Raw genomic sequence first — 144179 nt, forward strand, 5'->3', positions numbered from 1 at the left:
CTAATGTCTCTATGATTATTTTTGGCCCCTTACTTCATTTCCTCTCCCTTCTGTATATCAAACTGCGTGAGTCACACTCATCCGTCCAGAAAGCTTCATCTATTACCCAAATCATTTAGAGCTGAAAGGAGAAGAGCAACCATCTTTAGATGGCTCTGTTTGCACTAAGGTTTTCAGCGCTTAACACCAACCACTTACCCTGAGCACACATAAGGCTGCCTGAGGGTTTGTAACAGCACTGGCTGTGCCTCCAGAAATGTGCTTTGGAGGAAGAGCATCTTGCCAGAACTCTATGGTTTATCACATGCTGCTGTATTTTCTAACAGCACCAGGAGATCCAGTTCTCACCTACACACTCATGCAAAAGGTACCCATGTATGCCAAATGTCCTGCTGTAAACTCTCAGCTGAGACTGCTCCACATGCACAGTAGGTAAAGAAGGATACACAAAATCTGTGGATCTTAAATTCTGACAAGCAGATATATTTCTCCAGCATGTTCCTTACCAGCATGATCATCAGAAACCTTTGTATCCTTCTTATTTTCTCCCCTGTACTGCAAGAATATAAGGAATTATTCACTTTAACTATAACCCTATTACAGGTCTCATTTTTCCATTCCTTTTCTCTTGTTTCCACACCCTGCCAAAACTTGACATGTGATATTTCCAAGCCAATTAATTTCATCTTTGTCCTTAGTGTTGATACTGTTCTATCTGCTCAGATAAAAAAAAAAGAAAATATCATATTCCTCAGAATAGGTAACTCATTCTCTGCAGCACTACCATCAATATCAATATCTTAAGCCTCCAGGAGCAGCTCCTATCATACTTCAGAGGTAGGAGGGCAGGAAAGTTTTGTTTGGCACGGTGGCCACTTGAAGTTTTAGACCTGGGTGTAGTAAGCCTGATTTATAAAAAAAGTGGGGAGATTTTGGATTAAAGTGGATTAGTCTTGTTCTGCCTTTCTGCTGAGGAAGAACAAAGGTAGGTGGATCTCCTACCTGTTTGCCATCAGGCTCTGAGCACCCAGTGCCACAATATACTCTCAGCCTCCAGTAACTGAAATATCAGGTACAGTGACTGGTATTTTATTGGCTGAAATTGCTCCTACTCCATAAATCCAAGAATTGAGTCCAAATAGTAGAAGGATAATATGGCTCTGTGTTCAGTACAATTAAAACATAGTGAAGCAATGCTCAGAGCATCTCCAGCAGCGGATATCCTGTCATGTTTTGATGATTGTGGCATCATTGCCATGTTGTGGCAAACAAGTGTATCTTGGTGTAAGTCTAAGGATCTAAAACTATGGAAGAAGAGGCCCATTCCTGTTACTGGGCCAAACTTGTTGTCCCTCTTGATGCTAGCTGGCCTGTTGCACTGTAACCAGTTCTATGAGAGATATTGAGCTGTCGAATCATGCTGTTGGGAATAGTTCAATGCTGTTCAAACCTGTGCCAAATAATCTTGCTCTGGCATCAGAATAGTTCTATTAGTGTCATACCCAGGCTGACACAACCAGGGGAACTGCGAGCACTTTGTAAATGCAACTGCTACAGGAGTAGCCAAATTATGTCCAATTATGCTCAGACTTTGCAGCTATGGACCTAAATTCACACCTTGCCTGTCCTCAGGTGTAGATAAAATTCTCTCTAATTCCAGAGAACTCATTTCAGTGGCACAAGCCACTACACTAAAATGTTCCGAAAATAAGTACTTGATGTTCACTCCCTTGCAGCAAAAGTTGTCTCCTCACAAAAAGTTTTGCAGCGCTTCTAGAAGTGCTGCAAAACTTTTTTTGTGAGGAGACAACTTTTGGCTTATCAGTCAAAGCCATATAGCAAAACCTTCTGCAGCAATCCCATCAACAAAGTAGCAAGATACAGATGATTGCAAGCCCTACATACAGATTAATTCTGGTAAGAAAAGAACTTTTTTCGTTTCAGTCAATCAATCAATCAAAAAAATAAAAAATAAAAAAATAAAAGCTGACCTGATTTTTTTGAAAGCTACCAATTCCCATAAATCAACAGCACCTGAAATCATTTGGCACCTCTGTAAAATCAGAACAAATCTTTTGCTTTTCTTATTTCCAAGTGTAACACAATAGAGCAAATGCAAACCAGAAGATCACTGCCAGTCTGAGAGCCACCCCATATGATCTAACGCAATGCCATCAGTCCACTGCTGGGATCAAACAGCATCTAGGTTAAAAACAGAACAATGTGGAGAAAAAATGTTTCGGATGCAGGGGGCTGGGAGGTGGAAGGTGTTGTTTTCCTTTATTTATTTTATTTTATTTTTTATTTTATTTTTTATTTTAATTTTATACATGCACAGTACTTTGCTGTCTCACTGAGATAAAGATATGGGGCCTGAGAGCTCCAGCCACAGAAATGATCACGAGAGCATATCAAAGCCACATTTAACTAGAGATCTATTTTTACGAAATTTGAATCATCAGAAATAAGCACTATATGACTTTGAAGAAAAAACTCCAAATTATATTTCTCACCAGGTTTTGAGTGCTGTGGGAGTACAGTAACAGAAGCTTGGGATGACAGAAACACAAATCCTCCGGCACAAAGAATGACCTTAGACTTACCATTCCCTTTGTATACAACACAGCTTCCACTTCTAGAAAACAGAGACAACAATACTGATGTCTTGGTAAAAGACTTGAGTTCTAGAAATTGTACTGTGCTGTACTTGGCATCAGACCCAGGGTCCTGGATCCCACCATTCTGGATACTGTAAAAAGGCTGCAAATAGTTCCTTCTACACAAGGCATGGATACTCAGCATGAGAAAGCACATATATATTTGGGGGAGAGTACAGAAACAACAGATCCATTGTCTAAGGTAGGTTAACCTGTGATCTCAGCACACCAGAAACCCAGTGACCATGGAGATAGGACTCCATGGCAAATGTGTCTTTAAAAAGGATTTGGATAAGTGGAGAGAGCAGTGTAGGCACTTCAGCATGGGAAGGCGTGGGAGAAGGCGTTAAAGTGCTTGTTTAAAAGTCTCCCAAGCAGGAGTGTGGGTTGAATGAGATGTTCGACAACCTGTGAGCCAGAAAATGCAACAGTCTAGTATCTGATGCTGAAGAGAAAAAGTACTTAATTAAAAAATGCAGAGACAGCTAAACAGCTAAGCAGTCACGGCATTAATGGTCTGAACAAAAAAGAGTAAAGCAGTGTTTTTTAAGATCAGATAAATGTTTTGATAGTAGTTGGTATGGCTTTATATACAGGAATAGGTAAAGAAGGCTGATTTTTGAGGTGTTATGCAGACAATAGGTAATGTCAAAACATGGCATCAATACACCTGTATGATGAGAATTCGAAATAAAAGGCACTTATGAATGGTTTTCTGATTGTTGTAATCAACCTGGATTTCTTTGACACAGTCCCACATGAAACCTTTATCTCTTAATTGGAGAGAGATGGATTTGATGGGTAGACTATTCAGTGGATAAGGAATTGGTTGGAAGGTCACAGCCAGAGGGTTGTAGTCAATGGTTCTACATCCAGATAACGACCAGTGGCAAGTGGTGATCTCCAAGTGTCTGTACTGGGACTGATGCTCTTTAACATCTTTATCAGCATCCTAACATAGTGGGATTGAGTGCATCGTCAGCAAGTTTGCAAATGACACTAAGCTGTGGTGCAGTTGATGTGATAGAAAGAAGGGATGTCATCAAAAGAGGCCTGAACGGGGTTGAAAAGTGGGTCCATATCAACTCATAAACAATCAACAACAGAACATGCAGAAGCTGGAACACAGGCAGTTCCGTACTAATACAAGGAAGAATTTACTGACAGAGTGATGCAGCACTGGAACAGGCTGCATAGAGATGTCTTTTTTGGAGATATTCAAGATCTGTGTGGATGCCTATCTGTGCAGTCTGCTGTAGGGAGCCTCCTTTAAGCAGGGAGCTTGGACTCTGATCTCTGGAGGTCCCTTCTAACACCTAGAATTCTGTGATTCTGTGATAAAGAGATATGACAAGGCCAAGTGCAAGGTGTTGGGGTAATCACAGATATGAGTACAGACTGGGAGAAGAATTCATTTACAGTAGCCCTGTGAAGAAGGACTTGGAGTTCCTGGTGAACTAAAAGCTGGGCATGAGCCAGCAGTGTGTGGTTGCAGCCCAGAAGGACAGTTGTATCCCAGGCTGCATCAAGAGGGGGAGCAGCATGGAGAAGGAGGGGATTGTCTTCTGTGCTTTGCTCTCATGAAGCCCCATCTTCAGTACTGAACCCAGGTCTGGGACTCCCACCAGAAGAAAGATGTGAAGCTATTGGAAGCAAGTCCAGAGGTGAACGCAAAAATGCTCATAGGGCTGAAGCACCTCTCCTATGAAGACAAGCTGAGGTAGCTGGGCTTGTTTAGCCTGGAGGAGACTCCGGAGAGACCTCATTACACCTTCTTGTATGTAAAGGAGTTTATAAAAGAAGATGGTGACTGACTTTTTGCACAGTCTAATTGTGATAGGAAAAGGGGAAATGGTTTTAAACTGAAAGAAGGGAGATTTAGATTGTTAGACAGAAATTTTTTACTCAGGAGGCACTGAGGCAGTGTCACAGGCTGCCCAGAGAAGCTGTGGTGCCCCATCCCTGGAAGCACTCAAGGCCAGGTTGGGTGGGGCCCTGGGCAGCTGAGCTGGTGGGGGGCAGCCCTGCCCACAGCAGGGGGCTGGAACTGACTGGGCTTTGGTGTCCCTTCCAATCCAATCCTCTGATCCGTTGGTTCTGTAAACGCACTAACTACTCGGTAGATGGTTCTCTAACCCACTAAGTACTCGGTAGATTTTTTTATTCTCCGAGGCACCACAGAAATGACATCCCAGGGACAACACAAACCAGGTCTGATCTGTGACTTTGTATCATCCCCAGTATTTTTCTTGATCTCCTGTTGCCTGTAAAGATGAATGTAATTGGAATCAGAAGCAGCTTTACTCTCAGACCCTTTGCTGTTGTTGCTTGCAGAAGAGGATGAATGTATCCCACATATCAGCACTTCAAGTAAAGCAGGCAAGACTAGCAGGTGAGAAATAAGGAGATGCGGTGGATGGAGAGGTCACTCACAAACTGAGCATGTAGCTTCCTCAGAGCACTCCTCCAGGCTCTTTTGAGAGCCAAGCAGTACTTCAACAGCACAGGGCTGAGCCTTGGTCAGGGACTTCTCTTTGACAAGAAGTGGGTATTCCTTGTTTTCACACCAGAGAGAAGCAGAACATGATGTAAGCGCTATTGTTGTCCTACCATGCTTGAATACTTTGTGTCAAGTAATACTCAACCTCAGAAGGCAGCACTCAAAGATGAGTCTGTGCTATTCATCCCATTTCTTGTTACAGGCATTCAGCATGGTATGGGTGACCCTTCTAACTTAGCAGAAGTCCCAGCAGCAGTCTCTGCTTTTGAAATGACATATGAATCTCACAAAAAAAAAAAAAAAAAAAAAAAAAAAAAAAAAAATCCTCTGTTTTTGCACTCCAATGCAACGACTCACAGATCACCATAGATTTATGGGGCACAGTTCACTCCATTGCAATCACCACCAGAAACATTAAAGAGCTCGATCTAGCTTGCTATTTATAGACTGACATCTGAGCACTTTCCAAGCCACTGGAAAAGCTCAGGGATGACTCATTTTGTCACTGGAACCAAGGGTGGAATTTCAAAGTTCCTGACCGTGCAGATTTGCACCCCTGCATACCCACAGAGAAACAAAGGGTAACATGTGCCTCTGGTCTGATTCTAGGGAGGGCAAAGGGAAGTAAATCCATCAGCATCAATGGAGAGATGCTGATTTATGCCAGTGGAAGAGTTCCCCTTGGGGGAACTTCACAAGTGCATTAGTCACACATTCCAGTTCTTCAGGAAATTTTTTTTGCAGAGACACTGCAAAATATGTGTGCGTGTGCATGTGAAGCACTCATCAGTGCTTTACAGCAAGGTTGCTTCTATGTGGGAATAGTATTGTCCAGGCTGCTAATGGACTGCATCCTTGATATTCAACCACTAGGTCTTCCCATATCCCCATTGTAGGTCTAAGCTGTCAAACCCCCTCTGCCCATGTTCATACTCCCTACTAAATCTGCATTTACTACGATATTACTTTTCCCTAAAAGCCTGCACTCTCTACAACTTCGTGCCACTATGTATCCTCTGTTTTCCCTTGCCCAATGAGCCTTTTTCACCTTGTATTCTGTACCACTTATATGTCACATCCCTGTCATACAGCACTTGCTGTCATAATACCTCAAGCACCAGGGAGTTGTGTGGAACAAAAACTTGGTGCTGTCAGAGGTCAGCAGTTCCACTTCTACTGCATTACTTAGGAAATATCATCCAGAAAGTGATCTTCCTTTGCAAAACCCTTTCAACAGTACACAGTCTTACTGTACTTATTGCATCTTCCCGGAGATAGTTTGACAGAACTCATCCTTTTCTGCATCACCCTGAATTAATAGGGGATGCAAGAGCTTAATAGCGTGGGTGAAGAAGGAGGTGCTGACAAAACTTCTATGGTTTTTCTGTAGGTTTCTTCACTGAAAGCATAGATATGGAGGTGAACAAGTGTCACTGTAATGGAGTGTTACAGTCCTGGGCACTGTGTGATTCTCAGCCTTTCCTGAACTAAGGAATCCTCTGCGCAACAGGAAAGAAAATGTAATATTCAGAAGAGCACTTCTACTGACAGCTGAAAATTTTGTTTGTTGCCTTTGGTTATATCTACTTCACTGCACCAAATTTTCTAGTACTGCATAGCCAGTGACAACACACAGAGAGAGGAAATGATGCCACTTTTCAGGTGGGAGCTAGTAGTAGGCAGCATGGGGAAGGGGAAACAACTACAGCGGGATGTTTCAATATCTTCAGGCATGCTCTAGCTCCCTGACATGTTGGCATTTTTCAGCAGGACAGTGTGAAGTGCATGCACTTCATCATGATCCATTGTTTGACTCCCTCACACTCTCCCTGGGCTCCAAAAGGTGAGAAACAAAGCCTAATGAAGTCATGGAAAAACACCAGAGAAGCACTGCTTGACACGCTCTGCCTTTCCTCAGCCAGTGCTGTTTCTGTAATCCTGACCTCATCCCTTTCTCTGGTGTCCAGCCTGGATCCAGAGATCGTAACTGAAGCTTGTCATCTCAGTTGCCTGACGTTTTACCAAGCCTCAGAAAAAAAAGTTGGTATGAAGGTGATGGCTCCCTGCCTACTCTGCCACTGCAGTGGAGATGCCACTAAGATATAAAGCTCCCTTCTTCCTGCCCCTCTGCTCCAGGACCACAGAGGTGAGAGATGCAGCTTTAATCCATCCTGTTCATTCTGCTCCTGACTGCTACATTAGTTTAATAGAAATTGGAGAAGATGGAATCCTACAGCAGAGTATTGGTTTCACTTTAGTTAAGACTCCATTTGTAAATGGGTGTCAGGTGTCCCCTGCACCAAGGGCAAGTAGATATATGGGACTTGGTGAAACAGGAATGCAGAAGGAATGAAACAGGCTGCTTTGTACAAGACAGGTTACAGTATCTTTTCCAAACACAGACGGAGAGGGCACCTGCTTCAGCTGATGATAGCTTCTTGAGCAGGGATGCTCATGCAGGGGTGCTTTGCAGTGGCACCTGGAGGGGTGCTTTGAGGAGAGAAGGTAGAATTTTGGGCCATAGCTGTGGTTCAAAACTTACGGTCAGACCTCAACAGCCTGCAGTGCTTTTCCAGAACTCCCCACAACAAAGCCCAGAAACCTCCAGAGCTGGGCCCAGGGCAGGCAGAGGGAAGGAGAAACAGGAGTCCCATGCCAAAATCCCATGCAGCACAGGCCCCGCAGCAGGCTGGAGGAGCGAGATCTTCCCAGCCAAAGCCCTGGTAGCTGTGGCTAAGCAGGGATCAGGCCTGCACAGCCAGTGTGCAGGCATGGCAGGGAGCCTGGGGCCTCACTCTGTCCTTTGTCCCTTCAGGCTTTGGTTCCTCAGGAGACAGCATGCTGACGTAGGTAGCCAGCACCAGGCAGAAGGTGTGTGTTTTTTCCCCCCTTTTCCCCCAACCATGGCAGGGAAGGAAGTAGCATGTTTTGACCCACATTAAAATCTTTTCTTTCAATTTGGACTTCCAACAGCATGTTATCTCCAAAACACAATAAAGCCCTTCCCTTTCAGGACTTCAAACAATTGAAACCTATTGTTTTAATTCACACGAGACTTCAGCTGGAGGAACCATCTTGCATGGCAGGTTTTGCATTCTTTGAATTGGCACCTCCCAGCAGAAAACCTTGCCTTTGGAAAGTTTCCCACCACCTCTGCTATGGAGACAGTGCTTGGGGCAAATCACACTGCCACATCAACACTGAATCACAGTTCAGAGGGAAAGAGAAGCCCAGAGGATTCTGGAGCAAGTTGTTTCACCACACCCCTAATGCAAAATCTTTTTTCCACTTCCAGTTCTTGCAAAGGGCAATGAGCATTGTTGTGTTTGCAGTGTTGCCTTCTGCCAAATCAACCTGACCCTGCTTATTCACTCTCACCAGATTGGGACATCTGGTTAAAGCTAATTGCTTGCAAGAAGTAATCCTAGAAATGCTGAAAGAAACCAGAATTATTACATTTAACTATTACTCCAGTGGAAAACTCTACTCTGACAAACAAGATAAAATCAAAAAAATTGTGAAAATGCCAGGATTTCAAATACTTTCCAGTTTTGTAAAATCATCTCACTTTGAGCACATACTTCGTTGCTCTTTCGGATGTCACTCTAACTAATGATAGGATGAGATGCCTTAAGCTGCACCAGGGAAGGCTCAGGTTGGATATTAAGAAGTATTTTTTCTCACAAATAGTGACAAGGTGCTGGAATGGGCTGCCCAGGGAGATGGTCACTGTCCTTGGAGGTGTTCAAGAAACCATGTGGATGTGGCACTGAGAGACACAGTTACTGGGCATAATGGGGATAGGCTGAAAGTTGGACTAGATGATCATAGGCAACTGAACAATTCTACAGTTCTATGATTTTATGGATGACCTAAAGTACCAGGCCACACCATTGATCAGGTTTACACAGATCACTTGACAATAGCCTGATTTTCAAAAGTCACCCCTTGCCTACTTCAAACTCTTAAGGGATGTTAAGGGACTTACTTTCAACATATTCCAGTTGTGTAAGACCGCAAAGTCCCACTGAATTAATGATAACAGTGTGCGGTGTGAAAGAGCAAACGCAGTTTATCTGAACTTTACCCCCAAGCCTGGGGCAAAGACTACTTTAAGACTACTTTCCCTCTTCTGGTTGCCTGCTGCAAGTCCAAAGACATGTAGGAAACTGATATGATGCACAGCAGTTGCTGAAGGCAGCTTTATGGCTTCACATTATGCACATCCATGTAAATGTGTGGTCTAATGGATACAAGAATCAGCATAGGCCACTGAGAACTGTTTTCATTACAGTAACTTTGTGGTGAAAATACTGAAAGTTGCATCTCACTCCTGACTTTTTTTTTTGGAAGGGGAAGAAAACTGATGGAGTCTGTTCCAAACTCCCCAAAGTTCGTTAGAGAAAGACGTAACTTCATATATATTAAATCTGATGAGATGATGTAGGGAATAAAACAGTTCACTAGCCTGTGAGAGGACTTCAGCACCTGTGAGAAAAAGCACTTCTCCCACCATGTGGTGCTGAGTGTCTTCCTACAACTTCCTGCAGGCTGGAGACAATGGCCCAACCCTCAGCTAAAATGTGAAGTCCTAGAGGACCGAGTTTCCCAAGTCTTGTTAAAATCAATGTCTCAATATCATCCAGGCTGCCTCGAAAGTTTTGGCCATGCTTCATCAGTAAAATAGGATAAAATATACCATCTTTTAGTGGAAATATTAATTAGTTTCAGTTTCTGAAGTGTCTTGAACATGAAAATCTTTCATCTCATTGTACCTCTCTTTTCTTATCTTCAGTAAGAGATTTCAAGCCCCCCTTAACTACCCTTGCCAATATTTCATATAAACCTGGAGTGCAAATCCTACACTGACATCTTAGAGGATGAGTCAAGCGACTATCATTCAAATATTTATTTCATGGGAAGTTAGAACATTTTGCACTTTCCTCCACAACTCTTTCAAAATCAGTTCATTTCTTCTTGCTGGAAGAATGCCCATTGTTCACTAGAGATAGGGCTCTGCTGTTTTCTTTTAAGTAAGAGATTGGAGAGTGGGGAGCAAAGAGGGAGTTAAGCTTTATTATGCTGTCTTGACAAAAGAATACAACATTATGCAAAAAGAACAATGTGGAACAAAAATTGCTTTCTTTTCTATGCACTCTCTCACTGGCATACAGATTTCAAATAATATTCTTTCTTTGCTGTGTCTGGTAGATTGGATTTCAGATAGTTCTGTTAATTAAGTGGCAGCACTCCATGCACTTTGCTGTCTCAGTCTTCGAGGAAGCAGCAATTAGTTTTCTGCTGCCCTCAAAATTTCCAAATTAAAGGGGAAGAGAGGTGGTGCTGTTTGTCTGTTTACAAATCTGCCTTAACTATGCATTTGATCTCTTTACTGCTGGAGGAGATGTGTTCTGGGATGAAGAGTATTCCCTGCAAGTAAAGATGGGCAGAGTGTTATGTCCACAGAGGGGTAAGTAAGGCATGAAGGCACTCAGTGATTTGCCTGAGGTCACACCACCATTGTGAGAAGACGCAGGGGCCCAGGCTTACAGTTTCCATACCTTTAAGCTGGAGACAGACACAGAGGGAGTGTGTGATCTACCAAGAGAAAAGATGACAGCTCGTTGTTTTCCTCTGTGGCTTCAAAGAATAAACCAGAAAGCACTATGCCCTTCTTGATTTGTTTAGCTAACAATGTGTCTCTGCCTCCCAGTTGCTCGCCTCACTGCAGTAGGATCATTTTATAGGCAATAAAGTGATTCTTCTTGTGTGTTTATCATCTCCGAACGTGGAGTCCCTCATGGCTGGATGCTGCTTGCACAGAGTGCAGTGGGAAATGCATGGCAGGCTCCAGGAGAATTCCAGCATTGAACGTGATTAGCTTCCCCATACCTCTGAGGAATACCACCAGGAAATTGCTAACACTGTAAATTGTCTCAAATATGCACTTACTAAAGCCTTTAAAGAGCAATTACTGTATGTTAACTGAACACCAATCAACTGTAAAAACAGCAGTTATGTGGGTTTAATAGGTATATAAAAGAGGAAATTTCACCACCCTGCAATTAATTCTAAATCACATAAAAAGTGTAACTTGTACACTTATTGCTTATTAATACATAAAACATGTACAGGATGTTAAAACATTTAATTAGCACTTATTTAACAGGCTAAAAGTTAAGTATCAAATTATCACTAAAATACTGCTGAGCCCTTCGTTAACCATGGGAAACAGCCCCCCAACACACAGAGCTCAAGTCATAATAGCAGTTAGGTTCTTTCACCCTCTACTCAGTAATTTTATATCAGCTGTGTCTCATGCTCTGTCAGAAGCAGTGATGTATGGTCCAGTTTCACTGCACCCAGAAGGGAAAACAGGAAGAGATGCTCCTGAGGAAGATCTTCAGCTTTCAGCTTATAGAATCATAGAGTCATTTGAGTTGAAAGAGACCCTTAAAGGCCGTCTAGTCCAGCTCTCCTGCAATGAACAGGGACACCTACAGCTACATCAGGTGCTCAGAGCCTCATTCAGCCTGACCTTGAATGTCTCCAGGACAGAGCATCCACCACCTCTCTGGGCAACTTGTTCCAGTGCTTCTTCTCAAAGTTTTGTTTAAAAATACGGATAGTAAGATATAAATTAATATAAATCCTGATACAGATAACTTCATCATTAGCTACAAACACATGAGAAAAGAGAGCAGAATCAGTCTGCAGTAGAAGCCCACACAGAGAAGAGAAGGTTGGCAGCAATCATCAAAGCTGGTAGAACTTGCAGACAGGCAGAGGGGGTTGAAACCGGAGAGGTGTCCAACATCACCAGGAGAGCAAGTGACTAGATATTGTAACAGGTGTTTGATGAGGCAGGAAATGGGAATGCCTTACACTTGGCTTGAAGTCAAAATGAGTCTTTGCTAGGTGTCCCAGAGAGAGGAAAATAATCGCTGATATATGTTTTGGGGAACTTCAACGAATCACACAACGCATTGACAGAAGGAAACCACAACATAGGATTTCACTTTGTTTAGCCTGAATCAGCTGCCAATATGCACATACACCACATGAAAGGAGAAACCTGAACATGTTCCCAGAATGTCTTCCTGAAAAAGCCATCTGCTGCCCCAACCAACGTTACCATCCTCATCACAGCGAGTTTGAGAAGAATAAATTCTGTTTTTCAAACGAGGTAATATCCACACTTCAGCAACACTGCTCGAAGCTGCCAAGTGCAATCGAGAGATGGGTTTCTTCGTGGATGCTCTCAGCTTTTTCCTGAAAACTCATAGAAAAGGAACAAGTGTGCAAGGTGATTGTATGCAGCCAATGGATTTGCAGAGGACTGTGGACTTGTGTCTGAGCTTCAGAGAAGAGGAGGGATTGCTAATGGTAGCACAGAAGAAGGCACAGCTACTAGTAAACAGGATGGGTTATTGCAGGGGAACTGTGCTGTTGCATTTCTCCACTTGCAGAAGGAGAAAGAAGGAGAAGGACAGAAGAGGGTCGCAAAAATGCTCAGAGGGCTGGAGCACCTCTCCTATGAAGAAAGACTGAGGGAGCTGGTTCGTTCAGCCTGGAGAAGAGAAGGCTGCAGGGAGACCTCATGCAGCCTTCCAGTATCCAAAGGGAGACCAACTTCTTACACAGCCTGATAGAGGAAGGAGGAATGGCTTTAAACTTAAAGGAGAGATTTAAGTTAGATGTTAGACACAAATTCTTCATTCAGAGGGGAGTGAGACGCTGGCATGGGCTGCCCAGAGAAGCTGTGGATGCCCCATCCCTGGAGGGAGCCAGGTTGGATGGGGCCCTGGGCAGTCTGATCAGGTGCATAACAGTCCTACTTTGGGGTGAAAATAGACAGGCTTTAATCTATATATCCCTTCCCAAGCCTTTCTATGATTCCATGACAACCAGCCAGCTCCCTGAGTTCTGCAGAGCAGGTATCGAAGAGTATGACCAAGATGAAAATCCCACAGGTGAAGGTCTTCTCTCAGCCATACGTGTCCATCCATGATGGCTTCTCACCTGAATGGGATGAGAAAGTACCCCTTTCTGCAGTAGTGCCATTAGCAGACCTCATGCAAGTGCGCAGATATGTTTCCCTTCAGAAAAAATGGAGAACTCACTAATTTTGCCTAAATCTTTGCCTGTTTTACATTGCATTTTTATTCAATTTGATAGCAAACCTGAATACATGGCACCACAATGGCTCTGAAAATAAGTCATACAAATAATAGAAAGCCATGCATTTAGAGTACAAAGGTTAACTTTAAAGCTTACCTTAAATTGAACTTTTCTCTTGATCTAACTATATTTCATGCATTTACAAGAAGAAAAAATTAGATGTGAGCAGTTGTGGAACCAAGAGGTAGATAGATCCTACTTCCTATCAAACCAACTAATGTCTTCATAACCACCAGAAAAAGCATAGTTAGTTCTGATATCATGTAACCTGCAAAATTAAAAAATTGTGTCCTTATTAAGTGTTCAGTCAATATAATGCCATTGAAAGAAAACAGAGTTTGAGGAAGTGGCGTGTTCCCCTATAGCTGAACATGTTTTGCAAATACTCGGAGTAAACTGTTTCTTTTTATACTACAATACAATTAATAAGGTCTACAGTCTTTATCCAGAGGGCTTATTCTTGGCCCAGCATTTGTTACTTGGTCTTGAGGTGAGTTTATTATCTTTCTCTCCACAGATGTTCAGTACACTTTTAAGATTGAATTACCTTGATGGTGCTGCCTGGTTTGGCAGGACTTTGTTTCAGATGGTCTCTTTTGCTTTTACATACTTATTCTGGGGAAACAAACAAACAAACAAAAAAAGAAAACACACAAGGGGAAAGTTGACAGGACAAGGCAAGTACCCAACTTAAAAAGTTTATGTCCAGATATGATAGACTTTCTCAAGACAATATTATTTCATCTTCCTCCTATACTAGTTCTCCATCTAGTAAATGCCGCTTTTGAAATCTGCTCCTTCTCAAATACCACAGCTCTTTGTCCCTTGGACTATAAGAGTTTTTGATGAAGGGTTTGTGCTCAGTTCATTCTACAGCAAGCACTAGAGGAATATTTCTGTGGCATGATATCTGTACACTGTTGCCATGTACAGAAAGATTAGTGTCTTATTTCATCTGTTTATTCCATCCTTTAAGTATAAGTTACTCTCTTTGAACATGCTCAAGTGGCAGAGGATACTAGCAAAAAATACGGGCTTTTGCTGAAGTTATAAATACTGTAAAGAAACATAAAAATTAAAATAATTGAAACACTTCATTAATAGTAGAAGCCTTCCTGGTGCTGAGGATTCTGCACAAAGCAGACTTTGAAATGGTGATATGAAACATTTATAAATAGTTTTAAGCCCTTGTCTGTCATTGGAGTATAAACAGAAATTAAGGTTTAGGAGTTCAGAATGCAAGTTTGTACAACTTTTCCTGCTTTGAGAAGACTCAAAATCTAAATATTAGAGATTTAGTGGATGTTATTCACAACATATGAAAGTTAGTTAAGAGTGCAGTGTCACTACCTTCAGAAGTCCCGGTTTGAGATTAGACACAATATGAACTAACTAAAGTTGTGCTGGAAATACCCTGTTGAAGAAGCAACCAAGTTTTCTCACTGTTCACAGAATGCTGAAGATGCCTGGAAAACACTGTGCTGAACAGTATAGAACAACAATGAAACATCTGTGCAGGCAGGTTGTTTAGGAGCCATCCGTTTAGTTATTCAGATTAGAGATGGATTCAAGCCACAGAACTTCAATCAGAATTCAGACATGCTGTGAGTTTTCAGTCTAATCTGTCATAAAGATGGACAGTATTCAGATTGTGACTCCCTAGAAGCTTATGCAGAATTTGGATCTGATTGGGTAATTTACACCCAGCTTCAGCTCCAAGGGATCGGGTGCCTCAGGGCTGAAAAGAAGCACCTGTACCTCTTCCTCCACTGCTTTGTGATCAGTGATAAAAAGCACTATGTCAGTGTAGATAGCAGTCATAAGTAACAACAGAGAGATGCACAAATTAAGTAGCAAGCTTATAGAATGGTTTTCTGGGTTTATATTTTCTTTTCCACCATCAGCTTTCAGCTGACATTAAATATCTGGAAAATATAAGCATAATGGTCAGACTTGAGGTACCTAAGCTATGATAAAAAAGCAAACAATCTACAAATGCATCACATCTGACTATGAAATGATGCTCTTATTGTTTGCAGAAAGTGTGACTAAAACTCAGAATCATCTGGTAAGTCTTCATAAAGGCAGAAAGACAAGTGACTGCTTGAGAACAGCTCATTTGTACTGCATATTTGCTGTACCACTCACAGCCTTTGCTATTGTTCTTAGCAGGATAAGAGTTCTCCAAATACAATAATTTTTAACTTAGAAATCTTGGAGGCTCATCTTTTTCAAGGTTCACCTTTTGAATGAAATCCAGATGATCACCTGTATATACAGCACTTTCCATCACTGTCTGATGGCCATCTCTATCTGATCATGCTCCTACCTTGAACATGGGGCATGAAATAAAAGAGTTTGCTCTCAAGTATTGCACTGAGGAGGAAGTATCTTCTTTTCCTTAGGCTGAAAGATCCGTTTCAGGTGACATGTGTGAAATGAGACATATGTGAAAAGTAGACTCCTTCTTGCCTGCAACCGCCAGCAAGAAATAACAGGAAGTCCTGTCACTCTCCAGCACACCTATAATACAAACTCCCATATATACACCTGAACTCACATCTCCAGCAAAGTGGAAAGTACAATTCTTGGAAGTTATCACTGAGTCATAGAATCACAGAATGGCTTGGGTTGCAAGGGACCCCAAGGATCATCAAGTTCCAAATCCCCTGCCATAGGCAGGGCTGACAATGTCTGGGTCAAGTACTAGACCAGGTTGCCTGGGGCCCCATCCAACCTGGCCTTAAACACCTCCAGAGATGGGGTATCTCTTCTGACCTGTGTACCTGTAGAATCCCTTCTTGTTTTTAATATCCCTTGCTGAGTTCAGTTCCATCTGTGTCTTGGCTTTCCTAATCCCACCTGTGCAAGTCCAGGCAGCATCCCTGTATTCTTCGCAGGTGACACATCGTTGCTTCCACTTGTCCATCTTTTCCCACAGATTGACCAGCAGGTCTTTGCCAAGCCATGTTGGTTTCCGGTCTCCCCTGCCTGCATTCTTATTCTGAGGGCTCTCGAGCTCTCAGAAAGCCATCCTCAAAGAGAAGCCAGCTTTCTTTCACTCCTTCATCTCCAAGGACTTTTTCCGAGGACATGTCACCCAACAATTTCTTAAACAACCTGAATTTTACTTTCAATAAAATTTACTTTCAGTAAAATTTAGAGTTCAGGGTCCTGACTCCACTCTTTGCTAGGCCCACATTCCTCAAGATCGCAAACTCAATCAGAATCTGATTGCTGCAACTCAGGCCACCTCTTTTCTTCTTAAATGATCTTCTCTGAATTGGTGAGCACCAGACCCAGCAAGGCTTCACCTCTGGTTGGTCTGTCCAATACTTGAACCAGAACGTTACTGTCAATGGGCTTCTGGATTCTCCTGTATCTCTTACAGCTCACTATGTTGTCTTGCCAGCAGATATCTGGGTGGTTGAAATCCCCCCATCAGGACAGGAACCTGTGAACATGAAACTTCTTGTAGCCGAAAAGGAAAGCCTTATCAACAGACTCTTCTTGGCCAGATGGAATGTAGCGACTCCGACTACCAGCTGTCCTTACTGGTCCTATCCCTAATTTTAACCCACAGGATCTCCACCTGTTCCTGACTATTTCTCAAGGCAGTTTGTTGCCATCTCTCCACTCCTTAACAAAAAGGGCAACTACTCTGCCCTTCCTACCTTGCCTATCCCTTCAGAAAAAAACTTATAACCCTCAATGATGGTGTTCCAGTTACGTGAATCATACCATAATGTTTCTGTAATGGCAATAAGATCAAAGTTTTCCAAGTTTACCCCAGTTTCGAATTCCCTTGCTTGTTATATAGACCAATGCTGTGCGGATTGATATAGAGGTACTTCAGCTGTGTTTTTGGATGCACTGCCATCCTAGAGGAGCCCTCCCACATACTTCTGGGACAAATCTGACAAATCCCCTGCTGCTTCTTAGAGTGACAGCATTCCCTGGCTCTTTCCTCTCATCCATTAGTACACCCCTTCCCCCAGCATCTCTACTTTAAAGTCCTTGCTATGAGCTCAGCCAGCTTGCTGCTTAGTATATTCTTGCCTCTGTAGTCAGTTGCATCCCATCTCATATCATCGTTCCCAGTTTGTCAAAGGTGCTACATACAGCATAGAAACCATAGCCTTGGGCATGATGCCATTCACACAACCAGTCATTCAACTGATTAATTCTCCTCCTTCTGCTCAGATCCCTGTCTTCAACTGGGAGGACTGAGAACACCACAAGCACTCCTGACCCCTTCAACACCTTCCCAAAGCACGCAAAATCCATTTTGATTTCCTAGCCATAGCCTCATGTGACCGGCTTGCAAAACGAGGTGAGGATAGCAGTCATCTGATTTTTTCATATCAGATATTGTCTTCTTGATATCCCTAATGCGGGCCCCAGCAGGCAGCCAACCTCTCTAGAGAGATTGTCTAGTTGGCAGATGGGTACCTCAGTAACCCTCGGCCAAGAGTCTCCAATTACTAAGACCCTTTGTCTTTTTTTTTAGAGGCACAGGTTCTGATTCAGGTCCTCTGTTGGACCTTCTTAATGTCATCCCCCATTTCCAGTTCCAACCTGCTGTCCATAACTTTTCTTTCTCTCACACCAGAGCTTGAAATCTATTAGCCAGTGGGACTTCAGAAGCAAGGGGGAGGATTCTCCTTTTGCTCTGAACAGAGTCGAGGTTCCAGCCTCCTCATGCTGCTCATGTTTATCCTCTGGTTGGAAGCCTGCTTATCACCCTCCCCTGGCTAGGCTCCAAGACAGGGCTGTCTTAAGGCAACTGCATGGCACCAAGCATCAGTTTCCCTCTCAGACTGCTGAACAATCTCAGCCTGGTGACTTACTCTCAGCCTGGTCAACTCTCAAGAAGATCATCAAGTGGGCACATCTGCTCACATGACACCCCGCAATTACCTTAATTCCATGGGTGACTTCTAGATTCCAGATCTTCGTGGGGCCAAATGTCTGGGCAGCCTTCTCATACCTTAGGAGATCCATCTAGGTGCAAGTGTTAGCTCAGAGAGATTTTGGGCCTATTGTCTGAATTTTTGCCTCTGCCTGTCAGCCTCAACAGGTAGTCACCATGTTGATACTAATAGAGACTTTTCCTGTAGCAACCTAGAATGAGAACAGCAGCATGCCCTGTTCATCCCCTAACTTCAAAACTACTCATTTTAAATTTCAAAACCACACATCTTATTTTTCAAAATGACAGAGGTACCCACAGGCCCCCTGAAACTTTTAAAAGCCCCACACTGCCATTTCAGCTTTTGAAAGACTAGGAGGCTGACGTGGGAGTAACGCATTTTCTTCCTGTTGTCATTATGTGTGTAATTAGTGCATTGTTGAAGAGCCTTACCCCTTACTCCTCTTTTACATCACACTCATAGGCTCTCCGGCTGTGCACAGTGTCCCTGTGAGCCACCCAACCACTCAGGATCAGTACTCACTTGATGTGAGGAGCATTTCCTTCCCAACTTTCCAATTCCATTATATTGAAATAAATCTAAGTTACAGCATGAATGCCTTCATGAGGAAATGAATGAGGTCCTAATTGCTGAGCTTAACATGCATTTAATGTGACAATAAAAATGTAATTACACTTTTGTTGTTGTTATTAGTCAATTACATGGGATATGACACTGAAAGCTGACTGCCTGGCCTGCTTTTCTGTGGGTGGGACAGAAGACCAAACAGTTCCTCAAAACAGGGTCAGGCACATTTAAATCATTCACTCCTTCAAATCTTCTTCTCTGTGTGTGAGCTGAATCAGCATCCATCCTGTCTGCATGTTGCCTCTGGAACAGATCAGAAGGACTGATGGAGACAGCTACAAAGATACTCTTCTGATTGCCATGTGTGTTGTGTCTGGCCCCAGCCAGAGCCTAGGAGGTAGCCCTGCTTTCTCCCCTTGCTACATCCTCCACCCTTCCAGGCAGGGATGGGATCTGTACAGTCTGCTGTGTCCATACACTAACCTGGGCTTCCTGCAGCAAATGTAATGATGTTTTCACTCTCCTAAAGACAATTGCACAACTTCTGCAAGCTCCAGTGTGGTGAGAGTTTACCATCCGGTCGCTAGGAGTAATCCTGCAAAGGAAAGTGGGACAGCTGATTGCAGGAGCGGCTGCAACAGGAGGAAAGCAAACCTCATTTTCTGCCTGTTTTCCAGTAGGAGACTCTTATAGCAACAGCAAGAAATACCTTGTATCTGCAGCAAAGTGCCTCAAAGACATCATTATTGTCTTTTCTGAAAGCAACATCCTTTTAACGACATATATTTACTTACCTACGAGAAGCCAACTCTTTTCTGCTTCTGAATTATTATTATTATTTAAATCATGTGGTTTCAACAGTCACATGCCTGAGGTCCAGAAGAGTCTAAGCAGAGGAAAACATTCTCTGGAAATAGCACAGAACATTCATAGCTTTGCAGATCCTGCTGTCTAATTATCCGCTGTTTCACACAGACAAAAACTACCACTTCTCTTACTGCAACATCTCTGATAGAAGTCTTCGGTGCCTCCAACCTAAATGACTTCACAAAGACTCAAAGCATTATTTGGCCCAGTAACTTAATATGATTTCAATTGGAGAGAAAAGTTAAAATTTCAATCCAACATTTTCAACAGAAGCTAAATTCATTTGAGACATACCTGGTAAACATATTTCTCTCTTTAGACGCTACTGAGAGCACAGCAGAAGAGCTGCAGAGAAACACATTTTGCACAGACCTGGAAGTCATGCATATGCAGTTGGTTAGACTAAGCTAAGCTCTTCATTAATGGAAGTATCTACTTAATAGATAATTAAAGAACCAAGCTGAGCCGTGTTTGCTTTTATACCAGACTATTCAAATTATTTGAGAAAAGAAGCATGTCTCTTCTCATTCCTGCATTTGGCTTCATTTTTTCTAAGCATCCCAGCTGAAATTAATCAACTGGAATTCTTAACAGACTATTTTCTATATACAAAAAATATATTCTATTTGCAACAAAAGAATAAAAAAAGCCAGGCTCTTGTCAGTGGTGCCCAGCAGCAGGACAAGGGGCATGAACTGGACAACAGAGTTCTATATGAACATGAGGAAGTAGTTCTTTACTGCGAAGATGACAAAACACTAAAATAAGCTGCCCAGAGAGGTAGTGGAATCTTCTTCTCTGGTGATAATGAAAACCTGCCTGGACACTTTCCTGTGTAACCTACTGTAGGAAACCTGCTTTAGGAGGTGGTTTAGGGGAATTAAACAAAGACATGATCTGATCAGTGCCTGCATGTTGCTAGGACACAATAGATCTCACGTGCAGTAAAAAAATTAAAAGGCCAGTAGTGCTACCTGACTATTAGCTGCAGAGTCCATCTGTTGCTACCGAATGGATAAATTGTTTTCTCTTGCTTATTTTTCTTGCTGTTTTCCTCCTTTTTTTTATTTTTATTTTTTAATATATACAGAACTTTGGACAGGATTCTTCCACTTATCACAGGTTAAAATACTAGCTAAATCACAAAACCAAAGCAAAAGCAAATACAAAACACTGATGCTGTTTTTTGGAGCATTTCTCTTGATTTGTATCATATTGTGGGATTGCTGGAGAAAGAACTGCAAGATTCAAGTCAGTACTAATGAAATAGTTTGCGCAAGACGAAACTCAGAAATAGATAGATATCTTCTCCTACTTGATAGGTAGCTGTTTTCTGCATCTAAGAACTGTTCTGTGCTGCCCATTAGGAATGATACATATAAACTCACAGAAAAAGTCTGTTAAAAGTTGACTTTGATCCTGCCAGAAGATCATTGCCTTAGGATCATTACATGTCACTAAACATATATTCATGTGAAAGGCACATCTTTTGGTAAAAAATAAGGGTACATAGGTCAGATAGGAAAACTGAAATTAGAGAAGAGTTGAGGAGTGTTTGAACAAATCCGTAAAGTAGCTCACACGAAAAGCATGGACTTGCAAAAAGCTGGGGACAAGCTGGAGAAATCAAAGGTTAAGAGAACAGAGGGGAAGTTTATCTTGAAATAAGAAATGAGTCTGAGAGGAACTTCTAATTGCAACATTGGAGTGCATCAGTCATGGGTTTGTATGCATCTGAAAAATCAACGAGTGTGAAGATACCACATACTCACTGGGTGATCTACTCCAGTGCTGCTCCACTCTGTCATTAGGAAGGCTGCCCTGTGATGCTGTCCAAACCTCCCTTTATATCCACGCACATACAGCCTGCATGACTGATAAACCAGGCTTCCTTCTCTCCTTCCACCCTTGTAAGATATGTATGGTATATCCACACACTGTTAAGTAACAGCAAACACAGCAAGAAGGACAGTGCCTTCAGCTTGGTTCTTCAAGTATCTGTTGATCCAAGCAGGCAACAGCCTTCTTTACCAAGACTTTGGCTAGGATGCTTACTTGTACCATCCAATCCCACATTTGGTTCATATGGTTTCTATGTTCATCTGTTTATCTGAAGGCAGTTTGTTAAGTGACAGATAAAATTATATCAGAAGGTTAATTTCTTTGTATCTTGGAAGGACTGTAGTCTTCAGTGCTGAAGCTTGTACTGCTGACTGCTCAAACTGAAATCCTCATTTCTAGTGCAGTTTGGTATGGGGAGAATAGAATTAACCACTCCAAAAATAGAGATTTCTGTAACATCTTAAGTGCCTATCTTGGATTACATATTCCCTTTTTCCAAAATGTTCTTACCCAGACTCATTTCCTCATTTCCAGTAATCCGGCTGCTTCGAAGCCAGACTGTTTGGCTCTCATGGTAGAAACGTTCTGTGTTATCAAAAAACATTGAACAAAACCCCCTTATGAGAAGGGAGGAGTGGAGAAACTTGTGGCAGTTTTCATTGAAATGCACTGAATACCTGCAATTGTACTGAGACATTTTCTTAAGGTCAGAAGGATGACTTTTGCGTTTAAGTGCACATAAAATCTTCTGTACTACCAGTTTCCAAGATAACTGGGCCACAAGTATCATTTCACATAGTCCCTTTCACTTTGCAGAGGGTAGAGTTTCCACTGGAAACCCTGCTATTCTGGATTTAAAATCCTTATTGTGACTTTGCCAATCCCTCAGCTCGAGGGTCCAGGTAATCTGCAGCCTAAACTGCTCAGCAGTGCTGTAGGGAGGTTGTGGTCTCCCTTGCCACTGCAACTCCAGCAAAACCTTTTCATCTGAGTGAATATGGAAACAAGATTGTTGCATGGAGAGAACTCCAGAGCTGTGTTCAAGAATAAAAAAAAAATGCCAGCAGTCAGTTAGCAGTAAGGCAGCATTTACCCAGACTTCCTAAGGAAAGGAAAAGCAATGAGCCAGAGAGCACTGTGCACTGAGCACCAGTTGTCAAATGGCATGAAGCCCAGGACTCCTAGTTACAAGAAAGGGAATTGTTTGGAAAGGGAGTAAGATAATTGGAGTAATGTCTCATGATGTAACTACTTCCTTTGCCTCTTCTTCCTCCCAGATCCTTAAGTTGAATTTTAATACAGAGGAATCCCAAGACAGGTGAGATGGTCTTGTTGAGCCAGAAATCTGCAGCTGGGAAGATGGGAGGCTTTGTTACAATTTCTTTTCACTGGGGTGGAATAACAGAAATGTAATGCTCTATAAATCATCACAAGGTTTGCCCAGATGGCCAAGGCCAACAGAATCCTGGCTTGTGTCAGAATTAGTGTAGCTACATGGAGCAGGAAGATGATCATGCCCCTGTACTCAGCTTTGGTGAGGCCTCATCTTGAGTACTGTGTTCAGTTTGGGACTGCTCACTACTAGAAAGACACTGAATCCCTGGTTTGTGTCCAGAGAAGGGCAACCAAGCTGTGAAGGATCTGGAGCACAAGTTTTATGGGGAGCAGCCAAGGGAGCTGGGATTATCACTCTCTACAGCTACCTGAAAGGAGGTTATGGGGGGAGTGGGGAGGGGGTAGCCTCTTTTTCCAGGCAACAGCAATAGGATGAGAGCAAATGGCCTCAAGTTGTGCCAGGGAAGGTTCAGGTTGGGTATTAAGGAAAACTTCTTTTCAGAAAGCACAATGATATTCTGGCATAAGCTGCCCAGGGAGGAGGTGGACTCTCCATCCTTGGAGGTGTTCAAGAGCCGTGTGGATGTAGCACTGAGGGACATGATCGGTGGACATGGTGGGGACAGGTTGGTGATTGGACTAGGTAGGTAGTTGTAGAGGTCTTTTCCAAAATTAATGATTTCTGTAGTTCAGTGACTCCAACAGTAATGTAATTCTTGATAGTGGCTGATCACTAAGCCACTCTTCCTCTTTTTATTGGATAATGGAGGTGCAGGTCAGCTCTGGGGTAGAAGATACATGCCTGCAAACTATTTGCAAATCTCATTTATGAGCAACTATTTCCAGAACCCACTGAAAAAAAGGTAATGTCTAGCTAACTAAAACTGAAAAGAAAGGTGCAGGCTTGTAAAGCTATCAGGGGATTAGTTTTCAAACTGTTTAAGATTCTGTACACTCAGTTCTAGAAAAATCAAATAGCAGCTTGAACTGAAAACAGGATCTAATTAAGATACGTCCAGAAAAAAATGTCTGACATCTTTTAAATGTTCTTTTTAAAAACTGTATTTAGGAAAAAAGAAATAAAAGATTCCAAGACAACACCAAAGCATCTTTTTAAGTTTTCAGTGGATAAAAAGGAAAAATATAACATCCACTGCATTCAACACCAGTTAAGTGCAGTCTCAGTACTGGATCCTGTATTATCTGATACTAAAACACAGAGCATCCCAACTTATGAGGACTGAGTTGATAGTCCGGATACTCAGTCTGTCTCTATCTATTTTGATACTTCAGTATTGCAGAATTCCTTCATTTCTATGTTTGGGTTCAACTTTGTCAGTCAACTTTGGCAGTAAGCCCTCAGGCTCTAATGGATGCTGGGCTGATGGATATCCAAGGCATCCTTGAGGGATACTGTGGTAGGTTCTAGACCTGTGTGAATTAGAGACTGCTCTATCTGATCTCTAAATCCCAAATTCCATCTCTGTGAAGTACAAGAAGAAACGGTACAGAGAGGAAAATGATGCTTCACTCCCTCTTAGAGACGCTAAATCGAGAATCAGTCACAGAGACACTTCTAGAGCTTGTCATCAGAGTAGCCAATACAGAATGCAACACACAAAGGCAAAACACTCTTAAAAAGTTTTTATTAATTTCATTGTTGGTTTTTTTTTCTTTTTTTAAAAAAAACAAACCCGTCAGTGCAACAGTTCAGTATCCCCTTCCTATCCCCCATCAGTAAGCAGTAATTTTAAAATCAGGAAATACCGAGTGCTGAAGCCAATGGGTTAGCATTTTGCTATTTAATTCCTTCTGTCAAACTCTGAAAAAGTCCTCTGTATAAATTAAACAATGAAAAAAATGTTATTTTCAATTCTATGTCATTACAGTCAACAGAATCATAATAATGCATCTAACATGTGTGTCCACAATATATCAGGTATACATTTTTTGGGAAAAGAAAAAAAAAAGGAAAACAATATGACATTCTAGGCTTGTTAAAAGGATAATGGTCCCATATGTTTTATTAACAGGTTAGCAAAACAAAATCCAATGGATTACAATATTTACATGTTATTTGAAAAATAAAGTAGTGATAAAAGCATGTCACAATCATTTCTTTCTTTTTTTTTTTTTCTTTTTCATTTTTGGTAGCCATTACAAACACCCAATCCAGGTATGGAACTGTTTAAATACATTTGAAATGAGGCCAATTAAAAAACAAATACAGACACAAAATGTGTATTTATACTTGTCCCTCCAATGTGTTTTTCACATGACATTCCCTCCCTACCTCAAAAAAAAAAAAAAAAAAAAAAGGCAAAAAAAACCCAAAACAACAATAATAAAAAAAATAATCAAAGGAATCCCCCAACCCCACAACTGATGAATCCCCAAAAGCAAAACACCATGCTTCTCAAGTAGCACTTATTCCACAAATGCAACATTTTTGCCATCAATTTCATATGAAGCTCTCTGGGACATCATTCCCCCAGCAGCTTCCTCTTGTCCCCCCTCCCCCTCCCATAGATCCCCCCAAAACAACAAAAAAAACAAACAAAGACACATGCATTTCTAAAACTAGGTTTCAGTCAAGTACTTTCTACTTTTTGGAAAGAAACTCTTTGTTCACAATCAGAACATACCATGGGCACCAGATCCTGTATTCCTTGCTCAGGCAAAATTCCCCTTGAGCTGGGTAGGCTTTCCACCCAAAGAAAAGTGCAGGATCAGCCACTTAGGTATGCAGGTTCCTATTCATTCTACGCTGCTCCCCTCACGCTAAAAGCTAAGGAGGAGGGAAAAAAATTCAGCAACTCCACCTTGAATCAAGTAAAAGTATTTCTCCAGGCTCAATATCGTAAGTAACTATTTCACCTCTGCTTGCAAAAAGATGTGTTAACAAACACCCCTCCCTCCCACTACACCGAAACAAAAAAGATAGCACGCACACCACGGACAGGAGAAAAAAGGCAGCCAATCTTAACAGAAAGTTACTGGTGTGAGACTGATAGATGTTAATATGACAAGCAACAGAACGGTTATGAGGACCTACATGTTTGGCCCGCAAGCTGCATAGCTGTGCTGTAAGTTTGGTTCTTTAGTTTCTTAAAAAAAGTTAAACGTCTTTGTTATTTCCGTATGTTTAAAATTAATAGCAACAACAACAACAACAGCAACAAAAAGTTCTATTCACAAGGTCTAGTCTCCTTTCCCTGTCCCCCCTTGAAAAGAAATAATTCATTTTACATGAGAAACTTAATTGTGCTGTATTTGTAACACCTCAGGCTGACAGAAAATAAACGCGGCCAACAAAACCGCACAATCAGTCACATGAAATCTATCAAATCCTAAAATTATAACTGAATACTAACAAACAGCTTACCTGGAATAAAGGATGACAATTCACAAACAGTTATCTAGGAATTAAAGTCTCTCTCTTTTTTTTGTTTTTTTTTTTACTAAAATAATTAAAAAAATCACAGTATTTTAAGAAATAAAACCCACACTGGGATTTTAAGCACAATTTGTTTTTCTTTCTTTAAAACTTTTTTCTTTCTCCATTCACCACCTTGCCCAGCAGTCTCTCTACATTTAACCACAATGACAACAGGTAGTACTGACAAATGCAGAGATCTCCCTTGGTTAATTCTGAGGTACTAGGAAACAGGTGACTGTTTTAAGCAAAGCAGTTTCTGTTTTTGTTTTCTTTTTTTTTTTTTCTTTTTTTTTTTTTTTTTTTTCTTTTCTAAAGCAGTTGCATTCAGTCTGGAAAAGCAATATGTATTAAAACTAGAAAAACGCACCAAAATTTGTGCGTTGAAAAGTTATCCCCCTTAACTTTTTCCACGCTCACGATGCTTCCATTCATAAACAATCCAAATCTCCATTGCAAAGCACGTTGTGTAATGTTGGAACATGGGGAGTTTCTTCATTAGTCCAAGATGAATGTAACTTCCCATTGTCAAGATCCAGAAGAAAGGATGCAGCAATGTAATGGAGCCACTTATTCCATCACTTAAATATTTAACTTTAATATACACACACTCACACAGGTACCAGTGCTTTGAAAATAGATCATTCAGTCCTAAAAGCAGCTTTATTTCTTCCTTCTGCCCACCCCGCCCGCCCACCCTATCCCACTCATCACTGTTCAAGTACGTTGATTAAAATCACACCAAATGCTTATTCATTTTTGGCCTCCGAGATCTCTTGGAGAGGTTTGTCAGGAGTTACCACACTGACTACGGTTTCACTGTTGTGAGAATAGTCCAGCACCATTTTCTCAATGCCTTCTTTTTCTTCTGGCAGTGTGCTAACAGTGTCCTCCATGTCCTCCTTTGGCTGGCTGTCCTCACTTGTCCTGTGCTTGTTTTCATTCAGTGCCCTGGAAAGCCAAGCAGTAGAATGCAAAAGCACCATCAGTACAGAGAACAACAAAGCCAATCCATGTTTATCACACACAGGGAAAACCAGACTACTTCCTCAAATACTAGCTACAAGCAGCCACACCATTGCTACCTTGTGCTGACAGTGGAACAAAGCCGCCAGTGGGATCCACGAAGTTCCTACTTTGAAATAAAGCCTTTGCTCCCTCTCAGCTGGGCAAATATGGCACAAGAAGGAAGAACCTCACTTGCAACTTTTTAAAGTTTATTCTTCTCTCCTCTTTCCCTTGTAAATGAGACCTTCTAGGCGCCAAACAAAGGCACAAGAAAAGAGTACCTTTCCCAAAGAGTAATGATCCAGTAAAATGTTTTAGAGCTTCCAACACTTCAAATGTACTCATCTAGATAGACAAGATTAAGCATAAGTAGTATTTTTCATCCTGCAACAATTAAACCACAATACTGTATTCAAATGCCTTCTGCAGGACAGCAGCCTTGAATGAGATCTGCTCTTTGAAGAAACTCCTGTCAGTGGAGACATCTCTGCTACAGACATGATCTTCAACAAGAGAAGGAAAATAAGCATTCCAAAGACAGTTATCTTGTCTGTGATGCTTATCACTGCACAGCATTCAAACAGTTACAAAAAGGCAAAGATCTTTGCAGTGAACTTCACTATGTACATTTTAGGAGGAGTTCAAAATGGTTTATTTTATTTCTCTTTAAAATCTTGGTATTTATCTGCACCTAATTCTCTGTACTGCCCTACAAGTTCAGCTGCAAACACACCAAAGAAACATAACAATACAAGCAGAAAAAGACCCAAGACATTCCTAGAACTTCATAATTTTCTGCCATTTTTATGCTGGTTGGCTGGCAAGCAAAATCAACACATCTCACTGAAGTTAATCCTGAGCCTTCTAAGTGGTATTCTTATAGGGACAGCCCTAGAGTCTACAGCCACCATGGGTTGCAGGGTTACAAAGAGTGAAGTCATACTGAGATATCCAATAACTGTAGCCATGCTTAAGATAGAATTCTTCCTTCACGTAGTTGTATTTGCCTTCAACACAGGCCTTTTAGGGAAGTGATAAACACGATGGGGGAATACACAAGATCTACTGTCACCTTTGGCTTTTTGGCAAAGGAGAATAAATCAACTTACATGCCATGTCTCAGCACATGTCTCTCCCACTCAGAGCCTTCTGTAAATGATCGGCCACAGAACTCACATGGGAAGCGTTTCTCTGGAGGACCATTGTCAGGAAACATCATGGAATCTGGAAAAGGCAGGCACAGCCTATGAATTTTTAAGTGTCAGGGCAAGAAGGGACCACTTTCATGCTGTACCAATTCATCCCACTGCTCAAAATTGGAAGATGTATCCTTAGGAAGCAAAAAGACTTATCCATCAACTACTAAGCTTGTGGAAATGCAATTGCTTTACATCAAAATGACACTGCAAGTAACAAATCACAAAAAAAGTGTATCTGCAAACAAGTGTAACAAAGCTGTTACTTACTTCATGTCCTTGTGTTTTAATAACTGAAGGGACCATCGAGTTTTGATTCAAAACCAGCATTGAGATAAGCTAATGGTAAAAAATGTCTTGAAAGCAATATGAATTAAAGCACTAAAGCCAATCTGCAACTTTTGCACTGGTCATACAAACTCTAGAAAGCAAACACGTACGGTTAACATGTGACCCTCATAATAAAGAGACTCTTCACTGTGAAGTCTTAGAAGTTAGAGTATCCCTAAAAAATCCTGTATTTTAACTGCACTGGGTCTTCCATCCCATTCTAATCTTTCATACAAACTGCTTGGGGTCTCATTTACGGGAGTGTCAAGCACCCAATAATATAAGTGGCAGCTTGGAGTGGTATTTCTGAAAACCCACACCCACATGCACATAGCCAGCTTTAACAAAAGATGAAACTTGTTCTCGCAAATTAAGAAGATCACCTCACAAGCCATTAAAAATAATTGCATGGACTATCTCACTTGATTCTTTTGCTGGATATGAGACAGCACCATCTGCTCAGAGCATTAATTCCTTAGTAGGGATTATCTTAAGCAAGAAATCAACAGAATGTCTTTCTGACTCCTTCCACACTACATAATAAAAAGGATTTTGCTTCATTCTCGTTCTGATCTCTGCTCACTTGATTTCTTCACTGTTGGACTTGCTATGTTCAAGATCAGACCATGATCTTAAAATTATCCACACATTCACTATTATCTGCATAGTAAAGTTCTGTAGAGGTTTTTTTTTGTAACATATTTGTCACTAGTTATTCTTTCCTAAAGTTCTATATGGAATTGTCCTTAATATCACTTTTTGTTTCTTCTGCCTGAAAGAAAAAACATCACTTCGTATTAGTTCTTGTCAGTGATTTATGACCTGGTTATGTATCACAAAACCAGATGCAGTGTCACTAGAACACCAGAAAGGGAGTCAATACCATTAGTTCAGTTTACAAAAAATCATACATAGAACCACAGAATGGTTTGGGTTGGAAAGGCCCTCAAATCCCACCCAGTCTCAGCCCCAGCTGTGGGCAGGGCTGCCCCCCACCAGCTCAGCTGCCCAGGGCCCCATCTGTCCTCGAGTGCCTCCTAGGATAGGGCACCCATCTGAATTTTACAGCCACGCATGTGGCACAAATTCATTGCTGCACTGCAACACACAGACAAGTATGGTACAGGAACAATTATTTTCTGGAGAAAAAAAAAAAAAAAGCTGTTCTCTGCAAGAACATGCCTACCAGATAGTACGCAATAGGAACTCTATTCTGGGCCTCTGAAGAAAGGAGATATGCACTACAGAGGATACTTTGCTGAAATAAATAAGGAGGATTTGTATCTGCAATGCCATTAAGAACAGTAAGTGTTACTCTGGAGAATCCACCAGATCTTTAGAATACACTGTATTATTCACTCCCGATAGTTTTCACTCCTAGAGCTGCAAATCTGCCCTGTTTCCACGGAGGTGTATCAGAACCTGTTTTCTGGGGCCTACAGATGACAGATAACAACCTGCAGAGATACCTGACCTCTTCATTATTTTATTTTTTTTGCAGGTAACAACAGGTACATGCACTTCTGGACCACGTTTTTTACTCAACTGTGGATGTGGATTCTGGTTTCTGTTAATAACAGAGAATTAAGGTTGAGACAGAGGACATCTGAGATGCAGTTCCTAGCAAGGGCAGCTTTTCGTTTGGGGTGTACACCAGACACCCTCTTTTCCAGTCTCTGCTGCCTTCTTCATCCCAGGTCATTGTATTTTTTTTTGTTTTTCTTCACCAGCAGCCAAATATTCTTTTCCCTTCCCATCTACACAGCTGTTCATCTGCTGCTGACGGGAGATAGCCATCTCTGCCGGATCACGTGGGCAGTAGTCCTTTGGTCCACTGCCCAAAAGCAACACTCTCTTCCTTGCACCTTCAGAACTTCACATACCAGCCTGAAGTTGAAGTGGAGAAGCTAGGCTGCTCTTTTGACTTATGGAAAGAAATCTTAGTTCTGCCAAAGTCACAGGCTTCAGACGGTTCAGGCAGCATTTCTTTCCAGATTCTCAGGGACACAAAGAGACACTCAGCAAATCACACTTCCTGCTAACTCCACAAAGACTACAATTGTCAAAAGCACCCAAATGGAATATGAGATTACACAGTTTGATGTGGTTTGAAAGCTGTGACACCATTAGCCATGGTGACAGGCAATATTTAAAAGCCCAGGTCTGGTCTTCTGCTAACAAAGCAAAACTTTCTAGGGTAGAAGTAACTTCTATAAATCCACTGGGAGATGTCAGCATACAACTCTGCATCCAACCACACCTTCACCTATCTAATCAGGACATTTTTAAAAGTGTACTTGGTATCTTGAACCTTAAAGTGATAATCCTCATTTTGAGAAGAAAAGTACAGCAAATACAACTCCTTACAGGTGGCATAAATGTTTCCTGCATTTTCTATCTGCTGTAGTATGTCGTAATGCAAGTGGTAGGGATTCAAGGGAGGAAAACTAATACAGGTTAATTAAGACTGCCCCTTTGGTCTGGTTAGGAAAGCACATCTGCGCAACAAGCCAGAAAATACGCATGTTATTTTTTTTTTAAATAAATGGTCATGTACAAGGCACTGTCAAGAAATACACCAACTTGTGAAAAAATAAGAAATAAAAATAGAATTGTTAAGATACTAGCTTAACTATTGCTCACACGAAACACAGAGATAACACATCTCTTTTCCTTGTAAATGTACAACTCCAGTGTACAAGGTGATATTTTTATGTTTGCACAATAAATGTCACAAAATCAAGTATCCTAGAGATAATTTTAACAAGGAACTTCACCTTGGGCTGTCTCCCTCTCTCCTATTTACACAGATGCGCAAGGCTTGTCAGACAGCACCTTCTTTCCCTTGCTCTGAATACCATCGTTTCCAAGGTCACTCAGCACCTGTGCTTGGACGTAATGCTAAAGTAATCCTCACAAGGACAGCATGACTCTTCATCCCTTGCTAGCTGTGGGTCTATACAAAACATTAATCAGCGCACTACATCTGCAACTGAGAGGGAGGGGGGTGGTCCTGTAGTCAAGGCATTATTCAGTCAGTGTTCCAGCCATGAAGCTCAGAGGGTTTAAACGCCATCTGAAGAGACATCCTAGTGTGTTTCCTAACAACTTAATATCCAAGAACTTTGAAATGCCTATCTCTTTAGCAGATCACCTGATTTTTCTACTGTTGCTGTCTAACACTTTTGTAAAGGATACTCTACATTAAAATTTAAATGGTTTACTATCCAACTACCTTCTTTTCTCATTTAAATAAAAGCTATCATTAACCACACTTGAAGTGAAGTACCAGTGATAAGCACAGACTGAACTGATGCTGTAGGGACACTAAACAAAAGCCAAGACACTGGGGTCTGGCTATTAAAAATGTGAAATGATCTAAGCCCCTCTTGTTCTGAAAAACATCCTTTAAATTTATAAAAGTTAGTCTTCAAAGTATGGAGGACTTGGGGAGACATCTGTTCTTTTGTGAATTACTCCTGAATTAAAAATGAATCTTCCACTGATAGCTGAAAATTCTGGAGGAAAAAGGCAAGCATCTTGGGATATTTTTAATAAAGTATGTAGAAACTTGCCTAACAGCAGTTATCAGCACCAGTAGGATGAGGCATCTCAGGAACCCAACACTCATACATGATGGGGCTCATTAAAGAATTGTGAACATATTGCATTTAACTAATGAACTGAATATCAGAGCAGACTAGACAATTTAGACCAGATACTTGCAGTAAGTTAGTTTTCATATTGCAGAGGAGAAAGACAACATAGTTTGATTTACAGGAGGACTTTCTTTTTCATAACTTTGACCAAAATTTGTGCATTAATAAGTAAATTACCCAGCCTTGCTGAAGTCTGTGAAATTAATTACTGACACAAACTTGGCTCATACTTAAGAAACACAATGGAATAGGTTGGGCATGGTTCTACCATAGTTCCAGAGCCGCCAACTGCAACGTCTACAACAAGAATGACTCTTTGACAAGGAAGGAATGCTGGACTTAGAGTTAATAATTGCCAACTAAAAAGTTTGGGCATGACCTCTTTGTTCCCTGCTTGAACAGTGACAAGGGTGAAGCTAAAAACTGGTTACCAACACAGAAAATCTGACAGACCACTAAAATATTACATCGAATAGCACCAAGATCTTTAGATGTTATCTGCATGGGCAGATAAGGCAAAGATCCTATTTGTATTTTCTTAACAGTCATTAAGAAATGTATTTTCTTAACAGTCAGAAAACTGTTATAAGGATTAGAAACATAAGATTTCCCCAGGATTGGCGGCGTCTCTTCACAAAAGCTGCATTCTGCTCCTGCTGGCATGCCTGCATGAGTCTACAAGAATGTAGAGAAGAGTGAACAGCTGACCTTAACTTGGTGGGACTTCAGCAGCATGTCATTGTGGAGGGGGGAAAAAAAGAAAAAAAAAAAAGCTGTACTGACCTCTCTCTTCAGTCTTGGGGCTTAACTCTTCTTCTTTTTCTTCCTCATCACTGCTGGAGCTCTCTGTTTTCCCCTTCATTTGTTCCAACTGGTCCAAGTTAACCCGTCCAACCAGCTCAAAATTACGACTCACCTTTGACAGAAACACTTTTGTCAGCCATTAGCACAACCAAAAGCTACTCAGAAAAAAAATACACATATGTCAAAATGAAATGCAGCACACCCCAAAGCCTGCTCAGGCAGAGGTAACATGCAGACTTCATCAATTTAACAGACATTTATTTTCCATGATCATTTTTTCACCATTTAATCAGTATTTCTCATTTTGATATTCAAAAATTAATGGCATTCAGTAAATTCTCCTAATTTCTTCTTGTTTTTAAGGTATTGAAGGTAAAAAAGTCCAGGAAATACAAAACGCTTTAAGTTTTATCCTAACTGGACCATTCAACTACTGTATCAAATACTGCCATTGCACATCCACACTGAAGAAAAACGACTCATTCAGCTTCATGCATGAAAGAATGGGTCCTTTACTAAGCACGTGGCTGCTTCATGCCACATGCACTTTCACTCATTAATAACAGATTAATTCTCATTACAAACGGCTGCAAAGTGCTTTGCAAACTGATATATAGACTATAATGGGAACACTTAATCCATCCATCAAACTCAGCTAAGCCTAGGGTGAAATGCAGCAGCTACTAAACAGATCAGGGCAGCAGTATGAAAGCAACAGCGTAGGGCACAGAAGTCGGGAACTCCTCCACATACACCAGAAAAAGCAGAGGAACAGTCCAGATTTACAGTGAAGGCAGACTGTGGGAGCACGACCAGGATACCACAGCTAATACTTGTTGGATGACAAGCGCCCTCTGAGCTCGTTGATCACTGCTGGGAATTTGGATTCATCTTTCATGCAAAAACACAGCCCTCCAGCAGCACAGGCACTGAGCCACAGAGGCAGAGACGATGGAGAGAGAGGAATGAGTGCAGTACAGCACATCCTGCAAGATGCTGAATGAAATATCAACCCCCACTGGCTAACTTATATGTTTCTACAGAAAAGGAAATGTGAAAGAACCAAAGGAGCATGTGAATTAAACTGTAGTGTATCTCCAAATAGCAACTATCCTAAATGCAGTGGAGTACAGGTAATCAGGTTCTTATAGCTAGTTAATACAGACAGCCAGGATGAGGCTCTCTGACTTGACTTGTTACCCATGGAGACTTAAACAGACAAGACCAGATGCAGGACACTTAATTCAACACCTCTCATGCACAGGAACTCTTTAAGGCACAATATATCAGTTGTGTATCTAAGCACTGAACATAGACACAAATTAATAAGACATAAATTACAAAGAGAGATGGTGAAAAAATATCCTACACTACTGGGAATATTATTATAGGTCCAAACTGGACGAGAAAACTAGGTATGGGAATAATTGTCCCAGGCTGATCCAATGTCAAAAGAATGAGGATTAATGCCTCCTGCACATGGCAAGATTAGAAGATTCAGAGCATCTCACATACCATGTGAATTGCAGAAGATTCTCAAAGAATAAGGGAGAAGTGGGCAATTACACAAAGCAGGCTAACCTAAGTTTACAGAGTTTGCTTCTACAAGATTTCTTTTTTTTTTTTTCTTCTTTTTTTAAGTGTGTAGAGTTTTGTTGGGACCTCTTATCTGCTATTACTGTCAGTATAAATATGTCTGGTGATAAGAAAAGTGTTGTTCAGTTAAAGAAGTGGGAGTGACCTTTACTGAAGACTTGGGTGGGAGTTTTAGTGAGGAGATTGCCTCTAACAGATAGAGGCAAACAGCTGCCTCTCTGGACGTATGACAAGAAAATACTCTGATAAGTACTCCAAAACACATCTCCGTTCTAGAACTGAAGTATCTCAGCTACAGATACAGAAATTCAAAGCTAAGAGGAGTCTATGGAAGGCCTTGTAACCGAAACCCAGAGATTGAGCTCCACAAAACCACCAAAGCAGTCTTAAGCTAGGACCTGGCTATATTTGCTGTTTATCTTTCCCTTGTTAAATGTAAATAGGGATGCACTGCCCTTTTTGTTATTAAAATATGCATGGCATGACATGCTGCTGAAGATGCTAGAGCAATCTTCTGTTTGGAATCTCCTGCCTTTTAGACAGGCTGAATTACACAGCCTTAGTATTGTTTCATCATGTATCTTTTTTTGCCCTTTAAATAAAATTAAGATTAACAAGTGCCTTTTCCAGATGATCATGTTCTACATAAAATAGTCTGCCAATTCTGGTCATCCTAAACAGTTTCAGAAACCCACAATTTTGAATTTCTGGGGGGGGAGGGGGGGAAGGAATAACAGAAAACAGGAGTTTAAGTTCTATATGGAATTAGTTTTCAGATGGATGGAAGGAAAGCAGGTTGGCTAATCAGAGGGTACAGAGTAATTTAGGGTACATGCAAGTACCATAAATGCAGCATTTACAGGGAGATAGTTGCAAATTAAAACTATCTGAATCTTACCTTATGCTCATCTCGAAGGTGAGCATCCAGTTCCTCTGTGTGTTTGGTCTCATAGTAGCAGAGTTGGCATTTGTAAGGTTTCAGTTCATTGTGCTTCTCTATGTGCTGCTGCAAGCTCTCATCACTGGAGCAGGTAAAGGTACACTTATCACAGCGGAAAACAACTCCCTGCAAGTACTTTGATAGTTTGGAACGGCAGACTTCAATGGGAACAACCCGCTCTTCTGTAGGAACAGGACAAGGTTCACTTAACAAATCTTACGAAGTATCAGGACATGTGTCAACAGGGTGGAAACTACCATCCACACAAGGACCAGAATCTCCTTTACGGGTATGCAAGTCTGCCTGCATAGGAGTGAGACCCAAACTGGACTACCACACACGGAAAAAAACCCACAAAATAACTTCTCTGCAACAACAGGGTTAATCCTTCAATGCTACAAATGCAACTGCTCTTTGGGTTAACAAAGATAGGATTGGAGATTTGGGGGTGAATGAGACTCCATCTGTGAGCCAGGATCCAGAGGCTGGGAATTCAAAAGCAGACATAAATCAGCCAAATCAATAGACCATTTTGGTTCAGCACTTCACAACAGCCAGAAATCGCTGCTAGAAATCTAATAAAAATGGAAGGCGCAGAATGCTGTAAAAATCAGAGCTGGTACTCTCAATGTCATATTCAAAGCTGCTCACTGGTGACTGAGGGGGCAAGTAAGGCAGTACCTTCTTCCAGAAGAGACCACGCAATCCAGCCAGCAGCAGAATCTCCCGAAACACCCATAACTTTCAGAAAGCTTAGGCTCAAAATCTACACACATGTCATGTCACGCATCCCACAGTTCAGGTCAAGGACATAGGCATGTACTGCAAATGCTTTCACAGAGTTTCTAAACCCTTCGCCTCTCAAATAAAATACAGACATTTAACAAAGCAGTAATTAATTTCAATTTTTTTACAGAGTAAGAATCAGATGTGTGTAACACCCTTTCTCTGTGTTTCCCAAGCTGTGTGCAGAAAGGAAATCCCAAACTTAACCTTTCAGCAATAGGTCACCAGAAAATCCTTTAAGGACCAATTACGGGCTTCTGTTACTCAACTGGCCTTTTTAATTAACATTGAACTTTAGTGCTGCTATACCTTGTGGACTGCAGATTAGAGGAGGATCCTCCTCATACAGTCAGGTTGAACAACAGATAAAAACAAATGAGCAAAAAACCATAGGCCAGAAACTCAGTTAACGTGAAGGGTAAGGGGCAATCCTCGTACAGATCTGAGCGAACAATCCATTCCCTTTAATAAGGTAGGTAACATCACTTCCAAAGACAACTAAAGAAATACAGATTGCTTTATGGCTTTTCTGGAAGGCGGCGAAAGCTCTGCTATTCTCTCATCTTTAGCCAGTTCACACACCACCACTGCTCACGAGACCTGTTCCACAGCCCTCAAAATATTCTATCTTCCTCAGTTTCTCCCTGAATACTGAAGGTTTCCTATCTCACGGCTTCCTCTTTGTCCACTTCAAAAAGTAAAGCTTTTCTCAAAGCTATGTCTTTGAAAAACACTGAAGACTTGTGGTTCTACACTAACATCTCTAGCTATACAGATGCTGAATTGTGGCCTTTCAGTGTGGCAAGCAGGGTAGGGAAAATAGTCTAAAAGACAACAGAATTTGAAGTTGTGATTCTGTGGTCACAACTTTTTTTAGGTTCTTGCCACTGTATGCTTTTGGACTTCCTGATGGAAGCGAAGCATCCAGTTTCAAAAGTGAAAAAGCCAAGTTAAGTGTTCAAAAAAAGGAATACCAACTAAAATATCTGAAAATTCCTCTTTCCTCTATGGATGGCACAGATTTAAAAACAAACAACCACCACAAAAACATTTTATCTACCACTGTGGAGCAATGCAGGATCTCCTAACTAACATCAGGGAAACCTATTATCTCACAGACAATCACACATATGATCATCAAATGAAAGGCAGCACATAACATGAGAAAAAAAAAAACAACAAGATAAAAGTAAACATCAGTTATAGCCTGAAGGATCTTAGGGGATGATTTACAAGTTTTACGTGAGTGTTCATAGTAAGTTTCCTACAAGCAATTACTGGGAACTTACAGAGTCATTTGGACCCAGAATTTCACATTTTATAAGGTGATGTCCCAGACCTGGTTTGCCTTTATAAAGCTGTTTGTATTTAATTACTCATTCAGAATGCATTTATCATACGCAAACAACTGGCAAAATTCCAGCAAACCATAAAGGTTCCTAACACAAATTGAGAGATTTAGGTGGTGGGTTTTTTTTGTTTGTTTTACAGGTGTCAACTTCTTCAGACTTCAACAATGTCTAAAAAAGGACTCCAATGTATGCCTCATAAAAAAATATGCCATGAATTGTGGAACTGTAGCAGTAAGTATAGGGAAAAAAGAATAAGAACAGCAAAACAAACACCTAAACAGCATAATCTCAGTTTAAGAAACTCAATCTTAGACAGAAATATTCAGGTTAATTCCAGAGCAGATCAGAGAACACATGAAAGGCCACCAATGCAGTAGGCACATGCAGTACAGAAACACAAAGCAGACATATTTTTTTCCTCAAAGGCATAGAAAAAGACTATGGCTTTATCAGTCCTTCAGTGTAAGGAAAAATCTTTACTCAACAACACACCATACCATACATGACTCAATTCCTTCCCTTAAACATAGACCAAGTACAAACAGTTCTACAAATTATTTGGTTATGTCAGGTGTTTGTCCACAGGTATTTTTGCCCATAATCAGTGTAAATCAAAGTTACAATCATTTAACACATAGCATTTTGTGTTCCATTAGCCAAAAGCAAGCAGAGCACTGAGGTATGTATGAGTGAAGATATGAACACAAGGGATAATAGCAGAAACAACCATGTGTATGGAAACAGGATATTTAGCAACAAAGCCTTTGGGAAGGTAGAGTAATTTGAAAATTTCACTTTTTTTGTCTTGAATTTACTAGTCAATAGAAATGGATGAGATTTCTATTAAATGGAAGAAAAAAAAAATCCCTATTTGTACCAGCAAGGGAGTAAAATGATCTCAAAAAGAAGAAAATATAAAACCCCAAGGATTTTAAAGTAGACATAATAGTGATCTTGGTAAGTTGCATCAGACATGAAGAAGTATTAACGTGTTTCAAAATGCGTGGTGGGAATACTACCAAAAGGGATAATGAAACTCAAGTGTGCTGTCCAGACTCAGTTAAAGCTAAGCTACTCTGCTGGCTGTGGAGCAAGATTTCACTTTCTTCTCCATAGAAGCTTCCTGTGCTTGCCTAACCACACTTTCTCTCTTCACATGCCTGCACAGCAGAGGACAAAACCTTCTAGCTGTATCAATCCCTTGATACAGCCTGCCAAAAGGCAAGGAACCTATGCTCCACATGTGCCTATAGAAAGGACACTGAACAGCATTTACACTGATAAAGAACTGATTGAACAGAATAGTTACATCTGCAGAAAGCCTCCTGGATGCATCCTGTTTCCCCCCATCCTTAACAGGAAGCAAATTCCTTGTGTAATTCTTTCTTACACACCATTCAGCCTTACAGCTTATGCTTTAGCCCTGTACAAGTCAAATTCCACAGCTACTAATTAAGAGACATATATATTCTCAATTTTAAACACACACTGCTTCATCAAGGACTTTGGATGCAACAATTTGGAAAGAATGTAAGAGTTACACATCTGTAAATGTGTCTTTTTACACTGGACAAAAATTAAATATGAAATGGATTGAATCCTTCGCTCTTGATTTTACACGCTGCACTACTCCATCTACCTAAAAAATTAACTTTTTTGGACCACAGCTCAGGACTATGCTTGTTTTATAAATATAAAGCCAATAAAAGAGGAAAGATATCTCATGCTATGTTCAACATCTCTCAGCCTCTTTCTCATGAGGGAGATTTAACAGTGCATGTTAAATCTTGTCAAAATCATCTGCTTCAGATGCCAGGCAATAAACACAACTGAAAGGTTATTTTTTGTTTTGTTTTTAATCTGGATACATGCACTGGAAACAACTTTAAAGGATGACCATACTTACTTTACTACCATCACTCTTGATGCCTAAGAAGATCCCTGTGCTTCCTTCAACAGATTCTTTACCAGCTACACTCCCATTTGTATTAAAAGTTATTTTATTGATTTACCTCTTCCTGTGCACTAGTGGATGTATAATCATGTCATTTGCTACCGGTTGTTTCAGCAGCACAAGGACTCAAGGCTGGTTTGTGCAAGTGAAGCAACAGCTAAACAAAAGAACAGATCTGGTGTCACTCACGAGGTAAATAACTTCCTGCAACTGATCAGAAACACCTCTGTAAAGGCAGCACAGCTTCTTAAGCTCATGAAGTGCTCTTCTACTAGTGCAACAAGAAACTCCCAGTGTAAAGTTTATGTTTGATGGGAACTCTCCTAAGTAAGTCCATCAGTTTCATTCTATCATTCTATCTATAATTTAAAAAGCAGTGCTCACTGGTGCTCTGGCAAGTAACAAACCAGACGCACCTTGACATCACTTGAAATCACAGAGTACACTGCATAGGGCTTAACTAAACCCTCTTCTCCTCTGAAGTGAGTTAATTCTGGAGTATGGCCTGTAGCTGGGCAAAATCTGACACTACAACACCTTCAAAGACAGGAAGTAAATGCATCTGACAAACTTTTACAACCAAACAAAGTAGCTTTATAATGTGCATTTTGAATCACTGGCAGGTCACTTTTTCCCAGATGTTTCCTCAGAAGGGCCTTTTTAACAGATAGAAATTTGCATCAAGTCTGCCAACATCACTCTTTTGGTACAAGAAGGACTTTAAGTAACCAATACTGGGAAATTGTATGTTACAAGGAATTACATTAGCACTTGTCACACCAGGATCTCCTCCAGCAAAAGATGGCATGCAAAACTTGTGTTTGTACACCACCAGTATCCGACTGTGAAACTCTGCCCAACCTGCAAGCAGGCAGAGTGCCATCCCACCACATGGATTAGGATTTTGGCAGCCAACAGACCATCTACAAGCATCAAATGTGATAGCTATGGGCAGGAATCCCAGCCCACAGAGCCCAAATTACTGTCTCTTTTGAGCTAGGAAGCCTGTAGTTAATATAGCGTAGAAGTCCCCAATCCCACTTTTAGTTAGGTTGAAAAAAGAAGAGAGAAGAGAAGAAGGAACTGAAGTCTTAAAGAAAAACGAAAGTAAGATAATTCTTGGTGTGATCCTAAGAACAGTAAAACACATCATGAAGAGAAAAAATTCAAACAAGCAATCAGGAGATATTCTGTGGTCTTGATAGCTAGTTGATACACTGTTCTCCACAGCAGTTTATGATAGCAAGGACTTTACAGTAACAAAGACAAAAGCAGGAAACAATTTTGGCTTTGATCAAAGCTGCATATTACCGCTACTCTTGGTAAGTGGGTGCTTGAAGACTGTTAAAATTGTTTTTAAGCTCTTTCTCTAGAGCTGTTAAATCTGCCCTGTTTCAGCACCAGTTGACTTTGAACTCTACAGGAAACTAGTAAGATGCACACTCAGAAATGAACAAAAGATATGGAAGGGCTGATGGTCAATTTAACATACTTGTGCATATGTAGAGAGGAGAAAATTTAATGAAACCAATCTGAAACACAAGGGCATTGTTCAGCATTTCTCTCAACAGGCAGGCACATAAAGGACACACATTACCTCTGTGCAGAACTATATGGTCAATCATGTTGCGTTTGTATTTGGTGTGATATAGGCAAAGAGGACAGCGAAGGTCTTTGGGTCCTTCCTCAGGAACTGCAGAATGCCCAGCTTCCACGTGCATAGTAAAAGCAGATCTGCGAAATATGAGAGAGAGATGGGAGCAGTCACAAGAGTTGTGCGGTGAACAATGAAGTGTCACTGCTCTATAAGGGAAGTGTCGTGTAAAACAGTACAGATATCTCTCAGCCTTGTCTTCATAGTGCCACTTGGCATTTCAGCAGGGCTACTCACATGAGTAACACATGAGTATTTGCAGGCTTGTATCCTCAAATCACTGACACACATTCTGACAAGATATTCATTTGCATGGGTTGCTTTATAGTCACATTGCTGTAGTTAAGATAACAAAAGAATCCCCATCTTTCATGCTCATTATTTATCTTTAAGTGGAAATATTCTGTGCATTCAATTTTTAGTAACTAGAATAAAATCTATTAACAGTTCTGAACTTACAGAGGTGAATATAGATTTTTATTCTTAGCCACCTCTATCTTTGTAAGATAACTCACAAAACAGCTAAAATATTTGGACTTGGGAAATGAAACACACATGAGCTCGGGGTGATCAGTTTTAAAGGATTAGATATGAGGACCTGAAAATCCAAGACTGAGAACACTCCACTTATTAAGGCAGAAGAATGAATGAATACTCTACAGCACTTCTGAACAAAAAATCTCATGTTGACATTACCTTAGCTGCATACTTAAAAGTTGGAAGAGGCATGTAACTCCTCCTTCATACAAAGGAAAATAATTATACACTTACCTGACTGCTAGCTCAACTACTGAAACGAGAGATGTCTGTGAACTTGGGGGAAGTGGTTAGTTTTTTTACTTAGAGTAAGGGTAAAGAGAGAATGGACAGTTTGCCACACTGAAGTTCTGCTTGTCAGTTTGAGCATGAAATAGTTTACTAACACAAGCGGCTCCCGGCACAATCCAGTGATGTCTGAATTGCACAGGTGTATTCCTACTAACTTCAGTGAGTTCTTTCATACATTCAAGTTTCTACAGTGAGTTGAAGAGGGGATTTGTAAGGGCTTTTCCGACCTTTTTTAAAGAGAGAAAACATGGTATACTTTCAAAAGAAGACATAATCCTTGCCATGTTTGAGACACCACGTGAAAGAATACAACTTTTTTGTAAGTATGAGTGTATTTCATCAGCACTTGATTTAAGATGTTTTTATTTCATCTTGGTAAAATGCACAAGATGTGAGCATATTGAATTGAGTTGATCACTGGGAATCTCGAAGATAGATAGCAATCAGTACATAAAGCATAAGCAGCAAACAATATTACTGAGGCAGGGAGGGTCTGAAGCAACAAAAGCTACAGATGCGTAGCTAGAAGTTGCTCTTGCGTGGATTCACTTAGCTGAGAGAAGGTTTGTGCTCAATATTTTATTCAACAGAACATTTCTCCTGTACCCAGTCATACTGTATATTGTCACTAGTCTCTTAAGAAGTCGATATATCTGAGACCTCAAATTCTAGCTAGGAGATGTAGGTGCAAGGGTCCAGCATATCAGAGAGAAATGGTGGAGAGCACAGGTGCATAAGCCTTTTTTCATTAGAAAACAGCAACTAGCACACAAATACACACACACACACACAGAAAGACAGCTGAGATTTTAAATTTTGCAACATCTAGTTGAATTTGCTGAAATGCCTTTCTATGTTATCAGTAACTCCACAGAGTGCATTCCAGATAGATAAATAATAGAAGAAATAAAATTACACGAGAAGGGAGAAAGGTTATGTAATTTCTCCCATCTATCTCTCTTACTTATCCTGTGCATCCAGGAAATGACCTTATTTTTGTAGAATATACTTTCATACTTTAGGATAAGGAAAAACCTCTAACTGCTTATGTTAAATAAAAATGCTACCTGTTCCATCTCCTCCAGCAAGTAAAAGCTGCTGCAATGCTTTCATCTGCAGCAGATGGTACTGGCTGTTGTAGGAGAGAGGAAAATGGATTACATGGATGCTGCTGTGATCTGGCTTGGCATTTCCTATGTTCCTCTCTCTGGTCAGCAGTGGCCATGTTCTGCTGCTACAGCCAGCTCTCAAAGATCTCAGAAGTCTTTTCAAGAGCTAAAACACCCTTGTGAGTTCAGTTTATCTGTTTTCCACAGTACTTACTTAAAGCCTGTATAAAAGGAACAATCTTTGCACTTGAAAAGTTTTTTCCCTCCATGCTTGTCACGGTAGTGACGCCGAATGCTCTGTATGTAACCCGAGGAGAATTCACAAAATTCACAGTTGAGGATGGCTTCCGTTTTTTCCATTCCTGCAGCACTCCCTGAAAGTGGGATTGGACTGACGTTGTTGTTCCTGGCTAAAGCTGCAGACTGGTAATGGTTCAACTGCTGCTGAACATCAGGAGGCTCCGAGTATGAAGAGTCTGCAGAGAAACAGAGAGAAGTTGTGGATCAGCAAATTTGAAAAGATCTTCTCAGTACCAACTGACTTTTGCAAGTGTTTGACCAACATACTGAAATCCACTGATAACTTTCTAAAGGGGTTAAGAAGCAGAGATGTAGCACTTCTCCTAATCTAATGTGAATTCTACTGTATGAAAGGTGATCAGTATAAATTATGTTTTTTAGATCTGATTGGAGAAGGAGGGAGAAGAAATGACAGCTTTAACTTAAAAGTAGTCTAAAAAGAAGTCTTCCTTTAAGACTTTTTCATTTGTGAAAGTAAATCATATTAATTGTATAGCTGAGTGTTTAGGTATTTCACGCATCTATCTGACCAGATTCACTTAAATATTTTATGCCAGTTAATACTAGATGAAGATCTGGCATAGGATACGTTTGAGTATCCTACCTAAAGGGAAAAAAAAATATTAAAAAAATAAATTGATACTCATCCCTACTCATTCATGGAATTATTTAAGAGACATTAAAAGTTAACTCACAAAATGATAAAATTTTACTTTGTCACATTTGAAGACATCTTCACAAAAAGTAAATTCAAGTACTCTCAGTTCAGGATGTTTGAAATGAAGTCATCATTAAAAAATTAAAACATATTTAATCACAGATTCCAGTAAAGCAAACTTCTAAGCCACATTTCCTCAAAAATTACTAATTTTTGCTAAACTAAGAAAAAGACCTCTTTCTATGGATACATCTGTACAGACACATCCCTTCTAAAACCAAGTAAACTCTATCATACCATTTTAATGGCATGTGGAAAAATACAGCCCACAGATAACTCAGTACTGAAACTAAAAGTTGTAATACTTTAGTTGGACCCCACAAAAAAGGGCAGGGTGTGTGCTGAACCTTTCTCGACACAGTGCTTGAATGTAGAAGTTAGGAATTCATCTCCTTTGTCCTATATAGCCCACAGCTGCCCATGAATGGCACAAATGAAAGCAGATGAATAAAGCACAGATGAATTTCAGTGTAACTTTCCTGAAAAGAAGACAAAAGACTCTTCTTAAGCTTTTTGGAGGAAAGAAAAAAAGAAGAGAGAAAAAGAAAAGAAGTTGGGAAACAAACTGTACTGGCCAACTCCTGCTTTGATGGGTACTTCATTTTCCAAAGCTTAATTCCCTGAGGCTAGATAAGTAAGAATTCTCAAATATACACACACACACGTATACACACACACACACACACACACACACACACACACACACACCATCCATTATAATCAATTAGTAAGAAGAAACAAAAGGCAAACAGTCCTAAACAGCACTCAGCATGGGGACTCCTCCACTTGTCTTCAGATGAGCAAAATGCTCACTCCTTTTCCTAATTACCACAAAAGAGAGTTTAGTTCATACATGCCTGAGAAACAAAAAACAAACCAGCAACAACAGAAAATCCAAACACACTAACAAAACACAAGCTAGAAATGACTGTCTCCAAGCTCCCTGGGCTTCATCTCTAGGTGTACAACAAAAACAAAAGCCAACATGAAAGATTCTGTTAAATGAAATACCTTTTTGTCTTTCCTATACAAGCCTCATGAACAGAGGCTGGATTATAATACAACATTTATTGAGTTTTGTTTTCACCACTTCTACAGCAGGTTTCCCCACCATGGAGGGTTCACAGTGAGCTCCACCTACTCAAATGTCAAGGTTTTCTTTTCCCCTTTGTTTGAAGCAGGCTCCCCACCAGATTACGGTCTAGATAGTAATTTACATTCTGCTCCTCAAAGGCATCAAAAGCTTCCACCACATCATCAATGTTCCCACCAAGGCCTCAGTGATGTCTACTCCAAAGAAAGCTGCAGGTTTAAAAAAGATGTCTGGCGTCTATTATTCCAGCTTTCAACTTGCAAATAAGCATTCATACAGACTGGGGGAAGATCTCCTTGAGAGCAACCCTGTGGAGAAGGATCTGGTGGTCCTAGTGGACAAGAAGATGGACATGAGCCAGCAGTGTGTGCTTGCAGTCCAGAAGGCCAACTGCGTTCTGGGCTGCATTAAAAGAGAAGTGGCCAGCAGGGAGAGGGAGGTGATTGTTCCCCTCTACTCGGCTCCTGAGAGGCCCCATCTGGAGCACTGTGTCCAGGCCTGGGGCCCCAGTACAGGAAGGATGTGGAGCTCTTGGAGCGGGTCCAGAGGAGGGCCACTAAGATGATCAGAGGGCTGGAGCACCTCTGCTGTGAGGAAAGATTGAGGGAACTGGAATTGTTTAGCTTGGATAAGAGAAGGCTCTGGGGAGACCTCATTGTGGCCTTCCAGTACTTGAAGGGAGCATATAAACAGGAGAGGGAATGGCTGTTTATGAGTGTGGATAGTGATAGGACAAGGGGGAATGAAAGATGTGCAACTTGGCTTCATCAGGAAGACTTCATCCAAATTTCAAAGATGACTAAAGGCATGGGAGATTTCCCATCCATTTCACCAAGTACTGAACCACACTGCACATGCCCACTCCGAAATGAGTGAAGGCTTGGGAGAGAAACACTGTCTTTAGTTTCTTACAACCATGCCTTTTAGCACATAGCAACAGAATGGACAGTAAGCAATTAATAGACAAGGCAGTGGAGGCCTTAGGATATTTATTTTTTATTTTCAAAAGCAGCAACTGAAGAAAGAGCTAGGGAGGCAAATAAAAAACAAAACAAAAACAAATAGCGAAGAAGCAACAGTACAGTGATTTTTATCAAACGGCACAGCAGTATTGCCTCAAACTGGCAAAGCATTTCTATGTGTGCACCTACTCTATTTCTGCTGGAAGTGTAGGTTGATGCTCCAAAGTGCTCTGTGTGTACTTTGGTGCAAAGCTGACTTAGATGTTAATCAAATCCTACAAGCACTTTTGCATCTACTCAGGCCTTGAGCTGGTGTGCCAACCTGATGGACACCTGATGCCAACCTGACAGTGTTGCTGCTACAACGTGATGCCTGGATGTTAAGACTGGAGAACGAAAGAGGAAGAGAGAAGAGTTTTTCCCTCAGAATACCAATCACCAAAGCATGGCTATACATGTACATTTGTCCCACCTCCGCCTTTTTCCTTTACCCCAAGCACGTAGGGTTGGAAGCACTCCAGGAAATCATTAACAAGCTTGGCTGGAAGCAGAAATTGGGCCTATCCATCCATGTGTGAAAAAGGTAAAATGGCTTTATAAAACTACATCAAAGTCAGAAAACAAAAGAAAGACATTAAAATAAACAAAGGAAAGAGTAATGTAAAGTTCTAACTAAGTAATGTAAAATATGAGCCAAAAAGAACACACAGAAGGAGAGAAAATGAAGAAAAATGAAACACCAGGAAGTACTGATTACATGTTAACGAAAAGAATGATGTTTTCTCTTTTATACAACAGCCTCAAAGTACAACAAGAAAGTAAATGACAATGCACAGTCCTGAAAACTTAAAAGAAAAAAGACATACACATCTTGAACACATTTAAAAATAATTTTATCTAAAGTGAAAGAAAGACCTTGCTGTGCAACTCTGAAAGCAAGCTAACAGCATGGGATGTTCGGAAGTAAATGAAAGGACATCTATAGTCATGTCAAGAGGAACAAATTAACAGTAACTGAACAGTGGCAATGTTGCAAGTCTCATGACTAGAATTTTGAACACATCTACCTACAGATTACCTGCACAGGAAGAGTATCAAGGTTAGCAAGTACTTGACTTCACACCAGCACCTGTGGATCTAAAAGACCATAACATCACTGCTTGTATAGAATGGCATTCTCATATCCAAATGGGAAAATGACTACTTGATAGAAAAGCAGAAGAAATGACTGTCTGCATGGTGTCCCATCAACACAGCCACATCTAAATTACTGCTATGTGCTAGTTACAATGTGTAAGAGAGTTTCATTGTCTCTGCAAGGGGGGAAGAAAAATAGCATTTCTAGAAGTGCCTACAATGCTTCATTGGCAGGTAAGTGATTTTGCCATTCTAAAAACTTCACCCAAAGTACAGTCATGAAGTGTGTGTCAACTCTACTGAAAGTCACTGCCTTGTCCTAAAGGGCATCTGCAGTCCACACCACAATGCAGTACAATGGTGAAAGCTCAGCTTGATAGATACCTGAAACCATACATGAGGGAAATATACATACAATGAAAACCTACCACAAAAACAAAATGAAAACCCAATTTTCATGGATCTTCTGCAGCATCTAATGTGTTTCATATACCTAAAAAAGGAAAACTGAGATTTTTTCAGAAAGGAAAAGAAAACAAAGATTCTGATCCAGTTACATAAATTTACTTGGCAATAAAATGATATTTTAGTTATTTATAAGTATTTTCAGAATTATTAGTAACCATGAATACAACAATAAAATGGACAAAAACAAGACAACTAAAGCAAAAAAAAAAAAAAAAGTAAAAACAGATAAGAACACAACTTAGAATAAGTCTATGCAACAGACAATGACCAACTGTTGAGAAATGAAAGAAAAACTGCCTATTTAAGAAAAGAAATCCAACCATTGCTTCATTCTTTCAGAGTGAACAAAATTAGATGCATCTAGATACAACTACTTATATGCTTGTGTACCAAGGAGAGGGATGAAGGGAGAAGCATTGTTCTAAGAGAAGCAACTGTTCAACTACACTGGAAAGCATGTTTAGTTCAAGATAGAGGCAGATAAAAATGAGGACATCTTGTTTTCCTAGTAAACTCACATGGAAACATCAAAGACAAAAGAGATCAGCTTCTGAGAGATAAATGAAACTGCAGAAAGTAATGTTTGAAATAGAATGTATAACTAAGTAAGACAACTCTATGGGGGAAAAAATTATTGCCTAACAATATAGGCCTTAAGACATAATAGATCTGTGAAGTCCTCAGCAGACCAAAAGGAATACACTTGGAATGTTATTTAATTTATTCTGAATTAATTCACACTAAGGAAGATTTCTATTAAGGCAGAGAAATTCCAAGGAATTAAGAAAAACAGTAGACGTATGGAAACGTATTTGTGAAAAAACACATTAAGATGCAAAACTACAAAAAACAAACAACAACAACAATAAAAAACAGCAAAACCAAAAAACATATGTTTAAAAGCAAGTAATATCAAACTATCAGACAAAATTTTTTAAAAAGGATTAAATTATGGCTATATTATGGCATTAACTTCAGTCTAGAGAAAAGAGGTCTCTGGGTAAACACCATAATAACCTTCCAGTACCAAAGCGGGGCCTACAGGAAAGCTGGTGAATGACTCACGAGTGTAGTGATAGGACAATGGGGTAATGGCTTTAAACTGAAAGAGGACATATTTGGATTAGATATGAGGAAGAAATTCTTCACTACCAGCGTGGTGAGGCACTGAAATGGTTGCCCAGAGAAGTTGCGTATGATCCAATCCTGGAAATGTTTGAGATCGGGTTGGATGTAGCTTTCAGGAACCTGGTCTAGCGGGACATGTTCCTGTCCATGGCAGAAGGATTGGAACTAGATGGTCTTTAAGATCTCTTCCAACCCAAGCCATTACAAAGGCTAAGAGTGAAGTTCATGAGATTTAAGAACAAAATTCCTTCTGAAACATAATGCTACTCAAAATTACTGGCACCAGGAATGGTAGGAAAGCATATAGTAATGAACGGCAACAGCTTGAAAAGTGGGAAGGTGACAAAGTAAAGTGTCATACAAAGATTGTCAAGACTACACACATTTGTTCACTTTATGCCATACAGCACTGACCTGGAAGGAAGAATATGTGGGAGGGTGAAATGTTCTGGCAATACATTAACTGAGGGGAGAGGAAGACAGAACAAGATTCAGAGGGATGCATAAAAATATTCATGAAGAGGCCTTGGCAATCTTCTGCTATGTCTTGTACCTATAGTATAAGGGAGTTTTATTCATTGTACGTTTACAAACAGAGTATGAACCTAATTCTGATTTTTACCAAAAAACCTTTACACTGTTGGGATGTTATGAATGAGATTGAGAGGAAACAAAATTTGTAAACTTATTCACATACATGGAAGAAAACACTAATCAGAAGGGAAAGAGAAGAGTCCACCTAATATTCTAGCTATGTATTTTAAGCATTTTAAATTTTAAAAAAGCCTTGTCAGAGGAATCTGTTTCAGTACTACATGTAAAAGCCTCTTTTGGGTCAATCTCAACTATCTATTACATTTAAGAGAAAAATAAATATACATCCATGCTTAAGAAAGATACATGGACTACATAGTCTTGCTTACTCAGAAGAGATAAGAAACTATAACCATGCTTCTTTAATTTTGAATTCTCTTTTATGCACACACCTATATCTTTAGATTGAGAAAGGAGATATATATATGTACAGGATATATATATATCCTGTATACTCTTTCTATATATATATATATATACTCTCTCTATATACATACATATATATATACACACACACTATGCAGCTTCTTGTGCTACTGTCAAAATCATTTAGAAGGGACAAGAGTTTGACCTAAGAAGAAGAAAATAAAGAATTTTATCTTAGGAACTCCTTTACATAAGCAGACTCTTATGCAGTCTATTGAAGAACCTTGAAGTTTCACAGCTGAGATCAAGAAGAAAGTGATTATAATACTCTGTGTAATAAGACACAAAGAAAAAAAGGTAGGAATTATATATGATTTATGAAGGAAGAACGCAATCGATTAAATAAGTTATACCATGCTCCTTCCTTCAAACAAGGGACCAGTTCAAGAGCTTCACATGTCATACATAATCAAAAAACATTACTTAACACTTGGCTCTTTAGAGAAGTAATTAATATCCATATTAATGTATATAAATACCTGAAGGGAAGGTGCAAGAAAGTTGGAGCTGGGCTCTTTTCAGTGATGTCCAGTGACAGGATGAGAGGCAATAGGCACAAGCTGAAACACAGGAGGTTTTGTCTGAACATCAGGAAGCACATCTTTACTGTGCGGGTGACTGAGCAGTGGCACAGGTTGCCCAGAGAAGTTGCAGTCTTCCTCCTTGGAGATATTCAAAAGCCATCTGGACAAGACTCTAGGCCACCTGCTCTACTTGGCCTTGCTTGAACAGGGGCGTTGGACCAGATGGCCTCCAGAGGTCCCTTTCAATCTCAATCAGTCTATGTCATTCTGATTTTGAATTTCCAACACTCCCAGTTCCTACTAACATCCTCAAGGATAACGGGAAAGGCACATCATGGCTACAAACACTGCCTGAATTCTTACTATATTCAATCAGTGCTGTGATTTGGAAAGATCCATTCTAGGTGTCAAAAAACCCTCCACCATACAGCTACTTAATTTATATTTATCCCTTCTTTTCACCACTACCAGTAGAATTCATTTGCTGGCTTCATCTCAAGTTTAATTTTTCTGCAGTTCTTCAGGTGATTTGGTCACTTAATAGTCATGCACACAATCTTCTTCTGTGCTGCTTTGGTGGCTGATCAACCAATTTTAAATGTCCTAAACAACAGTGCCAAGTAACTATAGTGTTCAAACCCCACCCATTGCTTTCCATTACAATATAGAGATGATCTATGTATTGTGTGCATTGTTTTCCTGCTGTGGGCATTCATGTTCTTCCACCTCTGTTTATCCACTGCCTTCTGTTTTAAGTAAGAATATTGCAGGCTAAGATTATTGCCATCCAAACAGTTCCACTTATTGGTTACTTTTCAACCCTATATTCTTATAAGCATTATTAAAAAAATAAAATACCATTATCTAAGTATAAGGTGGCACTTAAAATCAAGACTTCTGTCTACCTGTCAAACACTGAGATCTCCATGTGTTTACCAATTTCCAAAAAGAAATAAACTGAAAAGTTTTCTAGCTGTTCCTTACACTGTTGAGATAAATTACATCTCATAAATGGAAGCGCTCTAAGAGAAGAAAGGAACACTGATCAAGTCCAACACTGAACTCCACACAGTGCAACCCACATTAAACCAGTGTGCAAACTTCTTTAATAGCAGTAGATCTGTGGTCATGACAACTTTGCTGGGGAGCCTGTTCCAGTGCCTAAGTACCATCTGAGTCTAATACCCAACTCAACTCTCCCCTGACACAGCTTCATGTCATACCTTCGGGCCCTGTCACTGACACAGTGAGCAGAGCTCAGCGCTACCTTCCATTCCCTGTGAGGAGCTGCAGCTACCATGAGGCTTCCCCTCAGCCTTGTATTCTCTGAGCTGAACAAAACAAGCAACCCCAGCCGCTTCTCATACATCTTGCCCTCTTCACCATCTTCACAGCTCTCCTTTGGACACCCTTTAGTAGTTTTAGGTCCTTAAATTGTGACACCAAAAACTGAACACAGTACTCAAGGTCAGGCCACACAGGCACAGAGTAGAGTGGGACAACCCCTTTCGACCAGATAGCTATACTGTGCTTAATGCACCCCAAAATATGATTGGCCCTTTTGGCTGGCTGCCATAGGCATTAACTTGTATACTGAGCTTGCTATCAACAGAACATCACATACCACTCTCTGCAGGGCTGCACTCCAACCATTTGTCCTGCAATCTATGTATAATTGAAGGTTGCCCCATCTCAAGAGCAGAATTTAGCACTTGCACTTTTTAAATTGCCTAGCACGGTAATTTATCAATATCTTTCTGCAGGCATTCTTACCCTCAAGAGAGTCAACAGCACCTCCTAATTTAGCATTACCTGTAAGCATACTCAGTGCCCACTCAATTTTTTGCCCAAGTCACTCATAAAGACAGGCATTAAATCTGCCCTCAGGAACATGCTAGCAACTGGCTGTTATCCCACTTACTGCAAGTAGGTGAGTAACCTTGTCATAAAAGGATATCAAGTTTATAAGGCCTAACTTTCCCTTCACAAACATGTGTTGCATTCAATGTAAGTATTAATACAAGAAACTGCTATCATCTAAATGCTTTGCTTTAGCTTAAAATGAAGAGGGAAAAAAGTTCAGTCCCATCAAGTGCTATATTTTTGCACTCTGCTTCAAAACTGATCCTATTATTACAGTGAAAATACATAGGTGCTGATGATCCACTCAAGACTTGAATGTTGTACTTCTTTGACAAATTGCTGCTAAACTCAAGCTCCAACTTTATGTAATAAATGTATCTCACATATATATAAAATAATACTCTAGAGAGATCATATTAAAATCATAGAGCTTGGCAAGTTCTAGAATGTTCTGGAGACTAATATAAATTAGCATTACTACTGCTGCCAACAAAAGATCTCATCTCTATCCCATATCTGAGTGATCTCAGATCACTGCAGGAAGCATTTTCAAACATTCCTGCTGAAACATAGTAATGATGTTCCTTAAAGAAAAAATAAAAGCAGCTATTTGAATGTCAAACCTTGTGCTGCCAACTATGTTGATGCCAAAACATATGCCCATTTCAAAACAGCTAAAATGAACAAAGGAATTTTGCCTCTCTGTCAAGCATCAAATCCCTCAAGCAGGCTTTAGATCAACAGAAAACAACTGGAGTCTCAGGAGACTGAGAGAATATCAGTCAACTCACACATGAAGGCTACCAACATGTAAGAATGATAGCTTGAAGAAATGCTCTTTTGCACAGTGTTGGTCAAGAAGGGATATTACATATCCCTTCAGAGCAATAGCATCCTATTTTTTCCTGCAGAGGACCTTCATAAATTCCAGGGACAATGGTAGAATGTGACAGGAGACAAGAGTGTCACCTGCCACTTCATCCTCTATCCTGAGCACAAGAATCAGAATGAAGAAAAAAAGAAAAACCTTGAGAAACAAATACAAGGATCTACATATGTATCTTGCTTTTTCCTGTATGTACAAACAGGTCTATTTCTGGCTAACATGAATAAATCCAAGAGATGTTTATTCCTTCATTAATTACTCAAATCCATCCAAACAACTTAATCCATCTTCTCTTCATCCCAGGCAAGTATTTCAGTATCACATCAATTCTATCACAGCGGACTGGCCAAATCCCTACAAAGACTGGCAGCAACCTTCTTCACCCAGCTGCCTGGTTCCTGTCTCCATCCATTAAACCTAAATATAGCCTTTACACAGAAAGCTAAGGACTAGAAAGGCGCACAACAAACAGCAAGTTGACACTCCCCACTAAACACAGTTGATGACAGAATAAGCATCTGCTACAGAATTTCTCAATATGCTGCAGTAAAACTATGCAGCCAAAAAAACTATACTCTAGTGGAAGAAAGCTGCTTAGAACAAGGACGTAACCAGTATCCCAAGTCCTTGAAACAGAGGGGACTTTGTTTGGTAAACTTGGATGTGAACAAGCCCTTTACTTATTCCATGTCAGTCTGATGCAGGAGAAAAGCTCCTGTCTGATTCCACATCTGATAATTAGCTTAATACTGATCACAAGAAAAAAGACACACCAACGAGTGCTTGAGTTTAACAAGCATTGGTAAGCAGTTTTGCCACTGAGAGTACCTCTAAAAGAGTAACTAACGAGAGAGAATAAACCAGCTCTCGGTCAGGCAAAGAAAGAACATGGCTGGAAAAAGAACAAGGCTGCAAGTGAGAAACATTAATCTGATAATTAAGAGAGAGAATTTGGGCATGCAGTGCTACTACTACACTGCACAAAACCAGGGAAAAAGGCAGAACAGGGAAACGTCCCTGCAACCTTGATCATAACTACACAAGTACAAGCATCTTTTCAGCAGTTTGCAGACCACCATTTTGCATACTTAACATGGATGCTATTCTTCCAATTCATCTTGCAGTTAAATAGTTTAGGTGCTAAAGTTTTGTGTGAAGTCACTGAAGTTACTGCTGGCTGGCCATTTTCCCAAACAACAGTCAAGTAGAAGGATCTCAAACTTCAAAGGAGTAGAATCCAACCTCCCTAATTTCAAAACAAAACTCCACAATCCCAGCCTAAATACAAAGGGCAGGCCATTCTGAACTAAGATGAGGCTTCCAGGACATAAGGATTCTAATATGCTGTAATTTCCACTAACAGTGGTAGCCATAAAACAATAAGACACAATAGCAACAAGACAGAAACAACAACAAAGCTGAAGAGGGACTTTCTGCCCTGGTTAGGAGGCGAGAAAAACAACCCTTATGAAATGAAACACTACACATGAATACAGAACTGTGAGGTTGACATAAACTAAGGTATGGATTTTTTAAAAATTATATATTTATTAATATATGCACACACGCACATAAGGGGTAGCATGTGTAAGGATAAGTAAAGTTTGCTTCTTCTTCAAGGTGGAAGAGGAAGCTGAGTGGTTCTAGGCTCACTGGACCACTGTAACAGTTCTGTGTTATTGGTACCAGCTGAGAGAATCTTCTTGAAAAGCTTACTTTCTTCCTCACATATCTCCTCTCATTCCAGTAGTACATTAAATTGGGTTAGCAAACCTATTCAAGGTCCTCTGCACCCCTCAGGATTTCATCTGACAAACAGCATAGGAAACACACATCCTGATTACCCATTACCTATTTTGGAAAAGTGTACAGGAATAGGAAGGGATTTACAGTTCTTATACAACAGTCCCGGAGACACTACTTAGTCAAGCAGTTTGGTAGCCTACCTAGCTCCATCAAAGCTACCAGATAGATTTCTATTCCACTCTCTAAATGAGGCAGTTTTTCCCAATGGCAAAGCCTAAAGTTCAGGAGAAGATTTAACAGTGCAATAGGTGTTCCACTTAGCAATTTTCAAAGCATTTGATCTTTCAAGTAATTCAATTTAATGAAAATATTGACATAGCATGCACCAGGAAACTAAAAAAATCTTCTAGTTCAGACCTTGCATGTGTGCTGGTATCAGTGATAGATACTGTTTGGTTTGCATAACTGTGAAAACTGACTACTGAACTTCAAGGGTACGCATAAAGTGTGCTGCTTTCTACATTTCAAAAGCTGGTTATTAGTGAAAAGGAATGATCTGATACAAAGGCAGCATGACTGAGAAGAAATCAGAAGCCACATCCACATCTTTTACATGCCATTTCTGTAACTCTTCACTCTGTATTCTTCATCAGTAAAACTAAAAACCTATTTTTTTGAACTATTGTACACAGTCATAATGGAAACAAATTTACAAGGCTTCAAATCTGCTAGCCATATGAACATAGAGAAGTACTGTGCTCTACAAAGTATCTAGGCCAAAGGGTTTTGTTGTTTCTTTTATAAAAAATAAAGAGCTACTCAAAAAAGGAATAGTACTTGCAAGGTCAGTTTAGGGCAACTCTTTTACATATTCCCAAGAAACTTCTGCTAGGCATGACGTGACAACATGAAACAATTTATCAATCTGTAGTCATTCTGCTTTATGAGAACCGGCTATACTCATGGATTTCTCTAGTTTTTACAAGGTAGGCAGTCCACCATCTCCTTAGCTCTTGACATGCATCACCTCAGTACTTACACAAACTGTGCACACATGTGCTTTCTCCTTAGGGATGATTACATTGCAGATAACACTTGCTACTCTGCTTTCTTAAACAATTTTTGTGTTTGCCTTGCTTTCACTTCTTCCTTACTGAAACCGATAGTGGTCTTTTTAATATGATTTGCCAATGCAGACACTGAAATTACACAGCCTTGCACTCAAGTCAAAAGAACAGAGCTGACTCTGCACAGCACAGTACTGGAAACCCTTATCTGTGAGATATACTGTTCCACAACATGACAGTATCATTAATAATTCTATATAGCTCTTCTGGGCAGAGAGTAACATGAATATAAGCTCTCGTTCTCAAAACGACCGTGAAAGAACACACAAATAGGTCTTATTAGGTGATTTACTCAATCTTTCTCCCAATAGTTCACAGTTTTTTTCAAATTATACCTAATTTTTACTCCCTTAGATTGCAAACTGTAAAGCCACATGTCACAATCACATAACTGCAAGTAGTCAGATTATAACTTTTTTTTTTTTTTTTTTTTCCCTAAAGAGGAAAAATATCTATGAATTCTATGAATTATTAGGGGAGCAGAAGAAAAATTTACAGCATAGTTTCAACAATGATTGGATACCACAAACCATTCAATGCCACTACACTATTCAAGAACAGAGAGAACCTGCAATAGTGGTCAACATTTGCTGCGTTTGCTGCATGGCATTTATTTAAAAAAAAAAAAAAAAAAAAAAGAAAAAAGAAAAAGAAAAAAAAAAAAAGAATTGACTGTTTTACAGCTACCTAGATTAGGACACAATGTAAACAGGTTATTTTACATCTAAAGAAATAATTACACAACATGCAGAACGCCAAGTGGGATAAAAAAAACCAGCATCTTCCAACAGTGCCTCTTTAGGAGAGCCTTCACAAGTGACACAACTGAGATGGACACCTTTTTATATTACTGCCTTGGGAGAAGCACATAAGTGGCTGTTACAGTTTCTAACGACAGTGTTGCCCAAAACATCTAGGATATAAGCACCTCAAATACACTTACTGCTACCAACAGAGAACTAAGGTAAAAAAATTGAAATATATTTGCATCTTCTAATGAATGAATCAATCCAACAAAATCTAAAATTAAAAAAAAAAAAAAAAAAAAGAATTGTCCTAAGAAAGGCACTTTGGCAAAAAATTTTTGCTCTTATCCCAGAACAGCTCCATTCAGACATGGACCTTGCTTTTACTATTTGATTCCCTTTCCCTTTTTTATCTCATTAAACAACCAGTTCTTACTTCAACTACAGTATTCATCCACAAACAGAACCAAATCCTTTCTACAGCCATTTCAATTACACTAGCAGCTTCATACCTACCAACCTACAAAACAGACCCATAACAATGCAAGGCAGTCTTTTGTCTGCCACTCATCCCATCCCTAACTCAAGTTCACATCTCAAGTGAATTAATTTATAATGTATAGTTTATTCACACACAGCAACAAAACCAAAATCCAACTACACTAGTCCTAAGTCTTATTTCCCGCAATCTCCAACTGTATGTGAGAGCTGCTCAAACAGATGTGCATTTCCTATTACTGGGACAAGTCTTTTATCTAGTTTGATTTATTCAAAATAAATTATGCCGTAAGAGCCTCCACCATTACCACAAACTGAAGCCAACTTCCTCATGAAAAAAAACAATATATATTTAAAACAGTTTATGCCTTCCTCACACTGGGTTGAAAACATTAACATTGTTATTATAACACCTCATCTGACTATCTTCACAATGGGTTGCTTCAATTATTGTCAAAATGTCTTAACCAGTAAATGTTTAAAGATGATCAAGCTATTTGGGACAGACTCTGCCTTCATTTCTGGCTCCAATTACATATCTAGGTAACTGAGTCAATCTCCTAAGGTGTTTTTGTTAACAGATTTTTTTTTTTTTTAATAATTTATGTTGAAGAACATAAAATTATCCTCTACAGAGATCTGCGCTTGAATTTTTAACTTCACTAACCATGCCTTTGAGCTCCTGGGATAAGCAAGAAAAGAAGAAAGTGTACCATTGTTACTAACTTCAAATGTTGTACTTCTTTATGTCTCAACACCACTATTACTATCCAGAGATCACTAAGACATAGGAAAGGACAGCCACTAAAAATTATTCTCCACTTCTTGAAAGTCAGCAGTGTAACTTTTTTTTTTTTTTTAAGCAATAAAAAGGAGAATACAATCACGAGATGTACCCTGCTTGTTGGATTAGCTTAAGCTAGCATTAGCAAAAATAAAAGCTCAGTTAGTAAGTCTTCATTGTACTGTTCCAGACAACCTCTTTACAAAAGGCATCCGTGAGCAGCTGGTCAAAATCTTTTGATAAGATTCTGATTTTGACTTCAGAAGCAACCTGCTTAACCACAAAAATATTATTCATTTCTCTCTTCAAGTAAGTATTTCTGTGCTGATTAGTTTTTTCTTCAATTTCCTTTCCACTTTCTTATGCACTTAGTTCTTATCTTCCTCTCTTCCTTATTTTACACTTATTTTGGGGGCAAAATAGGGAAGATGGGAGACCAAAAATGCCGCAAAAAAAATTATTGATAATATTTAAAACTCTCCCTCACTTCGCCAGAAACAAACAAACAAAAAAAGTTTTTAATAAGAAACAAAATGAACAAAAAAATCCACCAAAAACTTCCCTCACACTTCTGGGAAGAATTGTTTTTTCCCATTTTTGACACACTGCAGTTCCCTAAACATAGACAGATCTAAGCTTTTTCAGTTTCACCTACATTCTCCACCTGTGTGCAATTCATCTATGAATAACAGAATCCTAGCATGGCTTATGTTCAAAGGGATCTCCAAGCCCCCCCAGCCCCAACCCCTGCCATTGGCAGAGCTGCCCCCCCCAGCTCAGCTGCCCAGAGCCTCATCCAACCTGGCTTTGAACACCTCCAGGGATGGGGCACCACAGCTTCTCTGGGCAGCTGTGCCAGGGCCTCACCGCCCTCTCAGTAAAGAATTTAATCCTAATATCTAAATTAAATCTCCTCTCTTTCAGTTCAAAACAGTTCCCCCTTGTCCTGTCACTATCAGGCCATGTAAAAACACAATCCCTCTCCTATTTATAAGCTCCCTTTAAGTACTGGGAAGCTATAATGAGGTCTCGCTGAAGCCTTCTCTTCTCTAGGCTGCAAAGCCCAGCTCCCTCAGCCTGTCTTTGTAGGAGGGGTGCTCCAGCTCTCTGATTGTCTTTGCAATTGTCTGACAGTTCCATGTATGGAATCAATATTTTTTTGCCTAAACACCTGCTCTCTTCTTGTTTGGCAGGAACTGTTATCCAAAACATATCTCATTATCTACCACTTAAAAATTCTATACACTTTCAATGGTACCACACAAAATCTCTTCTATGAGTCTGCATTTTGCCTGTTAACAGCACCCTTTATTGTTTTCTAAGAATCTTCTGGGTATTCATCTAGCACTGAGTGATTAACAGCTTTCAAGGAAAATATACAAAAGAAAACAGTTCTCAAATTCTCCTTCTTGAAGATGCAGCTTAGTATCTAGATGTACTTTTTTGTCCTCTGTAGTGAGAGCAAGAGGAATAATTACTTTTATTATCATTACATGTTCACATTTTAAACTTAATCTTATGATTTCACTGAAGTTCTCTAACAAGACAAAGGGCTGTTTTTCAGGAGTATGGATGGAATTAGATGATCCTTTTCCCACTGACTATCAGTAGAAGCTCTGCATTTGAAAATTTTCTGCAATTTAAATCTTGTTAAGAAGTAAAGCCAGCACTGACATATTCTAAGCTCAACTGGTGACAGGGCAAGTTAATGGGGTATGCACAAATGAGGATCTAAAAATCATCATAAAATACCATGTATTCTTCAGTTTTTTATGCAACTTCTGATTTTTATTAATGATCAAATGAAGCTGCTTTCTGGACAAGCTGCCTGCTCTTTGTTGTTTTTTTTTTCAGGGGGTGGGGGAGTTTTTTGGTTGTTGTTTTTAATCAATATATTAAGTGGCACCTTAGAAAATTAAATTCTTGCTCTGAGGCACCTCTTACCATTAGAGTCCTCCACTTCTTCAGCAGGAGTGTGGTTCTTGGAGGTGTGGTGGGCGTGTGAGGCTGCAAGGTTGACAATGCGGGGTCTTGGTAGTGTCAGTGCTTTCCCATGCACTTTCAAGGAATGCTCTTTCAGTTGGCTGATTGTCATGGTGGAAAATGAGCAGGAGGAACATTTGTAGGCATGTTCACCTGGGTGAGCGAAATACAGGCAAGTCATCAGCTCACAAAAGAAACAAAATGGGGCCCCCATACTTCTCCTACTGAACTTGGCAGTAAAGTTCACATGGACTCCTTCAGCACCAGACTGATCCCAGTGAGAACAACTATGTGCGTTTCTTTGCTGGAACAATCTGGAGTTTGCTCCATCTCTTGGACAACTGTAGATCCTTGTAAAGTGATGGATGCCAAAAAATAGAGATCAAAGTATTTGCATGCCTGCATTGCATGGTATGAGAAGAAAACAGACTGAGATGAAAATGGAGTCACTGAACTACAGCCTTTTCAAACATTTTGGGCAGCACAGCAACTATAGAAGGTGAAGTCACTTGTTTCTGCATGCAGCTTAAAGAAGCAAGAAGGACACTAGAAAATGCTAACAGAGGTCCCTCAAAAAAAAAAAAAAAAAAAAAAAGAGAAGAAAAAAACTGAAGTGAAAAAAAAAAAAAAAAAAAAAAAAAAAAAAGGACACATTTTCCTTACAAAAAACTTGCCACTACACAGGAGTAATCTGCACAAAACTGGTAGCCAAGTCAAGGTCAGTTTACAACAGAAGCAAAAATGGCAATACCAAGAAAAGTGCATATCTGCAAGGCTATGTGAAAGCGTGTTATGAAAAAGCACCAAAACAAGTGAAGGAACAGAAGTAATGAACAGTAGTGAACTTAATTTTGAACACATTCCAAGCTACAAAGACAGCAAACAAACGGAAACAAATCCTTAGATAAGATTTGTTTTGCATTAAGCATGGAGGCAATTGGAACACAAAGTGAAACTGTCCCAACAGAAACAATCTGATTTTATACAGGTGCCAAGTTATTGTTTTGGAAGTGCCACTTCCATGTACAAGAGTAACACTGGCCACATATGAGTTGTACACAAAGAGCCAAAACTAATATTGGAGTGAAATACTCATGAACAGTAACAGAAGAACAAGAGTTCTGGTAATGAATGAGGCAGAGTATGTTTTCCATCTCTCAATAAATTTAGCAAACATGGTTCTCAAACAGCATCATTTCCAACCACAAATATGTGAACCAAAAGGGAACATGTAAACATGCTTATTGAAGCAAGTTGGAGTAAGCACACCTGAAAAGATCAGCAACCATTATACAAAAAACATAACACTCAGCTCTCTCTTCCAGAAAAAACTATGCTAATTTTTGGGATAAGACACAAATTCTCAGAAAGCCTCTTCCGGTACATCTGAAAGAGCCCAAACTGATGAAACGAGAAACTGTCTCGTGTGTTTTCAAATGGTATTCCTCATCTGCATATTACATCAGAGTTATGTATTACTTTTATACAAACCGAAAAAAAACCCACATTTTGCATACACGTACAAAAACTTACTTAATGGAATAGGATAATACAAGGCCACAAGAAATTCCCGAAGTACATATTGTACATCAGAAGTACATCAGTTAAATACAGCTATAAACCTTTACAGTTTGTCAGAAAAAGAAGCTGTGGGACAACAGTGAGCACCAACCATTAGCTTAAAAGCATCAGACGACATGAAAGGGAACTCAGAATGATTATATATTAAGAAGTCTGGACACAATTAATACATGTATCCACTATTTATCAAAAACAGCTCAGCAGAATATCAGCATGAAGGATGTATTTTATTCTAGAGGCAAGACTATAGTTTAGAGCACATTTTCAACTGCTAGTTTTGCACTTAAAAAATAATCATAATAATATACACACAAGTAAGTGCATGTAGAAATTTGAGGGGAGAGGATAGTAACAACACCTGATATATATTTGGAGTATAATGTTCCAGATTACGTAGAATGTGAGCAGGGCCACAATACTCTGCCTTTCAGGATTTTACCGAGTTTAAAGATCTCCAGGAGACTCTAGACAAATAAATAAAGGGGTATAGAAATTTCTACTTCTAAATAAAATGATAATGAGATGATTGACAAGAGAAAAAATGGTAAAAAAAGAGGTTCAAAAAACCACTGCATCACTGAAAAACTGGGGAGTCTAAAGAAAATTTTTCATTGTGTATTTATTCAGTGATATGTATTTCTGAAGGACTAACTCTCAAAACACAACAAAGCCAAACTTTGAGTGAAAAACATCCAAGTAATTTTCTGTGATGCAAATATTTGTTTGGTAGAAATGGACTGAGGCAGAAACAGATCATAAGTCTTTGAAAACCCTATTACACAAGTCATTGTGCAAAACACTATCCAAGCAACCATGAAATTGTGTTCTGATATATGATGCAAAATATGGTCCTTCAAGGACTGTCCACTAGTCAAGTTCAATAGCATGAATTCATAATAAATAAAACAATACATGAAGAGGAGTATGAAATAAGAACCAGTTGCACGCAAACTTTGGCTCTAAAATTCAGGCAGGTTCAAACAAGGTAACACAAAGAGTCCACTCTACAACAGCATAAGGGAAACATTCTGTTTGGAGAAGATGAAGATCTGTGTCATCTTCATACAGGATGTGGGATTTTATAAACAAGAACTGCTGCATACAGTTGGACTGCCTAGAAAGTACAGAACGCCGTAGTTCCATACATTATGAGGTTGGTAACAGACCAGCTAGTCAACAACACCCATTCAAGTACCGAAGAGGGTCCTGGCACTAGCTCCGTGACATTTGAAACCAGTATCAGAAATTGAGTACAACCAAGATCATCAATCTCCATTATATTTTGTCAACAAAAAATGCCTTGAATCAAGGGTGATAGTTTTCTTTAAAAAAAAAAAAATCAGTAGACAGTCATGAACTCTTCCTGCCTTTTCTACTCATTTTCACATCTTCCTCCTCCACTCCAACTTGAGTATAGTGTGACATAAACAAACAATAAGACAAGGAACATACTTCTACCCTGTGTCATCTGTTTCAGTAGTTTCTATTTCTGGGTAACCGGAGACAACTGGTCTAGTTCATGTTCTATTTAGATCAGTCAATATTCTACAATTTGTATTAAAGTGCATGTATGGACTGGAGTTCACGAAATGTTTTTTCATCTTTTTAACCAGAAAGATGCAACAATACGGAATACAGCCAGTGGTTCTTGACTCCAATGTTCTAATAAGCCTTTAGCACATGATGTATGATGATGTCAAGAGTCTAGGGCCAAGGACTGGAGACAAAACACCTACCAGGAAATTTTGAGTCTCAAACTTTTTAATAATCAAAGGTGCAACACTCTGATGACCTATCCTGCATGACACATCCCCTTCCCAATTCTGGTTCATCAGCAGCATGTTTGCATTCATGTACTGTACAATGCAACACAGAGAACTGCAAGATAAATTTCCATGTGTGGTAAAAGAATGATGATGTTCTGCTGAATATAGACCTGAAGTCTACAGTCTTTGGCTTTACCATGAAAGCCACATGAGAGTCTACCCAAAAACCAACATTCAGTTCACAAGCCTTTTCCCAGCTAAAGCACAAACAGAAATATAAAAGAGAAAAGTTAAGACAATGGTGTAAGCAGACTGAATAAGTTCATATATCATTTACAATGAAAATAGAATGGGCCACTTATGAAGTATTCATCTTGTTTAAAATTCTTGTCTTTCCAGAAACATTATCCAAACTTTCAGTAATTCCAGTAAGTGCATAGGTTGGCCAATCCTGATTTGCCATAAAAATCTTACCCAAATTTGGTGACAAAACACGGGATTCAAACCAGCATCTCTGATGAGCAACAAGAATACACAGGCCAATTCTGTTGCTGGACTGCAAAACTAAGAGAGAAAACTTACCAGCATGAGCCTTGAGTATATGGGTTTTCAGGCGGCTATTGTAAGAGGACTTGAATGGGCACAATTTGCAACGGAATGGTTTATGGTGTCCATGATGGGTCTGCATATGACGATCCAGACTTGAAAAAGAGAAAGACAGAAAAGGGAAACATAAAAGAGTAAAACATTCAAACTATTCCTCTAAATGCAAAGTAAAACATAGCAATAATAAATTAAATAAGAAGAATATGAAGCTCTTCTACAATCTCTTTAAGCTCAAAGGTCTGCCTACAGAATAAAGCAGAATCTAATCTGAAGAAAAGGAGCAGAGCTAACACCAATTCTGTTATGCAGAGAGCAAGCCACTTAAATAAACTTCTAGGACAAGATTAGTATAAATTAAATTATACCTGATCCAGACTTAAGAGACCAGTTGGTAGAAACAAGAAATATACAAGAACAGTAAAATTACCATTACAGAGATTTATTTTCCTGGCAGACATTTTTGTGAAAATATGCCTCTTTTCTGTCCTCTTGATGGTATATATATATATAAAAAGATATTTTTGACCAGCTTTAATGAGGAAGTCTTCTTTTGGTTACAGCAAAAGCAGATTAGCGATCCTACTCTGGGGAGGGTGCCAGCAGGCTGCAGTTGATGAGTTCCGGGATTAAAAGGCAACAGAGTTTCAGGAATAACAGTGAGGGAGATCCTGAACAAAGCTCCAACAAGAGAAGAAGGTGGTGGCTACGAGCAGCCTTGACTTTCTTCAAAGAAACTGACAGCCTGAATATAGGGGTGTGATCACAATCTGCTCTCTCCACAGCTTCTTGTAACAGCTTAGTGAAATTTTGAAAGGAAAAAGGGCACTTTCCACAGTTTGTAAAAAAAGAACAAATTCATTGTAAGTCCTGCAGAGCTCTTCAGCTCCCACATTTTGGATCACAGTCCTCAGTTCACAATCTTAAGGTGCTAGGCAGGTAGCCTCAGCTTCTGCCTCAGCTGTAAACTTCTCTAGTAAAGCCTCTTCCTTGAAAACACTACTATTTTGTGATTATGGTTAATTTCAGTCTCCTTACATGTGGTGATGGAATGAAAAAGTAGTGCAGACTGAAGAACTGATCATTTGAAAAAACTATCCCCCCATCTACCAGTTTAATTCTAGACACACTTCAGGCTTACTTTCTTCTGCTTTACTTTGATCATCATGTTTTTATGGAACATCAACATGCAAGTCAAGTTTAGGCTGTTCCAGCCTACTCTCACTACAGATTGTCATTGGATCTTTAGTACCACACTGTAGCACTTGAGCCAGAAAATCTCTGTTTATGAGAGCACTAAAGTCTGTGTATTCAAAAATTAGATGGCAGTAAAAAAAAATTAGAAATAAATTTGTGTCTCCTCTCAGGGCCATTTTATACAAATACAATATTTAAAAAAAAAAATTGAGGATGAAGTTTGTGGGAAGAAAAAATGTACAGCATTTCTAGGCAAATAGGGAAATAAATGTCCCAGATACTAAGACACTGAACATCTGAAGTTGCAGAATTTCCAGGTCACAGGCTGACCAATGGTTGAGCACCAGATGGGAAGGTGTGGCTAACCCAGGGAGCTCAGGTGCAAGCAGTGCACGTGAGTGACCAGAAGGGGTGGAGCCTTGCTCCACTCCTCCTCACTCTCATTTAAGGCTTAGCAGCTGAGGGAGCAGTATCTCTTTGGATGGAAACTACATTCCTCTTGAGCTGGTACTGGTTGTTGGAATGGGTAAGCCAATTTTTCTTCTTTGTTACCTGCTTGCTTAAATCAAAAGCATTTTTGAAGTAGCCGATAAGGAATGATCTTACTGAACAGTTAAACAATCTGACAAAGATGTGTACAATACATATTCAATCTATTATGTAATACATACCTTAAGGTGTTTGACATAATAATACTTAAAACTGTATTCATGATCACATACGTTGCCAGCACCATTCTTCCAAAGGTGGGTTAAGATTTGGTAGGATTTAGAAGTAGATGAATTAAATACTGATTTGGTTTCTTTCATAAACTTTATCTCCCAGGGCAGTAATTGCATCAGAAATAAAAGATGAAAGACCACCTTGACAACAGTAGCAACAGTTACTATCAAATGAAGTTGACCACTATGAATCATTCACCGTTTCCTTGCTTACCAAGCTTACCAACCCTTCTAATCACAGGATAATAGTTTATTCATTTCTAAGATAGGAAACAGAGTCTAAAATCTCTAAAAACAAGTCTGATTTTTGAAAGCAAACCAGTTGATTAGGCAAAAGCAGGCCTACTGAGGTTGTTCTCAGTGTCAGCCTGGCCAAAGCAAGGTGAAACAGGTGAAACATGCTTAGTAGTATCCACCCTTCCCCCCAGATCCCCTTTTTCACTCTTGACTGCTCAATCCCATGGATCTTTTCAACTTGTGTCATCAGCTTGCCATAGCATACCAACAGAAATCTCAGTTTTTAATGTAAGGTGTATAAAAATGCATTTTATTGTGCTGTCCCTCCCACATGCATTTGACTGCAGTCTTCACCAAATTTTAGAGCGTATCTGACAGTGTGTATGTATATATATATGCCAAAAGGAGGTAAAAGGGTCTTTTTCTGAAGGCATTTAGAACTGACAGTGTTTCCTCCATGACACATCATACATGTGACTAATTATTATTTTTTATTATTTTTTTAAAATTCTTATGCGTGTGCCTATTAAAAAAAAATTATAAGGCTGATGGCAAAGTCAATTGCTAGGAAGAAAATCAGAAGGAACCCGACTATTTATTATGATTCCATATTTTCATTATGCAAAATGAGACAAGGAAACAGGCTGATGAAGTTACATATGCCATGCTGGTATGAAATTGAAGTGTTTGTAGAGTGAAAACTGCACATCATGCTTAAGGAAGAAAAATGTCAGTTTTTAAGGGAAAGTTTATAATAGCTATGTAACATGAGAAATGAAAACTCAGTTGTCAGAAAGTTGTAGTTATTGTAAACAATGTACATATGTACATCAGAAGCTCACTATATATTAAGGATTAAAAAGAAAGATACTTCACTCTTATTCACTTGCCAAGTCACATGCATTTGGCGAGTTTTCATAAGTGGTGGAATTCACTATTTACCTACTGAAAGAAGTTGTGTTATTTGCTTGCAAGCTTGCTTTTCCTCTACATGCAACAGAAAGGGGCCTAAAAAAAAAATCAGGCTATAAAGATGTGCCCTTTTATAAGCAATCACACACAATGATGGTGCAGAAGACACACAAATGCTGAGAAAAGTGTTGCTCAAATCAGCTTGAGGGTGCTTTTCAATGTCAACCTATGAAACAGTAGTTCTAGTCAGTGCTTCTTTTGAAAACAAAACTAAAAGCCACAACTTACTTGTGCCTGAAAGCAGAGACAAAGGAGCAATACTGGCAGCTGTACTTGTCTTCCCGGGTAAACATGGCCAAAGCCAAGTGACTCCTCTCGTGAGATCGCAGACCCTGCATAGACATCAAAACCCGGTCACACTGGCTGCAGTGGTAGCCCCCAGGTCTGGTTTCATCTTCCAAGGATGCTCCAGATTCGGCTTCTGCAAATTCCAGAATGCCAGGGTCTTTGGCTCCCTCAAAACCCTCCAAAGTTGTGTTTGAAGAATCTTCAGCCTCCTGCTAAAAAACACATACCACCCCAAAGCCATCAATTCTCTCTCCCTTCTGCCCCTCAGGCTTTCCCATGTGTTCATTTTAATACCTAGTTTTCCCACTATGCTATTTTTCTAAATATATCTCTATTAATGACTTCCTGAAACATGGGCCTGTTCTTGGAGGAAAGATGTCTCCTGATAGTCAAATAATGCAAAGAGACAAGAAACTGAATCAACTTTCAGTTATCTTTATATGAATCTTCAAGACCCGATCAGTGAAAACTTGCTGAGATATAGAGTAAGTTCATTTCAGCTCATTTTCACGTAGCTTTACAGTGTAGCTACTCTACAAACTAATAGCCTAGTCTGCTTTACTATGTAGTTGCCCATCAGAGTCAAATCCCAAGAAATAAGCAGAAAGTGCTCTAAGATTCTAGAAATCTTCTTTAAAAAAACAAATAAGTATTTTCTTATTCACTTTTTTTAACTCTTCTGTCCTTTCATTCTTCTAAACAAAGCAACATTAAAAACCTGTAAGAGTATATGTATCGTGTTCTTTTAGCATTGGATTTCAGATTTTTTTCCCAGCTGCATAGTATCTTTTTATTCAAAAGATGTCATTGATCCCACATTAAATTCATATGAGAAGCGGGGAAGAGAGGAAACTGTCTGAAAGGAGGGAAGCCTCCTAGTCTGTCAGTACTGTCAGGTAAAGTAAAGGAAGGGCAGCTGTAGGGCAATGAAAGCTCTCTGGAGGGAGCATAAGCTAGGCCCTGAAGGATTCTGCTTCCTTACAAATCATAGCTGTTGTCACGAAAAAAGCATCCTAAGTCATTGAGACCCGCAGCAGGAATTTTTACCAAACTGCAGCACAAGGAGAAGGAATATACAACTATTTCCTACAGCCTTATTGTACTTGCTCTGCCTCTGCTGATATAGTAGAAATCAGGCTGTGTTGCAAAGCCTATTCTTGGAGATGTTCTAGAAGACATCTTTTTTCACAGGGAGAAAGGAATGACATGCTTACAGCTAATAACCTGAATGGTACCACTGGGTCAGCTGGCCAGCTGAACATTTTGTTTGGAGCCAGCAAGGAAATTTTACTGTAGAAAGGCATACCATAAGCAACTTCATCCGTCTGAATGTGCACACTTACTCTTCTTTAAAAAAAAAAAAAAAAAAAAAAAACCAGCTCTTTTACGGTTTAACTAAGTAGAAAAGTAGCCCACAATAGCTGAGAGAAAGCCTCCTGCTCATAAACCAAGTCTTTCGGTCATCAGCGACATCAACTCCTCTGTGGCTGAGAAGAAATGAGAATTAAATAGTCTTCGTGCCCCTAGATCAAGAGTGGAAAAAAGTTAAAACATCTTAAAATAAACAGTGTGCACTGCAAGAATTCAGAGTTAAATTAAAAAATCATGCTGAACTGGAAGAACTGACTCAAAATCCAGTCAATTACACAAGAGCCCTCCACAGGTTTCCAATAGCCCTTAATTTTAAACAATGCAAAAAGTAGCAGTCACAGTTTTAAAATTCTCACCTTTACTGTAGCTGACACAGAAGAGACATTCCCATACTGGACATGTTTGCGGAGGTGATTACAAATGGCTCGAAGCGTTGGATGGACTTCCACACAAAATTTACACTTGTAACCAACTACCTTCCGCTCTTTAAGTTTTGAAACATCTTCCAGGTGTCCAAAAGCCTATGAGTACACAGTCATAGATCAGTTCATACACCAAAGTGTTTTGCTATCTCATTTTTAGGAATACAGACTAGATTTTACAGCTGGAGAGAAATTATGCTTAATGTACAAGTCGTGTCTTGAGAAACAACAAGGTCAATTTTTGCTGATGTGTATTAATGCCCCCAGAATAACAGGGCAGGGCATCTGTGCAACAGAAACTTTCAGTTTCAGCATAACAGTAGTATTCCAGAAGACAATGCAATTTGACCTGAAACTGTGCTCTTTCATGACACCTCTACTTCCCTAGCAGCTGCGAGGATATTTTCTGCAGCAACTGTATTCCTCACTAAAGAAGAAAGGAGTGTGTGAGCAGGATAAAAGAGCACAATTTGTTTTTCTGATATGGGACATTTGTCCAAAGCTTCATTCATCAGACAGATTTCTGTCATATTAGTATTTAGTGGTTTATAAGAGAAAGTACTGGAAGAAACATGATTGAGAAGTAAACTAAAGTGTTATTCAGGGGTACGCTTAAGATGGGAATGGGACATTTTATAAAAAGTCTAGTATATGGCTGCCTTGCAACAAAAGAACAAGGAACTGTCAGATCCAGATGGCCTTCCAGAAGGGTAGGAGGAAAGAAAGATAAGGAGAATACTGAAGGAAGCAGTTAGAAGGCTCAGGGCCTCCCACGGAACCTAGGGAGGAGTGAAAAACGAAGGAAAGGATGAGGAAATTAAAGCAGAATGTGTAATTGACTTATGGAGCTCAACTGGCAAGCTGAGTCATTCATTAGCCTGTGGTCATTTGGCTGTCAAACAGAACATGCAAGTGGGCATTAGTAACAGGCAGTCTCTTGGGGTGCAGAAGGGTAGTGTTTTTGTTTTTCTCTCTCAGCAGGGAAGGGAGAACAGGGAAAGAGACCAGACATAGATCCTTACCCTCTCTTGTTTGAAATCTGCAAAAGCACCATCTGCGTATTTCTGCTTGCTTAGAAGCTGCTTCCTCCTCTCCTGACGTTTGGCACGTTTCTGGAACTCCTCATTGTGACCATTCAAGTGTGCAGTCAGCTCTGCTGTGCTATGCAATTTCATATCGCAATGCTTGCACTGGTAGACAGCATTCTGAGAGCGGGTGCCACTTCCCAGTATGGTAAAGTCTCTCTTCAAATCCTTGCTGTGGTGGTCAGTGTAATGCATGCACAGCAGCTCCGCTGTGCTAAAGGACAGCTTGAAACATTTTATGCACCTGAAGGGAAGCCACTCAATTTCCTGAGCCTCACTCTCCACTTCAGGCTTCTCAAACTCATTCCTCTCCTCAGCTGGAGTCAGCTTTTCATGCTCATCAGCATACACGGCAGTGAAGTAACCCCCAAGCTTACTTGCATGCTGCTTCTTCGGGAAAACACCAGGGTGACGCTTCATGTAGTGGGACACAATACCCTTTTTGCTGAAGGACTGGAAGGAACAAAGCGAGCATTTCTTCTTCTCTACAGCTCTCCTCAGCTCCTCACTTAACTGAGGAGTGTCATCTTTAGGAGGAGATGGAATGATCACTTTATTGGGTTTGTCGCTTACTGTCCTGGAGGCTGCTAAGCAATGAGTGTAGTAAGCATCAATGTCATGTCTTTTCTGGTAGTGTGCCGCAAGCCCTTTGCGAATAGGGTTGGTGTAGGAACACAAAGCACATTTGAAGAGGTTGTTCTTGCCCTCCGGCTGTGCCCGGACATTGTTATGTTTGATACGGTAGTGCCTGGCTATCCCCTTCCGGGTAGAGCAAAAATATTTGCAGAGCTGACACCGGAAAACTGTGTGAGACACTAAATGAGAACTGGAGAAATGAGGCGCTGCAACAGAGATTTCTCCAACATCCTCAGCAGCAATTTCTGGAGAGGCCTTGATTTCAGTCACCATGTCTGGCTCCAGGGAAGCAGATACTTTTGGTGGTGACTGGGCAAAAACATCAAATTCAGGCTGATTGTGATATTTCTCATAGTGAATTTTGAGCTTCTCCAGTGTACCATGAGTGTAAGGGCACAGTTTGCATCGATAAGCACCATAGCCTTGCTTAAAAATCCTGCTGGTCTCTTCCACATCATTCTGAGCAATATCAGTTGACTGCTCCACATCATGCACAAAATCTTCAGCAGTGACCTTTATTGATGGGTGCCGCTTCTGGTAGTGTGTGAGAACGCCATGAATGCGTGTGTTAATGTATGGGCAGTGTCTACACTTGTACACGGCCCCTGGGTTAATGTCTATATCCTGAGCAAAGTCTGCAGCTTTCACTTTCATGCCAGGATGTTTTTTGCCGTAATGTGTCAGAAGTCCATGCAAGTTATTGTATTCAGACTGGCAAACTGTACACTGATAAGGAGTAGACGAGATGGCGGGGTTTGCAGAAGCCAGCTGCACAGTTTTTTCCTGGGAAAGGCTGGGATCTTCTGCACACTCTGCTTCCTGGTCCATTTGTGAGGTTGTTATCTGGTCTTCAGAATCCATCCTGACCCCAGCTTCATCAGACTGTGTGCCAGATTTCTCAGCAGCATCTTTCTCCTTGATGATATCTAACAGCACAGATTCATCCCCATTCATAGCCCAAGGGTGAAAAGCTTGGTAGTGATTAGTAATATCCCAAATGGAAGATGCTTCAAAAATGCAGTCTCTGCATTTATAGGTCTTTGCTTCCACTGGTAACACTAGGGCAGGAGGGGAGGGATCGGGACCTGCCCAGAGTTTAGTGGCCATGTAAGTATAGTCAACATAATGCTCAGGATGTCTCCTTTGGTAATGCACAAGCAAACCACTTGGCTCTGTGTGTGAATAAATGCACCACTCACAGTGATAACCAGCCTCTATCAAACCATCCAAAAATGCCCATCTCAGAATAGATGTCACCGTGGCCTTCAGATTTGGATGATCTTTCTTAATATGCTTCCTCAATGCATAGAAGTAAGGTGATGTGTAGCTGCACTGCCTGCACTTGAGGGCTCTCAGCTTGGACTTGTCCCGTTCAGTGCTAGAGGTATGAGCAGACACGCTGCCAGATGATTTCTTCTGGCTGCGATCACAAAGGCTTCTAATGGTGGCTGTATGCTGTCTAATCACATCTGCATTAGCTTTGAAGTCACGATGTTTCTTTTGATAATGAATGAGCACTCCTTTCACGGTTCGGTTTCCATAATCACAGTGTTGGCAGAAAAACATTTCATTCTCGGGAGGATTCACAGAAGTTTCAGAACCACCGCGGCTCAACTGTTGCATTGACACTGGTGGCCTCTGTATACCAGGTGGCAACTCACCAGCCCTCATCATTGCTGCAGTGGGAGGTGCCTGTCTGATATACTTGGCAGTGACCTTTATCTCTGGGTGCCTTTTCTGGTAGTGGACAAGCACTCCCACAACTGAGCGGTTGCTGTATGAACAGTGTTTGCAATAGTAGAGTTCAGTAGCAAGGTCTGGGGGTGGTGGTGGGGGAGGCGGAGAAGCCAGGTTGGACAATTTGGGGGAGACGGGTGTTCCCATCTCAAAAGACATCTGGGCCAGAGCAGAGCCCCTATCAACAGAAACTACACGCATTGTCTTCTGAATTCTGAAATATGATGCTTTTTCTTCAGGGTGCTTTTTCTGGTAATGAACCAAAACTGAATGCATATTAGGGCTTGCAAATGAACACACATCGCAGTCATAAACGACCACACTATTGACTGAAGGTTCCTTCTGATTTTCACATTCAGGGCTAAAACTCTTGGCAGCACTTTTGTTAAAGCCAGTTGGCACACCAGCCCCACGAGCCACAGGGGTAGAAGTTGCCATAGTTTTTGGAGCAGAATTCAAGATCTCTCTTAGTGTTTGAGACTCTGTGTTTAGTCCTTCTTGCTGCTCAACAACATAACTTGAAAATATCATTGCATTGTTAATTTTCACTGTGGGATGCATTCTTTGGTAATGTGGCATCAGGCTTCTAACATTTGGGCTTGTGTAAGAGCAGAAGCGGCAGCGATAGATCAAATCAGAATGATCAAAGTTCAGTACATTCATAGCTTCAGGGTGATGCTCTCCATAATGCTGCTGCAAGTCTTCAAAATTTGTGTAGTCAATATAGCACTCAAGACATCGGTATACTGCACTATGATCATTGGGATCCAAAATATACCTAAAGCTGAATTTAATATAGGGATGCATTCGCTGGTAGTGGGTGCTAACACTCCGGGCAGATTTGTTGCTGAAATCACAGTGTTTACAATAGTAAAGCCTGCCAGAGTCATTGAACTCTGCATTCTCGTTGTTCTGATCAGTACCATACATGTTTGACTGGCCCCCCAGAACAGAGGCATTAGGGCTCTGATGTTCCTTCATGCTGACAGAAGAATAATAATCTTCCTCATCTTCTGATAGAGTGAGCTCAATCTCTGCTCCATTAGCAGAATTGTAATCGTGCTGCAAGCTTCTGAAGTTTGTCTCCTTCTGGGAATCATTAGCCTCTCTTCCCCACATTTGCTGTGGAGCATAAGAACTGGAAACTTCTATCATTGGTTCTGTTTGCTCTTCTTCTCTGTCTAACTCCACTTCTATCTCCACCTCATTATCTTCCTCCTCTTCCTCATCATCCTCTACATTAATCACAGCATCTTCTTGCTGTTTGTTTTGGCTGATTTTGCTCTGCAGATTACTCGCTATTTCATCAATTCTAGTTCTCTTTTTCACTGGCGAAAGATCTAAAGGGAAATCGTTTGACACCTTCCGAGGGGCCTTTGCAACAAAATTGTTTTTAGATGAGAGCCCAAGGATTGAGGTTTGGCTCTTTTTCACTGTGCTGGCAGAAGTGTGAGCATCTGCCTCACTCTCTTGTGGTGCGTTGGATGGTGGTCCATCGTATTTTGGCAAGTTGTCACAGAATGAGTGCTTGTGCTGCTGATGAACTCTGAGGCCTTTTAAAGTCGTGGTGGAATAGTTGCACATTGTGCACTTGTATGGATGCTGTGAGTGGGGCTGGGGTGATTGCTGTTGTTGCTGTTGCTGCTGCTGCACTGGTTCCATCATCCCAGCAGACTTTCTACCATTTATGTTTCCACTCTCATATGACACTGTGCTGTCGTTCAAAGAAGAGGCAATGCTTTCAGCCTGAGAATTCACAGTGTCCCAGTCTGATGTTGTACCTGTATGGCATTGCTTGTGGGCACCAAGTTTTAATGAACTCTTACAAGTAAAAGGGCATTCATCACACTTGTATACAGCCGTCTTCCCAGACAGGTGGATGTTCTCAATGTGACGGGAAATGCTTCGGCGGTGCATCGTCAGGAAAGGGCAAAAAGGGCATTGGAACCTGTTCATATACCTTCTAAAGGGAATTCCCTTTGTCTCCAATAGTTTGTTGCCATCGGATCCCATCAGCTGCTCTGCGGACATTCCTGTGGTCTGGTGATCCATGGAGTTCAAGCCATTCTCGCTGTCCATTTCATTTAGCTCTTCATCTGAGCTGGAGTCATTTAGCATACTGTTTGTTTCCAGGTCAGCAGAAGAATTTGTCATATCAGCAATTCCATAGCGGGATCTGTCAGACAAATTAACTATGCTTGAGTTGTGAGGTGACTTAGGCTTCATTTGAGGGTAAGACACAGAAGAAAACTTAGAAGATGTAGAAGAGTTGGGCCTGATAAGGGAATTGCCCATAGAGCTCCTGAAGTTTGAGACATTAGCATTAGACATCTCACGTCCCGTTGTGTTCATGGAAATATAATTAGAGTTTGGGGAGGCGTTCTGGGCACTCTTGTTCTGTACATCAGGTGCACTGGTTCCTTCTTGTTGCTGCCTCAGGCTTGACAATATTTTCACCATGCTGCGGTGCTTCTTCATCATGTGGTCACACCAGCGCTCCCTTCGAGGTGTCTGGTAGCTGCACCATTCACAGCAAAAGTTGCCCCTAGACTTTGTCAGGGGCTTGACCATGGACTCCAAAATGCTCCGCTCCACCACCTCTGCAGGCAGCTCCTTGCAGGGTTCCTGCACTGGCACAGAAGCAGATGTCGATTCAGATATAGCAGTGGAAGCTGCAGGGGGAGTTGAACTCTCTTTCAGGTTGTTTTTGTGATACATTTTCTGGTGCTTAATAATCCTTGCACGCCTGGGTGACTTGTAGGTGCAGAACTGGCAACTGAAAACTTTGCCAAACCCTTCATGCATCATGATGTTGTAATTTAAGGAACTAGCGGATGGTGGCCCCACTGAGCTCCCCCCAGCCTGTGCTCCATGAACCTTGCGTGTGTGCTCTATAAGGAGGTTTTTGGAACGGAAGTAACGCACACAGAACTTGCACTGGAAAAATTTGTTGGTTGGTTTAGGATTTGGAGCCATATGCTGACCATAGAAAGTCTGGCTCTGGCTATAGTAACTTCCAGTTCCCATCTGACTTGTTGCATTTTGCCCTAAAATGAGAATCAAGGTGAATATATAAATAAATAAAAAAAAAAAAACAGAGGCTTTTTCTCCACCCACCCTGTATGCTTAAGAATACAACTGCACCCTGTACAGGTAATAATCACACCAGGATTCTCTCACTGACTTATGGTGAGATCTATGTATCTGGCAATGTTCAGAAAAATGACCACTGTGCAGAACATGTACATGTATATGATACTGTGCACAGTCTGGGATAGGCTATTTCCAAAATCATTTTTTATGGGGGAAAAAAAAAATCTAGTATGCTAATAAAATTGAAAACTCTGAGGAGATTCATGGTGATGGAGCGCAATGAAAAGCTGACAAACAAAAGCATTTTGAAGCAGCAGATGAAGAACAGCTAAGAAATAAAACTATCCTCCATATTTGTACTTGCAGAAAAAGCTGTGGCCAGAACCAATATGCCTAAAGCTAAATACCTGCTTTGTTGCCACAGCAGTAAGGATAATGTAATTTTTACAGTCAAATTAGAAGTATTAGCTAATATATATTGAAGTAAGCCACATGTGAAATAGGAGGTTAGAGTTGAGATTTACCTGCTAATTCATCTGCAATTGTAAATTCATCCTTTACAGAAGAAAATTCAACTTCAGTCTGGTTGCTAGCATTCATGGAACCAGACCTTGGCTGGCTAGGACTTTCCTCAGAGACATCAGTTGGCTGCAGGAAAGCAGTGTGAACATCCTGGATGTGAGCTTTTAGGTCTTCATAAGATGGAGCTCGAAAATCACAGCCATCACACTGCAGCACCTCCATGGTTCAAGAATGATCTTTTACATGAGAAAATTCTGCAAGAGAGAGAAGATGTGAAGAAGAAATGTTTTACAATAATGCCATTTAAAAGAATTCTAAGAATAGGTAAGGTCATGTTTGTAAAGACAGTTGTTTCCAGAGATTCCATAACTACTGCAGTGTAAAACTCAATCTGTACTTACTACAAGAAGAGGAATCTGTTAGGATTCACATGAAGTCCTACCTAGGTAGCTTACAAGTTGCTGACTAAACACTACAGTCAAATTTCTGACAAATAACTGTTGATTCAATGGACTTTGTTCCCTTGGCTTTTCCATTACACTGGACAGAAGTCTGTCTTGTTCAAAGACCAGAACCTGTATACTACAGAAAAAGCAAATTACTTCTAAACAATCACACATTCAAAATTGCATTCAGAAAACAGTGGCTTCTGCATCTGTGTCCCACTCTAACACATCTTGGAAGATGAAAAGCACCGTCTGCTTTGCTATCAAGAGATAGCCTCAACAGGAAGAAAACTGCCTTTCTGCTCAACATTCTGAGAGTACTGATGTAGGTGGAAAATCTAGACACAATTGCAATGTAAGATACAGCTACTCAGTGAACTCGAGGTAGAATGGTTTGTTCTGCCTTAACTCCACCAAGGCTTTGTGAGAGACGACAGGGAATTTCATAAATGTGTATAGATGTCTAATGAGTGAAAGTCAAGTGGACAGGGCCAGGCTCTTTTCAGTGGTGTTCAGTGACGGCAAGAGGCAATGGGTAGAAACTGGATCACGGGAAGTTCCAATTTGTACATGAGCAAAAACTTTTGCTATGTGGGTGATGGAGCACAGAAATGAGCCGCCCGGATGAATTGTGGAGTCTCCTTCCTTGTAGACATTCAAGATCCATCTAGACACTTTCCTGTGTAACTTACTGTTGTAGGGAACCTGCTTTAGCAGAGGGTTTGACTTGATGATCTCCAGAGGTCCTTTCCAACCCCTACCATTCTGTGATCTCTGTTCTTTGGTAAAATGTTTACTGCTTCATTTGAGCATATTCTGAAGACATCACCTTTGTGAGATATTTGGGAGAAGGTGAGGACTGGAGGAAGATAGGGAAGGCAATGGGAATAGGGATATTACTGAAATACAATGGAAACATGTAACAAAGACTTATCCCAGAAACACTATCGCTTCCTTGATTTATCCATATGCCATGGGTACCTTGAATACCAAGTAACATAAGCCATGGCAACATGAAGTACAGAGGTTTAGCTTGTAAACCAGTTAATCCCGTGTCAAGAGTTGTATATTTAAGCACTGCCGTGAGGGTGAGGAAACATAAAGCACAAGCAACACAAAAGCCTCAGACTCTCCTACTTCATGCAATATTTAGGCACCAGAGCAACGGGTATCTAAATACTCCGATGTTAACAAAATAATTACTTCTTAAGTTTCCACATGCTCTGCTGGGCTAGGGAAATCTGGTCATTCCAGAGGTCCAAGGTGCAAGAGCAGCCCAAAACTCTAAAAATTCCACATGTCTATTGCATGTACAGAGTACAGAGCTACTTCTACAGTGAGAAGGCTCCAAAACATTAATGCACTGAAATAAGAGAGGATATTGCATCAGGATTTTATATGAAAGAATGTTTCTTCTGATAGCCTGCTAAAGTAAACTTCTAGTAAGTCAAATTCTGGAGAGTCTGAGCAGACAGGCTCTCCACATATTTACCTACGGGACTTTGCAGGCTGCACTGTGTTCCTTCCCTCTCCACCCCCCTCCCTCCCACCACCAATAAAGAAAATGAACGCTGTACCAGCTTCTTTTCGGGCAACAAAGTTACAATAATCGAGATACTCGAGCCTTTATGTGCAAGCACCAGACCAAATTGTGTGGAAGAGGTTGCTATCTGCTCTGGATCAAATTACAGCAGTGAGTGAAGCCCCACCCCACGTCTCCTTTAGCACAGTCCATTAGACCTGAAAACAAATTTTTCCATGGAGCAGACGACTCCTGCATTTAGAGCACTTCACAGAAAAGCAGATCATCCAGTTTTCACTACCCATCCCCCCAAGCTTAGTCCTTTCATCTCAGCCAAACAAGCCACAGCTCTGCTGAATGTGTTTATCACACTTTCAAGAGATATGAGCCCCTGCGTCACTGAAGCTTTAAGACTCACTAAGCTGCCCTAGTCCTCTGAGCTTTGGGAGCAGCCATTTTAGCTCAGACAACTCCAGCACTGAGAGGCTCATAGCTTCTCGCCCGTGCACAACATGGCCTCACTTATCTCAGCTTCATCTCAAGCACACCACGTTTGTTTTTCTTCTTTTTTTCCCCTTTTTTCCTCCTCTTCCTTGAGTGATGCTTGAAAAATCAGCATCCCCAAGACACAGCTGCACTTCTCCTGCATGCCTTGCACCCCAAAACACGTCGCTGCTGTCCCCCTGCATTGCTCAAGCAGCACCTTCTCTCTCTGAGCAGACCGCCACCAAGTATCTCCCAGGGTTGGTTCCCTGTCCCATGGATGACAAATGTGACAGATCAATCAAAAAAAACCATAGCATTACAGCATCAAGACTCTGGTCCAAGCTGTCCTACAGGCACAGGCAAGGCAGAGCCGAGCCTCCAAGCAGGAGGATGGTCGGGGGGGGGGTGAGGCGGCTGGGGGGCCTCCAGCCCCTGGGGAGCCCTCCTGCCCGGCGCAGAAGATACACCGCCCTGCACCCCTGTCAGATTCCAAAGTCTAATGACCTTTGTTAATCACCAGCCAGCCCGTCTGCATCAGCAAACCCTGCCAGCAGACACACCCTTCAACACAAAGGCTGTAGCTATGCCTTTTAAGAGAGGTTCTCTGAAAGCTCCATTGTGTGGAAGAGAGGAAAAACAAAACACACACACAAATCTCTCTTCCCCCCCGTCCCCAGCCCCCGAAAAACTTCAGACCCTTTAGAAACACCATCACAAAGTGCTTTCAGCTCCATGTCTCTTTTGGAAGCTTCAGGACAGCTTACAAAATAGAAGACTAGGAGAGCAAACCTGAAGTTCTGAAAATTAGAATGCTAGGAGCTTCAAGAGATAAAAAAAATCACCATCCCACCTCCAGCAGCCACAATTCTTTCATACGCTGACGCTTGGAGAAGGTATTCTCAAGGATGCTGGCTTTTGTCTGGACAATCTTAGAGCAACAACAGTACCTTTCTGCTACAAATCAGAAGCAGCAGTTGAGAAATCACTAATTGCTGCTGATTAAAATCTAATGAGGATTTTCTAATGGGTTCTTGCTTGTAATGTCAGCAGGAGCTATCTCACAAAGGTAGCACCAAGTCACAGACAAAGTTAATCTTACTGCTGCTATGAGGAACAAACATCAAGTAAAGCTCCATGGATATCTATTTTATGTTTTTTTGCTGGGTATCGTGCTGAAAGCAAAATGAACCAATTTGGTGAGGAATTCTGCCCTACCGTTCCCACATTTTTTCTTTAAAATTTGAGCATTTCACAAAGACGACGAAAATCAGAAACTGCCAGTCTGAGCTCATATATCAAAAGAAACTGAAACACAATGTGTGTCTTTCTTCTTCACTGTCTGCATGGAACATGGAACAGAAAGATCCACCTACCCACCAGGGAAGAGTATTGTCAGTGCAGATGTTAATACACTGGGAAGATGTACAACCCAAGCAAAGGAGATAAAGCAAGATTTGCCTGTTTTTCAATCATTACCGGCTAAAACAATACTTTCCATACATCAAGCAACACTACCTTCTATATTTAATTTGCTTAATAAAACCCACATTCCATAATCCCTTAAATTTTCACATAACACCATTTAAAAAAAAATAATAATAATGAGGGGGAATGAAGACACAGGTGAGAAGGGAGTTACCAAAACCACTAGCTCAAAAGCAGAACAGGAAGCCTGGAAAGAAAACAGACAAACTAAACAACAACAAACAAACACAACCACCATGAAATGAATCCATAAATCCTACAATCCCGCTAACATATTCACAGCCAATCTCTTGAGACCACATTGCCCAAAGATAATGTGATTTCTAAAATACTCTTACTAACGTGATGCTAACCTCACCAGATTATTAAAATGCCATTGTCTGACTTAATTTGCATGTAGAACCTCTTGATAAAATATATGGCTTTAATGTTTAATGTGGAGAAGAGGTATACTCATTTCCCTCCGGAGCAAAAATCTCCCAAAACATTGAGTGCTAGAGATTCTGAAAGCCATGTAGCTTTAAAACCCAAAGTTGAGGTGTCAAATTGTTTTCGACATCCTTCTCTACGCTCCAAAACATGTGAGGAGAACATCAGAGAGACAGTTGCATTAGATTTCTAGGTTTTTGAAAATCCAAAACAAAAGATAATTGTGCTTGTTGAACAACAGTCATTACAGAATTTGGCAGCAGCCAAAGTAGTACAAATCATTATGTTTAAGTTTGGTTTTAAAGCTTCAAAATACAAAATTAATTGTGAAGCCTAAGGCGCTGACCTCAAAATTGAGCTTCTGTGGTTGACTACCCACCCGTTGTATTTTGAGAAGGAGTCAGCAGTGCTTCTAGAAGTTAAGAATATGCACATGCACAACCACAACTGAAAAGGTCACTCAGACCACACATGCTATGTGAATCCATTTCAGTATTGGCAATGCTACATTTAAAATAATCACCAGAATTCCAAGCCTTCCTACAGACAGATGATCAGACACCTCTTCATCCCTACCTCGTACAGGCACATTGCACAGTTTTTCACTTATTGCTGAGGTGGAGCTGAAACACTGCGATTCTGGCACTACTCACATGGCTACAGATGCAGCAACACCACCAAGCCTGCATTCACCTGACAGGGCTCCCTGGAAGGCACAGCATGTGTCAGGGCCCTGAAGGCACCCACTAGCTTTGTCGCCTAGTACGCTGGGCCTCTGCCAGGCTCTCCCATGTACTAGAAACCCATTCCAGCCCCACTGAGGCCTTTATCGTCCCACCCAAGGCACAGGATTGACTGTTAGGTCCTCAGTCAGGTCCAGGGGCTGTGGGGCTGGTCTACAGCTACCCATAGCCCTGTCCCCAAGGAGATGCCCCAGTGCCTAGGCCCTGTGCTGTGGCTTGGGAGAGTCCCATTTGCCCCTCATCTATCAATGTCTGAACAAAGCGTACTCATCAAGATTGGAGTCACAGATCACACTGAACTCACTGAAAACTTCAGTGTTGGTCTTATCTTTTTTTTTTTCCTTTTCTTTTTGTTGTTGGAAACTAAGCCACCAGAAAGAAATTACCAAAACACTACAGAAATGTGACTCACAGGCAACTCAACAGACACAAAAGCTTTTGAGAAATCCCACGGCCAACGCCAAGAACAGGCATTCCTCCCTCCTGCAGAGGCGTGGGTTTCAGGAGGCACTTCTGACTACAGCTTTTCTCAGTGCTTGGCTCAGCTCATATACCAAAAGGCAGGTAATCTGATGGCCTCACTAATTTGCTCTTGCCTCATTAATTTATTTAAGGTGAGACTCTTTTCAAAACACAAGATAGAAATGGAGGAAATAGGCAAAACAAGTAGAATCATAGGATCAGTGCATAATTTGAGGAACTGGAAATCTGAAGGCTATTGTAACTGCAGGAAGCCAGCTTCATCTTTAATTTATAAGAATAAATCAGTAGAGTAAATTCAACTTTGAGCTCAAGTCAGGCATGCCTAGTAAACTTGTACATCTTTTTCAATGACTCCACACCCATCAAGTTTTGAAGACTCCTGGTCCTCTGATGGTTGACTTTTGAGTCACTTGTTCAAACTCATACACACTGAACTTTAATATTGTTTCTTTTCCACCCTTTTTTTACTGGGACAGACAGGGAAGAGGAAGAAGGAATCTGACAGAACTTAACACTGATGAGACTCCGTGGGTTGGGTTGCAACATATATGAGTGAAATATATGGTAAATTTTCTTATTTTCATGTAAAGAATTTACCGCAAAATGTTATCACCGGGTGGTGATAATACATTTTACTGCCAAAATTTCCATTCTTATGTCCAGTTTAGGACCATTTATTACAGTTTGAAACTCAACAGTTACGCCCATGAGAATAATATGTTAGCTGAGATATGTGGTTCTTAAGCCTGCTGCCCCTTTCTTCCTGTAAATATTTTACCAGTCCATTCTCATTTCTGTTGACCTACAAGGCCAATCATTGCATATTGCAATATATTGACACTTTTCAGGAAATAAACTTCTTTTAGAGATGCATTACAACTCAGTGATAAAAACAATTACCGAAACTGACCTAAATATTATGTATTTTCCCCAAAATATACACCCAGGATGCTGAAGCTCAAATGAGCTCCAGGTTGGATTCCACACAACAAGAAATCTTCCTTGCTATACTTCCTTCATACATAATAGTTGTCAGAAATCTCTCTGTCACAGCTTCCTTGATCCCTCTGTAGTTCAGTCATAATTTCATTTTGTTACATCTCCATACTTCAATGCATGCATTCACATATCTGATACCATACTATGGGCTGGGTCGTTGCAAAGCTACAGCATAGCTTTCAAAACCGTCTGCACCGAATGAAATATAAACAACATTACTCTTTCGGCTTGTAGAAGGCGGCTACAAACTGCTGGTAGCTGCCCAGAAACATAGGTGGCTTTTTCAGTTCTAGGGAAAAAAAAAAAAAAAAAAAATTAGAGAGCCTCTGGTTATTTTTCCTTTGAGATATTAATAAATACATAAAATAACCTGAAACAGGTTTGAATGATAAATAACATCGCTACCAGCTTTACTGATTCCTTGAGTCTATGATTTTAGAAAAAATAAATCAAATAACAGGAACACTATATCATTTTAAGCAATATATCAAGGAAAAAGACTATAGTCCCTAGTCTCAAGAAGACATAGCAAATGAAGATTATCCTGCTGCAAAAAAGACAAACTTTCCTAGAAAGAAGGTCGAAGATGGAGTACTTAAACTCAAGTGTTACTCAAAATAAATTCAAACTATTATAAAAGTATCTTAAATACAAAGATCCATGAGGTAGAGAGGGGCATTATTGTTGCAACGTACCTAGATACAAGTGGCTTAATTTTCAGTTCTCACAAACAATTTCTTTGTTTTGGTTTTTGTTTATTAGTTTTTGGTATCCTAGACTATAATACCTATTTGTTCTTGAAAAAGTAACATTTAAATTCCTGAAGGATACATTCAAACTTAAAAAAAAAAAAAAAAGATTCAAATATGATGGCACTACTTAGTTGGAAGGCAAATGAAGATAGCATCTTACAACTGTGTATGTTCCCTTTGTGAAGGTTATCAGCCAGCATGAGCAACTGAGTTGTAGGAAGAACGTCAGCCCTGTGAGAAGGTTATCAAATATCAAGTGCTTTTACTGTAAACAAAACTAGGATGTGTTTTTTCTTGTTTTCTGAATTATCTTTATGGCAAATTATTAATCCTTACAGAAATCAAGGCTTTTCAGAGATTGAACAACTAAACAGTCAGAGTAGGACCTTTTTCTTATTAAATATGCTGCTTCATTTACTGTGCAAAAGTAGTTGTGGAGGTGCAAACACAGACCAAGTTTTGTCAACTTTTCCTTTAGTCCACCACACTCAATAAACAGAGCACTGCTTTGGCTGTGTACTATAAGATGCAGCAACTGTACTAGGGAAGGAGGGTAATTCTGATCTGATAGGATCCTTCTTTTCCACAGAACGCTTCCTTTTTTACCTTTCCTTTTTTAGGAATAGAAGAAGAAAATGAAATACTGCACACATACACAAAAAGGCATTAAGCCATTTTTTTCCAGTTAAAACCTTTGAAGAGAGTTTGTTTAAATTCTGAAGTTAACCTGATAAGATAAAGAAGGGAATATGGAACAGCACAGAGCAAAATAGAAATTATATCTGCCACTTGGTTTCCTTACTGAGTGATCACAGGAAATAAGTAAAGATACTCACCTCAGTGACACAATCCAAACTCTCAACACTCTTCTGTACAGATGTGTGTTCAAGAGGAAACTGGACTGGCCCACTAGGAAAACAAGGTATCAGAATAAAGCAACTTTGCTTTTGTGCCATTTCTTATTGGTCCTCATACTGCATAATGCAACTGAAGGCACTGGATCTAGGGTTACTAATTTTCAGCTAAGAGTGTATAGTCAGTTACCTCAAGAAATCCAGTTCCTGCGACTGAAGATAAGCGCACTCCCCCGAGTGCATGGACTTGGGAGAGGCAGATGTCAGTAGGTGGTGCTGAAGAACACAGCAGTGCACTGCCTGGGTATTCTAAAGACAATCCAATTCCTTCTAATGCATTGGAAATAACATCTTGCAGCCCTTTACATGAAGGGTGCATTACTATCCTCATCCTGATGGAAGCAAGGGGAGGAGCAGACTACTCAGCCTGGCATAACTCCAGCGAAGTTCTCTTTCTTGCCAAGGAAAGTCAAACCTGTTAGAAATGGGGTCCTGACAGTAGTGAATGATAAATTCAACCACATACCCTGCTACAAAGTGAACTGAAGAGGGAAAGAGCAAAGCTGTGGCTGAAGACAAAAAGATTATCACCTGATGGCCATCTGCCCTTAAGTGAACCCTCAAACTTCCTATCCTTTTGTGCCTTTAAAAGCAGTCTTACCATTCACCCAAGATACATGCTCCACTGCACGGTCTGATGGCTTACAGTGCTATGGCTGGTGAGTTACAAACGTGCTTTAGGGAGGACTGATCTTAGCTTGCCAGGAGCACAGTGTTTTCACAAAGGCTAAATACAGCTTAAAAGCTGGTGACAGAGCTAAACCATGGGAAAACATTAACTGCTAGATTATTTTAGGGGCCACAGAATTTTAATCCTAGAGCTCTGAAATTAGACCAGCCAATACAGTTGGTTTAAAACACAAGCGGGTATTCTCAGCAAAGTCGCAGAGGTGGACACCACTCAGAAAGTACCACTAAGATGAGTAAAGCTTTGTTTTGGGACTGCTACAGAAAACTGCCTTCAAGAAATTAAAATGAAGAGAGATCATCATAAAAGACAGATGTGAAAAACTGCTTTGCTTAAAGGGCAAACTGGTCCTCTGTGATAGCAGTGGAAACAGAGGCTGAATTGGGTTGATGGGAAGAATAACCTTTCTGCCACTGGTTCGAACTCCAAAGACCATTTCAAAAATCCAGCATCCAAATTGGAAGAAATACAAGACTCTCTAAGTAAATAAATTTCACAGAGCAGCTGGGAACCAAGGAAAAGCTGCATGGATCAGATCTAAGACAGGGAAAGGAGGCCACTGTCTGCTTTCATCACTAACATGGGTTCAGCTTAGCAAGGACCTTGGGGATGATGGAACTCATTCTCTTCATCTCTCCCGAGATCTTACAAGTTCTGTAGGTACTGCATCTTACCAGTCCTCCTTCAAAGGGTTAACCCTGTGCAGGCAGTGTGTGGACAGGATGAAAAAGGGCGGTCAGAAGAATGTTTTTTACAAAACCAAAGCACCAGAGGTCTTGATGTTTACCAGCAAACAAAGCTGAGAAGAACAGCACATCATCTCATGCAGAACGAAACCCATCTCATGAATTACTCTGTAATTATAAAGCAATGTCCATGGCTGAAATTCTACTGGAAGACAAGAAAACAGTATTTAGCAGAGCTTAAGGATTGTTTTGCATTCCCACTGTACACCTCAAAAACGTGCTCATGTGAGGAGCTCGAACAACATCGCAGCTACTTTAGCACTGCCTGAGTCTCCAACTATCCATTTCCTCCTCCTAAGCTTCCTGCTATATCTGACATTTGCTGGGCAGCCATCAGAAACCTCTCTGTCAGCCAGTTCATTTCCTTAGGTAATACAAATCCATCAGTGACCCATTCATAATGCCAGACAGAATTCATAGTTTTATTTGCCCACTGACTCACTCGCAGTATGGCAGCCAGCATCTTTGCCGCAGGTAGAAGAATATACACTTCTCCAGTATTTGACAGATCTAAGACTACTGATTACTAGTCTGCTATCCTTATCCCTGCCATCCTTCTTTGGAGATCTTTTCTACCTGTGCAAGCAAAGATCCTCTGCTCAGGATGGTAGCAGCAAGATGCTGGTCCCATCACTGAATTTGCTGAGAAGTGATACCACTGGAAAAAAGGAGTAAGATGCAGTTAATGTTTATACACTGTCCATGACAGAATGCTTTGCCCTCTAAACCATGTATGTACTCCACTAGATTACATGTTGAGATGCAGTATATACACACTGGAATGCAATATCCCGATTCCAAATGAGAACTTTGTTTTTTTTACTCCCTCTTCAATCTCCACATCCACCCACTTGGTCCTTCCAGGAAACAAGCTTTTGCAGGTCATATAATATATACAGTCAGAATATGAAGTATGAAGTATTTTAAATAGGTTATCAGTGGATATCTGTGTCTAGAAGGAACAAAGTGGAATATCTATAATTCATTTCAAGGGGAAAAAGTAGTATTCTGAGCAATCCTAGTATTCTGGTTCACAATATCTATGAATTAACCAAGGTTAATGGAACCTGTCCAGCCAGATGGTATTTGGATTGTTATTCCCTGTCTGCAAAAGATGCACACTTTGTTATGCAGGTAATAATTAAAAACAATCTCTCACAAAAAAAAAAGAAAAAAAATACCCATTGTTAGCCCTATTTTTCATCTTTCCAATAATAAGCAGTCTTTTGTACTAGCTATTCTGGACGTGTTCAAATTAAGAAGAAAACTATTATGCATTGAAAGCATAAGATGTTGAATCTTCTAATGAAGTTTTTCTATTCTAGTCTGTTCTGTTTTTCTTTAAATAAGTTGTTTCATGCTCAGCAACTAAAATCTGTTTATTTTTTCTTTATCCTAAGAAAAAAACAAACAGGAAATGGACCACAAAGAATTAATTAAGACTTTGTAATATGGCCTACAGTGAAGGGGAGCTGAGATTATAACCAACTGCATCCTTCAAAAGCTTGCAACTATGTAGACATTACAGAACTTCCGTGGCTTTTTTCTCTTCTGTAAGTCCAGTACACATCTTGTTTCTACGATTGTAAACACTTTATCTTGAGGAATTTAAAGCTGGAAAAATCTCAAGCATTTTAAATAGTAAGGTAACAAAATCTTGTTTTAGAAGAATAACAAAAAAAAAAAAATTAGCTTCTGTTGTCATAATAGTATCCTCTTTGTGGAGAAAGTGGGACTACTCTGTTTTACCCTAAGGATGCCTACAGGGTGAAAGTGCATAAAGGAGAAAAGAATTTCCAAAACTTTATCCCCGAATATGCATACAAATGCCAGATGACATGAAAATAATCTTACTTGTTACAAGGAGAGTTCAGATAAGGCTAGTTTATGAACATAAAAAGTATCCCATTGAAACAAAATTGAAATGAGACCATGAACACCCTGTTCTTATATTTTCCAGTCACTCACTCTTTCCATTTAATGCAATGAATTAAAGCAATAGCTTCTCATAATTTACAAATAGATTATTGATTTTATCTACTTCAGGCCACCACCAATTTGAAACTTGCCATCATGCTTTATTCAAACATTCTATCAGAGTATATTATGTTTTCATCACCGAATAGAGAGGCATAGGACAATCCAATGCAGGGAAAGCTCAAGATAATTTAGATTCCATAACCTTTGAAAATCTGTGCAACCTGTAATCTGAATTCAAATTAGTATTTTTTTTAAGACAAAGGATGTAGAAATCTTTGCAAAAGTCCTTAGAGAGCAATGTTTAAGGCAAGATAAGGTATGGAAGGGATTTTCAGTTTCCCTGGTTTAAGAAAAGAGAATGCTTGTTCAACTTTAAGGAAGAAGGACTTTTTGGACAGCTCTCATGAATGCATAATTGAAGAGGAAAAAATACCCTGACCAAAAAAAAAAAAAAAAAGCCCTCACAAGATATTTAGATAAATTCAAGAAAAGGCAGAGACCTCTAAGTGGTAGAACCCAAGATTTCACCAGAATTTAGGTTTTGCACATAAGTACTAAGAAGCAACAAAGAGAACTCTGGAGAGAAGTATTAGTCTAACAGCCAAGAAATGGCTTTCTCAGGTCTTCTGAGCTCTGTCCTCATAAAATCTTTCTTACTTCAATGCAAATTTTCAGATACACTACTGAAAATACATGGGATGGTGGTTGTACAGAACGGGTACTCTGCTTTTGGCTACAACTAGAAGGCCATTCACTTGTTGCTTAGAAAAGGAGTCTGCACAGCACTTCTCTCATTCATATATTATGGTAAACCATGCTTCTAAGAACACACTTTTGGACTTAAGAGTTAATCAAGACTGCATTCATTCTGTCAAAATAACTGCACATATATATGAACAGTGTCATTTATTCTGCATGCAAAATGGAAAAGGTAGTCAAAATACATTTTAAGGTAACAAAAATAGCAAAAGTATTATAAAGAAATACCTAGAAGAACCCAGAAAATCCAGGCCATAAGATGATATATAAGAACCCAACAGAATTTTCAAACTAATGAAATATTAACAGAGCTATATGATCCAATGCACACAAATGATGTGACATTAAAATATAATGAATACTTTGAGAGACTTAATTTGTTAGCCAACACCCTTTAATACTGTGGGGAAGAAAAGTAAGTGATGTGTTTTGTAGTCCATTCCAGACTTTTTTTTTTTCTTTAAAACTCATTTAAATAAAAGCCACTTGTACGCGTTTATTTGTTTCTTGCAGCAAGCATTCGTTCAAGTGTGGGCTCTTGTTTGCAAGAATGTATGCAGAGTGAAAGTTTTGCATTCATTTAGGGCTTCATTGACAAAAGAATCCATGCCAGAAGTATAGTCATCCTTGCAGAACTTTCTTTTTTTCTTCTTCTGTTTTTGGAACACCAAAGTGATAGAAGACAATATAATATGTATTAGGATTTTTTCTTTTATCATGAATGAGTCATATAAATCAGTAGAAATGACTTTCCCTCAAAGATACTGAAGACTGAAGTAGTTCTTTGGTTTTCAAGCAGTTGCAAATTAGTGGACATTCACTGAAGATTCACAGTTTGTAAGTAATATGTAAGGGACAAAAAGGCGGAATGAAATTATCAAGTAGCAGTGATACCCATAATGTGATCCACACACAGTTGCTATGTATTTATTCAAGTCGTTCAATTTCAGGGCACATTGTGGTAGGCTCTACCTCTGTGAAGAGCAGGAAGAATATCTTCACAGTGAATATCTTCACAGTGAAGAGCCTTCCATTTTAACCTGGTGAAACACAGGGAGGTGAAGTGGCCTGGCTACAAGTTGCACAGTTGACCTGAAAGAAAGTGGATTCTCAGATTTCAGCTCCTCCCTGTTACACCATCCTACCTTTCTGTGCCACTGGCTTTGGAATACCAGTGCTAACTTTCCACAATAACTACAAAGTTCTCAAGAATATTGGAAATTTAAAATTTTGGTAGCAGAAATAAATCATACACCACACACAAGGATATATCTGACTCCCTTTATTAATCACTTTGTATTTACTTTTTATTGCTGAGTTGCCATTTCTAGCTCTCCATACAGAATCCAAGTCTTTTGCTGAAGTATTTAGGCCTACTCAGCAAAATATCATGTGAGATGAGGAATAGAATGCCAGAGAAGGCAGAGATTAGTGGTCATGGTCTAGCCCTTATATTACTAGAGATTTGAAATTACTTATTTCAAGAAAGGAGACAGGAAAAAGGGAGCAGTTCAACAAGTGAACTTTACAGAGGGTAGGAAAGGATACTGGTTTCCAAGGTCTGACACCTGAAAAAAGTCAAATTCTTGTAGCATCTGTGAGGGATTTCTCTTGACATGAATTTATCCAAACCAAATCCTTGTGCTCTCTTCCCAGACTCTTCTAAATATTGGACAGCATATTCATAATTCTTCTGTTCTAGCAAAAGTGACAGAGAAAGTACAACAACAGCAACAACAAACAACCTAGTAGAAGTCAACAGAAGGGATATTCTTTACAGCACCTTTATAAAAATACTCTAAGAGGAACACTCTAGGTCTTCCTCAACGTCTTCTGTGAGTAGGAGATATTCATGACCAAAGAAGAGGAAGTATGATTTAATCAGACCTCTCTTTCACACATGCTAGTTGGAGCCACAAAACTTGTGCACACTTCCACCACTCCACTCTGGCTAATAAAATTTATGAGAACAACCCAGGCAATTAGTTTTCACATACTGACAGTTGCACCTACCCTTCACTGCTAGGATATCACCCTTCTCCCCCCCCCCCAAAAAAAAAAAAAAAAAAATTATGGATTATTTTTTTTTTTAACTTCAGATTGTAAGAGAATCAAGTTATTCAAAACCTCTAGTCTACAGCATCTCCTTCACTGTACATTCCATTAATACTTTCTTCCTGGAAAACTTCAATAAAATAAGTATCTTATACTATAATTTTTTTGGTCTGGATATCTAAGCTTTAACGTATTTCCCAAAAATGGCAATTAGCCTGCATATGGCACATATACAACCTACCAACAACTCCTGTTTCCATTCAGCAAGTGCCTAAATTCTGCAAAAGGAGCTTAAAGATGCAGAACATTCCCTGTAGTAATCTAAGATACTGCTGGCATTCCTACTGAAGGAAGCATACTGAGCATACCTCCTCCTACTTCTGTAGAGCACAAACAGCCTGAGCTCTGCAAAAAGCCAACTGTGTCATGGGCAGCTGTGACTTACTTAGCCCAGGCAGAGATAGATAGTACTAACACCTCTTCTTTGTTTTGTTGTTTTTTTTTTTCTCATGTAGTTGTCAACCAAGACGTATGAACATGCTTGCTGCAGCTGGAAAAAGCTTAACTAAAAATCCAGTATAATTCTTGGCTAGGGGGCTTCTCAGAAACAGGGATTTTTCTAGAAGTTCCACCTGCCCTATCCATGCAGTCAAAAAAGTAGGTACCCAAGCTTTGGGCAGCATACAGGCATGTGGACTTTGTACGCTTCTTCTGTAATGTCAGTTCATAGAAATATAGAATGGTTTGAGTTGGAAAGGACCTTTAAGATCACCTAGGTCCAACCCCCCTGCCATAAGTAGAGAAACTTCCCACTAGACTAAGCCCCATCCAGTCTGGCCTTGAATGCTTCCGGAGAGGCTGCATTCACAACTTCTCTGGGCAACCTGTTCCAGAGTCTCACCACCCTCACATTAAAGAATGTCTTCCTAATATCTAGTCGAAATCTACCCTCTTCCAGTTTAAGGCCATTTCCCCTTCTCCTGTCACTACATATACTTAAAAAGTCCCTCCCCAGCTTTCCTGTATCCTTCAGATACTGGAAGGCCACCATAAAGTCCCCCTGAAGCCTTCTCTTCTCGAGGCTGAACAGCCCCAGATCTCTCAGCTTGTTCTCATAGGAGAGATGTTTCATCCCTCTAATCATCAGATCTGATATAGCAGGGGTTCTGCACCTCTCATCAAGCATTGGAAGAACCCCAGCTTCCCAACTCTATCAATCCAATTCACTTTTATCAGGAAAAGTCCAGAAGTAGAGATGACATCAGCATTTCAATAAAGCAGACAAAAAAAAATCTAAATCTTTTTTTTTGTCTAGCTTCATACAAGATCAAGAATTACCCCTGCCAGCTTTCTTTTCTCTTTGAGTAGTGTCAACTTTTCCTTCAAAAGATCATTCCATTTAACGTAATGTGTCTACCTTCCTATCCGCAATCCTGGCATTAGATCTTGAATTTCTGCTTTTCACACAGATAATTTTTTTTCTGACCTACTTACTGCCTTCTCTTTAGGCCACTTCAGGTCTTTTGGAAAGATGCAAATGAGGTATCTGCCACTGCTATCTCCACAGCCTAGTGGTGGTGACATACAACTTTAGGATAGCCCTGAAGCTAGAAGAGTTGGTCTTTGATTTCTTCTCAATAAATCTGCGTGCAGATCCTTCAGCACACAGGATGAAACAAAAGACACTGCCTTCACATTTTAAGAAAGGAATGTATTTTCAAAAGAAGACTGGTTTGCTCTGAACCATTATTCTGTGAGGCAAAGAAAGTGAGACAGAGAAACGAGAGTTGGGAGGGAGCTGCAGCAAACACCACCAGGAATGACCAAGTGTCATCTGGTTCTACTGTCTCAAACCTGTTTGTGATAAGGGGCCTCTCATGCGCTCCACAGTCTGGTATCTCGGACTGCAGAAGTCTGACATTTCTTCCTCTTTCTTTTTGAGGAACAGGACTCATTTTTTGGTTCTCACTGTCCGTTGCTCTGAAGTCAGTAACTGATACAACTGTGGTCAGTCAAGATATTGCGTATGTGTGTGTGTATGCTATGTCTGGATCCTGAGAAAGGCAGCCTGGTATTTTATTTTTATACTTTGGCTCCTGTTCCGTAGCGCCACATATAATGGCTCCACTCCTGAAGGTTGGATACTCCTCTGATATCAGTTTTCAAAGAAAAACAAAGCCATGCAAGCCAACACCACCGATAGAAAAGGAGCAGAGTTCTTCCTAAAGATTTTCTTTCCCTCTGACAAAAAAAAAAAAAAAAAAAAAGGAAAAAGAAAAAAGAGAGAGAGACAGAGGGAGGGAGAGAGATCATGGACAGATTAAGACATTATTCCAATTTCCTGTTCTCATATTCTTATGACCTACAGATTATGCAAGTCCCAGTACCTACTTGGCTTTCAGAAATTTCACCAGTTTTTTATTTCTAGAAATTTGCTGGAGTCCTGCCAGTATTCCCCAGCTGAGAACCAGATCTTCATGTGAATGAGTACTTACTGCTACCTTTTATTATGAAGAAGAGGTCAAAACAGGAATAAGTTTCTCTTTACCTGAAAGCAGAGCATGCAGTGGATCTTCAAGATCTCAGAAGCTGAAGGAGGCAGAACTAGACTGGCTAATCACAGGATTGGTGCTACAGTTCACCCTTCCTGAAGAGCTTGCCCTTCAGATATGTTCCAAAGCTGACAGTCTAACTTGTATCATATACCTCTAGCCACCTGCAGTACAAGATCATTTTGGCAGTGAAGCTTCACTGTCTAAAAAAAAAAAAAAAAGTGGTTTCCTTTTCAGCTGAGCACACAGGGTCTATATCTGTAGGCTTCATTAGTAGAAAAAAGGAAATGCTCAGTTTGAAGATGAGAAGACTCCTTTGCAGACATGGCTAGCAATAAAGATTTGACAAAGCATATGGGAGAGAAATGGAGTGGGAACAGTTAGAAGAGAGGATGTCACCTTCTATATGAATTTCTCTTGCGTTTCTTCTGCATAGAAGATAGCTGTTACTTACAAGTCAAAACAACCACCCGTTCCAGAACAAAGTAATGCAGAAAGAACTGTTCAGACCTCTTCCCCTTTCTTCATTCCTGAGCTCCTTTGTCCTGCCATTGTCTTCTAACTCCTCCAACTAGATTGCTGCAATACATTGTGAATCTTGAAAACAGTCTTCCAAAATGGAAACTACAAATTAAGGACTGAAAATATTTTGTCAATTAGGGAATCAAAACTCCTTCGTCCCCTTAAAGTAACGCATTTATAAATGTTAAAAGGAAAAGCCTTTACAGGGAGGCCTTTTGTGTAGTGTGACTTTCAAAGCCAAGCTAATGTACCATTTTTTTTTTCCCAAATATTGACTTGTTTGTGTATCAGTTACCAAGAAACTTGGAAGAAATAATGACAGTGCTCATTGTTAAAACCTTTTGACTAGCACAAAGACAAAAGAGTTAATCGCTTAATTTTCCTAGATGTATCATCTTTAATGGAAGTCTATGATTTTGAGAGTTGTCTGATAGATTACTACTGAAAGGTATAGTGGATTAGTTATTGTGAAATTATTATTAATACAAAAACTGATTATTGTGAAATCATAATATAATTGTGATATATATTTTTAACACAAAGTTAAGTTGCTCTAGGAAATGGACATGTTCATAAATTGTTTCTTATGCCACAACCACCTCTGTGGTAACTACAAGGCCAAAGTGTCTAGTTCCTGTCTGTAAAACCAGGACTAAAATTCTGTGTGACCAAAGTGCTGGGTTGTAGTGTCCAGAGGAAACTAGAGGTCTTCTGGTGTGGGAGATTTACTGTCCTTTGGAAACCACAATGTGCAAGTCTGTTGCAGCTTTGTCAAGGACTACAAAAACCTGTTTTGTTTCTTCTTTTCCTGTATCAAGACAACAGGAAAATTTGTAAGAGTAAGGCAGCTTCCCCCAGCCTTGTGCACAGATTCCACTTTTTATTTTTAAGCCTAAAGCAGGGAAATAGAGGAGAAACTGGGAGACAAGTAACCAAGCATCAGTTCATACTACAGACCTTTAGTCTGCTTTATTATCCGCTTGACTTGGATATTTGCTTCTCTGCTATGCTGGGTGAAAGATTCTCATTGTGCGTTCCAGAAAATCTCAAAACACTTTGAGATACACTACATAGCAAAGCTCCAGAATTCTCATCAGCTGTTCTTTAAGACAACTTACCCCTGCCTTGGCATGGGATAAGGGCAGTCGTCTTCAGAGTTCACCTTGTACAACTAGACAGTTGTTCCTATCCAACTCAGTGGTAACAGACTAAAGCTTGTCTCTCAGCACAGCATCTGGAGACACTACAGGCTTGACACTTTAGGACTTTCTACTGAGTCCATTAGTTATTCCAATAACACCTAATCTTTTTCCACTATTAAATTAGAAATAAAGAACTATTTATATAGCAAACGTTTTCTAGTCTTAGATTCCATCCTCTGCATCTTGTTACAGTTTGGTACAGAGTCCAGATTCCTATAATAACGGGCATAGCCTGGCAAATTAGCTGCTTTTAGCCCTGTAAATGTCACTTCTGAAAACCTCTGAAAGGGGAGAATGGAGTATCTGAAAGTTCTTGCTGTAAAGAACAATTTTCCAGACTTCAGGTCATTGCTATCCTCAGCCTTTCCACCCTTATTTTTAAAGACATGCCAACTTCAGCAGTGAATTTAGTATTCCAAGAGTAGTACTTGCGCAGAGCAGCAGCAGAATAACAATGTCCTATGTATGCATCTCAGCGCTGCTATGTTCTGGTTAGCTGTTCTAACCATTATGAATGATACCTCTTACTTTACAGGATTGCTGTGTTACAATTCAAGAAAAAGACTCTTGAAGCCCCCACTGGCTTCAAAGTCAAGTTACTTCTCACGTGAGTTAAGGAACAATTGCTGTACCATATTTTCTATTACAGATATAAACTGAATTAGGACATTTTAGGTGTTTTATTTTTAAGTATGCGTTGGAAGGGACCCATAATGATCATGAAGTCCAACTCCTGCCTTCACACAGGATCACCCAAAAGTCATATCATGTATCTGAGAGCATTATCCAGATGATTCTTGAACTCTGGCAATCTCAGTGCCATGGCCAGTTTCCTTGGGGAGGCTTTCCACTGCCTGACCACCCTCTCCATGAATAATCTTTTCCTGATATCCAGCCTATTAACAGTGTAGAGAACAGAAGGAAATATGAAAAGTCTCTTTAAATCCTGTCAGATACTCTTCTTGTCTCACCTATGGGATGCTTTTGTTTGCAGTGGAATAGTTCTAAGAGAAAAAAAAAGGAAACCTTTTTTTTTCCTCTCTGGGATCAAGAGCTCTGCAAAGACACGATGCTGGTTTTATCTGTTTGATCTGTTAAAGCAAGTTTGGTATTCACTTTGTTCATGAAAAGCATCCCAAGTCTTTTTTGAATACGCTAGAAAGCCAATGGTCAATGAGACCTATGATTCCTTCATGCTATCTGCATGGGGTTTTCTCATCCCGATGTCTCCTCCTTCTAGAGATGCAAAAGCAGATACTTCTGTCTAGATAACCCTGAGGACGTTACTCAGTTCTCTATCCCTTTTACTTGAAGGGACACAAAAGTATTAGACTGAGAATGTAATGATTGTTCAAATAAATGTTCAGATAATTTCCGCTCTTCAACTTGATCCTATGTGAATATTCCCCAAAAATTCCTGTTGTCTTTCAAGAATAATAAATACATTTCAAAAATCACCACTTGGCAATGGGAACTTAAGAGGTTTGCCTTCCTTAAAGTGATGGATGACACATTGTTCTTGCTATTGCACAGTTCAAAGTCCCATACAATCCAACCCTTCGTATCTGCTCTGTTATCTAAGCCATAATGTAGATTACATTTTGTGAAAACATTATCATAATTATGACTAGGATAGTGTCCTTACTTTCTAGGAACAATTGATGATCTAACTGTATTGTATCTTAAGGAATTCTATTGTTAAGAAAACAGTAAAAAAGAGGTCTGGAAGAGGTAAGAAGATAATAAGAAATTCTTTTGCAGTCTTCATTGATAAGATGTCTTTTTGTCCCTGCTAAGCACCAAGCTGATGCTGTTCAGAAAGTGCTGACTTTCAGAACCATTTGGGAAAATACTCCTTGATTTATTTGTTGAGATTTGTGCCCACCCAGGAATTTTTTTGTCTTGTTCTCACACCCAGGCATTATTTGAAACTTCATTTAACTCTTTTCCAACATACTACATGCATTCTTGGTCACCATGCCCAACATCACTTCAGTTTAGATGTGGTGTAGCAATGACTGAATAACAGAGGCATACAAGCTCAGCCACTGAGCAACCAGTGTCATTGCTTTCTCTCTTCAGTAGAAACTCCTCTATGCGAAAGCAGCTGGAAACCCTACTGAATGGTACGTTGGGTCAAATCCATCATGGCTCATCCATTGGGACTGCATTAAAGTCTTTCCTTAGAATAAGAGAGAACTTTCACAATTGCTTTTGGATTCCATACAAGGTGATCATTGTGGCCTAGATACCACGTATTTAAAAATATCAACACAAGCTTCCTCTCAAGGGGTCAGATGACTTTCTGATGTGCTTTTCTAAGTGGGCTTGTAAAGCATCATCTTCACCCACAGTGCTTAGTACTGGTGGACTGTATACACCTCTTTAGAATTCATATAACCTTCTAGACAGTATGTTGAAGAACAAAGGATGGAAGAGACCTCATGAATCACCAAGACAGATTCTGTTACTACACATACAAGTCTCAGGTCCATGAACTTAAAGAAAAATAGCATGCTTGCTAAAAAATACAATGCTTTGGGCCCCTGTATAAAGAAAAGCCTGGTTTAAAACAAAACAAAACAAAACAAAAAACCTGATTACATATGAAATCTCCAAATAACCTGAAACATAACTACTGCTACTTATATAACTATTAGTAATAGCTAGTCCCAATGACCAATCAAAAAGGTAACATGCACAAGTCTAATCATAACACTGATGTAATTCCTACTCTCCTCCCTTTAAAGGATTCATTTCTCAATTGAAATCCCCCTCGACGCTGGAAGTCAAATATTATAGCTCTGGAACATGATGTAACCCTCAATTCTACTCAGCTTATCAAAAATCCCTGTTCTGTTTCCTCTCTTCTCACATTTCCTTGGCCTCATTATGCCTTTAAAATGGGAGCTTGGTACTAAAATCCGACTTGGCTTAATTTGGCTATGACAGCTTGACAGCTGGAGCAAGAGAAGCAGAAGGATTCTTCCAAGCATAAGATGATTCTGACTGTCCCATTAATTTGATCAGCCAGGCTCTCCCTATATAAAAATCCTATCAGGAACGCAACTGAGGTATTCCAAAACATATAGATGAGTTGTCCATGGAAGGAGAGAGAAGGAAAAGAGAAAAAGGGGAAGAGGAATGACAGAAAAAACTCCTTCGTATACAGAAAATATCTTTTATCATTCTTCATTAGCTGGCCAGGATTAGTCTTTTACATAATTCTTTTAGGCTAGATTTGTTCCCATATTTGGAGCCTGATACATTTCCTCAGCTTTCTAATAATGAAGATTTTATAAGTAGGCTACCAAAGAGAAAGTACCAGTAGTCCATTGCCACACTTTTCTATTACAGGCTTGTCAGCCTGCCAATGCAGAGAACTTCCAGAACTCCTGCTTGCTCTCTTCCCACAGAACACAAAGCAGCATATCCCTTCAGAAGCTCTATTCAACCTCCCTTTCTTTGCTACCAGCCCACATCTTTGAGACAATGGATAAGAGAAGACCTCCCTCCATTCATTTGCTCAGCCTGCTGAAGCATCAGATCTGTCTGATCTTTCAGAAGCATTATCCTTTGTTCTGGTCAGGTTGCATAAAAAGCTGCGCTTGTGTCAGTCTCCGGAGCAGATTTTTTTTTCATGACCAGTATGATTACATCTGACACAACACATTGTGTCCACCTAAAAATGTTGTGGTTTGTTTTTGTCTAGATACAGTAAGTTCTACAGAAATACCATTCAGCCTTATACACTAAGGAAGGGAAACTATGCAACATTGTCACTCCGTATACACAAATCAAATAAGCCAAAATATTCATATCCTTAAAAATGACATAGAAGACAATTATGTATCCCATGACGTCCCACTACTTCTCAGCAGTTTGATGTTTCCCATGCTGATAAGCAACAGCTGCCTTTACGGGTTCCGACACCTTAATTCTTCCTACACTGACTTTCTAGGCTGGCTACAGCAACTCCCACTACTGTCATGACATACCTTTGCCTCACATTCACACCTAAACTGCTTGCAAGCCATCTGCAACTGAAGAGACACAGGTTTGCCACTGTCAAGTTATATGAATAAATAGAGCAATACATCTGGTAGGCAGTTCAGATTCGCAGATTGACAGAGAATAATAAATCACCACATCTATTCATACAGTCATGAGCTCTCAAAAGGTTACAAAGCACGGCTTTTATTTTCCCTTCCCCCTCTTTTACCATTATGTACACTACATATGAAATCATCACCACACATTTTTATTTTTTTTTTTTTTTTTTCCTCTAGGGCATAAAATCAGAAGGTTTTGCCTGTAGATTTTTCAGGATGTCAGTCTGTCAGGTTGCAGGCTCAACTTTTGCCTAGAACTTCCAAATCTCGTTTTTATGCATAGGTGCAACTACGGATGCTATATGGTGTCTGATACACGAGGTGAAAGGTTGAATCTCTGTTTCTGTTTCTGTCTTAGCTAGGACTTAAGCAGGGGAAAAAAAAAGTTATGGTTTGCAATTAAAAAAGGGGGAGAGGGAGTGGGAGGGCTGAAGCAGTCCTCCTGCCTTTAAATAAATCTCATCTAATCTTTTCTCACAACTATAATATCACTCCAAGTACTTCACTCCCTTCCTCCCCAGTTTCAGCTTCACACACAAAGCAAAGAGAATTACTGATACAAGCCTTCTTTACAAATCTGACAAAATACCTAAACAGGTCTGATTAACAATGCTGCGTTTGCAATCGGTATCAATACTGTTCATCATTATCATTGCAACTGCCATTTTTAGTAAGCACAATAACCCGAAATCCAACAGCACTATATGATTTGTTTCATAAAGGCTTTGACTTTCCTTTTATTATCCCAATCTTGCTTTAGCACATATTTTATATTAGAATGCGTTCCAGGAAGCATATGGCAATAGAACTAGGTCAACCATTAACCAAATAACAGGAAGCTACTCTGCAGAGCACACCCTTCAAAGCTTGCTTAATGAGCTAGCTCTTCAGAATGTGTCCTTCAATAAGGTTGCAACTAACAGTTTCATAGGATTTTCTTTAAAGTTACAAGGTCATCCAAGTTAGGCAGTTCCTGGACATGGCGTATTCAGAGCGGCCATCTCTAAGTATAAAGGCAGCTATCTAGGTCAGATGTTCAGAGATGAAGAACAGTCCATAATTACTGGACATCAGTTCCAGTGCTTTCTTCATCTTATGAAGATGCACTTATGAAGATTCATCTTATGAGTGAGCAGAACCCATCTCATCATTAATCCATTCCCATAGTGTCAAGTAAGAATGCAGAAATTTGCCTTTGTAGGGTTTATGGGATAGAATATCATCATAAGATAAAGAATGGCAACATCTCTCCACCTCTTCCATGTTTTCTTAACTGAGGAGAGCAAATTATTTTCCATATGAGAGTCAAATCCAAAGACATATCAGTTTTGCAAAAAAGGACTATTACTAAGGCTTCCAACTCAATGTCTAACTAAGTTCTTCATGTTCTGTTTTTTCCTTGTTCTTGTTGAGATACACATAGTATTTAACATCATCTGTCAAATCAAGGAGAAAAAAATTACCATAACTGTATCTTCATTTGTTTCATCCATCTCAGTCTTACCATTTTTTTTCTAAAGGCCAATTTCTACGTCTTTGAAGAATCAAAGAGGTATAGGTCTGAGATATAAGTTGCTAGACCTCTGAAAAACATGAGGTATCAACAATGGGCTAACCTCAGTATGGAGGTTAGATGAAGTTCTGATTCATATTCTTCTATTAATAAAGCAGAAGAGATGGTCTAATCAAATTATTTCTAAACAAATAAAACACAGAAATTCCCAGCACTCTACTTGAAAAGATTTTAGCTTAGAACAGTCAGTGATACTCATTGAACAACTCTTGCTATAAGTCCACACCTGCGTACCACAAAGCACTATCAACTCTTTAAACTCAAAGTCAGTTACCATCAAGCTGTATGACTGCAGTCAAATGTTGACATGAACCTCTGAGGGAATTAATATCAGTCTTCTGATATTCTCAGAAATAATAAATATATATGGTTGACTTACGTCTTTCTCCATAGTCTTTGAAGTTTGGAAAAAAAAAAAAAAAAACACACCAGATTTTGAAGGCATTTAGTCAAAGCCCCAAAAAAACACCCCATCTCTACCCCGTTTTCATTGGCTGTTGTAGGCATGTTTCTCCACCACTTCTAACAGGAAGATGTGTTGCGTACATCTGTAAATCTAGTTTCTCCAGAAGCTTTTGTCCATCCTTGTGACACACACACACACACACACACACACACAAAACCAAAAAACAAAAAGCAAAAAACCTAAACAAAACTACAGAAACAAAAGAAAACCACAGCCAAGTCCAACAAATGTTCTCCTACCAGTGTCTCCAAAATTGATAACTTCTCTTTCACATGATATTTATGAGAGAGGAACTCAAATCCATCTTTCTGGTGCTAGAGCTTGCTAGAATCAGACAGTAATTCCATTTCCTAGTTATTAGACACAGGAAATGATGAGGCATCCATGATGACAGAGAAAACAGTCAGTGTGTGTGATCATATGTCCCTGCAGATTGCTTTGTATCTTCGGCGACAGCTCCTTGCTGAAACAGGCTAACTCAGTGGAAGACTGCCAAGCATGCTGTGGTGAGATTATCATCTTAGTAGTTATTTATAATAAACTATCTTCAGCAAGTAGCACCTTTTGGGGTATGAAAAGTCAAGGACACTGTATTTTATTTACACAATAGAGATGTTCTAGTTGTAGTGAGAAAAGGTGTAGACAAAATTTAGCAGAATTGTTCTTTTGTCTGTGCAAAAACACTTCTAATGAACGTTCTCCAGCATGCTCTAGAAATTGTTCAACATCACTGGAGAAGCCAAGTAATTTCCAGCTTCCATAAAATGAAACCTGTAAGAGAATTTACACATACAGAGTAACTATGTCTTTGAAGAATTTTATTACTTTAACTGCATCCTTAATATTTCTGATGCTTAAACAGCTACTACAACATGCAGTTATCTATGCAATCAAGAAAAAGTTCTGCCTAAGAAATGACGTTCAACTTTCACGTAATTCTTCAGATGCATTTCCTTGCAAGAACACTATGGAGAAGCACTAGACCTCCATAGCTTCAATCAAAAAATCTGCTGAATGGGGCCAATGGAGCAAGGAATACCACTCAAGGGTGAAGTTACTGTATAACAGAACAGTCTTCACACACAGGACTTGTTTTATATCCATCCCCTCCTCCCATCACCAATTTGCAACTGGGAAAACATACCTGTGGGCTGACTACTCCCAGACTCCCACTCCAGTTCTTAAGAACATATGAAGAAAGTCATACCTTTGCAGGGCTACCACAGAACAGCATCTAAGACAAGGATTCATTCAAGGGGCACTGTAATATTATTCCTTGAAAATCCTGCCAAATAGGCAATAGAAGTCATGAGAGCTCTGATTACGAAGCATAGCTCTCCCATGCCTATTAGAAAACAAGCTCTGGTCTTCTAGAGCTTGCCAGGTTACAGGAAGATGTCTCCAAACATTTGGGTGGGGGGACCCAAAAATGACAACAACAACCACCACCAAAAATAAACAAGAAAAAAACCCACCAGTCTATGACCGAGCTGACCAAAGAAAAATCATTAGATTTTTAAGATTCAAAAGTCCATAAAATGACTGGCAAACATATTTACAAATTCTTTTCCTGGACAGTAATTTAACTTTTTGGCACTTAAAAATGGTGTCACAGGAATTTGTCACTAGTTTTAACCAAACGGGGAAAAAGAAATTCTAATAAGATATTCCTGCTAGAAAAGAGAGCAGAAACAATTATAATAGATTTCTATCATTTCCCGGTAATTGCAGTTTCAAAGACCATGCTTTGTCACTTGCAGTATTCCATACCTCTGTGTGTTTCTCAGCTGCAGTACCATGTTCTTAAATGGTTACAGTTTTTGAACAAACTGTCTCTGCATTAGAGCCAAAAGGATCTACAATGAAACTTCATCTGAAGCTTGGGACTTTCACATGACTGAACTCTTCCTCCAGATCTGCTTAGCCCTTTAGCTGCCCCCCAGCCCCTTTTAAAATCCATCAGACATGCTTTCGGAGAGCATTTCACTTGTCTAAAACAAACAAACAAACAACAAACAGCTTCAAAAAGAGAATGAAATGAAACCCTGCTGGGCTGGAGTTTTCAAATGGCAAAGTAGAAGATAATCATTTAGTACCAAGTATGAAAACAGCATAAAGGGACAAGATGCACAGGGAAAAAAATCTATTTAGGCTTCCTGCACTGGCATGAAATGGCTGCTTTCCCTCTTACTGCCAGCTCCCATGCTTCATGTTGACATTACACATCCTGTGCTGTAGATCCACCCCCATGCTGATGCTTGCCCAACAGAATTATCTCCTGCGTCACAGCAGTGGTAACAGAACTGCTGGCTCTGCAGATCTGAAAGCACCATTTCAATGCTTAATACATGCAGCAACTGGACACATTACTGGATATTCTAGATTGGTTTGTGGCACTCTCAGCACTGTATTACTTGGCTGAACCTTCTGCTAACCAGATGGTTTGTTCCTCTCTTGGGACCAAACCATTAAACTTTATTTTATTAATTTCTACCAAAATGCAGGAACAGTTTATTGCACTTGTGTCTGGTTTATCTCCAGCAGGGTTGCTAAAATGAAAATGACCTAAAAATAACTGGAAGCACTGCTTCAAACCAACAGAGAACAAGACTTTTTGGAGTAAATATTTAAATGATCTGCCAGATAAAGTACCATAGTAGCATGAACCACATAGAAAGCAACTTGCATTATATATAGGCATATGCAAATGTACCCACTCCTGTCATAGTAAAAGGGTCTAGGTTACATTTTCCCTGATCCAAAGCACTTCTGTCTTGAACAAGTAATTACCATATTAGTATTTATTAAAACGATTCCCTTAATGGCAAAAATATGTGGAAGGTCATGGCTTCCAAAAACACTGGAGTTAGTGATGGGGATCCAAAATGCTTGAGGATCATCTAGAGGCAGCACAGCAACCCAACTGTTCTCAGTAAAGCACCCCGAACTTCATAAGTAATCATTCTTCAGGGACATGCCAGCGTTAGCTGAAGTCAAACTTAAGTTTTTATGGCAAATTTTCTCCTTGTCAATATATTAAAGCGAGAATGAAAGAAAAGGAGCACATAAATGAAAGTTAAATAATTACCTACTGAATTAGCTCCCATTAGTGCTTGCAAATCAGCTACAACCATACCATCACAAACAACAATAAATGAACATCTTGTCTATGTAGGTGGTAGTTGTTGAAAGCTGAGGGCATCTTCTGTGCAAGATGCGATTTCCAAATGCTTTCCTCAGAACTCCTAAAGAATTAGTCTATGTGGCTGAAGATTCAATCTTCAGATGTTTATTCATAGAAGTAACCGCAGTGAAATTCAAAATCAGATCACAGGCACTATTCAAATGAATAGGCTATTACAGGAAAAGGGCTTTAGCCCCCATCTTCTATTATCTGCCAAATTTACTGCAGTAACAAGAGAATGCAATGGTAGATGAAGTCTGACCTATTAATAAAGCTTTTGTTAACATTCCGAGTAATGATAGTGAGGCTTTATTAAATAAATAAATAAAATGCACATGCTTGCACACAAAACAAAATTCCAGGAATGTAAGAAGAATCTTGTAGAAGCTGCAGTTTTACTGCCTTCCAAAGAAAATAGGAAGCCAATTCACATAAAATCTAACCATAATAAATCATTACAAATGGTTCTCCAGGGCTACCACTACAGTGCAGTTCTTCCAAAGCGAGGCTGGAGTCATTGCTCAGATTGCTACGAGCAAAAGGCAGTCTTCTCAACCCAAAGCTCCAGTCTCTATAGGGCTAGGATCTCAAATACATTTAAATAGGGCAGCACTATTACTATCAAACTTCCTACATTTCACTAACTTCTGATGTGGAAGGAGATGACAAACCATCTTCTTTCATACCACTCGGGCAATTAAACAGTATTTCAGTCATTCAATACTGAAATTCTTATTTAGACATGAATAACTCTCCAATCTGGATGTCAACAGATCAGCAAGCACTGCCTTCAGCTCATAAGCAGGCTGCCCATTTCACCTGTAAAGAGGATTAGATGTCTTCAGTATATCAAGGAAACAAGTGTAAGAATAGACTATGCAGCATTTTAGCTCCATCTATCTTTAAAATTTCCCCAAAGAGCAGGATTTCTTTAATATCCCATTTAAGTTACTACCTCATCATCATATGACTGCTCTCCACTGCCATGACATACAAAACTTCAGTGTATGGTAACAGGCCCCCCAGAAAGTCATTCCACAACCTGAAACATCATCTACCCTTCAAACACACTAAAAATAGATTGCTCATCCCCTTGAGGTCTCAGCAGCCCATCTGATATTACAGTACAGTATTAACAAACCTCTGTAGACATAAATTCTTCAAATAAATATCTTCAGAGATAAGGCCATGACACCAGTAAGCAAATTATGTTCCTGTGTACCGCTGAAGTGACATGAGTGAACCTGTGGAAGCACTGAAGAACCACGGAGGGCAACAAGCAGTTCATGCTCGTTTTGCAAGAGAACACCACATGCAACCTTTGGTCAACCTGCCTGTCAGCCTGCCAAGCAACTTCTGACTCAAGGCTTTTGATCTCAAAGACATTTTCTGAGTGTGACTTCAGCATTTTTTATATGTGGCTCTTCACGAGCATAACACGCAGAAGTTCTTGTATTCTGTCCTCCTCCACCACAGAAAGAGAGCAGTGTATTCGCAGAGTGGATGTGGAACGGAAAATTCATTGTAGTATGTTATCACCTTTGTAATCTGATCATTTAAATGTAATTCAGTTTACTCATTTGTTCACACAGCTGGGAGACCCAAATACATTGACTCACTTTTTCAGCAGCTCCTGTGAGTAACACAGTTATGCCCTTGGAGCCAAGGATTTCATACAGTCTTACATGGGCGTGGATAACCTGGCAGGAGAAGCCTGCATGCTCTTGGGAAACAATTGCTTCTCCTCAACCTAACAGTGGAAATCCACCATTAGCCAGCACCACCAAAGTTACAAATATGAATCCTGCAATCCTAAAGCAGAGAGCCATCATATATGATGATTCACACAATGGCCTTCAGTCGTATTTACTCCTGAAGGCCTAATAAGTTCCTCCTCTCCCCAGGTCTTGGTGCTCTTGTGAACAGGGCAGTTTTACACCGTATGCTTGATCACAGACAAGAGAACTTGACCTCTATACGACCTGACATAGTTGAAAGCTGATATACTTTCTCCCCACTGCCCTCCCCCACTGAAGATAAAAGGTCATTTAGACCAAAAAGAACCAGTCCGGACAGACTTCAAGTTACATGAATTCAACTTTAAGGATGCAGTCCTGGCCAGGAACCCAAACCCCTTCTTGTAAGGCTGTAAGCTATGGCCATATGAGAGGGCAGAGACAATTCAGCAGTCAGGAAGCTCATTAACAGGGCTGAGAGCTGTCTGGCGGCTCTCAGTTTTCCATCAGCCATTTGTTAGCATTTTTACACTTGTCAAGTTATTTAGCTGGGCATGATAGAAGCACAGTTTCAGGACCTACCAGTGCTGCAAAGTCCTGTATCCTGCAGCCAAAGCTACCCAGATGCATACAAGAAAGGAAAAAACTGAAATGTATGATCAGAGCTTCCAATCAAAACAAAAAGATTAATCATTTCCAATTTGTTCATGTTGACATTTATTTATGTTTCTGATAACGCTGTTTGTCACACAACACAGAAGAAACTTTGATGACTTCTTATGTTCATTTCCTTCTCAGACTTTAGTGCATTAGCAACTTAACTAAGTAGATACTATATAATAATATATATATTATATATGTAATTATATATATAATTAATCCCTTCTTCCATACTCACCATAATCAGCAACATACCTAAGAAAAAATGATCAGTCAGAATAAGAGCAGTGACACAATAGCAAAATGGAAGGTATCTCCAGTTGCCTTCTCCATGTGTTTGCAGATCTGCTCCAGTCTCACACCAGAACCACTCCCAATAGGAGCCTTTTCTTATCTACATTTGGTTTTGTTTCAGCATATCACCAGAATCCATTACCAAGGTCTTAATTTCAAATATCCCTGTTAAGTCCAAGAGGGGAGGAAAGGGGGAGAAAGGAAAGGGGGAGGAAAGGAAAGGGGGAGGAAAGGGGAGAAAGGGGAGGAAAGGGGGAGGAAAGGGGGAGGAAAGGGGGAGGAAAGGGGGAGGAAAGGGGGAGGAAAGGGGGAGGAAAGGGGGAGGAAAGGGGGAGGAAAGGAGTTGTTGGGTAACTACCAGAGATACAAGCAAGTTGTACGATATCTACAATGATACCTCCACCAATCCTGCTCCCAACCTGAGCTAGGAATTATGGACTTATCTGAGCTGTCACTTTAATATCAACAAAAGGGAAACAGAGAGCAAAAAAAAAACTTTTTAGTAACATAAGATATCTGAATTCTGGCTTTTGGACTACAGTGAATACTTTAGTAACGACCCCTTTTCCAGAGAGACATTGAAGCCTTCAGCAAGTCAACTGTCAAGTTTGTTAAGAAGGTAAATGCACTGCCCTGCATATCAAACTCATGCTGAACCCTAATTTTCCTGCACATGTAGTCTTTATCTACTCTGTTTATTTGTAAGGCAGGAGAAAACTCCAAATATGGGCTGCTGGAGCACAGGTTCTGAGTGTCACATTCGCCCAGTATTCTTTCTTCCTTGCCAGCAGTGAGAGATCTAGGGACAATGTGTGGGAGGTATGTGTTTGCCTGCTTCTTGTGATAAGGTAGCTATCTTATTTTGAAATATTTGCATGACAACAAACCAATCCAGTATGACCCATCTTCTTCCCAAAAGGAATATCCTGTGATGCTTTGTTTCCATAACTAATGGTACCACCCTGAAGCAGCACTGTTTGAACCTTAATAGCTGAAAGTGAGAAGGAAGAGTTTGCTCATTCGGGCAGTGCAAAGAAGCCACTATTGTCCTACAAGGCCACGGAAACAGTGACCACATGTACATCAGAAGATTCCATTTTTAGCATCTTTCAAAACAAAGTCTTCTCTTTCACATTATCACGAGCACACTGAATCCTCAGTCTTCCTATATCATTCTCTGCAATGTCTGCTTTGTTTTGTCTTGAAAAATCATTCTCCTGCCTCTCTACCCCACGCAATTTCTCTATTAGCAGCAAGTTTCCACTACACATAATTATGGCATGCCTTAGCCTACTTTTCTGTTTGCTGAATAGCTATGCCTATTTTCTACTTGTGCTGATGCTACCACTTACTTTTCCTGACACTCTAATCCTTGTATCCTTTGAAGGCCTAACTTCCTCTACCACAGCAGCAGCTGGGGTTCTCAGGCCCCTTTCCAGAGCTTTTTAATAGCAACAATGCCAGTGCTGAACATCCTACTTCTTAATCTTCAGGTCAGCATTGAAGCTGTACCTGTAGAAAAAAGTGCCACAAAAACATCATCCAATGCTGCTGACCACCCATTATGAAACTGAACAGCAAGTTGTTAATTACATTTTCTTGGCATTGGAAGAAGGCAAAACACAGGCATAAAGCATAGGCATCTTAGGGAGAGAAGAAGCTAGCTGTAAAATAACTCCTCAATTTTCTGCACATTCCCAATTAGACTGTTTTACCTTCCACCATGAAAAAACAAACTACTCACTTCAACTACACACTTGAATTTAACCACTGAAAACTAACAGTAGTCCAATGAATCCAGGGCTATCTCCGAATTATTTGTCCTCAACACAGTGGCCTCGCAATGATTGCTGCCCTGATAAGCTCTCAGTAAGTCCTTCCTAATCACTCATGACATTGACGCTGTGCCTACAGCTCTATGCTGACATTATTAAACATGTATTCTTAAAGAGACTGTATTTGGCTCCACTCAAGAACAATAACAGCACATCCTGAGATGTCTCATTTCCATTTTCTTTATATTACCAAGCAAACATTGTTTTTCTTGAGGGATCTTTACCATCTTCTACCCAGTAAGCTGTTTCAAGCCACAGCCAAAAAAGCACTGTAGACAGCAGCTATGGAGGTCCGTAATTGTATCAAAAAGACTAAGCCAAAAACAAAGAGATGAAGATGAAGGAGAAATAAAAGGCACAACATCACTATTCAGTCTAGGACTGATGTTCTAATAATGAGTGTGTCTCAAAAAATACTACAAGGCAAGCATAACCAATGGTGGAGGGAAGCTCCTTCAAGCAGCGATTAAGCAAGGATATTTTAAATGACAGCAGTAAGAGAGGCTGACTCAAGCTGAACAAAGCAACTGTACAACTCTATGCAACTGTTGAAAAGCAGAAAAGAACACGGGAGAAAGAGTAGATGTTGTACATAAGCCCACATATTTCAACTATAAGACAAACCAGAAATAAAGATTCCTCTTACCCCATCTCAAAACCCCTCTTTCAAACCCCTCCAAAGATGTGTTTGGACTGCAACATATGGCACATCTTCATGAAACTCAAGAGGTAAGTGGCACACTTTATATCTTTGTATTTTTCCCAAAATGGAAAAACAACAACAACAAAAAAACAACCAAAATGGAACAGAACTCAAAACAATCTCATGTGACTTTTTATTTACCCACATTTTCAACTTCCCAAACATAATTTGAAAGTAGAATACTTTCAAAACTCAGGACAATAATTAAGATTGTATTAAATCTGGTCCCCTCATTTGGAATCTTTGCTAAAGCCTTTTCACTACAGCCAACAAGATAATTATCATAAGTTGAGCTATCTCCCTTCCTCCCCTCTTTTCTTCTTTCAGCACTGGCATACAAGCCATGCTATTTTAACTTCTTTCCTGTTCTCCCAGTTCTTCTGGAACATTTTATTTTCAACAGTCAACTCATTTGGAGAAGTGCCATGCTGAAGTTCAACCGTTTACAATGTTAACTGTGTCTCTGCCAGCAGCTGAAGACTTGCACCAACACCAACTTCTCCAGCACTTCTTTCACTAAAAATTTTGAGTTCCTCTATCTGAGGAACTTACGTATCCACAGTTTATCAGATATTTAAGCCACTTTAATTCTTATTGTTCTCCCCTCTCCCCTCAAATTTACTTACTCACTCCTTGTAGAGTAAGGTGTCAGTCCTCCTCAATTCCTATTTCAGTGACTGCTGATCACATCCTATTGGTTCATATTATATTTTACTGCTACCTGAAGGATTTCCATTAAACAAACTCTTTCAGATGGACTACTGGATTAGTTACTACTCTAGAAGGAAACAACTGTTCAAAAAAACAGCAAGCATTTATATTGATGAAGTCGAGACTTTTTGCCAATTAGAAATTCATACTTGATCATATCCTTAAGGATATCATATAGTCCTGATAGCAGAAGATGACCTTTTTCAACTGAAACAAGTTCACAGAAAACATTATTTCAATTCAAAAGAGAGAAATATCCACAAATATATATGTGTATATATATATGCATACACACACATATATATTGTTTTCTACTACAATGCACAGAAAACTCAGCACAATATAGAGAAGTATAATACCTGAAAAGAGTCAAAGACAGGTCTCCATGGACACCTTTCCTGGTCTGTCAGAAGAGCATCTTTCCTCTACCAGCATGCTTCTTCCAGTCACTCATTTCAGTATCTCACTGAGTGTTTTTGGATAATTATCTTTCTATGACTTTTGTCACTATGTTTGGTTAGTGATAGCTTCATAACAGGGCAATGTTAATTAATGAATACTACATATCTTTTCACTAATTTCATGGATAGAAGTTCCTTTTCTGCAATTTCCTACTACAAAGCAATATTCTTCTGCTCAATTTAAGTAACTATCCTCAACAACATGCAGAGAAAGTGTTACAGCAGACTGGAGCAATCTCAGTTTATACTGTACCTCCACACGTTGTTCGGAATTATCAGAAAATTCACAGGAAAAATTCATTCACATTTGTTTCTGGGAGCTCCAAATTTCAAGAAGCATCTTTGACCTTTTTTTTGAAGTAACCTTCCTTAAACTGTAACTCATACTATTATAAGACTTTGATTCATCCCATTTCCTTTCTAAGACTAAAATTAAACTTGTCCATTCCTTAGGGCCCAGAGTAACATCTGCCAGATGTCCAGACATCTATGTTGAACATAGTTCTCCTTCAATACTTATCAACTATCTTTTCAATTATTCACATCTTCATAAAAGTCAACCACAGTACTCCAAAAATGGCTATAAACTTTGCTGGATTAAATTGGCCATTTTTTTTTTTTCCCCACTTGTGTTTGCAGTTGCTCTACTTTCCATTTCCACTGTCCAACTGTGTATTCATATCTTCACTGCCTGAGCATATACAAGAAGTAAACTAAAAGTGTGTTTTAACATAATAATGTTTGGAATACTTTTTGGAATGAAAATCTTAAAAGAAGAAAAAAAGAAAAGAAAAACAAAAAGAAAGAAAGAAACATGATATTTTAAGTTTCTCCTGAATGTAGTTCATTATCAACCTAATAAAAATGTAAAAGGAAATTGATTCGTTGTTTAAATATTTTTAAAGCAGTAGTCCATAGGTTATGTCTAATGGGGTTAAGAAAAGCAATTAAGAAAAGCAAGTCTACATACTTAAGAACAACCTAAGAATGCAGTTTCTGTTAGAGCCTGCACCATAGACAAGCTCTTGGTGCTCGTTTCTCATAAATCAAAAGCAACTGAACACCACTAACTGAATGAAGAAAATTTGTGCCTTATGACATGACACATGCTAGTCATCACTAGTTCATGAATTAAAATTATTTTTCTAGAACAAATTCTTACTTATATATTTATTTGATCTCAAAAAATAGAAGTCACTCAGCTGGTCTTCCAAAAGCAAGGTGGATTTCTCTCTGGGAATACTGCAGCAAGGACCATCATTAAAAAGGTATTATACTCTAACAACAATTCAGACTCATTATAAAGAAAACTCCCACATGAGTAATGCCTCTCTCCAACATAAACTGTTGCAGTGACATTTTGCTTCCTGTAGGGTGCCTGCCACTGCAGGAGAGAGCCGAGATGCCTTCCCATGAAGATGCTCAATTTAACTTACTTGAACTTGCTCTTTTATTGCCACATTCAAGAACAACGTGTCTGCAGGCAAGAGAGGACCTCTCAAGTTAGACGGAATTCGTTTTGAACTATGTAACACAATAATGTGACTATATCTCTAGTAGAGGAGATGGATACTTAGGATCTGACCAGACCACCAGAGGTCAGTGAGGATTTTCTCATTCTCTTCAGTGGCTGCTGAATTAGACCTGTGCAGAAACTGTAAAATGCATCAATGGACATTACCTCAAGGAGAAAAAGAAAATTAAATAGTTGACCCAACCCCTTACTTTGTTGAAGCATACTTGAAATATGTTCCACAGCCCACTTCTGAAAGTGTTTCAGAAAGATGTCTCAGTACTTTGGGTGATCTATCAGCTACCAGAAGTAACACAATCACAGCTGATGATGCAGTGTACTTTCCAGATGTATTAAGTTATGTACTGAGGCATTTATTCCACAGAAAAAAAAAATATATAGATAGATAGATAGATAAATAGATAGATAGATAGATAGATTTTAACCTTGTGGGAGGTGCATCCCAACTACAATTCTAGCCGTAACAATTATCAAATCTTTCTATTCTTGGTGCCCATGTTGGGGTGTGTTTTGATTCAGATTCACCACTTTCCTGTTCTGTCACTTGTACCTCCTATATCTTATACATTCTTTCTTAAATGCATCAGGACAGTCCATATATGAATGTTACCATTCTATGGAGCTCTGCCTTCAAACTGGGCACACTTCATCCTGGTATCCCCCTCATGCATTTCAGCATTGTAGTTTGAATTTTATGTACAGCTGCATCTACTATGCAACTGCTGTGCAAATCGAGGCTGGTAGAAAAAGAGCGAGGTATGATCTGAGACTATCCAAAATGATTTCAGTTAAATAGATGGCTTAAGAAAATCAGACAAATTCCTTTTCAATTGCTATCTCTCTTTAAAGATCTTAGGTTTCCATAATTACATTAAAACCATAACAAAAATGCTGCCATAACTTTTCGGAAAAAAAAAGAAAAAAAAATTAAGACACCAAAAAAGACAGCTGTGAAAACTGTTTCATATTTTCCAAGATAAATTATGTATTTTATGATGCTCTGAGGAACCTACTAAAGGCTTGCCAATATCATTTTAATGCAACCTAGTGAGCGGGGAGAAATATTCCATCTTAACTTAAAATACATCCAAAAGAAGGAATTCTCTTGAAAATCAGAAGTTAAAAATCCCATAAATCAGGCATCAACAGCATCACCTAGAAAAAAAAATGACATTTCATGACATTCTCTGGAAGAACCTGAGCAGCCTCAAGCTGCGTGCACTTACCTCCAAATGCCTTCAGAAATCTATAAATATATGCACATATACACGATTTCTTTGGTCAACCGATCAACCTCCTAAATTCTGTGGTCTTTAACCAAAGAAAAAATGTCTAGAAAGGTGACCTCCACATGAAAGCGTAAGAGCAAAAAAGCCTAAGGATGTGTTTCTCTGTGTGAAGGAGAATCTGAACAATTTCCTCCAATCCTCATTTCCTGATAGCATGAAGTCAGAGAGAAGACCCATCACAATGTTGTACATTGAAAAAACTGAAGAAACCCTAGGGGAAAAAATCATGATTAAGCCAGCTTCTGCCAGCAAAGCTTCAAAACATGGAGAGGCATCCACGATGTTAGGAGCAGTTCCCATCTCAGCTTTGTCTACTCTCTCTCTCCTCCATTTTCTGGTGGAGCTAGAGAACATGACATGGCTTACCTGACTCAGATCACAGCTCTCTGCCAAACTAGTCACTTCCTCTTAGACATGCAAGCAGCTTCATGAGACAAACAGACCCCCACAGACACACACACAAAAGCAGCTGCAGAAAGCTCTCAAACTTGAAGGTCTTTCTCCTTCCAAACACCAGAAAAACGAATGAAACTTTTCCCGTTTCTCCCCAAAAAGAGGGATGTGAGGGGGGAGGAATCCTATCAGATCACAACCACATGAAGCTCCAGGAGGATCTCTCTGTGTGGAGAATAGAAACCACAAAGCCAGGAGGACGGGGTGGGGGGGTGAGGGGGGAAGAAGAAGGTTACTCCAGAAGACATAAAGAGCCCTATGGACTGTGTGTGTGCATGTGAGCGAGAGCGAGGAGAAGCTTTGTGTTGTGGAGCCTGGACTGGAACCAAAGCAGACAGCTTGCAAATGGAGGACAGGGAGATAAAGAAAGGGAAAGAGGGGGAGAGATAGGGAGAAAGCTGCTCCGGGTGGTGGAGAAAGGGGCAGGGGAGAAAGCTCCTTCTCCCTTGCCTGGTTTAAAGGTAGGGACGTCGGAGAAGTGAGCGAGAAGAAGTGGGCTCCTTCCCATTCCTTTCTTCCCTTCTCGCTCTCTTTCTCTCAAAGGAGAGCAGAAGCGTGTGTAATGGCTCCTGCTCTCCAGCCGAACGCTGTCCTCCTGCGAGCAGCCTCCTGCGGGCACAGCAGCCCCCCAGCCCCGCGCCGCCGGGGACCCCCGCATCCCAACTCCAAGAGCGCGGCGGCGGGGGCAGCACCGCCGGTGAGGGACCAACGGCGAGACGGGGGCAGCGAGGGGACGGGGAGAGGGAGAGGGGGAGAGAGGGAAAGAAAGAAAGGAAGAAAGAGGTCACCCGATTGCCTGGGTCGTGCCAGCACGGAGCTTTTCTCTCCTCCGTGTCTCTCCCGTCTCTGATCCAAGTCCACACGCACAGCACCATCCAGACCTCGCACACACACACATATCCACACGGGCACCCCCCGCCCCGAAAGCTCGGTTGATATCTCACTTATCTCCCCATACCCCCCCTTTAATGCAACAACAAAAAATTAATTAACCGCCTTCCTCCTCCTCCCACCACCACCACCACCACCACCACCACCACCAGCACCTCCTCCTCTTCTCCTCCTCCATGCAAGAGACTTCTCTCAAACAAAACACTCCGCTCTCTCGCTCCCTCTCTTCTTTTTTTTCCTTCCTTTCTTTCCTCCTCCTTCCTCTGTTGGCCGAATGAATGGGTTTCAGAGGAAGGTGGTGGGGAGAAAGAAAGAGAGAGAAGACCAAACAAAAAGAGGTATAGAGATACACACATGAGAGATGATCTCTCCAGTGCCAAACCGGAGATGGGTTTTAATTGCGAGAACTTACAGGAGCGTCCCGGCACTGCTGCTCTTGCTGCTGTCTCCTCTTCTCTTCCTCTCTGCCTAGCTCTTCTTCTTGTTATTGTTGTGGAAGTTGTTTTGTGAGTCTCATGTGCTCCTTGCCAGGTCTCAGCAATGGAGGATCGCCATCTTTCCCTGCTTTCCCCCCCTCTCTCCCTCTCTCTCTCTCCTTCACTGGTTTGCTGCAGCTGCAGATGACCTGAGATATCCGTCTCTCTCTCTCTCTCTCACTCACCCTCTGTGTCTCTCTCTGAATAATGAGCAACCAGAGGGAGAGAGAGAAAGAAGACAATCTCCTCTCCTACCACACAAAACGCAAGAGCACCAGGGGGTGCAAGAATCCTTTCTAACAACAACAACAACGTGTAGGGGAAGAGGAGGAAAAGGAGAAAGAAACGAGAAGAAAAGAGAGGAGGAAAAGGCAAGAAGAAAGAGAAGGAGGGAGGTGGAAGAGGAGGGGGGAGAGCGAGCAAACGAGAGATCCAGGAGGCAGACAGATGGAGGAGAAGATGGTAGTGATAGAGGAGGCGGTGTTGAAGATGAAGGAGATTAAGAGGAGGAAGGTGGTAACAAAAAGTTAAGGTTTGGGACACTGAATCACTCACGGGCCAGGGAGGAGGAGAAGGAGGGGGAAAGATCTGAAGAGCTTCCCCTTCCAAGCTGTTGCCTTCACAAAGCTTCCTGCCCAGGAGCGCTCAGCAGCTCCTGCGATGCTGGGGGAGCCGCTGGGATGGAGCGCTCTGCTGGGTCATAGCTTTCTTCCAGCCATGGCAAAAACCGGTTTCTGCATGCAGATCTGCCCCTGAGGTGATCCCTCAGACACATCCATCTAGAGACTAATCTTCCCTGAGCAGGGTAAAGAACATAAATGGAGCTGGAGGTTGCAAAGTATAAAACCAGATCTACCACGTGGTTGGTTTTTAATCCCCCTTCCAGCTCGCATTTGATGTGGAGAAAGGAGACTCGAATTGTCCATTTCTGGCACGTATTTTGAAGTCTACTCCCGGAAATAAAGACAGTCATCTCCAGGTTTTTTATTTCTCACAAGCATTTAGGAGAAAAGAGAGCTTGTACTACCGAGCACCAAAATCACTTCCTACATTGGTGAGACGTGCAAAATAAAATAAATAATCCCACTTAAAATAAGTTTTGTGCCTTCCAACACCTAGTTGTCTGCTCTTTTGTGACAGATTATTTAAAGCAGAGGAAAGAAACGATCAAGGCTCACAAAGGAAGGTATCTTGGTGATGAAGGCAAGCCAGCAAAGACAAAGCTGCTGTAGTCTGCATTTATATTTAGCCTCGTTCTATTAAGCATTGTGCTTAGCTCCTTCTTTTGCGCGACCCCCCTCCCCCCCCCCCAGCCCTCCAAGCTCCACCACACCAGGTCAGATTCTTTCTAGGGTTATGCCTAGCATAGAGGGGGGTGGAGGGATGGGGGAATTAGGAGTTATGTGCAGACTCAGAAAATCAATGCACGGGAGTGAGGCAAAATCAATTTGAGCGCAAGGGCATGGCTGGTATTGGAACATCACTGGGATTTCTCGAGCCCTCAAGCACTGCAATTTGCATGGGTGGAAGAGAGACTAGAACCACAGAGCTCCGGTTCAGATGGAGGGGGAGATCCCTCCCCTGCTCCGAGGAAGTTTTATGAGAGTGGTGAAGCCGAGATGATCTTCTTAAAGGAGTCCAGATTTTACTGGCTCTGGGAGAGGTCAGGCATGTTAGAACTTCATTGTCTGAACTCTCCCAGCTCAGCTGAAGACCAAATACAGAAAAGCTAACGATAGCAATAAAATAAAATAACAAAAATCGGTCGCCCAGGTACTAGTCAAACATTAAACTCATGCTCTCTCCGTTCTTTCCATCCACAAGACTGCCGTGAGTACAAAGCACACAAGCAGGATCTCTCCCATTAAACCTTCTCTTTCTTTGAGCCGTGCAAGTTAATCACTAAACACGAGAAAGATCTTCTCCCTCCTCCTCTCCTCTTTCCGCTCCCCCCCGCTCCCCCTCGCCCCAAACAAGTGCTGTGAGAAATGGGAGGAAGGATAATATCTGGGCAGAAGGAGCACTATTGGATTTAGAGAATCCTTCTTAAGGAAAAGGGGAAAAAAACATCAGAACTGGAGATTCCTAGTAAGACTACTGGTTTCATGCAGACAAATGAAGCGGACACCTCCTAAGAAGCTGATAAAAGAACATTAAGGAAAAGGGAGGGACTGTCTTTACTGCTGCCAGAATGTGCATGTGTTCTGCCTGCAATTTTCTATAAATCATCGTCTTCGCAGGAAGAAAGCGCCTGGGCTTTGCAATCTTTGACGTACCATCAACGCCGAGGCAGATAATTTACCTTTGTCTCCCAGCATTACGTTTTAAATTAAAAAAAAAGAAAAAGAAAAAAAAAGAAAAAAAAAGAAAAAAAAAGAAAAGAAAAAAAAGAAAGAAAGAAAGAAAGAAAAAGAAAAGAAAAAAAAAAAAAAAAAAAGAAAGAAAAGAAAAAAAAGGAAATAGAACAACCCCACAACCACAAACCCCCAAACACCTGACTCCTGAGCAGCCACCCTCCAGGGAAACAACAATCTTATTCCAAAATGAGGATTCTTTGGGAACAGTGGGTATCAAACCTTGGGAGAAAAATAAATAAATAAATAAATAAAAGATTAGAAAAAAAGAAAAAAAGAAATGTAGAATAGGAGAGGGTAAAAATGAAATGAGATAAAACAAAGAATAAAAAATAAGATAAATAAATAATAAACGATTAAATAAATGTATCTTCGCGGAGGTAGCTTGGAAACGATACCCGGAGCTCTCCCCCCGTCCTTTGGAGGCGGCCGGTCCCCCGCTGCGCCGGTCCCGCGGGGAGCTCCGTGCCCGGCGGGCAGCACGGGTGCCGGGGCGCCCACCCGGGGCCACCCACGCGGGAGAGAGCTGGGGAGGAGGCCACGGCGGCCCGAGGAACCCCGGCGCCGGAGGGCAGCGGCGGGGAGTAGGGGGCGGGGGGCTCCTCCCCAGGGGTCTGCTGGTCCATAACTTCCTCCCGCCGACTTTCTGCCTCCCCCCTCCCCGTTCTCCGAGCGGTGCCCGAGGTGGACACGCTTAGGCTGGGAGAGCCCACCGAATTAAAAAGGAAAGAGCGGGGAAAGCCCCCCGCGCCCACGGACTTTTGGGTTTTGCGGGCTACTGACCGCCGGGTCTTGGAGCGGTGGGGAGGGCAAGTACGGGGGCGCGTCCCCCTCCGCGGACGGGGCTTGAGCTGCGGGGCAGACCCCCGACTCGCCCCGGTGCCCTGATGGCCTTTGCGAACCAGAAGTCCCGCTCGGGGGCGTGCGGACGGTTCGCCTCTCTGCCGGTGCCGATGTGCGGGGGCTCGGGGACATCGGTGAGGACAAAGGCGGCGGTGGCTCCCGCTGCGGGAAGCGGTGGGAAAGCCGGGACGGAGCTCGTGGCGGGGCGGGGGGGCGAGAGAGGATGTCGGCCTCTGCCCGCCTTGATGTCCCACTGCCGTGTTGGCTGAGGACTCAGGAAGACATGTTCTGGGAAACAACAGTAGTACAAAGCAATGAAGTCCCTCTGTCCTCCCCCGACCTGGGGTTGGTAGATGATGTTCCACTGTGTGGTCAGGGAAAGGAGGGGAGGAAGCGGTTTCCAGCCTCTCGGGCTGCACATGCCTCCCCAGGAAATCTGACTGACCTGGGTCCAAGTGCTTCATCCCCAGGCCAGGTCTCTCCAATGGTTAAGGTTGGCTGACACCCTCATCTCAGTTCCACAGCAATGGAAGCCTATGGGGGCTGCCCTGCAGAAGGAAGGCTGCTGACAGAGTGGCAAGCAGACCTCCAGATGATGCCTTTCTGCTTTCCTTTTTATTTTTTTATTTCATTTTATTTTTAACTTTTTTTGCAAAGCACATTTATCCATAAGCTCTAATTAGTTCCTCGGGATGGGGAAGTGTACATTTAGCATGGACAGTGAACACAGCCTCAGTGAGCAGGAGACATCGGGAAAGCAATGTGGAAAATTAGACTCTGAAAGGACACTTCTTTATACATAATCAACAGTGAGGCACTGTTGTTCATGTCCTCTCACAGAACTGAAAGTGGCTGTTTTCTTTCTCCCCAGATTTGGAAGATTTTCTTCCTTTTCCTGCAATGAGTTTGAGTGAACTTCCTATTTATTCTTCACTTCTTCATGGCTATTTTATCCAACTAGACCAAGGCAGTCCTTATGCAAGAAGTGAGCATTGTATCAACTCAATGGAGAACTGAATATCACTCTCTAGAATATTATGTTCTGCAGTTATTGAGAGAATTTTGCTCTCCTATCTAAGAAGATTAGAAATGTGCCACTCTGACCTTTAGCTTGGCAACTCACTTCTTTAACCTCTAAGCGTTTCCTTATTGTGAAGAACTTCAAGGAGAAATGGCTGGGTTGGAAGCAGAGAAATCCTACCCCGTCTATGAAAGACAAGAGATATATATTCAGTGAATTTTCTTTTAGCCAGAAGTCTTTTAGAGGACAGTGCATTTGAGAGGGTTTACAGCCAAATAATCTAATTCCAAACTACCATGAACCATCAGAAGACTCTTATATTAAAACCTAACACTTTCAGCCTACTAATAAAATTTGAAGCATTTTATTTTGGGGAGATTTCAGACTGAAATCTCCAAAAGCAAGCTGCCTACTATAAGATTACTTTGTTATCTGCAAGGCCAACTCAGAAAACAGTGAACACTGCAGACCTGTAGAAAGATAGACCTTTATGTTGGCAGGAAACTTCAGAGAAGTGTGCTGGTGAGAAATTTGTTTCAGTGGGTTTTGGAAGTCACTTCATTATCTAACAGATGTGTAGACTGCAATGGCAGAATATTCAGTTGTCAGATGTAAATTCATGGACATTTTTTGTGTCTATTGTCAGCTTCTTTTAATAATTCTACACCAGGACAAAATGCCAATAAGTTGCTTTACAAGGAGAACCACTCTTGCTTGAAAACCTTTTGATTTAGGCACGAGCCAAGAGCAATGGGCATATGGTGCTGGATAGCTACAGTAAATGTCCAGGTGAATTTGTTGTGTACTACAAAACATTGCTTCTCCAGCCTCAGAACATGTCTAAAGAGTGCAGGCAGCAGAGATTCTTGTATTTAGAGCCTAGTCAAATTCCCATTGGAGTTAGCAGAAAAAAAAAAAGTGTTAAGGTTTGGAACCAAACAAAGCACATCCTTAGCAACTCAAACATGAATCACAAATGGCCCCAGATGTCTAGTAATTTGGTGGTGTGTATTCTCTTTGAAATGATCAACTTGGTCTAGCAGAAGAATAAAATGCAGTCAATCAGAATCGTGTTCTGGACACCACCAGAAAATAGGCAACATACTGATCTGAGGTAAAAAAAAAGATTCACATAATTACAGTGATAAAACTTTTCTAAGAAACAGAAGATGTATTCTGACCTGTTTTATTTCTTACTTAATTTAAAAAAAAAAAAAAAAAAAGAGCATGAAGGTGAAGTAATGTCACTTGGCACTTTTGGAATCTTTAGAAGCAAAATATTCTTTGCTATAAATGCAGATCAAATTTTATGAAATTTGGTCCTTCCAGAGACACAGTTGGATTTCATTCAACTTCTGCATGATTTTAGATGGAATCAATGAGATTGAAACTGCAGACACTTTACGACATTTGACCTTCTGGATGACAACTGCCTGTTGATTACTATAGCTACATTATATCCCAACATTATATTGCACTTTCTGGTGAGAGGACTTCAGGAAAGAAATACGGTTTTTGTCTTCAGAAGAGATAGAGACTGGAAACAGTTTTTGTCTTCAGAAGAGATAGAGACTGAAAGATTTGTGAAATAGTTTTGAATTTGTCCATCAGGTATAAATGGTCTCTGACTATGTTTACTGTTCATTTTTCAATGCACTCCCTACATGTCTTATTAGATGTATGCAATTCAGTACAAAGCTATTCCTACTTGCATATGCTTGAAAAATGTCAGATTTTCCTTTTTCCTTCTTTTCTTTATATATATATGTATTTAAGATCTAAACACAATTCTTGTATCTCTTGATCTCTCTTTCTAACATTTCAATGTATTTAAAACTTCAGCTCTCAAGTGCCAGTCAAATAATTTTTATTCCATATGTCCTATTCAATCCGTGTAATATACAGCTTGCAATAGATTAGAGTTCCACTTCCTAGACAGTATTTCCGATATCTAATTTTTGTAGACCCACTATAAAATTGAGCAAGGCCATCTCTTGCTTTGTAGGGAAGTGCTTGGTAGCGCTGAATAATCTGTCTGGGATATGCAGTTTGATGACATTTTTATTGATACATTACAAATTTAGCCCAAGTTTCATTTTTTGAAGCAAGCCCAGTAGGTATTTTCATTTCCCATGGAAGCATTTCAGGCATAGATTATTTCCCATCTTGCATGCTTCTGAAGGTATAGAAAGGAAACAATACATTTTATCTCCTACTTTTGAACTACTCCAGCTTACAGTTTATTTCTTAATGAAGTTGTTTCTTCCTCAGATTTTGCTGAAGTCCCAGTTGTATGTGTGGGTCAATTGCAATTCATTTTCCCTGTGAGCATAGGGATGCACATTGCAGAAAATTGAACACTGCTGAAGTGCATACCAACACTCTATCTTATTCCACTAAACACAACATTTGTGTTCGGCACACCCTTCCTATTCGAGAGCTTGTTATTGCTATTGTTAATTTGGAAATGTTTCAATAAAAACAGATGAAGACTTTTATCATGATCTTAAGTTTGGGTCTTAGAGAAGATGAAGGTCTTCCTCAACTCTCTGCTTTCTATTTCTGTCTGTTCAAAGACTGAATTCGTTCTAATTCTTTGTATTTATGGCACATTTTTTTTCCATGCTACATCTCCACATGATTAGCCAAATCCTCAACTAGTTTTCATTGTCTTCTCTGACTTCAGTTGATATACTGTTAATTCAAACCCTCTGCCTAGCTCATTTTTGAAACTAATTTAATCAATAATCTTTACCAATTACTTTAGGTACTTCTTCTTTACCTCTAGGTGTAATTTATTTAAATTATGTGTTTCTCTCCATTTATACTTTCACTGTGATACACTGATGTTTCATGGAATGATAATCTATTTTTGATATTCACATTTTTTTCTTCTACTCCTTTCAACTTTCTAGAGCTGTCTAGTTCCCTAGTGCCCACCTTGACTTCCTACAATTTAAGCATTTAACTGAGTTTCTCTCTGCATTCATTTATTTCAACACTCTGTATTTCCAGGGAGCCTTTCTTCTTCGATAGCATTGTATGAATATGGTTCATTTACAAAATAGACATTATTTCCAGTTTTATCTTTACAGCTGGCTGTAGTGTTTTCACAAATTGAAGAGATTCCATTTGTAGTGTGAATTCATGTTTACAGTGTTGTATGCTAAGTAATGATCTAGTCAATAGTGGGCAGTCATTTTATCATGAAAGTTAAATGCATATGTAGGAAAATGTGCTATTGTGTAGAGTTCAAAACATATTTCATAACTTATAGCCATTCTAATTTGTCCTGAGTCTGCCCATTCATTTGTGGAAATGTCTGGGTGCATTTTGATTCCATTTAGACAGCTCCATTTCAGTATTAGAATTTTCAAGCACCTTTATGGAAATCCAGTTGACGTCTTCAAGGTGACTGTGTGGGTCCTGTTAACTGGGAGAAGGTAAGACACTCACACCAAAAGAAAAAAAGAAAAGAAAAGAAAAAAAAAATGAAGAAGAACATAAAAGGAAACCCACAAAGAATGCCAGTATACTTGGAAAAAAATTCCCACCTGTAATTACAGAAACTTTTCGGCAACCCATTCTGTCTTCAGAAAGGTAACAATTATTTATACATATCAGTCTCTGTGTAAATGCCACCTGTCCAATAAATATATTAATATTTGAATTATTTCAAAAGGAGATGGTGGGGAAAAAATCCATCATTTCCTCAGTAATGAACTAATTTATCTGAAAATCTGAGAACTGCAAGTGGGTGGTACTCTTTTCTGTGTAGACTTACAAAAGATAGTACTGCAATCAAGCTAATACTTACTATTTTAATAGTAAAACATGCCAAGCATCAAAACTTGACATGGAATGTAATGAGAAGTGATATGATTGAGCAGAGATGTAACAGATATGTTAGTTATATTATGTTAGCATGATTTTTGCTCTGGGTCTTGAAATCTTTACATACACATGTACATAAACATACTTAACAAGATAGAAAATTTCTTGTGGAAAGTGTATCATAATGAAAGCTTTGGGAAGAAAAACAAAAGAATATGTGAAGGGAGAATGCTTTTAAATAAGCAAGTAGAAAAGGTTGTTATGACAGAGGTATAGTGCTTAGTTCAACAGGATCTAGTTCCACTTATCTGGTCCTCCTGGTAATGTACTGCAAGCAGAAAGGAAGTGCAGTAGTTCAGCAGTGTCTGGCTCTTAAAAATAAAGAAGGGGTAAGGAGAAAGAATATAAGTGCCTAAGAAAATAAAAATGATGTTTAGAGAGGAAGGGGAAGAGAAAAGGGGAAGGAGAAAGAGGACAGGAGGGAAGGAGAAAGGAGGGAAAGGCAAAAGAGAAGAGCAGGGGAGAGAAAGAAAAAAAAAATTAGAAGTTTGAATTTGACATGATCGTAAGTGGCAATCGGAGAAAGAGATTTAGGAAAACACTGAGATATAGCTGGAATGGCAGGCTGATGTTTAGCAAGAGTATATGAGATAAGTTGAAGTAGAAATTGTGGATATCAGGAAATGTAGCAGAGCAGCAATTGTAGCAAAGGTAATCAAGCCAAATGTTTGAAAATAGACAGAGAAATTAATAACTTTGAGGAAAATAAACGTATTTGTAATTATTATTAGTATTCATATTATTAGTAGTAATCATATTTGGATTAAAAAGTGGAAGTTAGCATGAAATTTGCAGCACGTTAGAAAGAAAATTTTGTGGATTATGTACGTAGGGTCATAATCCAGTCTGTGCTGCAGTTAGATCCAGTTCAGTCTAATTTGCTTTGAAATTTGCTCCCTGTCTCTTATCATTATTGTGGCTGCTTGTCTGTGCTGTTCTTTGGTGGTGTTTTTTGCTGCAGGTGCTGTCTTCTGTGGAAGCTTCTCCCTGATGACTTCCAAGGTCCAAGTCTGCATGTTGCATAATGTGTTTCTAGTCTTCGGAGAGGTAATTCTGATAAATGTACCAGCTGATGCAGGTACCTCCTCTGTGTCTGCAAAGAGACTAGAATAACAGCTCCAAGAGGTTTGTACCTTCTCATTCATCTCAGTAAGTTCTTAAATTGTCATTCTTCACCTTCTAACTTAATCATCAGCTTTAGAGCTTGCCCCACATTTTGAACTGTTTCTCTTTTGATCATTTCAGCAGGATCACTCTGAAGTTTTTATTCCCTAATTTCAAAGTGTTTCTTGTGCCCTCCAGGTGAGAAAGTCCAGAGCTGTGATGATATCTATTTTCCCTCTTGACAACTTCCAAGCTGCAGGTGGGAACTGCCTGCACAAGAACTCATAGCATACTGGAAAAAAACATAGGGACTCCAATAAATTAATTAGTTTGCCTACCTACTTAATTGTTCCTGAGATTAATGTACTGAATGATTAATTGCCTTCATAGCTTGTTCATCACAAATTTCAGTACCTTCAATGAAAAAATCAAGCTCTATGTGATTTCATGGTATCAAAAATCCTTTGACATACCAACTGAGGTGTGCCTTTCTGGTGAGGAGGTGTAGAGGTCTAAATGTCCTTCTCAAACTTGGTTTGACACTCCCTAGATTATATGGCTGATGTTAAGCAGTTTTTTTACATAAATTATGTAATTGCTGTGACCAAACATTGATTCATAATGCTTTAGTATTCCACAGGTTTATTCAAACATTCTCCTCTTTCCTTAAGTTAAATTCTTCATTTGTTCTTTGTCCCCTGGGCATGAGTACTTAAGAGCACAGGGAGAGGAAGTATGAGTCATAGAAGATGTCCACTGCCATTCCTGTGAAGTGTGCAGTTTTTGCCTCAGTGTTCATAGGCCAGATGGACTCGTTTTCTCACTAACATGTCCATCTGTCAGAAGTTGTTTTCCTTGGTCTATCCCAACAAGCAAGACTGAAAGCCATCTTCAGACTAACTAGCTCCAAGACAACCATAGTCCAGTCTGATTGATAAGCCCAGCCAAACTTGTGTCTTTCTCTCTCATAATGATTTCTTTGCCTTTCTAAGGATTTGTTTACATTGGGAAAATGAGCAGCCAAACCATAGTTGTATCATAATTTCAGCACAACCAGTCCATTTCCCATGTAGACAAGATCTTAGGCTAATCTTCTTGTCTGATCCACAGCCCCATCTGCAAAAATCCAGTTGCAGAAACCTTGGAACATATTTTTGACTCTGACTCCACTGCCAAACATTTTCATTTCACTCAAGGCTTCCTGCCATTTCAACCCTGGAACCCATCTAATTCCAGATCTTTTGCCAATCAGCCAATACTCTTCAGCCAAGCCACACACACCAGCTTTATTTATTTATTTATTTTTTGCTAAGCTTAAAATCTTTCTCTGTTCTTCTGTCCGTGGATATCTAACCTTGTTCAAACATGAACAAATCAAGTAATGTGAGCTTGAGGCCAGAATGCTCATCTGAAGTTGAATAACTCTATTCTTTTTCCTTGTTGCTAATTTTCACATACATAGTTGTAGAGGTCCCTGTTCCTGAGGTATAAAAACTCCAAAACATTCCAGTGTCTTTAAATGTTACCTGAAGGAATCAAGAAACTCCGTCATTCTTTTCTAATCCTTTTCATAGTTTGAACACTAGACATTGATTTCACAACTTGCCATTGTAAAAAGAGTAGGCGAAGATGCCATTCTTTCTTCTTTTATTACATGGCTTTCTATCTCTCACTACTTTTGCATTAGGTTATTTTCCACATCACATTATTAAATTATATGAAGAAAACACCAAAATACCTAACAGATTTGCAGTGATACAGGCAGATATGTCTTACGAAGACACCTAAATGCAAGTACACACTGCAGGGTAGGTAGATTTTTAATTTTTATTGCTTTAGTGTAATCTTCAGTTTTAATTAGCCTTACACTGTATTCTTTTATTTGCTTGCTTTTTTTCTTAAGAGTCCCAGATAGAACAACAGTAAGCTTAATGGAGAATTTCACATTGCAGTCATGCATTATAGAAAGCAGACTGCAATAGACATACGAGTTCCACTGTATGACTGTTATTCTTTCTCTTGTTATGTTAAATTCACCAGTTCAAAGGAACCCTCTGCTCAAATGCTCTCAGGTAATATGTGTGGTAATTCTTATAGCCTGCCAGCTCGACCCTTCACCAGAGAAAAAAAGCCATCACCACATAAAGATCACAGACCAGGATAGTTTCCTTACAATTTCAGGCTTATTTCTATCAGGTGATGCAAAGCCATACTGTTGTTAGGGAATTACACTGCATATCCAAGGTCTCTTAAAATCCACCACTGGCTGCCATCTGGTTCAAGTTTGCCCGTTCTGTCTTCCTAGTCTCATTTACATTTGGCTTTTGGAAACCACATAAATTAGTGACTTGTCCTTCAGAAGGATCAGTTTTAAATAGATCTGGATAGTATCATGTTCTTAAGAGGGTTCTGTTTATTCTCCTTTTGTAGTCCAGGAAGGGGTATCTCCCTGCTTCTGATCACATCTTTTATTCTGCACTACCAGCTACTGTGGAATCTCAGTTTTCTCCAGTGAGTATTCACAGTTGAGGTCGGGACTGGCAATGGCATTGAAAACCAGAGAATTGACCTGGGAAAAAGAGTTGAGGCCAGATGCTGTAAAGATGGGGAACGGTATGTCTAGAGGTCAATCTAACATTTTCCTATCTCAAAAAGGATATATGAAAGGTAGAAGAAGCTCTAAATTTGAATACTGTTGATTATTTTATTCGATTTATTAAGAAGTACTCCTGCACCTGAGGCCAGAAGTCCAATTAATCCTCTTCTCTGCCAGTGGCAGAATGATTCTCTTCTCCATGGTCTGGGGAACATAAATCATCCTCTACTCTCTCCTTTCCTTTGAAAGAACAAGATGCAATGGCTTTCAATTGATCTCCCTGAGAACAATGACTATATTGGGTCACTTCAGCCATGCAATGAAACCCAATTAAACCTGTACTAAAGGCCCTAAAAAGCACACCATAGAAGGCCACCACTGAATCTGGACACCTTCTTATTTTAGGTTTCATTTCATAACTGGATATGTTTAATAAATTTTAATTAAAGCTGTCTGGAAAACATACTTTCAACTTCATGAGAGTTTGGATATTTTGAAATCATTTTTTGCCTGATTCAGAACAGGCTGGCATTTTTTTTATTTTTTATTTTTAATGAATATTTCAACATATTTCTTTTTAATGATTCATTTTCTGACTAAAAATAATCAAAATCCTACTACGGCATTTTGGTAAAAGCATGTTTTGCGACAAAAACTATTAGCTCAAAAGTAATCTGAATAATTCTTGTACGCATCTATGCAGTATCTATCTTGTATGTATCTAGCAGTAAGTGATTAACTAATTCCAGGAGATCCAAATTAAAAAATAAATCACTAGTGATAGTTAAATGGAATCCCAACAACTTCCTGGTAGTCACATAGGTTATTTTGTTTTATTTTATTATTTTTAAATGGTTTTCTCCAAAAAAGAGGTTTAAGTGGAAGAAGACTAGCACTAAAATTTCTTCATTTTTTTAATATAAATTCTTGAGTACAGAAATGGAAATATAAGGAGTTTTATAAGATGGACTGGGTATTTTCACACCACTTCCATTATAAAAATTTCAAAGATGTTAACATTTCAGTTTATCAAACATGCATCCACTAGCATATGGATTTAGGAAAACGATAACTGCATTAACTGAGATTTACAGAATAATTCAAGTGGAATTTGTAGTTCATTGGTCATGGTAAATTTGATAGAAGTATTTGTATTGCAGTTACATAAATAACTTCAGTATAAAAACAAAATGAGCATCTTTTAAACATGTGTGGGCACAGTAGATATTGAAGACTAATACTCAAGGTAAAGTCTCTCAAGCTTTTTGAAAACTGGGTTTCTTACAGTATATTCAAAATAGCTAGAGGAGTAAAACAGGGAAGTGAACAAATGAAAGTTTGAATGATCAAGTAGACATAATAAGAGTGCAACAACAGTAAAGCTAAACGGAACCTTTTGATACCAGCATTGCCCTAGGAAACATGCAGTTGTCAGGAAAACAGTGTCTGTACCCAATCTGAGGCATTGGTGGATTTGGCTGGGTTAGTCAACAAAGGAGGAAAGGAATATTCACTAACTATGCTACCTCTAGCAGCTATAAACACTTTACTTTTACTACATGTAGCAATGAGAGCCACAAACCATCCTTGTGCTTCTAATAGTTGCTTTCTTTTCTGCACAAAATTTTAAAACATCAGTAGTTGGTGTTACTTCTGACATATGAGCAGTCCTGATGAATCCCATGCATTCAAATGCCTAGAAGTCCTTCGGTTATCTGTTGGATTGGTTATAGGATGCAGAGGAAAAAAAAAGTGAAAAAATGAATGCTAGGCCAATCTGATTATTGCAGAAGCCAGAAGAGCAATGTCCTGACCTGTGCTTCTGTCCTACTTTCACCCGGCATTTCTCAACCCTGCCATTTTGTCTTTCTCATTTTTGTGGCTCAAGTGAAAACAGCATAATAACAGAGACTAGGGCTTACAGTGTACATGTTCAATGGATTGTGCATGTACTCTACATTGTTGAAGGTAAGGTAATATTTATTTTGAAGATCAAAGGCTTCCTGTTGTGTGAACTGTATCTAAGAAAGACACTCCATGAACATTATGAGCCTCCACCTTTCTAATTCATTCTTGTCTTGGGGAACTGCTCACTCACAACCATCTAAACAATGTATGTCATGAATCATTCATTTATTCCACTCACATGAATGGAAAGCTTTCCATCAACCTCAATGGAGTTTGACTCAAACCTTGAGGGCTGATGCATCTACTTTTTCTCACACCGCAAAATGCTTTACTTGGACTGTAGTCCCATCATCTTAGCACTGTATGCTATCTCTTCCTCAGCAAAGCCTCTGTCTTGCTTTTTCAGCCACATAGGCTGAAAGCATTGTCTGCTTCAGAAGAAGGAGAGGAAAGAGCATTCTTGCTGTTTTTCAGTATGTTTGCCTTTGGTCTTAACTTTACAAGTAGAAGAGCAGAAGCATGATGTCTCTCTCCTCTTCCATGATGTTTTTTACCATCTCTTCTATCAGGCAAGTCACCCAACACTTCAGAACACAAGGCAGCAGGATAAGCCAAGCTTATGGGCTGCCTATCATAGTCACTTGTTGGAGCTGTGGGTTTGGGGTTTTGTTTGTTGTTGTTCTTTGCTTTTTTTTTTTTTTTTTTCTGGTTCCTTTTTGCCATCCTTCCAGACCGATTGAGAAACATCTGCGTTTCCTACCAGGAATACTTGTACTTTGCTTATTTGTAGAAGAATACATCAATCTTTCAAGTTCAGAAGGGTTCCCTCTTTGTTTTTCTCGGGAGCATTGTCCCATGGGGAGCTAATCTGCTGCTTTCCAAAGTAAGAAGTGTCCTTTGTTCCTGCTGCAAAGTGGTTCGTCACACCACTGCACATGCTGAACAGAATACAGCACCTTGTCAGGGCTTGTAACAGTGCTAAGAAATGGCCTTATTAGGATGCTTGCAAACTATAGCACTGTTTAAAAAGGAAGGTGTATTTCTTTGACATTTCTTTGTCTCATATAAATATGTAGCCACAAACACGTGTATGCAATGGCGATGAGCATGCAAAAACATGCAACTGTGTAAGCAGTATACCCCAGATGACCCACTGTAAGTGGGTACGGGAACGGATGTGCAGCAGACCTCAGCTGGCTTGCTTAATGCCTACTGGAAATATGCAGAGGCCAAGTGATGAGCCTGCTATACGAACTCCAAGCAGAAAAGAACAGAAAGCTCTTCAACCAGTTAAAGTAAGTTGATTTTGGCTGGGCTACTAAAGAACATTTGATAAAGTCAAAGTTTTGGCAAGCCTTAGGCTCCTCAATCCAAGCTCAATATAGTGTGGATTGTTCTACAGAAATGAAGGGATTGCCTGTTCTATTTTGGCCAAATAGTTTGCAGGGTTGGGTATTAGTGACACTCCAGTTTAAGAGTAACTGTTATCCTCACAGTGTTAACTCCCACAGAGGTTCTCAGATTCCTTGCATTTAGATCTCCCCCTTCACATTGACCAGCCTGATCCCACGTGTTTTTTGCTTCTGCTGCTTATATGTAATTTTTATCTCTTTCCCAATTAAGTCTATTTGGGAGGGTGAAGGGGTGGAGTGTTCTTCAGTCTTCCTGAGACCAATATAATGAGCCTGGGCAAAGTTGCAAATTTGAGCTATGCTTAAACAGAAGTGAATGACTTGACAAGTTACGATTCTCTGTTACCATACTCAAAGACTTCAGTTTGATAACTGTTCTGCAGTACAGCAGATCAGATACATTTTGTTGGAATTATGATTCTATAACCCAGTGGTTGTTCAAAGTGCAAGGCTGGAATAATCTGTCTGGAAGCCCGTTCTAACCAATCATGTATGACGTGCATATGGATATAACTACACAATTTAATTCAAGGGAGAGCGGAGGGCAGCACTGAGCTCTGCTCCGTGTGACAGCAACAGGGCCCAGGGCAACGGTATGGAGCTGTGTCAGGGGAGGGGCAGCTGAGGGACAGGGAAAGGGTCTGCACCACAGGGTGGTGGGCATGGAGTGGGATGCACAGGGCGGTGGGCACAGCCCCAGTGCTGGATTTCAAGGAGCCTTTGGACAGTGCTTTCAGATGTAGGGTTTTGATTCTGAGTGGTTCTGAGTAGAGACAGTGTTTGCACTTCATGATCTTTATGGGAGCCTTCCAGCTTAGAATATTCAATGATTCTATGATTCTATAAATTAACAAACCTTACATACTCTTGGCAAATTTGTATCTTCTTTTTTTCTTTTTCCCTTTTTTTTTTTTTTTTTTTGGTTGAGTTTTCAGGTAAATGACCAAACAAGATGGAGTCTTGATCTTGCCTCATGCTGTTAAAATAAATAGTATTATACTATTATTAAAGAAAGAGAACGTAATAAATCCCAGAATCTTGGCACTTCAACATTTCTACAACATAGCTTTCTGCTTTAGGAATACAGCTGACTTACAAATCTCATTAATTCATTAACCTAAGCCAGTGCAGGCCTTAGCTTTTAAGAAGTTATGCAAGTTTTTTGTTGCTGTTATTTTTTTAAATCAAAGTCACATCATGTTTTGGAAGAAATTCCTGTTTTATAAATTCTTAAACTTGAGTAAGTTGTCATTTTGTTCCTTTGGGCAAGGCTTAGATACTGGTTATCAAAAGGAGACTCATGCTTTTGTTTTACCAGGAAGCTAACAAAGCAGGCGTCCTTCAGAGGTGGAATTTGAGGCATTCTTGTGATGGACCCACAAGCCACCTAGATTTGTTGTGGGCATACTGGCAGTGCTGCGTGGAGTATGTATTCCCACATCCTTGGCCACCAGCAGGTGTGGTGACACTGGCTTCAGAAGAACTGAGTTAAATGCAGTCAGTAATGGAGTGCCCAGTCCACTGCTGGAATTCAGACATTTATATCAGCATATATGATAACTTGTAAATCTAGAAATTTCTATGCAATGAATGCTATGTTGCATGCCTTCCCTCATGGTTAGGCATGAAGTTATAAACTGAGAATCTAACTATTTTTCTTCTCTGTTAGGCCCTTCCTCAATTTTTGACAATTTTTTTATCAGGTATTAATTTACTGCATCATCATTTTCCCCTGTAAGTTTTTAATTTGAAAAGCAAAAAGAAGGAAATTGTAGAGGGTGAAATTTTTCAGAATGAAATTCTTCACGTGAAGTAACCACTGAAATTTAAACTTGTCAGCCTTTATTAGCTCTCTTTTTTAAAATGAAAAGTTTTTACAAAACAGGCAGAATATGTTGTCTGTAATTGCATTTTTCCTGAGTGAAAGAAATGAAATTTTGAAGTGCTGCACTATAAACATGCTTAAGTTTTGGAATGTAAACATTCAAGATAAGAAGCGATTTCAGCTTTTCTTTAGCATGAATACCAGAGAGCGAAATATGAATACCCTTGTGCTCCCCATTTGATTTAATCTCCTATCACCTAATTTGATAGTAAAGTATAAAAAATGTGTGGTTTATATTTGCGTATCATCTATAAATAGAGACATGTAATGTATTGTACAGAAGTTCTGCATATCTTGAAAAGAATCATTGCTGAATAGATTTGAGTTGGTGAGATGTAGAATGGAAAGATCAAGAAATGAATTGTAAGTGCTGTAGGTAGATAAATAGTTGGATGGAATAGTAAAAGCATATAAGAGCAGAAGTCTGAACCAGAAGGAAAATGACTTTCAAGATCTCTTGTGCCTTCAGCATACTTGCCTTAGTATAGAAAAAAGTTCTCTATAAGTGGCAGAAATAATGAATTTCGGCTTTCAGCATCTCTTTCATATGTTTTTCCCATCTCTTACAGATAACGAAGGAAAACATCATACGCATACTTGACTCTGAATGGCCTCTTGTTAGAAAAAGAGGTTGAAATTACAGTAAAGCTCATAGAAGAAGAGAATAACCAAAAGTAGGAACACCTTAGAAATAAATAGAACATCCCAAGCAAGATTATGATACACTGATTTCATTGACTTTACAGTGTTGGACTTTCATGCTAATTTTTAACTGTCTTTTTAAGGAAAGCAGCTCTGGACTTCTTTTCCAAAAGGGTAGGACATGAAATGTTTAGTAGCCTTTTGGCTCTCGATTAGCCAAGATTTCCCAGCTATCTGAGGATGAATTAAGATAATCTAAAATTAAAAGGGTCCCAGCCATGAATCTGGTCGAAGACACTGGCATTATCTCAGGCTGAAATATCAGAAGGCTTCAGTGCTGCAGGAGAGGCTTAGTGCATCGACTTTTCTGTTAAAAAAATAGTACTTCTGATGATGCAGTGATAAAGCTAACATGGTTATGAAGGCAAGTGACTACAGACTTTTCAAGCTTAAGGATTAAGGTTTTAGGTTAAGCAGTCCTTCTGGACAGAAAGGGGAAGGATTAAAAATCAGAAGGAAGATCAACTGTCTCTGTTCATAATATGGATGATAGGTAAACTGGAGAAGCAGTATTAAAAATATTTTGCAGTTGGAACGTGAGAATGAATGGACGTGCAGGGCCATGTGGCAAAGGGCGAGTCCTCATATGTTAAATCTCAGCTGTGTGGTAAGGAGTTTTCACATGACATGGGGCTAATCTGTTTACTGCAGTGATGCAGATCATCTCATTCGTTTTGTTTTTTGTTTTGTTTTGTTTTGTTTTGTTTTTCTTTAGGGTAATAGACAAGCATAATCCATAGATCTGAATCTGCAGAACAAAAATTAAAAATCTCCTTCTGCTTCTCAATCCCACAGGCTTATTCAGAGTTCTCTCTGAGCTTTTAGTAAGGAAGGAATGTACTTTCTGAAGAGAGAGTGAAACAAATCTGTCTCTGGATGTTTCAGCGGCCAAAAAGTGGACAATGCAAGAGTCTGTACGGTGTCTCTCATTAGCCATTCTTCTTCGTTCTGATCCAGACACAAATCCAGCTTCCCTCTTTTTTCTCTTAAACTTGATTTGTGCAAACTTGACATTCTTACAGAAATTGATTTTTTTGTTGTTGTTGCTTTTATGCAAACATTAGAAATATTTGAAGTATTTTTATACTTCACATGCTTTCTTAATGTACAAAAGGTGCTACCGATTTTGTTTGGTGGTGGAGCAATGCAGGAAATATTAGCCATCATGAGATGATGGCAAATACTTACAGAGCTAGAAAAATCAATATTAATTTGCAATAGCGTTGTAGAAAAAAAAAGGAAAAAAGGACCATTTCAATTTCTGTTAAAAAGACATATTGAATAAACTATGACTTTTGGGAAAAACAGAGTGCTACAAAGGCTGAGTTATAATCAGCTCAGCAGAGGTCATAGCAGGTTGATCCAACAGCCATCCTCACTGAGGTCCCACTTCTACAAAGCGTTTAAATGCACGCTTAATTTTAATCACATACATAAGTCCTTCATGACCTTAATGTTAAGCACATGCTTGAGTGCACTGCTGAAGTGCGGGTGGAGAAATGGTTTCATGAGTGTTGGAAGCAGGAAGAAGAAGGAGCCCTGACTGTAGGTCGCACTTTCAGGACTCACTGCAAGATCAAAGGCTGTATTAGTTCTGAAGCAGGAAATGTCCACATAATGCTGTGAAGCAGAGAACAAGAAAAAATAATTTGTAAGGGAAGGACTACAAAATATGTCCCACAGATTGACAATGCACCTTTCTCCAGTGCGAGCTGTATTCAACCCTGTGTTCCTCATTCTGCAAAGACTTCAGCAGATGCTTACAGTTGATAACCAAGCACTTCACTTGGAAAGATGACCACAGGTCAAAGTTCAACCCATATTCAGCTTTTTCAGAATATACATCTACACACACTGGTCATAGATACAGGTTTGAATTTCACCATCTGCTTTCTTTCCTTAAGAATTTTTTTCATTCTTTTGATTTTACTCAAGTTTTCCTTCCAGTACAAGAAAAAATCTGCCCTCCTAATTTAAGGAGGAGAGCTTTCTTGCTAAGACCTCCAGACTGACACCTCCGTTTTATTTAGATTTCTCAATTGTATTTTCTTGTTGGCAGTGTAAGCTATTAAAAGTATATTGACAATTATATCAGGATATGTCTGCAGCTTTGCTGCTTCAAGCAAAGCTATATTCTAGAATAGGACTTGTCATTTCCTTATATTTATTTTCATCATTCTGACAACTAAAGTTTACTATGGAAAGAAAAATAAACTATTTTTAATGGAGTTGTGGTATCAAAATTTTATTCACTGGGCCTAATTCCCTTCTATTTGTAATACTGCCCCCCACCAATAAAACTTCATTAGAGTTTACTGACACTGATCAATGGGATCAAACAGCCAAGAAGATGAAAATGCAATATGTAGGAGGAGGACACTTAACACAAAGATGCAGACTCCTTTAGTGCAGCACCTAGACTGGCATCCAGGACGTCAATTTTCCCTCTCTGAAATTCACCCACACCAGCGGGACAACGTGATCCTGTTTGCCTTCCTTAAAAGCCATCATGGAAAGGACTATGACAGCTCTGTAGCACCATTTTTTATCTCATGGTGGGTTGAGAGTGGAGGAGCCAGTGTGGTTCATTGTTCACCACCCATTTAGCTGTGATTCCAGCCAGTGCAGCTGGCAGCACATGGACTTCTTTAGCAATTCCACTGTCTGGCCTCAGCCAGAAAGTGTGTTCATGACTTGAGCAGATGTTTCTGCTTTTAGGAATCAGTTGTTTCCTCTTTTCCAGAAGCACATGCCAGCACAGTCAATATCTGGAAACCTGCTGCTTCACAGTAGGTCCAGAGTCTAAACTGGTACTTTACTAGAAAATGGTAATAAAGCAGTTTGAGTTGCTTTTCATCCTTCGTGCTCTTAATGGCTTTCAGGTTCATATGAGACCAATCAATTAATCCTGATTCAGACCTAGAGAAATGGGATGTTTCTTACCCTCTGAACAGGAGAGAAGCCCATAACAGAGATTACCAATCTATTTATTAAGACTTATGTCAGTAGTGTAGTCTAACAGAACCTCCAGCTGGGGTTGGGACTACAGATTTGCAATCTTATATAAACCTAATGTTCACTAGTCATATGCAAATTAATTGCTAAATCACAAAAGGCAAATCATAATTATTGTTTCAGGTTAGCAATTCTCCCTGACCTGATTGTATGCTTGCTGTTTCAAAGAATTAAGGAATGAAGCTCATTTAGCACAATTTACCTGTATAATCTAAGTTACTAGTTCAGTTTTTTCTTGTTTTCAGGTGCTGAAAATTTCTATTCAATTTGAACTACTCTTGGACATATTCTGATACGCTTAATGACCAATCAGTCATCAGTAGGATAATAATAATGAGAGTAAGAGCACTTAGTGTTGAACAGACAGACCATGGCTCTTGTCCTGCAGAGATTTTCAGTGGATGGAGTCTTTCATTCTGTAGGAATCACATTCAAGTAAATCCATTCAGACTGGTGTACTTGCTGTCCTGCTGCTTTCTGGACGCAACCACTCTTTCTTTTCTATCTTCTCTCTTTATTTGTCCTATGTAGCATTAGCACTCAGTAAAAAGTTTCTTCTGTGGTTATAATTGGTGGATGGAGCACAGAATGTTAAATGTTATACCAAAAAAAAAAAGACCTAATCAATATCCTCTTGATTTCAAGCATATAAAGTCAAGCTTTTATAATGGAATATTTGAAAGCGACAAATCAAAGGAAACATTTCCACCTGGTCCCATGCCCTCAGAGCCCCCAGCAAAGTCACCAGGAAGTCTTCTGGCTTGTGGTCAGACATTCACACATTAGGACTGGCTGACATGTGGCTGAAGTCACAAGGATGCAGAGGATTCTGCTTTGGCTCAGAAAGCTCTTACTCAGCTTGCTATCTAAAACTGTCCCAGTCCATCAAGTCCAGCATGTTCAGATCTCATCCAATCATTATCTCTTAATAGTGTGGTGAGAAGGTTGACTTGGCAGCTTGAAATGACAATCTAAAAATTGGAGTAATTTCCTAGCTAGAACTAAGGTAGTTCTGGCAATTTTGAGAGTAACTGCAGAGCAGAGTCAGGTCTGCAGCATTAGTTATCTCAGCAACAAACAGACATCACTCTGCCAGTTGTTACTAGTCATGGACGTGTCTAAAAGGTTTCGATGTCTGCACTGAACTAGTCAGTCCTCACAATGGTTGCTTTCCGCTGCTCTGTTTTCTGCTTTCAAACTGGGTCTGCAGACAGACAACCCTGGCAAAGAACACTGCATGACTTCATGGAGGAAAAAGAAAACCAAGAGAAAAAAGTGTCACAGCTCCTGGACAGTAGACACAGCTCCTGGACTCAGGAACACTGAGGGAATTTTCTAGCAAGCTTCTGTAGACGAAGAGACATTTGCACTAGTTCCCTGCACCCTGGGGTAGCTCTTGCCAGCCAGTGAATCAACACAGCAGACATTCAGCGGTACTGGCCCTAGCCCAAGTCGCTGTGCCAGACTCCTAGCACACCTGTTAAACAGACTCCTTCCACCCAGCTTCCACCTAATGTTTCACTTGTAGCTGGTGATACACCGCCTGCTGCAGTCCCATAGCTGCTAGCTTCATTCATCATCCATCACCGTTCAACTCTCACCATGGCACTGAGATGCCAAAACCAGGCAAAGAGTCACCCTGCACTTCGTAGTATGTAAAATGGTGTGCACAGGGAAGATGTAATTGTGATGGTGCTGGCCATGGAAGGGTGATGGTGAGCTTCCCAACATGTCGACCTCCCAAAGGTCTTGGCTTTTATCCTCACTGCTGCTGCCCATGTCTGTGGCTTTCCGGAGCATGCCCTTCTCCCCCCACCCAAGGTCTGGGTGCTGGCCAGAGCCAGTGCTGCTCTTCCCTTCTGGATGCACAGGGAAACACTGGGAGGTTTACTCTCCTCAGGGACTCCTAGCAGTGTCAGATGGTTTCTCCCCAGGAGGAACAGAGGTGTGAGAATGGTGAAATCAGAGTGAAGGGCAAAGCTTCAAAAGGAAAGGGCATCTTCCCTGCTCTTCCTCGGTGCTGAGCCCAGTCACTTTCTGGGCTCAATTTCAAGTCTGGAGTCTGGAAACAGGAGCTGGTTTAAGCTTATAATGAATTTCTTGAGAAGGGAGAAGGGGATAGGAGCAGAAAGGAGACTAGGAGAAGCAGTACCAAGCACTTGGAAGGGCAAGATGGGCTTTGGTTGCCTTTTGAGTCAGCCATAACATTTTAGAAGGCAAATCTTCAGTCACATGGGGACAACAGACAATGATATGGTACTCCTTTTTCCTGCTTTAAGCTGTCTCTTTCCCCTGATTATAAAGATGGATTGAGGGTTTCTGCTTCAGTTTTTATGAGCAAATTCTAGTTTTGCCCTAGTTAGTTTGGGTCCACTTTTGTGATACCAAGAGGATTAAACAAGTGTCATAAATAGTCTCTGAATGGTGGCTTTCCATACCTTGAAAGTCCACTGGGGAGTTTCTCTAGAGAATTCTCACAGAAACAGCAGTATGTATTTTCATCTGAATTTTGGGCTTAGACCCCAAAATTTTGGAAACCTCAACAAGAAAGGAAAATAGAGGTGCAGACAGGAAGATCCCATGCACAACGGTCGGATGATTGATATATCCATCTCAATTTTGCAGTCAGTGTCTGTAGATAATTTTTTTCAAGTACTGTTTCTAAAGCCGAATTCGGTCTTCATTTTTTATACAGCCAGATAGAAAGCGACAATACTTGCAATATAACACAGTTCACTCACAGTGATGGATGAAATTCACAACTATTTAATTTCAGACATCCCCATCAGACAACACACTGAGGGTGGCAGGGAGTCACAGAGGTTTGGTCTTTCCCCAGCAGGCTACAGAGAAGGCATTATCTTGTGTAATTACGAAGGAGCCTTAGACTTCTCTGCTGATCTTGATCCAGCTGAGTTCTTGATCCTGCTCCAAGTCAACAGGGCTGGAACTGGCTCTAAAATACTTGGTTTGAATGCTCCTTTCTTGTGTTGGGACCTTTTCTCTCTTTGTAGTTGTTCAGCACAATGGCTGTTCTCTCGCATGTAGAATGCTTTGCTTGTGTAGGCTTCACCGTGTTGAAATTGAGGTCTGATTCTTTTAGTTAGCAAAGTCACGCATGAGATGTTCACTCATAGTAGTGCTCAAGGGTAGTGCTAATTTATTTTTATAAGTCTTTTTCAGACAGAGAAGTTGGTGACAGCCATAATTTATTCATGGTGCTATGCAGCTTTGCATAGCATGTCATACTGGCCTGCAGCAACTGGAAGTAGTTATTTTCCTAGGAAAGTGCAGAGACCAAAACTGATAACACACAGTGACGTACAGAAATCTGTTTATGTTTGGAGAAGATAATGCACATCAGCAATGGGAACTGCAGATGGTTAAGAGTTCTTGTTTTCCTCATTGCTTGTCCTCTTTCATAGCTTTCCTGATGTGTGTGTGTTTGACTTCATAAAAAGATGTTCACAGCTAGTAGAAATTATTATTTGCATGCACTGTTATTGGATTGGTGTTCACATCTAATACAGTCACAGAGTTGTGTTTAAGAGCTTTCTCCACGATTCCTCGGAAAAGACATGAAGCTATAACCAGATCTGCTCTTTAGGGATGAAAGCTCAAAGTCACATCTGCTCTCATTAGGTTCAAATTTGACTATGCTGAACACATGCCATCATCACTATCATTTCCATGGTAACACATTGCAATATTATACTATTTGAGTCATGTGACAGAAGGTCAGGCTGAAAAGAAACCTGAGCTGTGAGAAATGAAGCACTTGTGTCTTTGGTGGTATTAATAAACAAAACAGATACCAGCAAAGTAAATCGGCTTTCATTTAAATATTTCTGCCTCTAGCTTGCCTGAATGAAAAAGCTGTTCTCCAGGGATTTGTCTGTGAGTTTGGTCTGACTGGGTCTGTAGGCTGCTTATTCTTCTGTGAACTCTCCAAAGCCAGAATAGTGGCTTCTCACAGAATTGTTTAGGGAATCTAGTTTAATTTTGCACTGTTTTTGTCAAATTGTGAAGGAAGATGTCTTGAGGAACCAGGTGGTCAGCTTCATGCATTTTATGAAAGTTAACCTCCCTGTTCTTCTGATGCTTTATTTTTTTAATAAAGTTTTTACTATTATATTCAAAGAGAAATGTAAAAAAAAAAAAAATCTTTTAAGACTGAAGGAATATTTGAACAGTTTGTTCATATGAACTTTTAGGAATTTCTGGATTAAAAAAAAATGAAACTCAAAGATAAATTCGAAGATAACTGCTGTTATTTCTCAAGGAACCCCAAGACCAGCCTCCCTCCTCTGATTTCCAGGGCTTTAACAAGATATCCAGCAGCTACAATATTCTCATTCCTCCCTATTAAAGACAATAAAATAATAATCAGAAAATCTCTTAACATCCAAACAATTTCAATATATGCAAGTCAAGGGTTTACTATGTCACAATCTGAAAAAGGAAAAAAAACTTCTGTAAAATTACCTAGTGTTATCCTGAAAAAATTCAGTTTCACTATGAAAATAATAGTAATAATAAAAAAAATTCAGTATTTTGTCATTGTAAATGCAGGAAAAAATCATTTTCAGAAACTGATGGCTGAGTGTCTGTTTCAAGAATTAAAGCATAAAGTTAATTAATTAGCATATTTCATATCTTTGAAGTACAGGTTATAGGAAAATTAAGCAGAGAAAGCAAAATCAGTAAAGACATAAAAGGGAAGTTAAGATAGCAAACACATGTTCTGGGTCTTAAAAATCCTGCCCCTCCTCATCATTTCAGGAATAATCTTCCATTTACACTTTCCCTTCCAATTGAAATAAAGATATATGGAAAATAATGGCAAAAGCATTAATTTACTGTGGCTATTTCCATTCTGTGTGCATCTTTTAAAAACCAGGCAAAAAAGAAGCACCAAAGATGTCCAATAATCATTGAGAAACAACAACCAAAAAAATTTTGATTTACAAATCGCAGATGACAAGAAAAAAGGCTCCCTTTGATTTTAATGGTGGCACTTGTTTCATAGTTATGAAATGTGGCATAGTCAAGTTAAAAAGAGCTAACACCTCTGCGTTTCTATTTAGAAAAAAATGGAACTGCAGAAGACCTTTCCTGAGTACAGCTGGTAGAAAAGTCACTCTTACCAGCCTGCATTTTTTATAAAATGGAATTAGTGTCATTCAGCTTTAGAAGAAATTTTATTAGTGCCAAAACAGCAGAAAAGGCTGTTTATTTATTCATTTGTACAGTCTGCTGTCAAATCATTACCTTTTACAAAACCCTAGAAACCTAAATATGTAAGATAATAAGTAGACATAGAATTATACAGTAATTTGTCTTGGAAGAGATCTCTGGAGGTCACCTTCACTGAACCACGATTCAGTGACCTACTCAGACCATGTCCAGTTACGTCAGTTTGTTCCAGATCTTGACCAGCTGAAATCTTAAGATCAAGAGTAGAGGACTCACATTAACTCTGGAAATCCATTTCAATGTTTGATTACTCTCACTGGGACTTTTTTCCTCTTAATAAGAACCTCACTTCTTGTGTTTTCATCCATTGCCTTTCACCTGACTGGCACTGTCCTCTCTATACCCTCTCTGAAGGGCTAAAAAACTGTAATAATGCCCTTCCTTAATTTTCTCTCCCAAAGATGACACAAAAGTAAGACTGAGTAAGGTAACTCATGGAAGAGTTCTGAAAAGAAAAGCATATGCAAAAGATATTTGTTACGACTTCTACTCAGCATTATTTGCATAGGAAAGGAGCCTAGAAATACCAATTAAGAACAGAGTGTCTCTTCACTAGGCACGGAGGAGGAACCACACCTGCCTGCACACAAATATTTTGCAGCAGTGGACTGACAATAAAGAGATGGGAGGAGAAATAAGACAAATAAAGTGAAGATATGACCCTATTAACATATTGTGAATTCACTGAGAGAAGCAAAATACTGGTACATTATCATAGAATACTGGAATGGTTTGTGCCAGAAGAGACATTAAAGAGAATCTAGGTCCTATCCCTCTGCTATGGGGAGGGAGACCTCCAACTAGACCTGTTCCAGTTCTTCCACACCTTTGTTGTAAATAGTTTCTTTCTAACGTCTGAATCAAATCTACCCTTATTTAGTTTAAAACCATTACCCTTGTCCTTTTGCTACACTCCTTGATGAAGTGGTATTCCCATCTTTCCTGTATGGTTCCTTAAAGTGCTGTAAGGTCACTTCAGAGCCTTCTCTTGATGATCTCACAAAGCATTCTTGTTTTCATCCTGAAATACTGAATCAGGTTGCCAGGACTTATAAAAATTCTACTGATGGAAAAGATAGAAGGCTCCTGAATAGATCCAGAAATTAACCAACCTTCCTATTCATATGCAAAAGGAATTGCTTGTATAGTATCTTACTGATATGTTTTGGCTTAAGTGTCTAACCATCTCTGGCCATTTTCTACTCTCAGAGAAGTGAATGTGGGGAGACTTTTATTTGAATTCAGTGGTCCACGGCAAGAACTTTTATAATAAACTGTCAGTGCAGATGGAATTATTTAAGCTGTCAGTTGTTTTTACTTTCACCTCTCACATTAGGAAGTCTCCGGGAAAATCAGTGTGTTGTGTCCACAATCAGTTGCATCAAACTATTAAACCTGCATGAAATATAGAGGAGAACATCTTGAACTAAGCCAGTGAGGGGAGAACCTGTGTCAGAATTTGCATCCTATTTGCTCTAGCAGTTTGCCATAATTTTAGCAATGTCTCCAGCCAGCACTGTCAAGAAGAATAGATACTGTTAACCTGCAGCATTGTACATTTCTGTAGATATGTGCTTCACTGCTAGTTACAGAGGAAACAGAGTTGATTAGTGCCAATGAGAGTTACCCACTTTAATTGCATTTTTTCTGTGTGTTCAAACACTTTTTTGGAACTGACTTCAAACAGGAGATAAAATACATGCTTCTAAGGCTAACAAACAAAAGTCTGTTCATTGAGGGCAGCCAGAAAGTGAGAAGTCCTTTTCCTTTGGATACATTCACACATAACTATCTTTTTGCAATAGTAAATGCTAATAGGGATTGCCTTGAAGAGAATTGCTCAGCTTAAGTTGTAAGGAATTATAGAAGGATTTTTTATTTCTCATATTTGTCTTCTTCATGGAATTAATGAAAGGGAAAATATAAAATAGAACTCATTCTACTGCTTTCTCTTACTCCCCTTGCAGAAGTGTTTCCTCCATCAACTCATCAAGGCTTATCCTTTTGGCTCAGCTTTTTCTGGAGAGTATTTCTGCAGATTATGGTTACCTTGATTTTTTGTTTTCTTGCTACACAGCATTTCCCCTGTACGTTTTGTTAGTTTCTCCTTGCAAAGAAGAGCTACCACATATACTGGAAGGAGATTATTTCCTGCTTTGGTCCTGTTTCCAAACACTAGTTGTACTAAAACCCAATCTGCTTATCGTACTAGGGACACGGTACACTGTGTGATGGGAAAGTCTGTTAATTGCTATAACTTTTGGGTACAACATGTGAAGGAACACAGAATGGAGGACA

The 144179-nt window shown here is 40.0% G+C and overlaps 1 protein-coding gene across 9 annotated transcripts; it reads right to left on the minus strand.

Moving 5' to 3' along the window:
• Positions 1–24512: 24512 nt before the first annotated feature.
• On the minus strand, positions 24513–116385 carry ZNF462 (zinc finger protein 462). Of its 9 annotated transcripts, none has more exons than XM_085214348.1 (14): positions 115828–116383; positions 76753–77004; positions 70700–76182; positions 69612–69776; positions 67825–67928; positions 64448–64566; positions 60480–60671; positions 50841–50921; positions 43750–44011; positions 41542–41678; positions 35811–36034; positions 33296–33428; positions 28437–28551; positions 24513–27270 (listed from the first exon to the last, which is right to left on the minus strand). In XM_085214348.1, the coding sequence occupies exons 2-14, from the start codon at positions 76970–76972 to the stop codon at positions 27069–27071; spliced, it is 7437 nt and encodes a 2478-aa protein (XP_085070474.1). In that variant the 5' UTR covers positions 76973–77004; positions 115828–116383; the 3' UTR covers positions 24513–27068. The 9 variants fall into 9 exon arrangements, with proteins under 9 accessions (XP_085070474.1, XP_085070478.1, XP_085070470.1 ...); XM_085214352.1 differs by having other exon boundaries at positions 70700–75765; positions 115828–116382; XM_085214344.1 differs by lacking the exon at positions 50841–50921 and having other exon boundaries at positions 67825–68096; positions 115828–116385.
• Positions 116386–144179: the final 27794 nt, after the last annotated feature.

Source organism: Meleagris gallopavo, chromosome Z (assembly GCF_905368555.1).
Source record: "Meleagris gallopavo chromosome Z, MGAL_WU_HG_1.1, whole genome shotgun sequence".
NCBI classification, from domain to species: Eukaryota; Metazoa; Chordata; class Aves; order Galliformes; family Phasianidae; genus Meleagris; species Meleagris gallopavo.

Excerpts from the sequence above, each read along its gene's own strand:
- ZNF462 (XM_085214344.1), bottom strand. The coding sequence starts at position 76,972 with ATGGAGGTGCTGCAGTGTGATGGCTGTGATTTTCGAGCTCCATCTTAT. Across the intron at positions 76,183-76,752 it reads AATTGCAGATGAATTAGCAG|GGCAAAATGCAACAAGTCAG; the intron begins GTAAATCTCAAC and ends TTCTCATTTTAG. Across the intron at positions 41,679-43,749 it reads TCCTTTTATACAGGCTTTAA|ATCTGCTTTTACTATGCACG; the intron begins GTAAGTACTGTG and ends CATATTTCGCAG.